General features: G+C 42.6%; 4 protein-coding genes across 9 annotated transcripts in view; 3 read left to right on the top strand and 1 right to left on the bottom strand.

Moving 5' to 3' along the window:
• Positions 1-4,524: 4,524 nt before the first annotated feature.
• Positions 4,525-102,346, bottom strand: LOC112445945 (mucin-4). 5 transcript variants are annotated; one of them, XM_059884992.1, is made up of 18 exons: positions 101,603-102,346; positions 100,892-101,007; positions 59,932-60,009; positions 56,190-58,068; positions 9,698-9,826; positions 9,377-9,505; positions 9,056-9,184; positions 8,735-8,863; positions 8,408-8,536; positions 8,081-8,209; positions 7,754-7,882; positions 7,427-7,555; positions 6,779-6,907; positions 6,452-6,580; positions 6,125-6,253; positions 5,798-5,926; positions 5,471-5,599; positions 4,525-5,272 (listed from the first exon to the last, which is right to left on the bottom strand). In XM_059884992.1, exons 5-18 carry the CDS (start codon positions 9,805-9,807, stop codon positions 5,218-5,220), a joined length of 1,713 nt encoding a protein of 570 aa, XP_059740975.1. In that variant the 5' UTR covers positions 9,808-9,826; positions 56,190-58,068; positions 59,932-60,009; positions 100,892-101,007; positions 101,603-102,346; the 3' UTR covers positions 4,525-5,217. The 5 variants fall into 5 exon arrangements, 4 of the variants coding, with proteins under 4 accessions (XP_059740975.1, XP_059740976.1, XP_059740977.1 ...); XM_059884993.1 differs by lacking the exons at positions 56,190-58,068; positions 59,932-60,009; positions 100,892-101,007; positions 101,603-102,346 and adding exons at positions 46,564-46,656; positions 47,870-48,072; XR_009493855.1 differs by lacking the exons at positions 56,190-58,068; positions 59,932-60,009; positions 100,892-101,007; positions 101,603-102,346 and having other exon boundaries at positions 4,525-4,945; positions 5,144-5,272; positions 9,698-9,996.
• RPTN (repetin) lies at positions 79,360-85,897 on the top strand. The gene is made up of 3 exons (XM_010803075.4): positions 79,360-79,425; positions 80,690-80,847; positions 81,574-85,897. The coding sequence occupies exons 2-3, from the start codon at positions 80,710-80,712 to the stop codon at positions 85,144-85,146; spliced, it is 3,711 nt and encodes a 1,236-aa protein (XP_010801377.1). The 5' UTR covers positions 79,360-79,425; positions 80,690-80,709; the 3' UTR covers positions 85,147-85,897.
• A 16,826-nt stretch (positions 102,347-119,172) lies between the features above and the next one.
• On the top strand, positions 119,173-126,688 carry TCHH (trichohyalin). The gene is made up of 3 exons (XM_002686034.7): positions 119,173-119,259; positions 120,805-120,970; positions 121,560-126,688. Exons 2-3 carry the CDS (start codon positions 120,833-120,835, stop codon positions 125,664-125,666), a joined length of 4,245 nt encoding a protein of 1,414 aa, XP_002686080.3. The 5' UTR covers positions 119,173-119,259; positions 120,805-120,832; the 3' UTR covers positions 125,667-126,688.
• A 15,071-nt stretch (positions 126,689-141,759) lies between these two features.
• TCHHL1 (trichohyalin like 1) overlaps positions 141,760-144,179 on the top strand; it is a 6,299-nt gene continuing 3,879 nt past the window's right edge. Inside the window, 2 exon segments of one of the 2 annotated variants that reach the window (NM_001206595.1) lie at positions 141,760-141,767; positions 143,614-143,763. In NM_001206595.1, coding sequence (NP_001193524.1) covers positions 143,632-143,763 — 132 coding nt within the window. In that variant the 5' untranslated portion in view covers positions 141,760-141,767; positions 143,614-143,631. 2 annotated transcript variants of the gene reach the window in all.

Genomic DNA, 144,179 nt, shown 5'->3' on the forward strand with positions numbered 1-144,179 from the left:
CATTGTAATTTATCCTATACACATTTCTTATTTAGAAGCTATTTATTACTTTCTAAACATTTGGAGATTCTTCTCAGTGTCTTTCCATTATTGAATTCTAGCTTCATTTCACTGTGGTAGAAAATTCTGTATGATTTCAATCCTTTAAAAATTGTTGAAATTTGCTTTATAACCCAGCATATAGGAAAATTTAAATGTTTCATGTTCATTTCAAAAGGATGTGTAATTTGAAGTTCTTGGATATAATGTTCAATATATGTTAGGTGATGCTTTTATTAAAGATTTTGTGGAAGCTTTTATATCCTTACAATTTGTTTGTCTACTTGTTCCATCGGTTGTTAACAGCAGTATGCAACCCACTAAGATTATACATTTGCCTATTTCTCCTCATACTGTTATAAATTTTTGTTTTATGTATTTTGAGTCTATGTTATTAGGTATATATAAATTTAGGTTTTTTATATCTTCCTGGTGAATTTTTTATTATTATGAAATATTCCTCTAGTAATTCCTTTTGTTTTAAAGTCTATTATACAGATATTAATACAGCAAAAAAATAGCTTTTAGTTTTTGAATAGTATATATTTCCTCCTTTAACTTTCAACCATTTTTATCATATTTAATGTATGTTTCTTGTAAGCAACACATAGTTGTTGTTGTTGTTTTTTTTTGAAATCTAACAACCATTATTTTTAAATTATTTAGCCCACTTGTTAGTCAGTGAATTTGGATTATTGTTTTAAATCTACCATGTTACTATTTGTTTTCTAGTTTCCCATTTTTTCATTTTGTTCCCTCTTCTTGACTTTTTTGAATGAATTAAATATTTATCAGCTAATTTTCCTCATAGAAAAGAAAATGTTAGCACTCAATCATGTCCAACTCTTTGTGACTCCATGGACTGGGGCCCACCAGGCTCCTCGGTCTGTGGGATTCTCCAGGCAAGAATACTGGAGTGGGTTGCCATCCCCTTCTCCAGGGGATCTTTCTGACCCAGGAATCAAACCCAGGTCTCCTGCATTGTAGGCAGATTCTTTACCATCTGAGCTATCAGGGAAGCCCAACTAGTTTATTAATTATACATTCTACTACTCTTTTCATGCTCACTCTAAAGATGACAGTATGTATTCTTGACTTATTAGAGAATATCATAAAAAATATTTTAACCACTACCCCCAAAATTCAAGCATTCTATAATACTTGAATTCCACTTGATCCTTATGTAGTATTATCTAATATTGTTATACATTTTAATTCTTTCCATCTCATATCCTGAAGATACCATTATTGTTATTATTTTTATGCAATCAGTCTCCATTTAGATTTCCCCACACATTTACTCTTTTAATTATTCTTCATTCTTTCCCACTTCCTGTGCTTCCAACTAGGATCACATTTTAACATTTCCTTCATAGCAGATCTATTTGCTTGAAAATATCCCTACTTATGCTTTCTTTTTTCATGAATACTCTCACTGGGTATAGAATTCTAGATTAGAACTTACTTTCTTACAGAAAGATGATGAGAATATTTTCTGGTTTCTATTGTTTCTTTTGAAAATTCATCTGTCAGACTTATACTACTAGATGATCCTCTGAGGGACTATAAAGATAAAAGAAGCTTAGGAGTGAATCTCAAGAAATATCAACATCAGGGGCCAAAAGAGGAGACTAAGAGAAAGTGAGTAGTAAGGCTGAAGGAGAAACAAGAAAATGTCAGGTCTTTTTAAAGGAGGGTGTAGCAAGAGGCATCAAATGATACTGATATGTCAAGCAACTTGTGAAATGAAAATGGATAGGTGGATTCGGTAAGGTGAAGGGAATTTTTTCACTTCATGAAAAGTTTTGGTGAATTTTTGAGAGAGAAAGAAAACTTGAGTTAAAAAAAATAAGAAGTGAAGAAAGAAACTATGGGCATATATTTTGAGTGATTTTGCTATAAAAGAGAATATATAAATCAGGTGGTGCCTCAAGGACTATGTGGGACAGCAGGAGAGGGTGTCAATAAGAGACATACCAGCATGAATATATGCTGAAGGGAATTATTCAGTAGAGAAAGATAAATTGATGATGCATGGAAATGGATAACTGAAAAAAGAGTTTGAACAGTCAAGAGAGAGTCAGGTCCAGTGCCAAAATAAAGGACAGAAGTACAAACAGTTAATCTATCTGTGTAACAGCAGTGAAGGTTAAGCTATATGGATACAAATGCAATAAGTTGGATGATCAGACATTGCCAAAAATGAGGAAATTATTTTGTCACAGATCCAAAGTTCTCAGTATATAAAATGGAATTCTGCAGGCAAGAATATTGGAAGGGGTAGCCACTCCCTTCTACATGGAATCTTCCTGACCCCAGAGACTGAACCTGGGTCTCCCGAATTACATGCAGACTCTTACTGTCTGAGCCACCAGAGAAGCCCCCCAAATCAAAGATATATCCTCCAATAAAGGAAAATAAGAAGCTATTGGAGCTTCCACAGTGTGTATAACAAAAAGTAGGTTAAGGAATAGAAGGAGTGGCAAAGGAACACTGAGGGAGATTAAACATAATTGCTAACCAAGGAAAAAAGTAAAGTGAGTACATAAAACATAAACAGACAGTGAGATCAAAGAATTATTCAAGTCAGAGTGTAAGAGGAAGTCAGTATGCAATTCTCAAGACTAAGATTTTGGTGGTACTGTAATTACAATCAAGTTCAAGGTTGAATACTAGCATAAATAACGAAGAATGAAAAAATCTTAAATCCTAGGTATGTTATTTTGTAAGAAGCATGTAACTTTATTTTAATTCAATGTTTAGAATCTACTTTTTGATCTTCAATCTTATTCCTACTATAGGTACTGTAATTAATGATAAAATTATATGTAATTTTACTCATTTTTTACTTTGCTTACCCTGCCTTTACTGTGCCAGGTCTTTCCTGGCATGAAAATTGTAGTTTTTATTCCACTTTTGCCTCTAATGCTTAAAAAGTTATAAATTCTACTCTGTTAGGGTTTCCAATAAACTTACCAAAATTACATGTGTAACCATGTTGAAGACTGATCAACACCTATTTCTTTTTATCAAACAAAGCAAGGTTCATAAACGCTTTTGCTGTGACTAATATGGCTATGACTTACACATTGTTTCCTATACTATTTTAGTTTGTCTTCATAAAATAACATAATTGTCATTTTATAATAAACTTTATGTAGTATTATTATACGTTAAATGCTTATTTAGATTTACTGATAATGCTTGGGAGCTTCTTTGCTTCTCAAAGAGACAAAATGACATTGCTTATATGCTATTACTTAAGAGGCAAAAAAAAAAAGTTTACTCTAATCCTGAAAATAAAAATCATGCTATACAATGAAAATGCTGAAAAACTCATGAATTATTCAGGAAAAAAGAAAAACTAGGCCGACACTGAGTTTTGGGCCATTTGGCAAACTGACTTACAGCAAATGGTCTCTAAACACACTAATCATTTTGGAAAGCAGCTTTTAGAAAACTGATTTTTACCAAATTCGTGTCAACAAATTTTCTGTTAGCTGATGTTGCTGCTGCTGCTGCTGCTAAGTCACTTCAGTTGTGCCCAACTCTGTGCGACCCCATAGACGGAGCCCACCAGGCTCCGCTGTCCCTGGGATTCTCCAGGCAAGAACACTGGAGTGGGTTGCCATTTCTTCTCCAGTGCATGAAAGTGAAAAGTGAAAGTGAAGTCCCTCAGTCGTGTCCGACTCTTAGCAACCCCATGGACTGCAACCTACCAGGCTCCTCCATCCATAGGATTTTCCAGGCAAGAGTACTGGAGTCAAGTGCCACTGCCTTCTCCAAGCTGATGTTACGGTCCTTCTATAAACTTCTTATAAGAAATTTCCAGATGAGATCACACTGAGGTCTGTGACAATATACTGATCCTGCCACTAGAGTATTCAGGGACAAGAAATTGGCAGGCTTAGTAATTCAATAAAAACCATACTAATTTTACAATGCAAAAGATAGAACTGTTTCCTCTTTTTTCTTTTTCTCAATACTAAATCTGTCCAACTAGGCGGAGACCTTAAAATGTGGAAATTAATTATAATAAGAGTAACAACACAGAAAAAGGAAAGAACTGGATTAAATTATATTTTATTTTCTTTTACACAGGTTCAAAAACCCACAAAAATGGCTACTCTGGAAAGAAATACCTTCCACAACACCGAAACACAACCAAGCACTACACAAAGGAATGGACTCCACCATGCAATATCAGAAGACAGCTCCAGACGCTCTGGGACTGGTCACGGACAAACCTCCAATGCATCTGGACAGAGTAGACACAGAGATTCCAGTGTTAGTGACGCCAGTGACAGCAAAGGATATACAGGAGACGTAGGGAGGCATTCCGTGACCAGCCAAGGAAGGTCCAGATCCTCTTCAAGAAACCAGCATGGGTCTTCCTATGGCCAGAGCACCTCTAGGCGCTCAGAGTCACATCATGGGCAGGCAGACTCACATAGGCAGAGAGAATCTGTCCACGGAGACTCTGGATCCGGAACTTCCCACAGACAGGGGAGTCACCATGAACAATCGAGGGACAGCTCCAGACGCTCTGGGACTGGCCATGGACAAACCTCCACTGGATCTGGAAGCAGTAGACACAGGGAATCCAGTGTTAGTCAGGCCAGTGACAGTGAAGGATATTCAAGAGATGTAGGGAGGCATTCCGTGACCAGCCAAGGAAGGTCTGGATCCACTTCAAGAAACCAGCAGGGGTCTTCCCATGGCCAGTCAAGAGACACCTCTAGGCGCTCAGAGTCACATCATGGGCAGGCAGACACACATAGGCAGAGAGAATCTGTCCACGGAGACTCTGGATCCGGAACTTCCCACAGACAGGGGAGTCACCATGAACAATCGAGGGACAGCTCCAGACGCTCTGGGACTGGCCATGGACAAACCTCCACTGGATCTGGAAGCAGTAGACACAGGGAATCCAGTGTTAGTCAGGCCAGTGACAGTGAAGGATATTCAGGAGATGTAGGGAGGCATTCCGTGACCAGCCAAGGAAGGTCTGGATCCACTTCAAGAAACCAGCATGGGTCTTCCCATGGCCAGTCAAGAGACACCTCTAGGCGCTCAGAGTCACATCATGGGCAGGCAGACACACATAGGCAGAGAGAATCTGTCCACGGAGACTCTGGATCCGGAACGTCCCACAGACAGGGGAGTCACCATGAACAATCAAGGGACAGCTCCAGACGCTCTGAGACTGGCCATGGACAAACCTCCACTGGATCTGGAAGCAGTAGACACAGGGAATCCAGTGTTAGTCAGGCCAGTGACAGTGAAGGATATTCAGGAGATGTAGGGAGGCATTCCGTGACCAGCCAAGGAAGGTCTGGATCCACTTCAAGAAACCAGCATGGGTCTTCCCATGGCCAGTCAAGAGACACCTCTAGGCGCTCAGAGTCACGTCATGGGCAGGCAGACACACATAGGCAGAGAGAATCTGTCCACGGAGACTCTGGATCCGGAACTTCCCACAGACAGGGGAGTCACCATGAACAATCGAGGGACAGCTCCAGACGCTCTGGGACTGCCCATGGACAAACCTCCACTGGATCTGGAAGCAGTAGACACAGGGAATCCAGTGTTAGTCAGGCCAGTGACAGTGAAGGGTATTCAGGAGATGTAGGGAGGCATTCCGTGACCAGCCAAGGAAGGTCTGGATCCACTTCAAGAAACCAGCATGGGTCTTCCCATGGCCAGTCAAGAGACACCTCTAGGCGCTCAGAGTCACGTCATGGGCAGGCAGACTCACATAGGCAGAGAGAATCTGTCCACGGAGACTCTGGATCCGGAACGTCCCACAGACAGGGGAGTCACCATGAACAATCGAGGGACAGCTCCAGACGCTCTGGGACTGGCCATGGACAAACCTCCACTGGATCTGGAAGCAGTAGACACAGGGAATCCAGTGTTAGTCAGGCCAGTGACAGTGAAGGCCATTCAGGAGATGTAGGGAGGCATTCCGTGACCAGCCAAGGAAGATCTGGATCCACTTCAAGAAACCAGCATGGGTCTTCCCATGGCCAGTCAAGAGACACCTCTAGGCGCTCAGAGTCACGTCATGGGCAGGCAGACTCACATAGGCAGAGAGAATCTGTCCACGGAGACTCTGGATCCGGAACTTCCCACAGACAGGGGAGTCACCATGAACAATCGAGGGACAGCTTCAGACGCTCTGGGACTGGCCGTGGACAAACCTCCACTGGATCTGGAAGCAGTAGACACAGGGAATCCAGTGTTCGTCAGGCCAGTGACAGTGAAGGATATTCAGGAGATGTAGGGAGGCATTCCGTGACCAGCCAAGGAAGGTCTGGATCCACTTCAAGAAACCAGCATGGGTCTTCCCATGGCCAGTCAAGAGACACCTCTAGGCGCTCAGAGTCACGTCATGGGCAGGCAGACTCACATAGGCAGAGAGAATCTGTCCACGGAGACTCTGGATCCGGAACTTCCCACAGACAGGGGAGTCACCATGAACAATCGAGGGACAGCTCCAGACGCTCTGGGACTGGCCATGGACAAACCTCCACTGGATCTGGAAGCAGTAGACATAGGGAATCCAGTGTTAGTCAGGCCAGTGACAGTGAAGGATATTCAAGAGATGTAGGGAGGCATTCCGTGACCAGCCAAGGAAGGTCTGGATCCACTTCAAGAAACCAGCATGGGTCTTCCCATGGCCAGTCAAGAGACACCTCTAGGCGCTCAGAGTCACATCATGGGCAGGCAGACACACATAGGCAGAGAGAATCTGTCCACGGAGACTCTGGATCCGGAACTTCCCACAGACAGGGGAGTCACCATGAACAATCGAGGGACAGCTCCAGACGCTCTGGGACTGGCCATGGACAAACCTCCACTGGATCTGGAAGCAGTAGACACAGGGAATCCAGTGTTAGTCAGGCCAGTGACAGTGAAGGATATTCAGGAGATGTAGGGAGGCATTCCGTGACCAGCCAAGGAAGGTCTGGATCCACTTCAAGAAACCAGCATGGGTCTTCCCATGGCCAGTCAAGAGACACCTCTAGGCGCTCAGAGTCACATCATGGGCAGGCAGACTCACATAGGCAGAGAGAATCTGTCCACAGAGACTCTGGATCCGGAACGTCCCACAGACAGGGGAGTCACCATGAACATTCAAGGGACAGCTCCAGACGCTCTGAGACTGGCCATGGACAAACCTCCACTGGATCTGGAAGCAGTAGACACAGGGAATCCAGTGTTAGTCAGGCCAGTGACAGTGAAGGATATTCAGGAGATGTAGGGAGGCATTCCGTGACCAGCCAAGGAAGGTCTGGATCCACTTCAAGAAACCAGCATGGGTCTTCCTATGGCCAGAGCACCTCTAGGCGCTCAGAGTCACATCATGGGCAGGCAGACTCACATAGGCAGAGAGAATCTGTCCACGGAGACTCTGGATCCGGAACTTCCCACAGACAGGGGAGTCACCATGAACAATCGAGGGACAGCTCCAGACGCTCTGGGACTGCCCATGGACAAACCTCCACTGGATCTGGAAGCAGTAGACACAGGGAATCCAGTGTTAGTCAGGCCAGTGACAGTGAAGGATATTCAGGAGATGTAGGGAGGCATTCCGTGACCAGCCAAGGAAGGTCTGGATCCACTTCAAGAAACCAGCATGGGTCTTCCCATGGCCAGTCAAGAGACACCTCTAGGCGCTCAGAGTCACATCATGGGCAGGCAGACACACATAGGCAGAGAGAATCTGTCCACGGAGACTCTGGATCCGGAACGTCCCACAGACAGGGGAGTCACCATGAACAATCGAGGGACAGCTCCAGACGCTCTGGGACTGGCCATGGACAAACCTCCACTGGATCTGGAAGCAGTAGACACAGGGAATCCAGTGTTAGTCAGGCCAGTGACAGTGAAGGATATTCAGGAGATGTAGGGAGGCATTCCGTGACCAGCCAAGGAAGGTCTGGATCCACTTCAAGAAACCAGCATGGGTCTTCCCATGGCCAGTCAAGAGACACCTCTAGGCGCTCAGAGTCACGTCATGGGCAGGCAGACACACATAGGCAGAGAGAATCTGTCCACGGAGACTCTGGATCCGGAACTTCCCACAGACAGGGGAGTCACCATGAACAATCGAGGGACAGCTCCAGACGCTCTGGGACTGCCCATGGACAAACCTCCACTGGATCTGGAAGCAGTAGACACAGGGAATCCAGTGTTAGTCAGGCCAGTGACAGTGAAGGGTATTCAGGAGATGTAGGGAGGCATTCCGTGACCAGCCAAGGAAGGTCTGGATCCACTTCAAGAAACCAGCATGGGTCTTCCCATGGCCAGTCAAGAGACACCTCTAGGCGCTCAGAGTCACGTCATGGGCAGGCAGACTCACATAGGCAGAGAGAATCTGTCCACGGAGACTCTGGATCCGGAACGTCCCACAGACAGGGGAGTCACCATGAACAATCGAGGGACAGCTCCAGACGCTCTGGGACTGCCCATGGACAAACCTCCACTGGATCTGGAAGCAGTAGACACAGGGAATCCAGTGTTAGTCAGGCCAGTGACAGTGAAGGATATTCAGGAGTTGTAGGGAGGCATTCCGTGACCAGCCAAGGAAGGTCTGGATCCACTTCAAGAAACCAGCATGGGTCTTCCCATGGCCAGTCAAGAGACACCTCTAAGCGCTCAGAGTCACGTCATGGGCAGGCAGACACACATAGGCAGAGAGAATCTGTCCACGGAGACTCTGGATCCGGAACTTCCCACAGACAGGGGAGTCACCATGAACAATCGAGGGACAGCTCCAGACGCTCTGGGACTGGCCATGGACAAACCTCCACTGGATCTGGAAGCAGTAGACACAGGGAATCCAGTGTTAGTCAGGCCAGTGACAGTGAAGGATATTCAGGAGATGTAGGGAGGCATTCCGTGACCAGCCAAGGAAGGTCTGGATCCACTTCAAGAAACCAGCATGGGTCTTCCTATGGCCAGAGCACCTCTAGGCGCTCAGAGTCACATCATGGGCAGGCAGACTCACATAGGCAGAGAGAATCTGTCCACGGAGACTCTGGATCCGGAACTTCCCACAGACAGGGGAGTCACCATGAACAATCGAGGGACAGCTCCAGACGCTCTGGGACTGGCCATGGACAAACCTCCACTGGATCTGGAAGCAGTAGACACAGGGAATCAAGTGTTAGTCAGGCCAGTGACAGTGAAGGATATTCAGGAGATGTAGGGAGGCATTCCGTGACCAGCCAAGGAAGGTCTGGATCCACTTCAAGAAACCAGCATGGGTCTTCCTATGGCCAGAGCACCTCTAGGCGCTCAGAGTCACATCATGGGCAGGCAGACTCACATAGGCAGAGAGAATCTGTCCATGGAGACTCTGGATCCGGAACTTCCCACAGACAGGGGAGTCACCATGAACAATCGAGGGACAGCTTCAGACGCTCTGGGACTGGCCATCGACAAACCTCCACTGGATCTGGAAGCAGTAGACACAGGGAATCCAGTGTTAGTCAGGCCAGTGACAGTGAAGGATATTCAGGAGATGTAGGGAGGCATTCCGTGACCAGCCAAGGAAGGTCTGGATCCACTTCAAGAAACCAGCATGGGTCTTCCTATGGCCAGAGCACCTCTAGGCGCTCAGAGTCACGTCATGGGCAGGCAGACTCACATAGGCAGAGAGAATCTGTCCACGGAGACTCTGGATCCGGAACGTCCCACAGACAGGGGAGTCACCATGAACAATCGAGGGACAGCTCCAGACGCTCTGGGACTGGCCATGGACAAACCTCCACTGGATCTGGAAGCAGTAGACACAGGGAATCCAGTGTTAGTCAGGCCAGTGACAGTGACGGACATTCAGGAGATGTAGGGAGGCATTCCGTGACCAGCCAAGGAAGATCTGGATCCACTTCAAGAAACCAGCATGGGTCTTCCCATGGCCAGTCAGGAGACACCTACAGGAGCTCAGAGTCACATCAAAAGTGGACAGACAATTATAGGCAGAGCGAACCTGTCCATGGAGACTCAGGTCCCAGCACTTTCCCAGAACAGGTGGGCCACTATGAGCAATCAGGAAACCCTTATTAGAGAGAAGCTAACTTTAAAAAAAAAAAAAAAGTAATATTTTAAAGAGTAGCAGAATGTCACTGCTTTGAATCAAGTAATTTTCATTAATCTTTCTTGAAACTTGTATTTTTTTCTCTTTATTTTGGACTTAGTAGACCATTTTCTTAGCTTGGTTGTTTCTTTTTCTTTTTTGGAACAGGTGAAAATGATAGTCAGAAACTGGTTTTGGATTAAATCTATATCATAGATGCTCTAATTTCTAAAGTGAATATTTAGATTTTGGCATTCAAGTAAGCATTTTTCTCTTGAGAGGTTAAATTTCAGAATCTCTCCAGATTGGTTCTTCAATATATTCAATAATATCAAAGGAAATAATATATAGTCACCTTCCATTTATCAAAGCTGCTTTATATTGTAATGGGTTTGCACATGTGCTTGTATTATCCTCCTACTAGAACTCTGTATTATTCTGCATTCATTAATCACCTTGGGCATGTAGAATCCAGTAAAATCATCACAGGAAAACTGAAAATAAACAATTGACCATATATTATAGTATGTCTCTTCCATGCTTATTTTTCATATACCCTAAAAGACTTATTTCCCCAACGTAAGAATAACACCTTTTTCTTCTTTCACTGAAAACTATTTGCATTTGGCAGATGATCATACCAAAAATAAATAAATAAACAAGGAATACAAGGAAGAAGTAATTTAATCAAATCCTGTATTTTTCTCCAACATAGTCATTGTTCCATGTATTCATCTTCAGGATGAATAAAACAAGCTCAGTTCTTCTAATTAGATTCAAATAATATTATGTCTATGCTTGCCCTCCAAAAGCAACACAAAAGGGGCACTACCCACAGTGAGTATCCTTCTTCCTTGCTTGAGGTGCTGTCCCCAAATACTCCTACAAAGCTACAAAGTTGGCAGCACCAAATATGCAGGTCTCATGGATTTGCCACAGACACAGATATGGAAAAAATGCTTCTTTCCATTTTTGTGACACATTTGCCACTTTAGCCTCAAAAGCACCTAATTGAACTCCCACTTGAGGCCCTTCTCTAGAGAAGTCAGGACTAACTAACATTCTGAATAATTTAAATTATAACAAAGGAAACATTGCTGACCTAGCCTCACTAAGGGGGAGGTTGATAGAAGGACAGTGATGGGTATTACACCAGAGATAGCCAGATACATATCAGTTCAGTCAGTTCAGTTCAGTCGCTCAGTCATGTCCGACTCTTTGCAACCCCATGAACTGCAGCACTCCAGGCCTCCCTGTCCATCACCAACTCCCGGAGTTCACTCAAACTCACGTCCATCGAGTCAGTGATGTCATCCACTCATCTCGTCCTCTACCGTCCCCTTCTCCTCCTGCCCCCAATCCCTCCCAGCATCAGAGTCTTTTCCAATGAGGACTCTTCACATGAGGTGGCCAAAGTATTGGAGTTTCAGCTTTACCATCATTCCTTCCAAAGAACACCCAGGGCTGATCTCCTTTAGAATGGACTGGTTGGATCTCCTTGCATTCCAAGGGATTCTCAAGAGTCTTCTCCAACACCACAGTTCAAAAGCATCAATTCTTTGGTGCTCAGCTTTCTTCACAGTCCAACTCTCACATCCATACATGACCACTGGAAAAACCATAGCCTTGACTAGATGGACCTTTGTTGGCAAAGTAATGTCTCTGCTTTTGAATATGCTATCCAGGTTGGTCATAACTTTCCTTCCAAGGAGTAAGCGTCTTTTAATTTCATGGCTGCAATCACCATCTGAAGTGATTTTGGAGCCCCAAAAAAACAGTTTTGGGGCTCTGACACTATTTCCACTGTTTCCCCATCTATTTCCCATGAAGTGATGGGACCAGAGGCCATAATCTTAGTTTTCTGAATGTTGAGCTTTAAGCCAACTTTTTCAGTCTCCACTTTCACTTTCATCAAGAGGCTTTTTAGTTCCTCTTCACTTTCTCCCATAAGCGTGGTATCATCTGCATATCTGAGGTTATTGATATTTCTCCTGGCAATCTTAATTCCAGCTTGTCCTTCTTCCAGCCCAGCATTTCTCATGATGTACTCTGCATAGAAGTTAAATAAGCAGGGTGACAATATACAGCCTTGACGTACTCCTTTTCTTATTTGGAACCAGTCTGTTGTTCCATGTCCAGTTCTAACTGTTGCTTCCTGACCTGCATATAGGTTTCTCAAGAGGCAAGTCAGGTGGTCTGGTATTCCCATCTCTTTCAGAATTTTCCACAGTTCATTGTGATCCACACAGTCCAAGGCTTTGGCATGGTCAATAAAGCAGAACTAGATGTTTTTCTGGAAATCTCTTGCTTTTTCCATGATCCAGCGGATGCTGGCAATTTGATCTCTGGTTCCTCTGCCTTTTCTAAAACCAGCTTGAACATCTGGAAGTTCACAGTTCACGTATTGCTGAAGCCTGGCTTGGAGAATTTTGAGCATTACTTTACTAGCATGTGAGATGAGTGCAATTGTGCGGTAGTTTGAGCATTCTTTGGCATTGCCTTTCTTTGGGACTGGAATGAAAACTGACCTATTCCAGTCCTGTGGCCACTGCTGAGTTGTCCAAATTTGCTGGCAGCAAAATTGAGTGCAGCACTTTCACAGCATCATCTTTTAGGATGTGAAATAGCTCAACTGGAATTCCATCACCTCCACTAGCTCTGTCGTAGTGATGCTTTCTAAGGCCCACTTGACTTCACATTCCAGGATGTCTGGCTCTAGGTCAGTGATCACACCATCGTGATTATCTTGATTGTGAAGATCTTTTTTGTATAGTTCTGTGTATTCTTGCCACCTCTTCTTGGTATCTTCTGCTTCTGTTAGGTCCATACCATTTCTGTCCTTTATTGAGCCCATCTTTGCATGAAATGTTCCCTTGGTATCTCTAATTTTCTTGAAGAGATCTCTAGTCTTTCCCATTCTGTTGTTTTCCTCTATTTCTTTGCATTGATCACTGAGGAAGGCTTTCTTATCTCTTCTTGCTATTCTTTGGAACTCTGCATTCAGATGCTTATATCTTTCCTTTTCTCCTTTGCTTTTCGCTTCTCTTCTTTTCACAGTTATTTGTAAGGCCTCCCCAGACAGCCATTTTGCTTTTTTGCATGTCTTTTCCATGGGAATGGTCTTGATCCCTGTCTCCTGTACAATGTCACAAACCTCATTCCGTAGCTCATCAGGCACTCTCTCTATCAGATCTAGGCCCTTAAATCTGTTTCTCACTTCCACTGTATAACCATAAGGGATTTGATTTAGGTCATACCTGAATGGTCTAGTGGTTTTCCCTACTTTCTTCAATTTAAGTCTGAATTTGGCAATAAGGAGTTCATGATCTGAGCCACAGTCAGCTCCTGGTCTTGTTTTTGCTGACTGTATAGAGCTTCTCCATCTTTGGCTGCAAAGAATATAATCAATCTGATTTCGGTGTTGACTATCTGGTGATTCCATATGTAGAGTCTTCTCTTGTGTTGTTGGAAGTGGGTGTTTGCTATGACCAGTGCGTTCTCTTGGTAAAACTCGATTAGCCTTTGCTCTGCTTCATTCCATATTCCAAGGCCAAATTTCCCTGTTACTCCAGGTGTTTCTTCCTGCTTTTGCATTCCAGTCCCCTATAATGAAAGGACATCTTTTTGGGGTGTTAGTTCTAAAAGGTCTTGTAGGTCTTCATAGAACCGTTCAACTTCAGCTTCATCAGCGTTATTGGTTGGGGCATAGACTTGGGATTACTGTGATATTGAATGGTTTGCCTTGGAAACAAACACAGATCATTCTGTCGTTTTTGAGATTGCATCCAAGTACTGCATTACGGACTCTTTTGTTGACCATGATGGCTACTCCATTTCTTCTGAGGGATTCCTGCCCGCAGTAGTAGATATAATGGTCATCTGAGTTAAATTCACCCATTCCAGTCCATTTGAGTTCGCTGATTCCTACAATGTTGATGTTCACTCTTGCCATCTCCTGTTTGACCACTTCCAATTTGCCTTGATTCATGGACCTGACATTCCAGGTTCCTATGCAATATTGCTCTTTACAGCATCGGATCTTGCTTCCATCACCAGTTACATCCACAACTGGGTATTGTTTTTGCTTTGGCTCCATCCCTTCATTCTTTCTGGAATTATTTCTCCACTGATCTCCAGTAGCATATTGGGCACCTACTGACCTGGGGAGTTCCTCTTTCAGTATCCTATCATTTTGCCTTTTCATACTGTTCACGGGGTTCTCAAGGCAAGAATACTGAAGTGGTTTGCCATTCCCTTCTCCAGTGGACCACATTCTGTCAGACCTCTCCACCATGACTCGCTGGTCTTGGGTGGCCCCACAGGGCATGGCTTAGTTTCATTGAGTCAGACAAGGCTGTGGTCCTAGTGTGACTAGATTGACTAGTTTTCTGTGATTATGGTTTCAGTGTGTCTGCCCTCTGATGCCCTCTTGCAACACCCACCGTCTTACTTGGGTTTCTCTTACCTTCGACGTGGTGTATCTCTTCACGGCTGCTCCAGCAAAGTGCAGCCGTTGCTCCTTACCTTGGACGAGGGCTATCTCCTCACCGTCGCCCCTCCTGACCTTGAACGTGGAGTATCTCCTCTCAGCCCTCCTGCGCCTGCTCAGCCCTACCCTAGAGCTAAACTCTCATCCTTTTCTTACGATGCCATAAACAACAGAAATTGCTTTATTTCATATTTCTATCCCCCCAAGGACAGAATTACCAGACATTCCTCTTTAATAGCTGACAGAAAATCATCTACCTCAAAAGGTGCAAACAAGATTCACTGGGAACATTCTAGACTTCAGTATTTCTCTATGCTCTCCTTCGCTGGTGGAATTTATCTTTGACGTTGTTCCTTAACTCAGTCAACCAACTCCTTCACACGTGAATCAAAACTCTTCTTACCAAATAACTAAATATCTGTAAGTTTTTCTTTGACCAGGACAATCTTACAGGGCAAACTCCATCTTCCCTTACCTGCAGGAAAACTCTCTCCAAAGCACATCAATCCAAGGGAGAGATAAAATGAGAATCTGAACCAGTTTAGTGGTCATGGAATATCTGAACAATAAGGTCAACAGAATTTGATTACTGGTCAAATCTAGAGGTAAAGAAGAGGAAGAAATATAAAATTATTTAGAGGATTGTTACTTGAGCAACTGAATGAAGAATGAGGCCATTCAGTGAGGTAAGGAATAAGATTAGAGACAGAAAAACAGTAATATCAGTTTTGAACATCATGAGCTTGAGAATCCCAGGAGAGATTCTAGTGGAGCTTCCTTATGAGCAAATGGATATAAATATCTCTATTTCAAACAAAAGACCAGACCTCAGCCATCCATATATAGGTAGTTTACTAAATTGGTTTAATGTTCTGAAGCCACATGCTGTCTAGGCATAGTCAGAGTTTTATCATTAATTTGCTGTGTACCTTAGGCAACTTACTCAGGATCTCGATTTCTCATCTGAAGAGTACAAATAGAGACAATACATACCTACTTAACATTGTTGTGAAGACTGTGTCAATACATGAAATGTTGCCTAGAACATAACAAGCATTCAGTAAATGTTTACAATTATGGATGGAGCTACAGGTATGATTGAATGAGAGGGTACAAAGTGAAAACCAAGAATAGAATATTGAGAAAGCCCACTATTAAAAGTTCAGCCCACAGTCACATGACAACTAGGTGATGGAAATAAGATTTGAAACCGAATTTTGTCTTCCAAGTCCAAGAAGAATTTTGCCTTTTTACTGAAAAGGAGACAAGTTTCATCAAAGTTTCAACAGTTCAACTGCCAAGAATGGTCAACTAAAATGAGGAATGAAGTATGTCCACTGATTTGGTAACCTGACATCTGAGACTCGAAAACAGCTATTTCTGTGGAGAGGTGACGATATATAAACTTTGTTGGAAAACAGGAATGAATGATTTGGGGAGAGTTGGACATAATAAAGGAAGTTCAGAGTAGTGAACTAGCCTCATTACTTCTGTGAGAAAGTCAAAAATTAATTTCTAACCAAATCCCTTAGGGTTTTCCCATTCCTAAGTGCTCTGGAATACATGGATTCTGGGCAGAGAGCTGGAAAAACAGTCAGCATAATTTTTTTAGAATTAAGCAGAAACAAGATCATGTAGCATCTTGGAAGTCACAGTAAAGACAATGGATTTTTATATGTGGTTAAAAAAATACACAACATGAAATTTATCATCTCATCAATTTTTAAGTATACAATTCAGTGATGATGTAAACAGCCAAACAATGTAAAGAGCCAAAAATTCTCTTCCTCTTACCAGATCTCTTATGTATTCCTTTGTTCTGAGATACTTGGTGGGATTAAATATCAAGAGGGAATCAGAGCGGGATTAGGAGGAAGAAACCTAAAACAAGCTTCTAGGACTAACCACTCTTACAGGTCTTAAACTAAAGGACTACAATAAATTCAAGAAATTCTCCTTGGTCACAAAGTTCACCTGGCTGAGAGAGGTGTGGAGTTGAACCTTGGGAAACATGCATTCATCTTGTGTGTACCCTTGGGTAGCTATCTCCCTAGAAAAGAGTTCATAAGCTGTCACCTGTGTGAGAAGAGTAAATTTTCACATTAAATTCTTTATGAAGAATTCTCAAAAGAAAGGCAATTAGAGTAAGAAAAGAACTATTAATACCTTTTTTTTTAAAAGTTGATAAATTTTATTTATTTTCTTAATTTAAATTTATTTTAATTGGAGGCTAATTAATTTACAATATTGTATTGGTTTTGCCATACATCAACATGAATCCACCATGGGTGTACACGAGAGAAACTGCATGCTCCTTGTTGTTGTTCAGTCACTCAGTCATGTCTGACTCTTTGCAACCCCAGGGACTGCAGCACACCAGATTTCCCTGTCCTTCACTATCTCCCAGAGTTTGCTCAAACTCATATTCATTGAGTTGGTGATGCCATCCAACCATCTCATCCTTTGTTGTCCCCTTCTCCTCTTGCCTTCATCTTTCCCAAAATCAGGGTCTTTTCCGATGAGTCAGTTCTTCACAGCAGGTGGGCAAAGTATTGAAGCTTCAGCTTCAACATCAGTCCTTCCAATGAACATTCAGGATTGATTTCCTTTAGGATTGACTGGTTTGATTTCCTTGTAGTCCAAGGGATTCTCAAGAGTATTCTCCAACACCACAGTTCAAAAGCATCAATTATTCGATGCTCAGCCTTCTTTACAGTCCAACTCTCATGACTCCTGGAAAGACCATAGCTTTGACTATACGGACCTTTGTCAGCAAAGTAATGTTTCTGCTTTTTAATACACTGTCTAGGTTTGTCATAGTGTTACAAATTCTTTGTCACTCTTGGCATCAAGAGAGAAAGTCTATGTCCACTCCTCTTCAATCTGTCCCACGTCCCGTGACTGATTGGGCCAACAGAGTTAAAATGGAAGTGACCTATGTCATTTTCAGGCCTAGTCTTCAAGGACTGGCAGTTTCTATTCTGGCCCTAAGAGACGGAACATATAAACAAAGGCCAGACCATGAATAAAAATAGAACTCTGATCCACACCTGCAGAAACCAGCCCAGGAAACCAACCCCTTATCTACAATAAACCCTGGGAAACCACAGGAAAATGTGACAGCATTTCATTACTGAGGGATGCTGATAAACTAATTTAAATGTTAATGGAGAAACTACCACAAGCATTGCTTGAAGAATCTATAGCTTCAACGTAGAAATGCATCATTGGTGACACAAGACCATACTTGAAGGACTTCTGAAGCTAACTCAGTGATTATTCTGGTCTTACAGAGATTCACAGCTCAGGATACTTATTTATATTGTTATTATCTCCTACTTCTTGAATATCCTCCCGTAAGCTACCAATAGGTGAGAAATTACAAATAATATGCTGGTAACTCTAATCCTCTTTGCTCCACAAACAAGTCCCTGAGCACACCATCGTGTCTAGTTTTAGCTGTTGCTTCTTGATCCGCATACAGGTTTCTGCTATAAGGTAAGGTGGTCTGGTATTCCTATCTCTTGAAGAATTTTCCACAGTTTGTTGTGATCCACACAATCAAAGGCTTTAGCGTAGTCACTGTAGCAGAAGTAAATGTGTTTCTGGAATTCCCTTGCTTTCTCTATAAGCCAATGAGTGTTGGCAATTTAATCTCTGGTTCCTCTGACTTTTCTATATCCTGTTTCTACACCCAGAAGTTCACAGTTCATGTACTGTTGAAGCCTAACTTGAAAGATTTTGAGCATTACCTTGCCAGCATTTGAAATGAGCACACTGTATGTTAGTTTGAACATTCTTTGGCATTGCCCTTCTATGGAATTGGAATGAAACTGATCTTTTCCAGTCCTATGGCCACTGCTGAGTTTTCCAAATTTGCTGACATACTGAGTGCAGCACTTTAACTGCATCATCTTCTAGGATTTTAAATAGCTAAGCTGGAATTCCATTACCTTCACTAGCTTTGTTCATAGTAATGCTTCCTAAGGCCCACTTAACTTCACATCCCAGGATATCTGGTTCTAGGTGAGTGACCACACCATCGAGGTTATCTGGATCATTAAGACCTTTTTTGTATAGTTCTTCTGTGTATTCTTGCCACCTCTTCTTCATCTCGTCTACTTCTGTTGGGTCCTTACTGTTTCTGTCCTTTATCTTGCCCATCCTTACATGAAATGTTCCTTTAATATCTCCAATTTTCTTGAAGAGATCTCTAGTCTTTCCCATTCTATTTTTCCCTTCAATTTATTTGTATCGTTCCTTTGAGAAGGCCCTCTTACCTCTCCTTGCTATTCTCTGGAACTCTGCATTCAGTTGGGGATATCTTTCCCTTTCTCCCTTGCCTGTCAATTCTCTTCTTTCCTCAGCTATTTGTAAAGCCTCCTCAGACAACCACTTTGCCTTCTTGCACTTCTTTTCTTTGGGATGGTTTTGGTCACTGCCTCCTGTACAATGTTACAAACCTCCATCCACAGTTCTTCAGGTGCTCTATCAGATCTAATCCCTTGAATCTATTTGTCACTTCCACTGTATAATCATAAGGGATTTCATTTAGGTCATACCTGAGTGGCCTAGTGGCTTTCCGTATTTTCTTTAAGCCTGAATTTTGCAAAAAGGGCTCATGAACTGAGCCACAGTCAACTCCAGGTCTTGTTTTTGCTGATTATATAGAGCTTCTCCATCTTCAGCTGCAAAAATTATAATCAATCTGATTTCAGTATTGGCCACCTGGTGATATTCATATGTAGAGTTGTCTCTTGTGTTGTTGGAAACAGACATTTGTTTTGACCAGTGTGTTTTCTCAGCAAAACTGTTAGCCGTTTCCCTGCTTCATTTTGTATTCCAAGGCCAAATTTGCCTATTACTCCAGGTAGCTCTTGACTTCCTACTTTTGCATTCAAATCCCGTATGATGAAGAGATCTTTTTTTTGTTGTTAGTTCTAGAAGGTTTTGTAGGTCTTGTAGGTCTTCATAGAACCAGTCAACTTCAGCTTCTCCAGCATTAGTCATTGAGGCACAGTGATGTTGAATGGTTTGCCTTGGAAATGAACCAAGATCATTCTGCTGTTTTTGAGATTGCACCCAAGCACTACATTTCAGACTGTTATTGATTGTGAGGGCCACTCCATTTCTTCTAAGTGATTCTTGGCCCACAGTAGTTGCCTATTATCATGAGATTCTGTACAGAGAGGAAACTGAGGAGAGAAATGTACCTTTTCTGAGTCACTCAGTACTCTCTTTGCAGAGCTGAACTGTACAGCTATAAGACAAGGGAGGCCAAAAGAGGTTCTGCATCATTGATAGACTCTACTGTCTTCAGACAGCTTTATCTAAATAACATACAAGTCTAACTGTGGACCAGATGATTCAAAGTGCCTCCTGTACTGCTGAATCTAAAGATGTAGGAAACTCCTATGTCCTCCTGCAACCTTTGGGATATATGAAAATTTAGACAAGTCTTCAGTGAAATAGAAGCTGATCTCAGGAGACCAATCCTGTGATTCCCTATTATCTAGACAAATGATGGCAAAATTCTAGTTTAATAATTCATCTGATTATAATTCAATGACTCCATTTATTCAGGTAACATTTACTGAGTTCTACTATCAAACAGGTACTCTATATATGCTAGAGATACAAAGATGAATCAGCTCTTAAGATACAAAAATCAATAAACTACAAAGATTACTTATCACATGAGACAATTTCATAATTTAGTATATTATGCCAACTATAATTTAGTATATTACATACTAGATGTAGAACAGTGTGCTAAGTGTGCAAAGGACACAATGTGAACAATGTGCTAAGGAAGGACACCCTACATGGATGAATATATTCATTTGTTCATAAGTGCCTACTCTGAGCTAGTCTCTGTTCCGGGTTCTAAGTTTACTGCAGATGGCAAGACTGACAAAATCATCCCCTCAAAGAGCTCACATATTCTTTCTTTAATTAATTAATTTATGTATTTGGCTGTGTCTGGTCTTAGTTGCAGTATGCAGGCTCTCTAGTTGTGATGCATGGGCTTAGTTGCCCCATGGCATGTGGGATCTTAGTTCTCTGACTAGGGATCAAATCTGTGTCCCCTGTATTGCAAGGTGGATCCTTAACCACTGGACCACCAGGAAAGTCCCAGGAGCCTATACATTCTATAGCAGGAAGAGAGACACCACACAACTTTTAAATAATGTATCAACCTGCCTGACTTCAGGCTATACTACAAAGCTACAGTCATAAAGACAGTATGCTACTGGCACAAAGACAGAAATATAGATCAGTGGAACAAAATAGAAAGCCCAGAGATAAATCCACGTACCTATGGACACCTTATCTTTGACAAAGGAGGCAAGAATATACAATGGAGGAAAGACAATCTCTTTAACAAGTGGTGCTGGGAAAACTGGTCAACCACTTGTAAAAGAATGAAACTAAAACACTTTCTAACACCATACACAAAAACAAACTCAAAATGGATTAAGCATCTAAGCATAAGACCAGAAACTATAAACCTCCTAGAGGAAAACATAGGCAAAACACTCTCCGACATAAATCACAGCAGGATCCTCTATGACCCACCTCCTAGAGTAATGGAAAAGAAAGCAAAAATAAACAAATGGGACCTAATTAAACTTAAAAGTTTTTGCACAACAAAGGAAACTATAAGCAAGATGAAAAGACTGCCTTTAGAATGGGAGAAAATAATAGCAAATGAAGCAACTGACAAAGAATTAATCTCAAAAATATACAAGCAACTCCCACAGCTCAATTCCAGAAAAATGAATGACCCAATCAAAAACAAAGAACAAAACAGATATTTCTCTAAAGAAGAAATACAGATGGCTAACAAACACATGAAAAGATGTTCAACATCACTCATTATCAGAAAAATGCAAATCAAAACCACTATGAGGTACCATTTCATGCCAGTCAGAACGGCTGCGATCCAAAAGTCTACAAACAATAAATGCTGGAGAGGATGTGGAGAAAAGGGAACCCTCTTACACTGTTGGTAGGAATGCAAACTAGTACAGCCACTATGGAGAACAGTGTGGAGATTCCTTAAAAAACTGGAAATAGAACTGCCATATGACACAGCAATCCCACTGCTGGGCATACACACCGAGGAAACCAGAAATGAAAGAGACACGTGTAGCCCAATGTTCATCACAGCACTGTTTATAATAGCCAGGACATGGAAGCAACCTAGATGTCCATCAGCAGATGAATGGATAAGAAAGCTGTGGTACATACACACAATGGAGTATTACTCAGCCATTAAAAAGAATACATTTGAATCAGTTCTAATGAGGTGGATGAAACTAGGGCCTATTATACAGAGTGAAGTAAGCCAGAAAGAAAAACAGCAATACAGTATACTAATGCCTATATATAGAATTTCGAAAGATGGTAACAATAACCCTATATGTGAGACAGGAAAAGAGACACAGATGTATAGAACAGTCTTTTGGACTCTGTGAGAGAAGGTGAGGGTGAGATGATTTGAGAGAACAGCATTGAAACATGTATATTATCATATGTGAAACAGATGGCCAGTCCAAGTTCGATGCATGAGATAGGATGCTCAGGGCCGGTGCACTGGAATGACCCAGAGGGATGGGATGGGGAGGGAGGTGGGAGGGGGCTTCAGGATGGGGAACACATGTACATTCACGGCTGATTCATGTCAATGTATGGCAAAACCACTACAATACTATAAAGTAATTAGCCTCCAATTAAAATAAATTAATAAATAAATAATGTAAAGAAAGTAAATATGTAAGAGTATCTAGGCAGGAAGGAGAGTTACTCTGAAGTGAAGTGAAGTCGCTCAGTTGTGTCCAACTCTTTGCAACCCCATGGACTGTAGCCCACCAGGCTCCTCCATCTATGGAATTTTCTAGGCAAGAGTACTGGAGTGGATTGCCATTTCCTTCTCCAGGGGATCTTCCCAACCCAGGGATCGAACCCAGGTCTCCCACATTGTGGGCAGACGCTTTACTGTCTGAGCCACCAGGGAGTATACTCTGAGGAGACATCAATTGAGCAGAAACCAGAATTACAAACAGAAGTCAGCTATGCATAAAACAAAGAATCAGTAACCATGTAATTACCATCAGTAATCATGTTAGAAAACAAGGTCTTTGGGAAGGTACAGGCTGAACAGACACAATATCCCAAGCTGAAAAATTCAGTATGTCTTCAACCTGATGAAAAAACAAAAAGGAGGGAAGAGAGGTACAAAATGAGATCAGGAAAACAAATGGGGATCCAATCACAAAGAGTAGTAGTAAGTTATCTACTATTCTAAATATTATGGAAAGCCCTTGGAGAGCTGTAAGGCAGTAACACCCTGATTTACATTTTTTTTTAACTTTAAGCTGATTGCTGTATAGAGTAGATTGTGCAATGAAGCAAGAAGAAAGAGGGAGACTAACTGCAATAATATAGCTGAGATGCTGGTGGCATTGACTAGGTTGGTAGCAGAGAAAATGGAAAAAAGATGAATGGAAGATATTTTGAAGAGAAAGTCAATATGACTTGTTAATGGATTATATACTGAAGATGAGGAAATGGGGAATGAAGAATGATTTCCAACAATACAGTCTGACCAAGTTGATAGATGATGGTGCCTTTTATGGTTCCATTTATATTGGTCATATTAAGTTTGAATGCCGACACACATCCTGAAATACAAAAAGGCAGCTGAATAACATCCATGTGCCAATGTTCATTTTTACTGCTTGATATCTTAGCATTTAGCACAATTGACCTCTTCCTCCTTATTCCTCTTGGCTCCCACAATACCATATTCTCATGGAGTCCTCCGCCCTCAGTGGCCATTACTTCTGGTCTGCTTAGCTGGCTCTGCTTGATCTAAGGTTGAACAATTCTATCCTTTACTTTTTTTCCATATATCTCTCAGAGAGTCACTTTCTAGGCAGGTTGATAAGAAGTCTAGGGGTCCCCAAGGAGACAGGGGTCTGGAATTCTCAAGGAGGAAGAAAGAACAAACTTTTTTTTTTCCTCTACATTCCTTAGGATTATATAACAATAATGTACCCTGAAAGTCCGTCTAGTCAAGGCTATGGTTTTTCCAGTGGTCATGTATGGATGTGAGAGTTGGACTGTGAAGAAAGCTGAGCATCGAAGAATTGATGCTTTTGAACTGTGGTGTTGGAGAAGACTCTTGAGAGTCCCCTGGACTGCAAGGAGATCCAACCAGTCCATTCTAAAGGAGATCAGCCCTGGGTGTTCTTTGGAAGGAATGATGCTAAAGCTGAAACTCCAGTACTTTGGCCACCTCATGCGAAGAGTTGACTCACTGGAAAAGACCCTGATGCTGGGAGGGATTGGGGGCAGGAGGAGAAGGGGACGACAGAGGATGAGATGGCTGGATGGCATCACCAACTTGACGGACGTGAGTTTGAGTGAACTCCGGGAGATGGTGATGGACAGGGAGGCCTGGTGTGCTCTGATTCATGGAATCACAGAGTCAGATCCTGCCTGAGGACAGTCTCTGAATTAAACCTTCTGGCTAATCCTGTTATTTTAAAATGTAAATTATGGGAGTAGGTCTGGTCTTTACAAGGATTATATAACAATAATGTATCCTGCCTGAGGACAGTCTCTGGATTAAACCTTCTGGTTAATCCTGTTATCTTAAAATGTAAATTATGGGAGTAGGTCTGGTGAGATCTTTACAACCTCCAGACATTCTTCGGATTCACTGGAGAGTATATAACTCCATTGCTAACACTAGCAAGGGGGTACTCTTTCTGCCCCTTTCTGCCTATGTCAGAAGCTTTCTCTATCTCCTTTATACTTTAATAAAACTTTATTACACAAAAGCTCTGAGCGATCAAGCCTCATCTCTGGCCCCGGATTGAATTCTTCTCCTCCAGAGGCCAAGAATCCCGGCGTCTTTGTGTGGTTCAGCAACAACCTTTCATCTCTACACATCTACTAGGTAATCACAATCCAGTCCTGTGGCATGCCTTCGGTGTCAGTAGGTACAGGTAGATTCATCCCAGTGACATGAGGAAAACAAAACTCTAACCATGGCCAAAGAAGGAACACGTTTAGATAGTCAAGATCTCAACAGGCCAAAATAACTAGTTCTGGATTAGCTGGTTCTATGCAAGAAAATCTGGGTCAGTGATAAGAGGACATGTATCCAATCATGGACAATCAGGAAAGTTCCAGACATTCAGGATCATCTCATAGCCAATCATTACCTACAGACTCTGGAGTCAATACAAGCAGACAATGGTGCCCAGGTATAGCCAACCTAGTTATAGTGAAAGACAATCAGAAAACTCAGATACAGTCAGCATCAAGACATGAATAATCTGGATATAGCCATAAATAATCAAAATCTGACAAATTAAGAAACAAGACGCTAGCCACAGGCAATCACAAGATAGTGCAAGATTCTCAAGACAAACATTTGCCCATGGACAGTCTGGATCTACATATGGTGAATCTGGACCCAGTATAAGAAGACATGGATTCAGCCACAATCAGTTTAATAGAGAGCTCTGGACACTTCTCACAGTCAGTCCTTGACCTCTGCAATCTAGATTCAGTACAAACAAACAGCTGAGATCTAATTTTACTCATTCCAGTGATAATGAAGGACAATAAAGAGACTGGATAGACTATTCCCAAAGCCCACCTGAATATAGGCATGTACAGTCTGGATATAGCACAAGAAAAAGATGGCTCTAGCCATGGACAGTTAAAAGATAGGCCAGGAACTAATCAAAGATGGTTATCCACTCAACCACTCAAACTTTGTTCAACATATGGGAAAGAAATGGATCCACTTGTGGACAATCAACAGGTAGCACCAGAACTTCATGGTCAACTCACAGACAGGCACCATTAACATATCCTATATCCACTTGATGCATACATCAACGGACACAGTTATACTCGGACCAATGATGATGAAATACAATCTGAAAATACAGTAAAAGTCAGAATAAACCCACTGGCAGTCAGTATAGACAAAGATAGTAAGACTCAAACATAAGAGAAAAACTAGGATTCAGTCTTAGAAACTGAAGAGATAACACTATAAACCCTATAGACTCTAGGGCTAGACAGACATCCATTAGTGGTCAATCTGAATATACAAGTGGATAGTCAGGATCCAACACTAGAAAGAAAAAACAGGTTAAATAGACATGAGACAGCTCTGGGCAATCAGTATCTCCTCATGCTGCTGCTGCTGCTGCTAAGTCGCTTCAGTCGTGTCTGACTCTGTGCGACCCCAGAGACGGCAGCCCACCAGGCTCCCCCATCCCTGATATTCTCCAGGCAAGAACACTGGAGTGGGTTGCCATTTCCTTCTCCAACGCATGAAAGTGAAAAGTGAAAGTGAAGTCACTCAGTCGTGTCTGACTCTTCGCAACCCCATGGGCTGCAACCTACCAGGCTCCTCCACCCATGGGATTGTCCAGGTAAGAGTACTAGAGTGGGTTGCCATTGCCTTCTCCATATCTTCTCATAGCCACACATAAATTCATGGACAGTTTAGGTCTAATCATGGAGAAGCTAAATCCAGCAAAACAGAAAGACACAGAAACACCCATGAACACCTGGAAGATAGTACTAAATGTTTAGAGTCAGCTCCTAGACAATCACCACTAACACAGTCTGGAACTAATACAAATAGACAAGAATCTGATTATCAGTCACCTTCACCTGGTGGAGGTGAATGATAATCAGGAGACTCAGATGGAGAACCAGCATTAATCCCTAAAAAATCGAGATCCGGCAGAAAAAAAGAGACAACAACCTAGCCACAGACAGTCAAGAGAATGCAATGGACATTCAAGGTCTACATCCACACAGCCTGCTATCAGTGTCAGCAGAAAATAGGCATCCAGTTATAGTCAATTTAGTGATAGTGGTGGACAATCAGGAGATCGACTAGACAGCTCCCACTTGTGGTCAGTCTGAGTGTAGTCATGAGCAATCTTGGTCCAACACAAGAGGAAGACAAGGTTCCGGCCATGGAGAATTAGAAGACAAGTCTAGACATTCAGAATATCAATATGGCCAGACAGCAATTCAAGGACATTCTGGGTCCACCCAAGGATAATATGGTGTAGTATAACAGAAAGACATGGCTATGGACAATCAGGAGGTATCTCTAGAGACTCTTATAGACAATCTGCACATACAATGTATGGATCAAGTTAAGGCAATGTCTACTGAGGGTCCAGTTACAGTACTCATAACACACTACCAGGAGACATACAGAAAGTCAACATCAGTCTGTGCATGGTCTGAGTATGATTATGAACAGTTGAGAAACAGGAAGTCAGAAGACTAGAGATCTAGACACTCAGAGTCTCACCAAGAACATAAAAGCACCCGAAGTCAGTCTGGACTTACTCATGAACAGCCCACATCCCAAAGTAAACAATTTATCCATGGGCAAACAAGACATAGCTGTGGACATTCAAGATATATTCATATACAATCATCATTTACTCAGTCTTAATAATTAAATCATCAATTATTGAGTCCATTATCAATAGACAAGGAGCATCCAGTTATAGTCAGAGATACTGAAGGACAGTCAGAAAACAGGGAAAGACACTATTCCTCTTCCCATGATGTGTCTGAGAAATGGCCATAGGAATCTGAGTCTAGCACAAGAGAAAGAGATCACTCTAGCTGTAGGAAATCTGGAAATAGGTGTGTATTTTATCAAGAGTGGACATTTATTCATAGGTGGGCAAGGTCTACCAAGGTGATTAGGTTTCATCACAAGATAAAGACATGGATCTATTTATGGACAAATTGGGTCATATCATAGGCAATCATCATTTATACAGGTTAGATTCAGAACAAGAAAACATCAGGGATCCAGTATTGGTCAGGCCAGTGATAATGAAGGGCAATCATAAGATTCAGAGATGCAGTTAGAATAAACCCATGGATGGTCCATATCCAGTTTAAGAAATGAATATGAATCTACTTATGGCCAGTCACTCAGCAGTTTATACATTCAGGGTCTCATCAAGGTCAGACACCTCAATGGATGGCATAGACAAGTATCTGGGCAAAGTCAACTTAGAGACAGTGCAAGGCACAGATGAAAATATTCATCAAAATGGCAGCTCTGAGACAACAAGTAACAGTGGAAGCAAGCAAACAAAAAGTTTTTATTATAGCCACACTCCAGTCTATAAATAGAGCCATGTGCAAAGGAACCATTATCATCATGACGAAGAAAAGACCTAACTCTAAAACAAAAAAAGAGAAGACATGAGAAGAACAAAAATCATGGAATTTTATTGTGAAAAGCTTCTTTTTGAGGACATAGCTATATAGCTCTATCCTTTTCTTTAATAGTGCAATTCCACTTTAATCCTTCGACTAAGTGTTCATCTTATTTAAAAGGATAGTATATATTTGTCTTCCTTGGTTAGCATCTGATAATAGTATAGGTTTAAATTTTAATGATTTTATTTAAATTTTTTTATTTGTGGGGTTAACTAGAGTTAAATATGAGCACTCATTTTGATATCTGTGCCAAATTTGACATTACACGTGACTCTTAAAGGTGATGTATTAGTTCTTACAGCATCACCAGATCACTGTGACTGCAATACCTTGAATTTATAGACAGAGCCTTCAAGTGTTTGGTTAGAAGGTCAGAGAGGAAACTGAGACCCAATCAGCTTTACACTCATTGCATTCATTACATTCCCTCTTTTCCCAGTCCCTCTTTCCTCCTGCCTGCCCCCTCCTTTCATTCTCTCTATCTCTCTCTCTCCCTCTCTCTCACACACACACATACACACACACACACAAACACTAAAATTTAAAGGTTCTGGATCTGACTCTCAGCAACCATGCTCTCAGCTTACCCCTCCCATATCTGAAGCTCCAACATCCTTTCTGCTGTTTCCCATACTAGTAGGTCTTTTGTGCCACCTCTGTAACACCTGGAGGATCCCTAAGGAGGACTCCCATCTGCTCATTTTGACAGACCAGGTCTGCATGCAGAAAGCCTAATGTAGTTGCTCAGTCATGTCTGACTCTTCACAACCCCATTGACTATAGCCTTCCAGGATCCTCTGTCCATGGGAATTCTCCAAGCAAGAATACTGGAGTGGGTTGCCATGCCCTCCAGCAAGGGATCTCCCCAAACCAGGAATTGAACCGGGGTCTTCTGCATTGCAGGAAGATTCTTTACCAGATGAGCCACAAGGGAAGCCAGGCACTAAGGGACACAGGCTATAAATGGTCATGTCAGTAAGAGAATCATACAGCAAGTTAAGGAGATGGAAACACACTAGTGAAAGACATTGACAGAATAAGAGGATACAAATAAGGATGAGCTCTGGAGTCCAACTAACTAGGGCATTTGTGAGAACTTGAAGGAAAAAAAGAGAGAACACTGAGACAAAGAAGCAACTGAATAGGAAGGTCAGTCCTTAAGCAGTTATTCCAGGGCCTGAGTCTGGAGCTGAAAGATAGATCATGCTGCCTGGCCCAACTCCCAAATAAACCATGATAAACTACAAAGTTATATCAGATCCATTTTTATTATTTTGAGATATAAAAAATGACCCTTACACCTGAAGAGAAGGATATGAGGAGAAAGGCTTCTTGGCTAGTTTTATATTACAGCTGACTTCTTTTGACTCCATTTATATTTTTCCAGTAGTCATGTATGGATGTGAGAGTTGGACTACAAAGAAAGCTGAGCACCAAAGAATTGATGCTTTTGAACTGTGGTGTTGGAGAAGACTCTTGAGAGTCCCTTGGACTGCAAGGAGATCCAACCAGTCCATCCTAAAGGAGATCAGTCCTGGGTGTTCACTGGAAGGACTGATGTTGAAGCTGAAACTCCAATACTTTGGCCACCTGATGCAAAGAGCTGACTCATTGGAAAAGACCCTGATGCTGGAAAAGATTGAGGGCAGGAGGATAAGGGGATGACTGAGGATGAGATGGTTGGATGGCATCACCAACTCAACGGACATGAGTTTGGGTAAACTCCGGGAGTTGGTGATAGACAGGGAGGCCTGGTGTGCTGTGGTTCATGGGGTTGCAAAGAGTCAGACACAACTGAGTGACTGAACTGAACTGAATACCCCAATCATGACCAGCAACACTCTCTGCTTGTTCTGTCCCTATTTTTACAGTTTCCTCATTCATAGATTCTAAACTACAAAGAGCTCTCAGAAACTTTATGGGGAGATGGGGGGAAAAGAGAGGAAAGGACAAGCAGAGAGACTTTCCCTAGCATATTTCAGACCCAGTTGATGGCGAGAACAGTGTACCTTGCAGACAAGAGTGAATATGTGAACAGGGGTGGGAAGAAAACTCACTGTTCATCCTCACCAGTCTTATTTGTTTCTTGGTTCATTTTTTTTTTTAAGTCAAAATTAGATTCCTCATGAACTGTCCCCCAAATCCTTCCTTACCCAAGACAGGAAGAGTTCCGCATCCCCTAGTTATTCTTAGAAAGAAATAGATGTGAGTCTTTCTTCTCCACTTAATAACTGAGTGACTAAAAACAAGTTTCATATTTTCTCTAATTGTGAGGATTAATAGAATGATGCACATAAGGGCACAGAGCACTGTGCTTGGCATAAAGGGGAACATAATTTCCTTTCTTCTACCAACATATAAGGCACTGAAAAACCTAGAACATGTCACATATCTTAAGAAATCTCTTCTCCTGAACCCTGTCACCTCCAAGGAGAAAACCAACAACCAAACCAATGGCAGACTGGGGAGGGGGATTTCATGCCCACCCTGTTAATGTGGAGAACTTACTCTGATAAAATCATGAATCTCGGTTTTCAAAAGGACTGCTGTGACAATCTGCTACAATTCTTACATTAGTAATTCTCAAAAAGTAGACAAGAGGCCAAAAGGCACACTCAACATACCTGTTTTTTCATGACACAAACTGAGAAATAAAGCTCAGCAAACACTGGTTGTTGATTTTGGAGGAAAATCAGAAAACAAAACACTGAAAGGATTAAAACTGCTTACATAATACACGAAAGTTCCTTTAATACACCCTGACAAAAAATTCAACTACTATGCAAAGACTTCATTGAATTTTCAGCCAACTTCCCAAACAGCTCACTGCATTTTCAGCTAACACAAATATTAAAAGTTTCTTCCTTTAACCAAGTCAAACTTTACCTCCCTTTCATGGTCACTTGTTCACTTTCCTGTAACCTCACATACACCAACTTTCACAGACACCCATGCATTTCTCTCCCAACAATTAGTGCCTGATGTCCCACACATTCCAGCCCTTCTCTTCCCTCTAGATTCTCCTCACCTGTGAATCTTCCTGACAAGCAAATAAAGAGAGCCAGCAGATGGCAAACTACATCCCATAGGCCCTATCTAGGGCATCATTGTGGAGAAGGCAATGGCATCCCACTCCAGTACTTTTGCCTGGAAAATCCCATGGATGGAGGAGCCTGGTAGGCTGCAGTCCATGGGGTCGCTAGAGTCGGACACGACTGGGTGACTTCACTTTCACTTTTCCCTTTCATGCACTGGAGAAGGAAATGGTAACCCACTCCAGTGTTCTTGCCTGGAGAATCCCAGGGATGGGGAAGCCTGGTGGGCTCCCCCGTCTCTGGGGTCACACAGAGTCGGACACGACTGAAGCGACTTAGCAACAGCAGGGCATCACTGGAGAAGGCAATGGCAACCCACTCCAGTACTCTTGCCTGGAAAATCCCATGGATGGAGGAGCCTGGTAGGCTGCAGTCCATGGGGTCGCTAGGAGTCGGACACGACTGAGTGACTTCACTTTCACTTTTCACTTTCATGCATTGGAGAAGGAAATGGCAACCCACTCCAGTGTTCTTGCCTGGAGAATCCCAGGGACGGGGGAGCCTGGTGGGCTCCCCCGTCTCTGGGGTCACACAGAGTCGGACACGACTGAAGCGACTTAGCAGCAGCAGCAGCAGGGTATCATTAGTTTTTATACGACTCACAAGCTAAAAATGCTTTCCACATTTTAAGTTGAAAAAAACTTGTGACATGAAATCATGAAATTTAAGGGTCAGGTCAATCAGTAGGTTTTATTAAAACACGGCAGTGCTCATCTGTTTATACAGTCCTTTAATGCTGTAAGAGCAGAGGTGAGTAGCCCATCTGGTCTACAAGCCTATAATATTTAACACCTGATCCTTTACAGAAAAGCTTGCCAACTCCTTCTGCAGGAGAGCACTGGCCCCAAAAACATGTTTCACCCACAATGCTTTCTTCCCTCTGTGGTGACAGCCAGCTCCTGCAAGAAATTAGCCCTCAACAAATTCCACCTCCCCTGCAATTCCATAGTCTCAGTCACACCTCTGATGAAGCGAGATAACCTGGCCCAAATCAGGCATCCAGAGGAAGCATGGCCACAGAATGGATGCTGACTCTGCAGCCCTCTGAGTAACACCTAGAACAAAGCATGCAGCATAATAACGGTTGAATTTGGAATCATATAATTTATCATTTCCCAATAGTTGCTACCACTCCTTCCCAATTCCTGATGATCATATTGTATAAGTTGTAAGCCTATGTGACTTCACCCAGCTTCAGTGAGACTTGTGCTATACATTTACAACAGATGGTGTGTAGAGCAAGGTCCTCAAGGACGACCCCTAACATATGATTCAGTTTATATCCATGTGAAATCACGTCCTCTGAGGTAAACACGGGAAGAGAAAGGACAGATCCTAATCCTGTGAAAAAATAGAAGTGGTCAATGCAGATCACTGCAGTCATGATCCTTACTCCTCTTTCAATTCAATTTGGCAAACACTTAGGGGGACCTTAATGTGACAGCCAATGTGCTGTGTCTATAAGCAACATAGGGATCATATGAGTGAAACTGTTAGTCACTCAGTTGTGTCTGACTCTTTGAGATTCCATGAACTGTAGCCCGCCAGGCTTCTCTGTCCATGGAATTCTCCAGGCAAGAATACTGGAATGGGTATCCATTCCCTTCTCCAGGGGATCTTCCTGACCCAGGGATCAAACCCAGGTCTCCTGCATTGCAGGCAGATTCTTTACTGTCTGAGCCACCTGGGAAGTCCAGGGATTATATAAAGCCTGTTCTCTATTCTAAGGAGCTCATAGTCTGGAAGTGACATAGGCACAAGGACAAATATACGTGTGTGTGTATGAAAGGAAACACAGGTTTGATCCCTGAGTGGGGAAGATACCTTGGAGGAGGGCATGGCAACCCACTCCAGTATTCTTGCCTGGGAAATCCCATGGACAGAAGAGCCTGGCTGGCTACAGTTCATGTTGTCACAAAGAGTCGGACATGACTGAAGCAACTTAGCATGCATGAAAGGATATGCACCAAATAATCAACAGCAGCTATCTCTGGGTATTAGGATTACAGGTAATATTTTCATTTTCTTTGATTGTCTATATTCTCTAAATTTTATATTAAATATTAATTACCTACACGACTGAAGCGACTTAGCAGCAGCAGCAGCAATACAATTTTAAGAGAGTATAATATAGTGTGATTGATCTTACAATATAATAATTGGGACACAATTATACTCTTTCAAGCATCTCAAGTAAGATTACCTACAGGATATCAAAGATAGGTCTGAAAAATGAATAGGAGTTTGCCAGGCAGATAATGAGGGGAATATATATATATATGAAATAGTTTGGTATATTCAGGAAGGTTTATGAAATTAATTACTGGTGGAACACAAAGAGGAATAGGGAATGAGGAGAGGTGGCTGTTGACAGGCCACGACTCAGATCATGAGGAACCCTGGATATCATTCTAAAGAGCATGGATTTCTTCCCAAGGTTACATGCTGGTTGAGTGAAAGCTGCATTTATGAGTGCCCACTAAGGTTTCATCAGAGAAGGTGGTGGCACCCCACTCCAGTACTCTTGCCTGGAAAATCCCATGGACAGAGAAGCCTGGTAGGCTGCAGTTCATGGGGTCACAGAGTCAGACATGACTGAGTGACTTCACTCACTGAGGTTTCATAAACAGACAGGTAAAGAGACAAGAGGGCCTCTGCAGACATTATCCATTCCAGGAGGTAATAATATCATGGGTGACACCTTGACTAGAATTTTGTTTAAATTCTAAAGTTTAAAAAAGTTTGACTAGATGACTTCAGGGTTCTTTCTGAAGATCAGATTCCATGATTCATTGACATTTTGTCCCTGATGTCAACTCAACTTCGATTAAAAGCCCACAAAATTCATTATCAATGCATAATGCTTTACTCTTTATTGAACAGCAAAGAGGTCTTTCTTTGCAGTGTCCAGAGACTCTGGCAAGTGGGGTTGAGACTAACCCAGATTTGGGAACTGCTAACACAATCTCAGGTGGACAGGCAAGGAAGTGAGAAGGTAAACACCTGAGAGGTAGAGATGGAGGTGGAGTTGGGCTTGTCTGGGAATGAATTAGGACATCTCAGAGAAGGCAGTTCCTCCCTAAAATAGACCATTATTCCTTCTATAAAAAGGCCACTATCCCCAACTAGCAGCAACCTGTAAGCTGCTTCAGTCTCTATCCTACTTATTCCTCTGGTGAACCACGTAAGTGAGCGGGAGTAGAAATACTCCCAAAGGCTATCAATTATGAGAATGTGCTCTAAGGCAAACAGGCTCTGGGTACCAGGCTCCTTTTTAATATACGTACTCTGGGATTTCAAGTCAGTGTTCTACTCAGAGTCAACATGGATCTGGCTTGGGTCAATGTTCTAGTTCTGAACAATATGGGTCTGGTTTGTGTCACTCATCTTGCTCTGAATAAGGTGTTTCTAGATCTGGTCAGTATTCAAGCCATGAACAACTTGAAATGCAAAGGAGAGGTAGGCCAGGCTCAAGTGGAACTTATGATGGGCATAGTAAACCCCAAATAGACTCAAACCCCAGTGGCGCTAGTGATAAAGAACTTGCCTGCCAATGCAGGAGTCCTAAAAGATGTGGGTTTGAGCCCTGGGTCAGGAGGATCCCCTGGAGGAGGGCAGACATGGAAACCTACTCCAGTATTCATGCTTGGAGAATTCCATGGACAGAGGAGCCTGGCAGGCTACGGTTCATAGGGTCACAAAAAGCTGGACATGACTGAAGCAACTTAGCACACACACACCAACTGATCAAGAAGAAACAGCCAGGAATGGTCAGAGTAGAAAGTTAAAAAAAAGTAGAAGTTGTAGCTCATCAAGCAGCAAGTTTGATGGATATGAGAGTATTCATAGATAATCAGGGACATGTAGGCAACAAAGCCAAGGATGCAGCCAAGGTCAAAGGGAATCTGGTTGTAACCATCAAATTATAATGATGGGCAAAGGAAAAATTATAATGACGGGCAACCAGGAAGCAGTTACAGACAAGTAGAAAGCTCCTCAAGTTGTGGCTTTAGACAGTTTACACCCTTCTATGGACAGTCTAAATCCAATACTACCAATACCTTATACTCAATTCCTTGTTTACGGTTCCTTTCAAAGAATGTAAGGCTATGGGGACCACTGTTTTAGGAAATAAATAAGGTGTGGGAATAAATTTGGAAGAATAATGCAAAACATTTTAGGAACTTGAGGCTTAGCTGTCTTTTTGACAGCTCCTTACTCATTACAGGATGCCAAAGCTAAGCTTTCATCTCTAAAGAGTAAAAAATTTACATTACCAATTCTGGAACCAAAGCTTCCCTTATAGCAATATGAACCACAATTCTTGGTGTGCCCCATACTGGATGGTGGCAGAAAGGAGAAGGCCCTAAAAGTAAAGATAAGCCCTGGAGGTTTCTTTGCTTATCAAACCACCACGCCTTTATTCTTAGGTGCATCTTTAATCAGTAAGCTAACAAGAGACATTAAAACAGATGGTGCTTCTTCACAGCCAGTGTCTTAGAGCATATTTCTTAAAGAGCAGGGAAAAGTCAGTTCAAGATGAAAGGATCCAAATGTGGGCTCTGACATGGTTTCATCAAGAAAGACCTTCCTCCTCCACCCCCACCAACTCAAAAGAATTTGTTTCAGGTTTAAAAATTCTGGAAAAGCAATAGCAAGGAAATACAATGGTTTCAAAGTATTGCTATATTTCACTGGCTTTTCCACATAGGAAAATATCATTTATACTCATATGGAAAGGAAGACTATGTGCCATGGCTATGTAATTTCTTGCTTTGATTGTAACATATTTGTTTCAACCCTTTGGGTTCAAATAATTGAACTGTATTAAAACTAACAATAAATAATGGTGATCAAATACTGAGATTTGTCTCATTTCTGTTTCATTCCATTCTCACTCACAAGTAGTCAGACAAGGAACTAACTCAAATAGTTATTTTCCAAGGTCCAATCCTTCACAAACAAGTCAGAATATATAAAGAAATTTTTAAACCAAATAATGAGTCAAACAATTCAATTTAAAAATGAGCAAAAGTTTGAACAGACACTTAGAGGACAAGATGCACAAATGGGGGAGGAGCTAAGATGGCGGAGGAGTAGGACGGGGAGAACACTTTCTCCCCCACAAATTCATCAAAAGAACATTTAAACGCCGAGTAAATTCCACAAAACAACTTCTGAAAGCCGGCAGAGGACATCAGGCACCCAGAAAAGCAACCCAAGTCTTCGAAAGGAGGTAGGGAAAACTATAAAAGACAAACAAAGGGACAAAAGAGGGAGGGACGGAGTTCCATCCCGGGAAGGGAGTCTTAAAAAGAGAGAAGTTTCCAAACACCAGGAAACCTTCTCACTGCCGAATCTGCGCCAAGCCTTGGAATCACAGAGGGCAACATAACAGGGAGGGAAAATAAATAATTAAAACCCGCACATTGCGAGCCCTACGGTAACTCCCCCAGCGGAGAAGCAGCGCAGACGCCTGCATACGCCATTAGCAAGCGGGTGCTGGGCAGGGAGGCGCGGCGCGGGCTGCATCGCAAGAATCTGGCCTGAATACCCCGAGCACTATCTGAGCGAAATAATTTGGGCTAGCAAACCAGACTGTGGGATATCTACCACGCGAAAAGCCAGCCCTAACCTATGACACCGCCAGGCCTGCGCACGGAATAAAGGACTGAACAGAGATAGCCGGCGGCAGACCATCCCCCTCCGGTGATAGGCAGCCAGAGCCGGAAGGGGACAATCACAGCCCCAGAGAGACATTATCTATAAAACTGTAAGCAGGCTTCTTTGCTAACTAAAACTTCTTGGGGGTCTGGACGGTCAACATCTGCCTGAGAAGGTGTGCCAGTACACAACTAGATAACCCAGCAGTGGGGAGGCGATAAGTCGCAGCAATCGCGTGCGCAAAACACCTCATCACCTGAGCTGCTCGGATCTGGGAAGGGCACAAAACGCAGGCCCAACTGAGAGTCTGCGCCTCTGAGGACTACCTGAGTGCCTGAACCTGAGCGGCTTGGACCTGGGAAGTACAGGCAGCCCAGGGCGGGCTGCGGATGGTTCGCGGTGGAGCAACCTAGAGCCTGAGCAGCGTGGGTAGAGAGGCTACACGCGCCGTGAACTGGGGGCAGACCCAGTGTGACTGAGGCACTGCGAGCACACGCCAGTGTTATTTTTTTGCAGCATCCCTCCCTACCTCCCCTCAGTGCAACTGAACAAGTGAGCCCATAAAAAAAAAAAATTTAAGTCCTCTATTATTCCTTTAATTTCCACTTTTATAACCGATTACTTTGCAAAAAAAAGAAGACCCTATTTTTTTTAAAGCAAACCTCATATGTATATTTTTTTTAATAATTTTTTGACCTTTTTTTTTTCTTTTTCCTTCTCTTCTTTAACATTGTATTTTTGAAATTCCAAACTCTACTCTAGATTTTTAATTTTAGCTTTTTAGTATTTGTTATCAATGTTGTACCTATAGTTTGTTTTTGTTTTTGTTTTTATATAATTTCTGTGACCCTTTTTTATTTTTTCTTTTTCTCTGTTTCTTTCTCTTCTTCTTTTAAATAACATTGTATATCTGAAATTCCAAACTCTATTCTAGATTTTTAATTTATGCTTTTTGGTATTTGTTATCAATTTTGTACCTGTATTTTTTTTTATATATAATTTATGTGACCTTGTTTGTTCTTGTTTGTTTTTTTCCTCTCTCTTTCTTTTTCTTCTTCTTTTTTTAACATTGTATTTTTGAAATTCCAAACTCTACTCTAGATTTTTAACTTTTGCTTTTTGGTATTAGTTATCAATTTTGTACCTATATTTTCTTTATAATTTTTGCGACCTTGTTTGTTTTTGTTTGTTCGTTTTTTCTCTCTTTCTTTTCCTTCTTCTTTTCTTTAACATCGTATTTTTGAAATTCCAAACTCTACTCTAGATTTTAAATTTTTGCTTTTATGTATTTGTTACCAATTTTGTACCTTTAAGAACCCAATCTTCAGTACCCATTTTTCACTAGGGAGCAAGATTATTGGCTTAACTGCTCTCTCTCCCTTTGGACTCTCCTTTTTCTCCACTAGGTCGCCTGTGTCTCCTCCCTAACCCCTCTCTACTCTACCCAACTCTGTGAATTTCTGTGTGTTCCAGATGGTGGAGAACACTTAGGGAACTGATTACTGGCTGGACCTGTCTCCCTCCTTTTCATTCCCCCCATTTATCCTCCTGCCCACCTATGCCACCTTCTTCCTTCTTCTCTTCTCTGTATAACTCTGCGAACAACTCTGAGCGGTCCAGTTGTGGAGTGCACATAAGGAAGAGATTACTGAATAGCCCACTCTCTCCTCTATTGACTCCACTTCATCTCATTCGGGTCACCTCTAACTCCCTCCTCACTCTTCTCTTCTCCATATAACGCTGTAAACCTCTCTGGGCGAAAAAAGTTTCAGGGCAAGACATACCAAGCAAATTCTCCAGCAGCAAGGAACACAGCCCTGAGCTCCAAAATACAAGCAGCCCAAAGTCTCCCCAAAACCATAGACATCCCATAACTCATTACTGGACATTTCATTGCACTCCAGAGAGAAGAAGTACAGCTCCACTCACCAGAACACCGACACAAGCTTCCCTAACCAAGAAACCTTGACAAGCCACCTGTACAAACCCACACAGAGCGAGGAAACGCCACAATAAAGAGAACTCCACAAACTGCCAGAATACAGAAAGGACACCCCAAACTCAGCAATTTAAACAAGATGAAGAGACAGAGGAATACCCAGCAGATAAAGGAACAGGATAAAAGCCCACCAAACCAAACTAAAGAGGAAGAGATAGGGAATCTACCTGATAAAGAATTCCGAATAATGATAGTGAAATTGATCCAAAATCTTGAAATCAAAATGGAATCACAGATAAATAGCTTGGAGACTAAGATCGAGAAGATGCAAGAAAGGTTTAACAAGGACCTAGAAGAAATAAAAGAGAGTCAATATAAAATGAATAATGCAATAAATGAAATTAAAAACACTCTGGAGGCAACAAATAGTAGAATAACAGAGGCAGAAGATAGGATTAGTGAATTAGAAGATAGAATGGTAGAAATAAATGAATCAGAGAGGATAAAAGAAAAACGAATTAAAAGAAATGAGGACAATCTCAGAGACCTCCAGTACAATATTAAACGCCACAACATTCGAATCATAGGGGTCCCAGAAGAAGAAGACAAAAAGAAAGACCATGAGAAAATACTTGAGGAGATAATAGTTGAAAACTTCCCTAAAATGGGGAAGGAAATAATCACCCAAGTCCAAGAAACCCAGAGAGTCCCAAACAGGATAAACCCAAGGCGAAACACCCCAAGACACATATTAATCAAATTAACAAAGATCAAACACAAAGAACAAATATTAAAAGCAGCAAGGGAAAAACAACAAATAACACACAAGGGAATTCCCATTAGGATAACAGCTGATCGTTCAATAGAAACTCTTCAAGCCAGGAGGGAATGGCAAGACATACTTAAAGTGATGAAAGAAAATAACCTACAGCCCAGATTATTGTACCCAGCAAGGATCTCATTCAAATATGTAGGAGAAATCAAAAGCTTCTCAGACAAGCAAAAGTTAAGAGAATTCAGCACCACCAAACCAGCTCTCCAACAAATACTAAAGGATATTCTCTAGACAGGAAACACAAAAACAGTGTATAAACTCGAACCCAAAACAATAAAGTAAATGGCAACGGGATCATACTTATCAGTAACTACCTTAAATGTAAATGGGTTGAATGCCCCAACCAAAAGACAAAGACTGGCTGAATGGATACAAAAACAAGACCCCTACATATGTTGTCTACAAGAGACCCACCTCAAAACAGGGTACACATACAGACTGAAAGTGAAGGGCTGGAAAAAGATTTTCCATGCAAATAGGGACCAAAAGAAAGCAGGAGTAGCAATACTTATATCAGATAAAATAGACTTTAAAACAAAGGCTGTGAAAAGAGACAAAGATGGTCACTACCTAATGATCAAAGGATCAATCCAAGAAGAAGATATAACAATTATAAATATATATGCACCCAACACGGGAGCGCCACAATATGTAAGACAAATGCTAACAAGTATGAAAGGAGACATTAACAATAACACAATAATAGTGGGAGACTTTAATACCCCACTCACACCTATGGATAGATCAACTAAACAGAAAATTAACAAGGAAACAGAAACGTTAAACAATACAATAGACCAGTTAGACCTAATTGATATCTATAGGACATTTCATCCCAAAACAATGAATTACACCTTTTTCTCAAGCGCACATGGAACCTTCTCCAGGATAGATCACATCCTGGGCCATAAATCTAGCCTTGGTAAATTCAAAAAAATAGAAATCATTCCAAGCATCTTTTCTGACCACAATGCAGTAAGATTAGATCTCAATTACAGGAGAAAAACTATTAAAAATTCCAACATATGGAGGCTGAACAACACCCTGCTGAATAACCAACAAATCACAGAAGAAATCAAAAAAGAAATCAAAATTTGCATTGAAACGAATGAAAATGAAAACACAACAACCCAAAACCTGTGGGACACTTTAAAAGCAGTCCTAAGGGGAAAGTTCATAGCAATACAGGCATACCTCAAGAAACAAGAAAAAAGTCAAATAAATAACCTAACCCTACACCTAAAGCAACTAGAAAAGGAAGAAATGAAGAACCCCAGGGTTAGTAGAAGGAAAGAAATCCTAAAAATTAGGGCAGAAATAAATGCAAAAGAAACAAAAGAGACCATAGCAAAAATCAACAAAGCCAAAAGCTGGTTCTTCGAAAGGATAAATAAAATTGACAAACCATTAGCCAGACTCATCAAGAAACAAAGGGAGAAAAATCAAATCAATAAAATTAGAAATGAAAATGGAGAAATCACAATAGACAACACAGAAATACAAAGGATCATAAGAGACTACTATCAACAGTTATATGCCAATAAAATGGACAAAGTGGAAGAAATGGACAAATTCTTAGAAAAGTACAACTTTCCAAAACTGGACCAGGAAGAAATAGAAAATCTTAACAGACCCATCACAAGCACAGAAATTGAAACTGTAATCAAAAATCTTCCAGCAAACAAAAGGCCAGGTCCAGACGGCTTCACAGCTGAATTCTACCAAAAATTTAGAGAAGAGCTAACACCTATCCTGCTCAAACTCTTCCAGAAAATTGCAGAGGAAGGTAAACTTCCAAACTCATTCTATGAGGCCACCATCACCCAAAACCTGACAAAGATGCCACACAAAAAAGAAAACTACAGGCCAATATCACTGATGAACATAGATGCAAAAATCCTTAACAAAATTCTAGCAATCAGAATCCAACAACACATTAAAAAGATCATACACCATGACCAAGTGGGCTTTATCCCAGGGATGCAAGGATTCTTCAATATCCGCAAATCAATCAATGTTATACACCACATTAACAAATTGAAAAACAAAAACCATATGATTATCTCAATAGATGCAGAGAAAGCCTTTGACAAAATTCAACATCCATTTATGATAAGAACTCTCCAGAAAGCAGGAATAGAAGGAATATACCTCAACATAATAAAAGCTATATATGACAAACCCACAGCAAACATTATCCTCAATGGTGAAAAATTGAAAGCATTTCCTCTAAAGTCAGGAACAAGACAAGGATGCCCACTTTCACCATTACTATTCAACATAGTTTTGGAAGTTTTGGCCACAGTAATCAGAGCAGAAAAAGAAATAAAAGGAATCCAAATTGGAAAAGAAGAAGTAAAACTCTCACTGTTTGCAGATGACATGATCCTTTACATAGAAAACCCTAAAGACTCCACCAGAAAATTACTAGAACTAATCAGTGATTATAGTAAAGTTGCAGGATATAAAATCAACACACAGAAATCCCTTGCATTCCTATACACTAATAATGAGAAAACTGAAAGAGAAATTAAGGAAACAATTCCATTCACCATTGCAACAGAAAGAATAAAATACTTAGGAATATATCTACCTAAAGAAACTAAAGACCTATATATAGAAAACTATAAAACACTGGTGAAAGAAATCAAAGAGGACACTAATAGATGGAGAAATATACCATGTTCATGGATTGAAAGAATAAATATAGTGAAAATGAGTATACTACCCAAAGCAATTTATAGATTCAATGCAATCTCTCTCAAGCTACCAACGGTATTCTTCACAGAGCTAGAACAAATAATTTCACAATTTGTATGGAAATACAAAAAACCTCGAATAGCCAAAGCTATCTTGAGAAAGAAGAATGGAACTGGAGGAATCAACCTACCTGACTTCAGGCTCTATTACAAAGCCACAGTTATCAAGACAGTATGGTACTGGCACAAAGACAGAAATATTGATCAATGGAACAAAATAGAAAGCCCAGAGATAAATCCACGCACCTATGGACACCTTATCTTTGACAAAGGAGGCAAGAATATACAATGGATTAAAGACAATCTCTTTAACAAGTGGTGCTGGGAAAACTGGTCAACCACTTGTAAAAGAATGAAACTAGAACACTTTCTAACACCATACACAAAAATAAACTCAAAATGGATTAAATATCTAAAGGTAAGACCAGAAACTATAAAACTCCTAGAGGAGAACATAGGCAAAACACTCTCCGACATACATCACAGCAGGATCCTCTATGACCCACCTCCCAGAATATTGGAAATAAAAGCAAAAATAAACAAATGGGACCTAATTAAACTTAAAAGCTTCTGTACAACAAAGGAAACTATTAGCAAGGTGAAAAGGCAGCCTTCAGAATGGGAGAAAATAATAGCAAATGAAGCAACGGACAAACAACTAATCACAAAAACATACAAGCAACTCCTACAGCTCAACTCCAGAAAAATAAATGACCCAATCAAAAAATGGGCCAAAGAACTAAATAGACATTTCTCCAAAGAAGACATACAGATGGCTAACAAACACATGAAAAGATGCTCAACATCACTCATTATCAGAAAAATGCAAATCAAAACCACTATGAGGTATCATTTCACACCAGTCAGAATGGCTGTGATCCAAAAGTCTACAAGCAATAAATGCTGGAGAGGGTGTGGAGAAAAGGGAACCCTCTTACACTGTTGGTGGGAATGCAAACTAGTACAGCCACTATGGAGAACAGTGTGGAGATTCCTTAAAAAACTGGAAATAGAACTGCCTTATGATCCAGCAATCCCACTGCTGGGCATACACACTGAGGAAACCAGAAGGGAAAGAGACACGTGTACCCCAATGTTCATCACAGCACTGTTTATAATAGCCAGAACATGGAAGCAACCTAGATGCCCATCAGCAGATGAATGGATAAAAAAGCTGTGGTACCTATACACAATGGAGTATTACTCAGCCATTAAAAAGAATACATTTGAATCAGTTCTAATGAGATGGATGAAACTGGAACCTATTATACAGAGTGAAGTAAGCCAGAAAGAAAAACACCAATACAGTATGCTAACGCATACATATGGAATTTAGAAAGATGGTAACAATAACCCTGTGTACGAGACTGCAAAAGAGACACCAATGTATAGATCAGTCTTATGGACTCTGTGGGAGAGGGAGAGGGTGGGGAGATTTGAGAGAATAGCATTGAAACATGTATAATATCGTGTATGACACGAGTCGCCAGTCCAGGTTCGATGCACGGTACTGGATGCTTGGGGCTGGTGCATTGGGACGACCCAGAGGGAGGGTAGGGGAGGGAGGAGGGAGGAGGGTTCAGGATGGGGAACGCGGGTATACCTGTGGTGGATTCATTTCGATATTTGGCAAAACTAATACAATATTGTAAAGTTTAAAAATAAAATAAAGATGCACAAATGGCTAATAACCACAAGAAAAGATGCTTAATGTCATTAGTTATCTAAAAATGCAAATGAAAACATAATGAGTACTATTACAAACCCCTTAGAACAGCCAAAATTTAAAATACTGACAACACCAAGTGTTTTCCTGTGGGTAAGTGAAAAAATACAGTCACTCGGGAATAATGTGGCAATTTTTTATAAAGCACTACACTGACTATCTTGTGTGAGAAGATGTTTATGAGACTGATGCAGCACTGCTTGTAATGAAGAATGTGTAAATGGATAAATAAACTACACAAAATCCTCATATTGCAATGCTATGGAATACTTAAAAAGAATGAACTATTATGTACATATGGATTATTTAAACATAACAATGAGTGAAGAAGTTGTAAATAAGGTAGAGTAATGGTTTAACCATGTGAGTTTAAAAAAAAAAAATTACATTTTACACATACATACACACACACCCAAGGGAGCAGATAGAGGTATTTCAGAATATTGTCAACAAAGAGATGACTCTGGTTTAGGAAGTGGTTTTAGCTCTGGAAACACCTGTGGGAAAGTGTCAAAGGATGAATGGAGACAGAGGTCATATATGAAGAGATTTGAGGTGAGTCCAAATGAACCCAAACGCACAAGGTAAAATCATATCCTAAGACTTCACTCTTCAAGACAGAATAGAGAAGTGACAAGTCAAAATGGTAAAGAGGAAGACCAGCAGGTATCCAGGAAAGGAAGAGGAATAATTGGATGGAATTTGCAAATGCCACTTTGGGGGTAGGAGAATTCAGCCCACTCACTCATGCCAAGACATGCCAACCATATTTAACCTCCATAGAATGAAAGGGCCTCTCTACAAGGGTTGCAATCACCTTAGTGACACAAACAAAGGCACATGTCACCTAGCTCTAGGATGCCCACATTAGAGACAGAACTATTTGCTGACACTGGAAACATGCATTTAAAGGGACTCCTTTAATTCTGGGGTGAGTACCATGTGCTACACAAAGAACTGCTTACCCTGATCAAGGTCTTATTCAGAAAACACACTGATGCCTTTCTTTTCAGAAGAAAAAAAAATCCTCACACTCACTCTGGGGCAAAGGAAGAGCACAGATTCATATGCTGCATCATACTCTTTATTTTCCTCCAACTCTTCTCTATCCCTGTCTGGCAGTCTTTTCCATATTCTGTATAAAAGCAGATTAGAAAAAAAAAAAAAGAAAGAAAGATCCTGTGCAGTTTGTGTCTTCTTTCAAACTTGAATTCAGTATATGTCCAGAGGTCTCAGGGCCAAAGGCTGAGAGAAATAACTCGGGCTCAGAGAGGCAGTTCAAGGGAACCAAGAATAGTCTCCAAGTCCACAAGTCTACATATCAGTGTCCAAGAAGCATAATACCCAAACAGGAAGACGTAAAATCTCCAATCAAGAGATTGGAGAGATTTTTTAAATTGTGAATATAGGTGGCAAGGAGACAGTTCTGGGTGAGAGACTAAAAGTCTAGGTGGGGTATGTAACGTAATCAAAGCCAAGGAGTAGAGGATAAAGCATAAGCCTGGTCTCACAGACCTGGTCTGGAAACAGGCTACAGGGAGTGCAGACTTGTGACTGGGGGATAACCAGGGACATCATGCATCAACTGGCAACAAAAGGAATCTAGAGGAGAGTTCAGGAACCTATATACCAAGACGGAGTGACTAAGTCTGATAACCTGACTCAATTCTAAGGTTAAGCTATAGGTACAGATCATCAGTGGACTTGTTTGGGGAAAGTATCTATACTACAGAAGAAATAAAGGTCAAAAATGTTTATGGATAGGTTATTAGTCCCTTAAGTGCAGGGACCATGCCTCAGTTCTATCCTCCACAGCATGAAGCAAATACATAGTTACTGATTACATAAAAAAGAAAGATCACAGAGAAGTTTGGTATTACCCAATTGTGGAAATATGCCAAGCCAACCTAAGTCCTCACTTAAGCAAGCTATGCTTGCTTTAAAAAAAAAATCTACTTTTATACAGAGTATGGAAAAGACTGACAAACAGGGATAGAGAGGAGTTGGAGGAAAGACATAATTGCAGGTTACAGGAAATATCCAACACCCTGGAAAACAAAGAGTGGTAAAGGAAGATGGAGCTAGAAATTTGGAGGGGCAACTATACCACCTTTGTAAGCAACCTCAGGTTTGTACAACCTCAGCCATGTCATTTCACTTCTCTGAGCCTCAATTAGGGTAAATGTCACTGCTCCAGGGAATTTCCAAGTGGTAAAGAACATTTCAGCCAGTGCGAAAGATGCAAGATGGTTTGATCCCTGGGTTGGGAAGATTCCCAGAGGAAGGCATGGCAACCCACTCCAGTATTCCTGCCTGGAGAATCCCATGGACAGAGGAGCCTAGTGGGCTATAGTCCATAGGGTCTCAGAGTCAGACTCAACGGAAGTGACTTAGCATGCACACACGTAACTGCTTCAAATAAAAATATACTTACTTTTTACCCAGATCTCTGCTTGGCTAACTTCATTTCTTTTGACTCTGATCAAATCTCACCGCCCCAATGAGCCCTATCCTAGACACCCTATTCAATACTGCAACCAGCCTATTTCAACAACCTCACCCACACACATTCTGATTTACACTTTTCCATAACATTTCTAACATACTGTATCATTTATCTATTACCTTTACTGCTGCCTGCTAGAATGTAAGTTCCATGACAGCAAGGCTCTTTCTCTGTTCAAGTTCATTGATATATATCAAGTCTATGAATAACATCTGGAAAAGAATAAGCACCCAATAAATATTTGAATAATGAATCCAATAAAGGCCAAAATTTGATGAAAGGGAAAAACTACAGTAAGAAATCTCCTGCCCACACCCTCAAACATCCCTAAATTAAACCTCAAAAGGCAAACGCAACCGCAGTGCACTAGGGCCATCTGCTGGCAATCCTACTTAGTAGCTACCTCAGCAATTAACCTGATGAATTTCCAGTGGGGAATGGAGTTGCAGGGAACTTCTTTCAGCAAGTGAGGACACTCAGGCTACCCATTAAAAAAGAAGAAAGCTAGACTGCAAATCAGCAGCTTCCAAAAGTTTCTGGAATGGTGGTGAAAGTCACTCAGTCATGTCCAACTTTCTGTGACCCCATGGGCTGTATGTAGCCTGCCAGGTTCCTCTGTCCATGGAATTCTCCAGACAAGAATACTGGAGTGGGTTGCCATTCCCTTCTCCAGGGTATCTTCCCAACCCAGGGATCAAACCCAGGTCTCCCTCATTGCAGGCAGATCCTTTACAGTCTGAGCCATCAGGAAAGTTTCTGGAAGAGAGTTAAAACCTCCTCTGAAGGACTATATGTCCCAATGTTTCCTAGTCAGTTCCACATGGACGGAGGAGCCTGATAGGCTACAGTCCATGGGGTCGCAAAGAGTCGGACACGACTGAGCGACTTCACTCACTCACCACATACTGAGTTGTTAAGTGTCAGGTACTGTTTAAAGAACTTTCATGTATTAATTTGTTTTATCTGTACATCAATCCGTTGACACACATACCATGACTACCATTTTATAGATGAAGAAAGTTTCCTTTTAAAATAAATGTTTTCGCTTAAGTAGTGAAACCATTTAAATTAAAATACTTATAAGAGAAATCAAGGCACGGTGTAGCCTCCCCTCAAGCCAGGCACGACCTCAGACCTGGGCTCTGGATCCCAGCGCCGCCCAGTTCATCTTGGCCACCTCAGAAGAAGGTGGACGTTCCCCTGAAGGCCATGTGACCTTAGGATGCTCCCAACAGCCTCACTTGGCTGAGTCAGCCAGACCCTGACATTCTTACCGGAAGTAGCCTTCTCTACTTTTCCCGGGGTCAGACAAAGCGCACCAGTGTCTCTGAGGCAGATACCTGAAGCAGGGCCTCTCGCACTTTCCAAGCACACCCCCAGCGCAAGAGGCAGCTGGGCTGCCTGACCACCCCCGCTCGCTCCCACCTCCTCCTCGGTGAAGAAGGCTCTGCTTCTAGGATCCTCCGCATCTGGGAAGGCGCCGTGCCAGAGTCCCGGCCTACCTCCCCTACAAACCCCAGCAGCCCTTTGAGGATAGCGAGAGGCCTTGGCACCCCAGGGCTCAGCTCTGGGCCTCTCATGGCGCCCGGGTCTGGGAGCACCGTGGCAGCCCTCCAGTGGAAGGGGCGCGGCATCTCACGATAGGATAAAAGCCCGGGGCTTCTGGGACGGCGGGCAAGTATGCCCCCTAGTGGTCAGGCGGGGCGTCAGGCTCGTTCCTTAATTGCAGCTCTATTGACAGTTTTCCAAAAGGAGGATGGATGCAAGATGGTTTTAGGTGACACGTAAGCTTTTTTTTTTTTTTTTTTTTGGCGGGGGCGGGGGGGGGGGGTTGTCCAAAATCACTGAAGATGGTGAATGCAGCCCTGAAATTAAAAGACACTTACTCCTTGGAAGGAAAGTTATGACCAACCTAGATAGCATATTCAAAAGCAGAGACATTACTTTGCCAACAAAGGTCCGTCTAGTCAAGGCTATGGTTTTTCCAGTGGTCATGTATGGATGTGAGAGCTGGACTATGAAGAAAGCTGAGCGCCGAAGGATTGATGCTTTTCAACTGTGGTATTGGAGAAGACTCTTGAGAATCCCTTGGACTGCAGGGAGATCCAGCCAGTCCATTCTGAAGGAGATCAGCCCTGGGATTTCTTTGGAAGGAATGATGCTAAAGCTGAAACTCCAGTACTTTGGCCACCTCATGAGAAGAGTTGACTCATTGGAAAAGACTCTGATGCTGGGAGGGATTGGGGGCAGGAGGAGAAGGGGACAACAGAGGATGAGATGGCTGGATGGCATCACTGACTCGATGGACGTGAATCTGGGTGAACTCCGGGAGTTGGTGATGGACAGGGAGGCCTGGCGTGCTGCGATTCATGGGGTCGCAAAGAGTCGGACATGACTGAGCGACTGAACTGAACTGAACTGAAGCTTTTTTGAAATTATTGAATTATTTACTCTTGAGTGTTTTAAAAAGAAATTACTAGTATAACAACCCCTTTTCTGGAATATTATTTTGCTCTGAAACTAACTTTTTTCAGAGAGAGATTAACATTGGTTTAAAGGAAATAATTTAATAAATACTACATGGATGTTTCATTAAAGGGCTTCCCTGATAGCTCAGTTGATAAAGAATCTGCCTGCAATGCAGGAGACCCCGGTTTGATCCTTGGGTTTGAAAGATCCCCTGGAGAAGAGAAAAGCTACCCACTCCAGTATTCTGGCCTGGAGAATTCCACGGACTGTATAGTCCATGGGGTCGCAGAATCAGACTCAACTGAGCGACTTTCACTTTCAACATTTAAATCAGTGCACTGTGAATAAAGCAGGTTGCTGTGCATAACATCAGTAGATCTTATCCAATCAACTGAAGGTGTAAATAGAATAAAAACACCCACCAACCTGAGTCAAAGAGCCAACTCATTGGAAAAGACCCTGATGCTGGGGAAGATTGAGGGCAGAAGGAGAAGGGGGTAACAGAAGATGAGATGGTTGGATGGCATCACCAACTCAATGGACATAAGTTTAAGAAAACTCTGGGAGATAGTGAAGTACAGGGAAGCCTGGCATGTTGCAGTTTGTATGGTCCCAAAGAGTCAGCCATGACTTAATGACTGAACAACGACGATGATCTGAGCAAGAGGGAATTCTCCAGGGGAATGCCTTCAGACTTCATCTGTACCATGGGATCTCCTGGGTCTCCAAGCTGAAGATGCTGGACTTGCCTGCCTCCATAGTTGCCTGAGCCAATATCTTACAATAAAACTTTCCCCACATATACATAAATCTTATTGGCTCTGTTTCACTGAAGAATCCTAATAGAGTTCAGTTCAGTTCAGTCGTCCAGTAGGGTCCATCCAGCTCTTTACCACCCCATGGACTGCAGCATGTCAGGCTTCCCTGTCCATCACCACGTCTGTCACTGTTTCCATTGCTTCCCCATCTTTTTGCCATGAAGTGATGGGACCAGATGCCATAATCTTAGGTTTTTGAATGTTGAGTTTTAAGCCAGCTTTTTCACTCTCCTCTTTCACTTTCATCAAGAGGCTCTTTAGTTCTTCTTCACTTTCTGCCATAAGGGTGGTGTCATCTGCATATCTGAGGTTATTGATATTTCTCCTGGCAATCCTGATTCCAGCTTGTGCTTCATCTAGCCTGGCATTTCACATGATGTACTCTGCATAGAAGTTAAATAAGCAGGGTGACAATATACAGCCTTGACATACTCTTTTCCCAATTTGGAACCTAATAGAGTAAGTCATCTCAAATAGTCTTTCCAGCATCCACCTAGGTGGAACTGTGAGGAGGACAGCAGGGGAAAGAAAGTTTGACTCCAATATTTGATGCTCTGAAGTGCTGAGGGGGTCACCCTATTCTCTGCTCACAAGGCACCCTGGCTTCACCGCTTCCGTCCTCCTTCCCTTCCCACCAGGCCCCTTGCACACCAGGTCTTAGAGCACTCCCACTGCTCACTCTTCCTGGAGGAGAACTAAATAGTGCAAAGTAGGTGGAGTCTGGACCCAGGTCAGGATATATAGTTTCCTGGCTTTGCTCCCTGATGACCTTGCAACGCTTGTTTATCAGAGTCCTTTCCCTCCATGGAATTCTGTTGTATCTGTAGGATAAGAGGGCAAGACAACAAGATGTCTAAGGTCTCTGGAGGATGTGAGTGCCTTTCCCCATGTCTGGCCTCTTTCCACATCTTTTTGTCTCTGCCCTTGAAATGGCAGAAAGACTTATCTGATTGGTAAAATTTAGTAAGGGTAATTGGCTCAGGTCTGCCATCCTTCTACTAGGAGCTACAGAGATCCTCCATGGCATAGCAGGGGCCTACATAAATTCAAGGAAGCCTGCCCAAGCCTAGGACTGCCATTAGGTGGGTAACTGCCTAACCATGGGGTCTACCATGAGTCATGAGTAATCCCCAGCAACAGATCTAGAGCCATGGCCTATAACTGAATGACTATCAGTAAGAAAGTAGCATTCTGGCTACTGTATTTTCTTTCTGCTTAATATTCCAACACTGTTCAGAAATAGAGCAGGAGGTAGGATGTGATTTATTGACATTCTGCGGCAGAATGCAACAATTCCTTCTAGCCTCTCTACCACTTTTATTCAATAAGACAATGAAAATATCCAGTGAATAAATTCTCTCTAATGTCACCCTTCATAGGCACTATAAGAAATTGGAAATGCTTGATGGTAAACATTATACAACTATACACCCTCAATGGGAAACATATATTGGAGTAAGACAGAGTGCCTGAAGAACTATGGACGGAGGTTCATGACATTGTACAGAAGGCAGTGATCAATATCATCCCCAAGAAAAAGAAATCCAAAAAGGCAAAATGGCTGTCTGATGAGGCTTTACAAGTAGCTGAGAAAAGAAGAGAAGCTAAAGGCAAAGGAGAAAAGGAAAGATATACCCATTCGAATGCAGAGTTCCAAAGAATAGCAAGGAGAGATAAGAAAGCCTTCCTCAGTGATCAGTGCAAAGAAATAGAGGAAAACAATAGAATGGGAAAGACTAGAGATCTCTTCAAGAAAATTAGAGATACCAAGGGAACTTTTCATGCCAAGATGGGCACAATAAAAGACAGAAATGGTATGGACCTAACAGAAGCAGAAGATATCAAGAAGAGGTGGCAACAATACACAGAAGAACTATACAAAAAAGATCTTCATGACCCAGATCATCACGATGGTGTGATTACTCAGCTAGAGCCAGACATCCTGGAACGCAAAGTCAAGTGGGACTGAGGAAGCATCACTATGAACAAAGCTAGTGGAGGTAATGGAATTTCATTGAGCTATTTAAAATCCTAAAAGATGATGCTGTGAAAGTGCTGCACTCAATATGCCAACAAATTTGGAAAACTCAGCAGTGGCCACAGGACTGGAAAAGGTCAGTTTTCATTCCAATCCCAAAGAAACTGAAAGTGAAGTCACTCAGTCGTGTCCCACTCTTTTCGATCCCATGGATTATAGCCTACCAGGCTCCTCCCTCCATGGGATTCTCAAGGCAAGAGTACTGGAGTGGGTTGCCATTTCCTTCTCCAGGGGATCTTCCCTGACCCAGGGATCGAACCCGGGTCTCCCACATTCCAGGCAGACACTTTAACCTCTGAGCCACCAGGGAGCCCCAATCCCAAAGAATGCTTAAACTACCACACAATTTCACTCATCTCACACGCTAGCAAAGTAATGCTCAAAATTCTCCTAGCCAGGCCTCAACAGTACATGAACCGTGAACTTCCAGATATTCAAGCTGGATTTAGAAAGGGCAGAGGAACCAGAGATCAAATTGCCAGCATCCGTTGGATCATCAAAAATGGAAGAGAGTTCCAGAAAAAACATTTACTTCTGTTTTACTGACTATGCCAAAGCCTTTGACTGTGTGGATCACAACAAACTGTGGAAAATTCTTCAAGAGATAGGAATACCAGACCACCTGACCTGCCTCCTGAGAAATCTGTATGCAGGTCGAGAAGCAACAGTTAGAACTGGACATGGAACAACAGACCAGTTCCAGTTTGGGAAAGGAGTATTTCAAGGCTGTATACTGTCACCCTGCTTATTTAACTTCTATGCAGAGTACATCATGAGAGAATGCTGGACTGAAAGAAGCACAAGCTGGAATCAAGATTGCCAGGAGAAATATTAATAACCTCAGATATGCAGACAACACCACCCTTATGGCAGAAAGTGAAGAACTAAAGAGCCTCTTGATGAAAGTGAAAGAGGAGAGTAAAAAAGCTGGCTTAAAACCCAACATTCAGAAAACTAGGATCATAATATCTGGTCCCATCACTTCATGGCAAATAGATGAGGAAACAATGGAAATAATGACAGACTATTTTGGGGGGCTCCAAATCACTGCAGATGGTGACTGCAGCCATGAAATTAAAGACGCTTGCTCCTTGGAAGAAAAGTTATGACCAACCTAGATAGCATATTCAAAAGCAGAGACATTACTTTGCCAACAAACTAGCCTAGTCAAAGCTATGTTTTTTCCAGTAGTCATGTATGGATGTGAGAGTTGTACTATAAAGAATGCTGAGCACCAAAGAATTGATGCTTTTGAACTACAGTGTTGGAGAACACTCTTGAGAGTCCCTTGGACGGCAAGGAGATCCAACCAGTCCATCCTAAAGGAAATCAGTCCTGAATATTCATTCATCAAAAGGACTGATGCTGAAGCTGAAACTCCAATACTTTGGCCACCTGATGTGAAGAACTGACTCATTGGAAAAGACCCTGATGCTGGGAAAGATTGAAGGCAGGAGGAGAAGGAGACGACAGAGGATGAGATGGTTGGATGGCATCACCAACTCAATGGACATGAGTTTGAGTAAACTCCAGGAGTTGGTGATGGACAGGGAAGCCTGGCGTGCTGCAGTCCATGGGGTCACAAAGAGTCGGACATGACTGAGCGACTGAAGTGACTGACTGACTGAAGAGCTTTTTCAGGATCCCTCAAGAAACGTACATGAATGTCAAACCATCGGTGGTTTATTCAAACTTAAAGGTATAGATCTGTAGTAGACCATTTTGGTTCAAACCTACTCCCTCTCTTTGACTAGCTATGTGACTTCAGGTAGGTAATTTAACCTCTCTCCATGCCTCAAATTTTTATCTATAAAATGAGGATGATAATAGGAGCTTGAAAATCTTGCTAAGCACCATAATACTTCTGGTATATTTCACATGCTGAGTTAGTCCCAGATCCACAAGCGTTTTACCTCTAGAATAAAATCTGTGTCCAACTCTTTGTGGTCTCATGGACTGTAGCCCACAAGGCCCCTCTGCCCATGGAATTTTCTAGGTAAGAATACTGTAGGGTGCCATTTCCTACTCTGGGGGATCTTCCTGACCCAGGAATCAAACCTGTGTCTCTTGTGCCTCCTGCATTGGCAGGCAGATTCTTTACCACTAGCCCCACCTGGGAAGAAGTCATGGGAATGAATAGTCAAACTAAACCAAATGTGAGCATTTTGGCAAGCAACAAGAATAAATTTCTAGACAAATCTGAACTATAAAACAGGACCATCTTCCCAGGATGAAACCCTCGGACTGATATCAGATTGACTAACTTAGCTTCCAAACCCAGGCAGTGCTTTGGGACACATGACACATACCTGTGCAATGTATACAGAGTTCCACTCTCTGATGACCTGGCTTTAATTCCTCTAAACTGCCACCAGGTGTCCACAGACACTCATACATCCCCTCTTTGGCTCATAAGTCAACAAAAGTGGAAGCTGGCACAGAAAGGGGAGTACTTAGCCCAAGGACGCATGGTTTGGCAGTGGACAGTAGAAGACTCTCTAGTGGAACCCAGGTTTAAGTGGCTGGTTAGTGCTCAGCCCAGCTCCAAAGTGCTCCATGGCTAGAAGGACAAACAGATTTCAAAGCAAGAATTCAAGGCCCAGCAAGAACCTAAAACTTCATCATATCACCATCACTCTGACTTTTATTCTCTTCCAAACTTTCTGGGTCTATTCATTTTGGCCTTGATCTTAAGCTATTTCAACCTTATAACCCTCTTCCTCTCTAATAACCAGGTCACACTCCAAAGCCAGGTCTGCAGTCCCTCGGGTAAGAAGGAACATTGGAGGTGGGCCCCATGCTCCCCAGCCCACCATGCGGGAAATGGATTGAAATTCACCTCCCTTCAACTCAGGCTGAGAGGCCATTCAGCCTTCTCATCCCAATGTGTCTCATCCTCTTCAAAGTCAGAATCCTGCCACCAGCTCCAGCTCCAGGTCTGTCACCTGGGGGAGGCCTTACTCTTCAGGTGTATCTCTTTCATAATGCCCTCTCATTTCTTCTGACTTGGGTGAGCTCCCAGGCTCAGGGTGTCTGTAGAGATGAAACCCCTCTTTAGATTTTTGCATGATCAGAACAATCAGTACACAAAAATAAAAACAATAATGGAACATGAGCAACAAGACTAAAAATAATACTGTTATCAGTTGGTCTCTTGCTATTCCTGAGCCTGGGGAAGGAGACCAAGTTTCTACTTCACCACTCCATGCAGTCTGTGCCTGGGCTGTCACTACTGTAAGGCTAGCAGGAGGAGCTACACTGACCTACACCATCTACTGCCACAGTGGACATCCAGAGCTCTGAGAATCAGCCAGTGGGCCAGCCTGAGACAGCTGAGCCAGCCTTGATTCAAGCTGGTGCTCCAGGGCCAGGAAAGACATTAAAGAGAAATGTAGTTTCACTGCTATGTGGGGAAGACTTTGATAGCTGTGAAAAACTGCCGCCCAGACATTGCATTCCCCACAACTGGCTGAGCCAACAGAGCCTTGCCTCAAAACTCATCCAGAGCCTTTCCCAACACTCTTTGTGAAACTTTGGCCTGTCTCTTCCTGTGTCTTCCTCAAAGAGAAGCAAAGGGGATGCGATAGACAGACTGGAGGTGGGAGAATGCGTTTTATTATTTGATAATTAAATTAATCAGCACCACAAAGCCATGAACTGAATCTGATCTTGTATCCCCCAGACATGTGCCCAGGACTCAGCATAGAGCAAGCTCACATAAATGTCTGTGGAATAGACAAACATGAATGAATGTGACCAATCAGTTCCAAGTGCCAGCTTTATGAGAGGAGTTGACAAATTATAATATAACCAGAGCTGGCAGCCAGGATTGTAAGTGTTCTGGGGATCCCGTCACACACAAAAAGTTAAAGAACAAAAGAGACAGAGACAGGGAAGAGGCGATACAAGAGGAAGCCTGAACAATTTTTTTGAAATCATCTGAAGGAAGAATCTGATGGGCCCTGATTTACATTGTTCCAGAAGGCAGAATAGAAGCCAAGGAACAGAGTTCCCAGGTAGCTTTATAGCTCCAAGCAGATGGATATTCCCCATGTCTGTAACTATCCAGGTGTAGGTAGTTCCCAGGGCCTCCTCCATCAGAGGGAATGGCCACATAGAGGCTGGACATCACCACGGAGAAGGGCACCGGGACAGGCCTGCATCTGGTGAGAGGTTCAGACAACAGACCAACGGCAGAGATTACCTGGAAGAGTCCAGATTCATTTCTTCTCCCCCCAGGAGGAGAACAAGTTTTCATGTGACGTGAGTCCTATGGGGCTCCAAGCAAAACTATGAAAAGGGAAAATCTAAATTCAGCATCCCTCACTTACCTTTTCAGAACCCTTGTCATCTCTGCTTGTAAAACTCCTAACACAAACATTCTTGTCTTAGACGTGAGTATACAAAAAAAAGAACTTACTTAAGAATGTTAATGTCTTGAATTCCATGATGGTCCAGTGGTTAAGACCCTTCTTTCACTGCCAAAGGCCCAGTTTCGATCCGTGGTCAGGAAACTACGATCTCGAAAGCCACATGGCATGGCGCCAAAAAAAAAAAAAAAAAGTCTTAAAAAAAAAGAGAGCGTTAAAGCTTTAATACGCCATTCGCATTTTGAAAGAGGGTGCCTCAAGAAAGCAATGAGCAAAACTAACCCTGGGTTTGCAGCACAATATCTTTTGAATGGGGAAGTCCTCTGGAGACCCTCTGATCAATCAGCCATGTCCAGCATAGTGCTACTCAGAGGGCAAAGGAATTGTATTGGGAGGCAGAGTCCTTGGTTTTTAAGCCCTCACTCCACCTTGTACTGACTACATCAGTTAAGTTTTTGGTTACCTACTTAGCTTCTCTGAGCTTCATTTTCCTCATCTGTAATAAAGTGTTACTGCCCCCCTTCTTGAACATTTGTGTTCAAGATCGAACATTTGCAAACATTTTGTTTGCAAAGAGCAAACAAAAGAGGTCTGAAGGAAGCCAGAAGTATCAACTCTGACCCAGGGATGGGGCTGAGCTGAGCTAAAGGCCATGCCTGATCCCTGCCTTGAGCCCAGGGTTCTGTCCCCACTCAAGAGGCCCCTCTGTTCTCTTTCAACATCCCAGGTATGTCCAAAACCTCTGAACTTACTCCCTTCCACAACCACATCAAGCATTCCAGAGGATTTCCTCAACCTCTGCCTTTTCCATCCCTAGAGGCATTTGTCTGCTTCAGAGGGCAACAGTTCCCATAAACCAAAAACCAACTGAGCCAATTCAGGCCACTAAAGCTTTGGGTTTCTTTATTGAAATGCTTGGGCTTCTTTATTACAAATAAAGAGTTTCATTACTCTGTTGCAAAGAATTGACTCAGAACAAATTAAAACTGATTCCCACAATGACCTGATGACCTTGCTGATGATGTGACAGCACAAAATGAAATCAGATAAATTTCAGAACTAAAGACTTTCAAAAATTGAAATACAGTTGACTTACAATACTATTTTACTTTCATGTGTACAACATAGTGATTCAAAATTTTTATAGATTATGCTCCACATAAAGTCATTATAAAATACTGGCTATATTCCTTGTGCTGTACATTACGTCCTTGTAACTTATTTATTTTATACCTAATAGTCTGTACCTCTTAATCCCCTTCACCTACTTTGCTCCTCCCTACCCTTCTTCTCTCTAATAACAAGGAGTTTGTTCTCTGTATCTTTAAGTCTGTTTCCATTTTCTTACGTTCATTCCACTATGGATTTAAGTATTACCTGAGATTCAAGAAAATAGGATCTTCGGTTACTGTCTGTCTGCTTGTTTGTCTTATCCCTGGACAGTTACAGTATAAATTAAATTCAGATCAGATCAGTCACTCAGTCGTGTCTGACTCTCTGCGATCCCATGAATCGCAGCATGCCAGGCCTCCCTGTCCATCACCAACTCCCGGAGTTCACTCAGACTCACGTCCATCCGGTCAGTGATACCATCCAGCCATCTCATCCTCTGTCGTCCCCTTCTCCTCCTGCCCCCAATCCCTCCCAGCATCACAGTCTTTTCCAATGAGTCAACCCTTCTCATGAGGTGGCCAAAGTACTGGAGTTTCAGCTTTAGCATCATTTCTTCCAAAGAAATCCCAGGGCTGATCTCCTTCAGAATGGACTGGTTGGATCTCCTTGCAGTCCAAGGGACTCTCAAGAGTCTTCTACAACACCACAGTTTCAAAAGCATCAATTCTTCGGCGCTCAGCCTTCTTCACAGTCCAACTCTCACATCCATACATGACCACAGGAAAAACCATAGCCTTAGGGGTGGGCTAACACTTTCTATAAAATCCAGAAAATAAATATTTTAGGCATTTGTGGACTAAAATTATATCACATACTTTCTTATATATAACAAGAGAGAAAACAAGTTTCTACAATCTTTTGATAAAATTCAAAATATAAAAAATAATCAGATCAGATCGGTCGCTCAGTCGTGTCCGACTCTTTGCGACCCCATGAATCACAGCACGCCAGGCCTCCCTGTCCATCACCAACTCCCGGAGTTCACCCAGACTCACGTCCATCGAGTCAATGATGCATCCAGCCATCTCATCCTCTGTCGTCCCCTTCTCCTCCTGCACCCAATCCCTCCCAGCATCAGAGTCTTTTCCAATAAGTCAACTCTTCTCATGAGGTGGCCAAAGTACTGGAGTTTCAGCTTTAGCATCATTCCTTCCAAACAAATCCCAGAGCTGATCTCCTTCAGAATGGACTGGTTGGATCTCCCTGCAGTCCAAGGGACTCTCAAGAGTCTTCTCCAACACCACAGTTCAAAAGCATCAATTCTTCGGCGCTCAGCCTTCTTCACAGTCCAACTCTCACATCTATACATGACCACAGGAAAAACCATAGCCTTGACTAGATGTTGGCAAAGTAAAGTCTCTGCTTTTGAATATGCTATCTAGGTTGGTCATAACTTTCCTTCCAAAGAGTAAGCGTCTTTTAATTTCATGGCTGCAGTCACCATCTATAGTGATTCTGGAGCCCAGAAAAATAAAGTCTGACACTGTTTCCACTGTTTCCCCATCTATTTCCCATGAAGTGGTGGGACCGGATGCCATGATCTTCATTTTCTGAATGTTGAGCTTAAAGCCAATTTTTTCACTCTCCACTTTTACTTTCATCAAGATAGCATATTCAAAAGCAGAGACATTACTTTGCCAACAAAGGTTCATCTAGTCAAGGCTATGGTTTTTCCTGTGGTCATGTATGGATGTGAGATTTGGACTGTGAAGAAGGCTGAGCTCCGAGAATTGATGCTTTTGAACTGTGGTGTTGGAGAAGACTCTTGAGAGTCCCTTGGACTGCAAGGAGATCCAACCAGTCCATTCTGAAGGAGATCAGCTGGGAGGGATTGGGGGCAGGAGGAGAAGGGGATGACAGAGGATGAGATGGCTGGATGGCATCACTGACTCGATGGACGTGAGTCTCAGTGAACTCCTGGAGGCCTGGCGTGCTGCAATTCATGGGGTCGCAAAGAGTCAGACACGACTGAGCGACTGATCTGATCTGATCTGATCTGAATAGACTTCTGCTAGATTCATTTCTTGATATTTGCCTTAAAACACAGCATCATATTAAAGAGTAACTCCTATCAGTTGAAGATTAAGGAGAAAGCTTTTGAATTGCACAGTTAAATGGATTTTGAAAAACAAAAATTTCCTTTGCACTGAGGTCCAGGAAAACACTACTGAAAATGTAGTTTGAACTCAGAAAATATCTGTTACTAATATGTGTGGCAATGAAAATGCAATTTCTTATTTAAACTTTGGGAAGAACAGAAAACCCACAAAACAGTATGACAGTACTTATGATTCAAACAATGTTAGTTGTCTTTGAATAACTTTGCTGCAGCATAAGTTTCATAGCTAAGCACTGTTTTCCCTTGTAACTTTAGATTAAATTCACTAAGAAACATTATCAAGTCTGCCAGAAAAGCTAATTTCCAAAACCATTTGTGTTCAAGAACAGTGGATGAAGATGATTCTTCTCATTCAATAAAAATTTCAATCTCAGCCTGAACCCAAAACATCACAATGAAATATGGCCACTGCTAAGCCATTGGCCTGTTGGGTGGTAGGCAAGTGAAGGTATTCAGCTTCGGTTTCTGACCCCAAAATCCCAGAAGTGAGCATGACTAACCTTGTAAGAGCAAGTGAAGTTCACCATTGACACCAGTGGTTTCATAACGTGAAAGATTTAAAGTTTTCAGAGTATCTGCTGATGAATAACACCATAATTAATCACAGGCTTTAACAATACATTTTCACAAGCTTGAAAATTTTTCTAACGCAGCCCTTTCCTTCTCCACATGTGTTTTTACCATCAGTTGTCACATAGTTCAGCAGATTCCACTTCAGGAATTAGTATTTCATTTACTTTGGAAAGATCCTTGCAGGTAGTTGTTCCACAGACTATTCACAGGGGCTAATTCTTGAGTCACTTCAAACTCAGTATTTACTCCTCAAATAAGCAACTGAGCAGCATCAGAAACATCCCTCAACTCTCAGGAACAACAGAAAAGCATTCAAAAGTATTTGCTTTGTTTTTAACTGAATATTAATGTTATTTCCTCAATCTTTTTCAAAAGCCTAGTCTTCTTAAGCAAGTTTATATTCTCTGAATATATTTCTTTACCTGCTTCAATTGAACATGATTTAATTAGCTCAACATGGGTAAACAGCTTTCCTCACTTGACTAACAGATGAGCCACTCAGAAACTTACTTTGGATTCTGTTTCTCTTTCATTTTTTGTTGAGAAATTCTGCTGTGAAAAAATATTTCCTTTTAAATCCTAATTTTTCTACTTGCTGTCTCCTATAAGTTAGGAACACTGTGATGAGTATTCAGTCTGATCACGTCAAAATATATCGTATTGTTTTAGCATAGCTATTGTGTCACTGCATAATAAACGTACTGCTTTACCCTCTAATCCTATAGCAAGTCCAAAAGTAAAACCCTACCCTTCACTTAGGTGCGTGCATGCTCAGTCGTGTCCGACTCTTTGCAACCCTGTGGACTGTAGCACACCAGGTTCCTCTGTCCGTGGGATTTTCCAAACAAGAATATGGGAGTGGGTTGCCATTTCCTCCTGCAGGGGATCTTCCCAACCTAGTGATGAACTCACGTCTCCTGTGTTTCCTGCATTGGCAGGCTGATTCTTTACCACCGAGCCACTGGGGAAGCTTAAAAGTGCCTGAAAAATGTGACATTTGAAGTCTACTTTTCTCTGCCTTTTTGCTTTAACATGATGGGTGTGCATTGGTAATAAAAAATAAAATAAAATGTTACAGTATAATGCTAAGTGTGGCAGTGGAGACCCTGTCAAGTTGCAACTGCACGACTGTAATTGGTAGCATATCCAGCAAGGGTGTGACGCTGCCACAGCACGACTGCAACCATAAACAATATGTAACAAATGAGCGTCACTATGTTCCAATAAGCTATTTATGTACCTAAAACTTAATTTCACATGATTTTTATGTGTTACAAAATAGTATTCTACTTTTGATTGTTTTGTAATGAGTAATATAAAAATCAGTTTTGGGTCCTGGGTCTTACAGAAATAGGCAGCAGTAATTGACTGACCCACTACTACAGTTTTCCAACCCCTAAATGAGATGATGGTATTTCCTAGAATGCTATCATTGTAGGCAGGGTTGCTTGGGGTCAGGTAAAATGGACCCGAAAATGTCTAACCTCCCCACTGATCTGAGGATGCACCACGTGTGTCCCAGACTGTGGACGCTGTAAGGAAATCAAGTTCATGAATTAGGCAAGCATCTGAAACCCAGCGCCCTGCTAAGCATGTGAATGAGGTAGGGGAGGAAGGTGGGAATAGAAGAGACGCAGGAAATGGGAGCTGCTCTCAAGGGGGTGCAGTCAAATTTTGAGGATTATACTGACACATACAGACACTGAGAGGATGAGGACTGTTAACATATGCTCTGAACAGTAACAAAGGTCTTTTGAATGTAGTCAGTGCCTAATAAATATTTGGAGAAGGCATCAATGAGTAAATAATACATAATATGACCAGCTCTAAACTAATCAGAGCTCACTACGGTTGCAATGTTAATCCCATAGGTTCTGGGGTCTGACTGCCTGGGTTTAAATCTTGCTCTGGTTCTTTACTACCTCTACAACTTCATACATAATATTCAACAACATTTAGCCTTACTTCCCTGTAATAATATTATCTATCTCATAAGCTTGTTGTGAGCATCAAATGAGATAATGGATATAAAGCACTTGGTGTGGAGTCTAAAAAGCTCAATAAATAATAGCTTAAAGTATTATTAGAGAAGGAAGATTACTTGGAGGCTTAAGGAATTAGAGCAGCTACCTGGAAGAGGTGGATGTTAAAAGAACATGGATGGGGAAGAGGAGAAAGGTAACTACAGGCATGGGGTCAAGGACACAGCTTGGAAGCTGGGTTTGTCAGGCAGTGTTTGAGAACCTCGGGTTGCCTGTTGAGTCACTTTCAGGCCAGTGCTCAAAGGAGGAGGAATAAGGGCAGAGTTGCTCATGTTTACCCAGTAGACAACCAAAAGCACAGCATGGGGAGCAATAACACTCCTTTGAGATGCACTGCCTGGACTTATGGCCCATTGACTTCCAAAAGCACAGTGCTAGAGAGGCCAGAGCCAGGGAAGCCAGCGAGTGGCTCTCAGGAGCTCTCTGCAGGTACGCCTAATCTTTATCATCACCATGGCAGCAGTGGCCAGTATTTGTTGAGCATCTGTGAACAGGGCATGGTGCCAGAGAACAAGGAGGTAAAAGACATTTTATGATTTCAAAGAGACTATAACTTACTTTAGACAGTATAGCAGAGCACAACATACTCCAATAATACTTTCTGGTAATAGGAAGCATAGGCCTCAGGGGCCCAGGGTTCTGACACCAGCACTGCCAAGCTGTGCGTCATCTTGTACACGATGGGCCTCCATTTCCACACTATAAACAAATCAAATCTGATGCTGTGGTTTTCAGACCGACTTCAGAATCCCTTCCTCAAAGCAAAGCTTGTGTGCGCGCATGCTCACTCACTTCAGTTGTGTCCAACTCCTTGCAACTGTATGGACTATAAACCGCCAGGCTCCTCTGTCCAAGGGACTTTCCAGGCAAGAATACTGGAGTGGATTGCCATGCCCTCTTCCAGCGGATCTTCCCAACCCATGGATCAAAGCTGGGTCTCCTGAATTGGAAGCGGATTCTTTACTGCTGAGTCATTGGGGAAGCCCAAAGCAAAGCTTAGGATGTGTTAAAGATAAAAGAAGTTTGTTGGATGGGTATAAGCTGAAGGGTCTTTCCCATCAGGCCCCCTCACCTTAGCCCATGACAGGTTCTAGTAACACAATTTGAAAACCACTGCATTCAAGGTAGGCAATGCTGGTCTGTCACAGCTTGAAGATTCTCTCCAGTGGTAGATGGTGCTCTGAACCAAAGGGCTATGCAAAAGTGTGCCTCCCCCTGTGACCTCAGGGAGAGGTCAAAGAAGGATTCAAATGGTGTTTCCTTGAGTGTGGATATTGAAGGATATGCACATTTCAAGAGACTGAGAAGAGAACAAAACAAAACAGGGCATCAGAATCCTGGCCCCCTGAGGCCTATGCTTCCTATTACCAGAAAATATTACTGAAGTATTACTGGAAATACAGAAATTACAGAAAGTATTACTGGAGTGACAGACTTTATTTATTTTGGCTCCAAAATCACTGCAGATGGTGACTGCAGCCATGAAATTAAAAGACGCTTGCTCCTTGGAAGAAAAGTTATGACCAACCTAGACAACATATTAAAAAGCAGAGACATTACTTTGCCAACAAAGGTCCATCTAGTCAAAGCTATGGTTTTTCCAGTAGTCATATATGGATGTGAGAGTTGGACTATAAGGAAAGCTGAGCACTGAAGAATTGATGCTTTTGAACTGTGGTGTTGGATAAGACTCTTAAGAGCCCCTTGGTCTGCAAGGAGATCCAACCAGTACATCCTGAAGGATATCAGTCCTGAATATTTATTGGAAGGACTGATGCTGAAGCTCAAACTCCGATGGTGAAGCTGAAACTCCAATACTTTGGCCACGTGATGCAAAGAACTGACTCATTTGAAAAGACCCTGATGCTGGGAAAGATTGAAGGCAGGAGGAGAAGGGGACGACAGAGGATGAGATGGTTGGATAGCATCACCAACTCAATGGACATGAGTTTGAGTAAACTCCAGGAGTTGGTGATGGGCAGGGAGGCCTGGCACGCTGCAGTCCATGGGGTCGCAGAGTTGGGCACAACTGACTGAACTGAATTACTGGAGTATGTCATGCTCTGCTGTACTATGTAAAGTAAGTTATAATCTCTTTGAAATCATAAAATGTCGTTTACCTCCTTGTTCTCCGGCACCATGCCCTGCTCACAGATGCTCAACAAATAATGGCCACTGCCACCATGGTGATGATAAAGATGAGGTACACCTGCAGAGAGCTCCTGAGAGCCACTCGCTGGCTTCCTTGGCTCTTCTCTCAGGACTCACAACTGAGAAAAGGTGTGGAGATGGGCCCAGGGCTCAGCAAAAACACTTAACTACAGCAGGAGAGTTTTAAAGGGGAAAATGGAGTCAGAAATAGAAACTAGGTCAGATTAAGAAGACCCATACCTAGGAAGGCCCCCTGTGCAAGGCTTCAGGCCATCTGACCAGTGAGAACCATGGTCAGGGGACACAGCAGCTATTGAGGCACCTGCACTGCGTCTGCTGTGGCTGTGGGTGGCCCTCAGCAAACCTCCTTGACACCTGCCACACCCCTTGCCACATACCTGAGCTCTGTTGTTACAAGGCCCTATAAGGGGGTGGGGCCCAGGGACAGGGACTTCACACCCCAAGCAATTATGCCCAGATTTCCCAAATATGCCCAGCTTGAGCCTACAGAGAAACAGAAGTATGACCATAGGGAAATCTGTGAGGCTTAACAATGCATTGTGTCAGGTAGATGCCCTAATTCAGGAGCTAAAAGCTTTTAAACTATCATCTAGTGTCTTTAATCCCCAAATGCTCTTAATCTTCTGAAACACCTTTGCATTCTTGGGAGCATAAGGGTGGCAACAGCTATTATCCTCATTTAACTGGGAAATAGAGGCCAAGAAAGAATCAGTCATGAAGCCTAAGACAACAAGAAAGGTGAGATGGGGAGGAACTTGAAATCTGGGGAGACATTCAACAAAGAAAGGAACTGGCAGAAGGCCAGGATAGAGGACTGGAAGTGAAGAGAGGGCACGCTGACTCAGCCTCCCATCTCATCTGGAAAGGCTTCTCTGACACCCTCCAGAGAGGATGGTTCCCTGCTCCATGCTGCCTCAGGGCCCTGAGTGTCCTAACACAGCATCCCTCACGTTGTTGGGACTGAAAGGTCCACCAAGGCATCCATCTCATTCATGGTGTGTCCCCAGTGCCTAAGCTTTACTGAATAAACTGGAAGGACTTGGATGGGAAAGGAAACACTAGTGACTGATGCACAGAGAAAAGAGACTGAGAAGTATGTGGCTAAATGTCTGGCCTCTGGCTGGGGCCAGACCAAAAACTTCAGGCCACCGTCAAATGCAGCCTTCCCCAGCCACCTGATTACAAACCATAACCTGTCCCTGCCCCCACTCCACCATCCCAGCACGTCCCATCCCTTCCCTTTTTTTATTTCTGTCCATAGTGTTGTTGTGGTTCAGTCGCCAAGTCATGTCCAACTCTTTGCCACCCCGTGGACTGCAGCACGTCAGGCCTCCCTGTCCCCCAACGTCTCCCAGAGTTGTACTTGCCATAGTACTTGGCACCAACCAACATACTACATGTTATTTATGTGTTTATTATATTTCTTCCCATCCTAGAATGTACTAGCTGTATGAGGACAGGAACTCACTGATGTAACCCTCATTTCTAGAACAGTGTCTGATGCACAGTAGGTTATCAATAAATGTTGATTCAGTGAAAGAATCATGGAACAAATGAACTGCTCTCCAACCTATGGTTCACAGTCATCCCCAAGCTTTCCAAACGCAAACACTTCCTCCATGGTTTCTTCCCTGTGTCTCCCATTCCAAAGGACCCACAGGCAATGTAGATCTGGTGCTCCCCACTCTGTCTCTTTCTGACCCTCCCTCCATCCTTTTTGCTCTCGACAACACTTACTCCTTGCCTACTGCTTCTCCCTTTCATTGCACAGGCACACAGAATCATCTACAACAGTCAATCAGAAACCAGCCCTGTGTGCATTTGCCCAAGATCCTACTTCTAACAGAGGCAGCAGGAGTGAAATGAAGCAAAAGTATAGAAACTTCTGCTGCCAGATGGCTAAGGACAGTACCAGAGCTTCCAGAAATCCATGAATGGATTCTTATTCTTCAGCTAGCATCATTTGTTGGAGCAAGGAGCCGCCTGAAATTTGTCTGTTGTATAAAGCAGAACTTCTTTTTCTTTCTCTCACCTTTCTCAAGCCTTCAGGTATGGGGACTTCCTTATTCTATTAGGTGTTTGTGGAATGGCTATATTCGTGTAATATCGGCCTTTCTTAACCTACGGTCTTCCATGTAACCCCTTCCTTGCTGTTATCCTCTCTAAATGAGGAGACTTAATTTTGTCATTCAATTATGTTAACAGTGATTTAGGGAACCCACCATATGACTGACACTTTTCTAGACCCTGGGATGATAAGGTTCTTACTTTCTAGTAAGGAGGAAAGACAATAAATGAGAAAATATGCAATAAACCAGGTGATACTTGCTAAGAAGAAAAATAAATCAGAGCAATGAAATAGAATTAGAAGATGATGAGTAGCAGGGTAGGGGCGGGGAGGGGGTCTACCATGCAACCAGGAAGCCTCCTTTGATAAGGTGACATTTGAGCAGAGACCTGAAAAAATGAAGAATCATACCATATGACTATCTGTGGGAACAGGATTCCAACCAGTGGGAACAGCAAGTACAGATGCCATGAGGTAGGAGGTTCTTTATCATCACCTCCTAGTTACCTTTTCTAAAATTTTGAAATTATTTCTCAGTTAAGGTATGCAGGTAACACCAGTGGTAGAGAATCTGCCTGCCAATGCAGGAGACATGAGACGTGGGTTCAATCCCCGGGAAGATTCCCTGACAGAGGAAATGGCCACACACTCCAGTATTCTTGCCTGGAGAATCCCATGGACAGAGAAGCCTGGGGGGCTATAGTCCATAGGCTCCAAAGAGTCAGACACAACTGAAGTGACTTAGAACATAGCATATAAGGTATAGAGTCCAAATTTGCACTCAACTATTTCAGGGACTGGTCCACCAAAACCTCTTAATTATAATGATGATTGAAAAAAAACCATAGAAGTTACTGAGTGCTTACTATGTGCCAGTCACTGCCTGGTTCACCCAGCTCATAAGCACCAGAGCCAGAATTCAAACACCAGGCCATCTGGCTCTGGCACCAGGGAGATTGAGAGTAGTCCTGTTGTTCATTTGCAGTACACATATCAGTGACACCCATCATTTGGGTCTCCTTTTTATTTCATTTATCCTAAGGACACACTCTGTGCCAGGCACTGTGCCATGAGGGAGGGACACAGGAATACGCCAGAGATGGAGCCCTTGAGCCCTTGGGAGGGCCACAGTTCAGCAGGGAGGAGAGGCACAGACAGCTGGAGCGCCACACAGAGGCCGAGCACTGCAGATGTGGTGATGCGGTGCAAGAAGAGGAGCCCAAACACGCCTGCATGGAGGCACAGCCTCGAGAAGCAGGGAAGGGATTCCTGGGCCCCCTGCATCATGTGAATAGCTCAGAGCCCACTGCTCCCTATGGATAATCTGGGCTGGTTTTAGTAACAGTAATAACCATAACAGTAGCCCCTGGTGTCAAGTTGATCACACACCAAGGACTGTGCCAAGACTTTTACATACAGAAAGAAATGTTGCAAGCAGCTAACATTCCTCCAGAGTCCACTCTGTCTTCACCACCCTCCACGCTGGAATGGAGACAAGAGACCCTGCAAAGACCAGCATCTGTATGTGCACATTCTAAACATCTACTGAGTGATAAGAGAAAAGACGTGTATGGGGTCTACTGAGATAAGCCTAGAATAAAAATATTGGCCTGCCATTATGGACCAACCTTCATGCTTTCTGGGAAGATCGAGGCAGAGGGACACTGACATAGATGGGGAGTTGATAATAAAAGCAAGCAAAGGTTGCTTTCCCAAAGGAAGGGCTCCACGTGAAGTGGAGGTACTCCCTTCTCCTGGTGTCTGAGACTGGGCCCCCCGTGTGGGGAGGCATGGCCTGGTGGGGGAAACCCCAGAGTGTAACAAGGAGGGACCGAGTAACACCCGAATCCGCATGTGCCGATGCAAACACTTCCTGCAGCACGCAGGCCCACAGCCCCCACCCCCCACCCCCCGCCAGTCCTCCCTTCTCAGTCTTGGAGCAAATTCTTCAAGTTTAACCACGCTGAAAACTGATAGTCCGCAGACCCAGAACTGGAAGCAAGATCTTCTGACACCAGGTCTGGCTTTTCTCCCCTGCAGTGCAGTTTACAAGCTTCACACTTTAAATATTTTTCACTGAATGTGTGTGTGTGTGTGTGTGTGTTTTGCATTTGCCTACAAACGAATTTCATGTCACTTTCTGGACTAAAAAGATGGTCACTAAAATCATAATAGTCACTGAGAGAATGACAGAAACAATCTGTCCTTGCTTCCCTCTCTCCTCCCACCTCCCACTCATGATCCTTCCATGGTGGAAACTGCCCCCCTCTTCTTCTGCAAGATGCATTGCTCTCTACGAACATGTGCCTTACCAGGAATGCTAGGTGGTTATGGGGATGTATCATGAAGGAACAGGTTATGACAAAGATACAGGTGTAGCTTAAAATAGATACTCTAAAATGGTTTACTTTCCATAGTACACACCATAAAGATTCAAATTAATGGCACAGATCTTATTGGCCTCACAAAGTTCCTCCACTGCTTCTCAAATAGAGTAGTTTAAAGCAGTATCTCACCATCTGGGTGGCTAATATATTAAATCATAGTAGGAATTAATCCTTATCCATGAAGTACTTGAGCTCCTGACACATCCTGTAAATGGAAACCTAAATAAACTCAGGAGTGACCCAACTTGGTCAGGACTTCTGATGCCCAGTGAGTTTCCAGAAGGTGATGATAAGGGCTGGGGCACTTCGGAAGGGAAGGAGATCACCCACTGACCACACCCTTCCCTGTCCTGAGCGCTACATGAGACATCCTCACACTTGAGCTCATTTAATTCCTACAGCAATCCTGAGTAGAACTGGGATTCCCAAACAGACCTGCTTGAATCCCTTCTGCCTGGAGCTGACTAGAGAAAAGAGCAGAACAAAGAGTCTCAGAACAAGGAAGACTCCACGTTATGTGTATTAGAACATTGAGATTCTAACCATCATTTTACCACTGAATTCCTGTGAGACCTTATAAAAATCACATGGTCTCTCCCAGGCCTTAATATTTCCCTTTTCAAAGGTAGGGAGGCTCTGGGTACTGGAAACGTCTTGTTCTATGGAACCTGAGAGGCTTAGGAAGCAGGGGCTCTGATCCTTTCAGAAAGCAGGGAACCTTCCTGCCCTCACCTTTACCAACCTACCTCCTCACAGCAGAGTCAGGCTCCAGAGGCCCCTGTTGAGGGGGCTATAACCTCTGCTTTTACATACCAGCAGGAATGGCTGGCAGGCTGCACAGATTAATAGATGAGAGATGCTGGGATAGGCAGCCAGGCTCCGATTGACTTTGGCCAGCCTAGGCAACATGCCACAACAAAATCCTCCTCCTGCTGCCACTCTTCCCCCCACTAATCCCTGAACTGTGGCCACCTTCCCCTCTGCTCCTGGGATAGGAAGGTGCTGCTGTTTCTGGATGCTGCAAGAAGCTAATGATTTCTTTCCTGCAGGGTGACTGGGGCCACGTAGAGCATCTGTGACCACAATAAAGAGGTTGGAGATGAAAGGGGGGTGATTAGGCAGAACTCTAATGGCACAGTGGTGTGGTAATTGAGCCAAGTCATGGCTGGGGCACACAAAAGGGTGGGAGGCTGCTGGGGCAAAGATGCTGAGCCAAGAGAGAGACAGAGCTTGTCTAGGCTAATCCCGCTGCAGGGGAAGAATTTTTTTACATTTTTATTGGAGTACAGTTTATTTATAATGCTGTGTTAGTTTCAGGTGTACAGCATAGTGAAAGGTTATACATATATTCACTCTTTTCTGGATTTTTTTCCCCCACAGAGGTCATTACAGAGTACTGAGCAGAGTTCCCTATGCTCTACAGTAGGTCTTTATCAGTAACCTATCTGATATATAGTAGCGTGTATATGTCAATCCATATCTCTGTGGGAAGAATTAATGATGATGAAATGTTGCTCCTCTCCCAACCCTGGCCCCCAGCTCTGCCATAACCTCTCCTTAGAATCCTTTTTTATTGTTAATGGGTCTATCCTCCTTACTGAACATTTGTCAAGATGATGAATGAATGAATCAGTCAATGAAGAAAATTCAAACTTGGTCTCTAACCCCTCCATCTTTCCTTCATTGTTTCCTAACTATGTTAAGAATTTGTTAGGCGGACATGACAGGTAGGTATATTATTCAAGTGTCAACTGCCCTTACTTTGGGGACTAAGTAATAAATCACAGTGGATTGGGGACAGCATCCCTCCCAACTTCCAAATAATCTCCACCAAAGAAAGCCCTAGGTCATCCCCTAGTGACTTCTAATACTCTCTCTGTGCTCTGCTGGCAAAAGTCTCATAAGGATTCCCCCCTTTACTGAAGCCTTTGCAATAACTTCCTTCAACCACCTGCTTTTCTCTTCGCGCTGATCCAGCACCCTACTGCTCCCGACAGCTGCAGGAATGGGACTCAGGCAAGAGTTTCTTGGAGACAGTGGGAAATCTGCCCCTGTAGGGAGCTTTAGGATTGGTACCTGCCAAGGATGACCTGGGCATTGAACACATGTGGCAGACATAAGGCAAGATGACCTCTGGAGGCCTGATGAGTCTGACTCTCACGCAATACTGCTTTCAGATTCCCTACTCCAGAGCTCCCCATGCACACGCTGCCCAGTGTCACAGAGGCGCTCATCTACTGAGGAGAGCTGTGCTCCTGGGCTGTGCCTCAGACTGACCCCACCTTCCCAGCTGAAAACCATAGTATCTAGCTATTTCTAAGGAAACTAAAACTGTTCTTCTGTTATTTCCCTGTGTAAGTCCTTTGTCATTTCCAGACCTTCTGAATTTATCAGAGCCTACCCCTGTGGGCTTCCAAACCCATCTACCTGCTCCATGCTCTGTAAGGAGCTATAATTTTCACAAAATATTCTCTTCACCCCAAAGAGTCAAACCACAAACAAGCTCTAAATCCCAAATCAGAACTCCCCATGGAGCACAGACCTGTAGAGGGGGAAAGTCATCCATTCAGCCACATGTTGGGGTCTAGCACTGTGGCAGGGCACATGGGAGGCATCGGAGGAAGGGAACCCAAGGTCTCTGCCCTCAGAAATTCATTATCTAATTCAGAGAGAAGAACTACACATGGGAAACAGCAGAACGTGCTAAAAGAGAATGATGAATTAGGGTTCAACTGTATGTTTCAAAATCCTACTCTACCTGGTGCACAGGAGCCAGAGAAAGGCATCCAGTCTCATACTTAAACAACACCGCTCTTGTGATGGCAAAGCAGACTTTGTGGGAGACACACAGAGGGATTACCGGGCCATCTTGTCCCTCATAGAGCTCAAAGTCTAATGATATAACAGACAGGGCAAACTATATCTACAGTATACCAAAGAGAACCCTGAAGACACCCTGAAAGGGCAACAATGTGGGGGGAGGGGACAGAAAAGAGAGTGCTGATGAGGAAGACTTGGAAATTTTTTTATAAAAAAGGTAAGTATTTAAATGTGTTTAAAATAGGCAACACTTTGATAGATAGGAACAGGGAGCAGTGTGAATAAAGACAGACAAAGGGAAAGTGCAGGATTTAGTGAGAGAACATCAAAAGTCCCTTGTGGTTAGAAAGAAGTCAGACTATGTGAAACCACAGAGATCTGCTTGCCATGGAGGGCCTCCAAGAGCATGTTAGCAATCTTGGATTTGATTCTGATGGAAAAATCATAACCATTTATTCTTTTGAAAAACTGTAAGCCTTCTTGAGAACAGAAAATCACTCTAGGGATCATGTTGAAAAATAAGTTAGAAAGGGAGACTGAAGGCAAGAAGATGTGTTGATAGCTACACAACAGTCCTAGCAAACAGTAACGAGCTCCTCCCCTGAGCAGCGGCAGGAATGGAGGGGAGGCAGAGAGAGACAGGGAGTTGGGACAGATCTGAGACTGCAAAGAGACCTGAGGGAGCAGTCTTGCAGAGGTGGGAAGATATCCAGTTCACCCACTCACAGCTTCCAACCTCCCCACCTCTTTGTGTATAAATAAGGAAACTGAGTCACCAAATGGAAACGTCTTTTCCAAGTTCATAGCAAAAGTGAGTATGGGGTGCTGATGAGAACCCTGGGCCTCCAATTCTCAGTCCAAGGGCTCACTGAGGCACCAAGGTGAGGGAACAGAAAAAGCTACAGGGAAAATTATTATTATGATTAGTGACATGTCAGACTGAGAAAGACAACTACTATATGTTATCAAATATATGCAAAGTCTTAAAAAATTAAATCTGGAAGAGAGCTGACTGTTCTTCAAGGCAAAATAGGAAAATGCCTGAGTACTGATTTCTATATACACAGGTTCTCCAAACTCATCTCTTCCCATCCCAATGGAGTTGACTCAAGGGGTGGAAGGGAAGGGATGGGGAACTGAAAACACTGAGGGGACCCCAAAGGAACTGCTAGTAATGCCTAAAGTATGATCGACACGTCACAGAAAATATGTTTACCTACCTTCCCCACCCCATTTCCTCCACTCCCACTTTACCTCAGGACACATTCATTCTTTTGGTTAACAAATCTTTATCAGGCATGTACTACTGTGGGTTCTTTGGTGGCTGCTGGGTTGCAAGGTTGCACAAGACACCTGGGAGTTGCAGAGCCTTAGCAGTTAACTTGAATCACTTGCCTCTGCCTAGGTGTACCTCAGCCAAGCTGGCTTATCCTGTTGGCATCTTCAAGCCAAGACCTTTAAATCAACAATCTCTCTCTAGAAAGTTTTGTAAAAACAACTCAAAATGGTTTGATAGTTCCTCAAAAAGTTAAACACACAGTTATCATATGACCCTGCAACCCCACCTTAAGATGCACACCCAAAAGAACTGAAAACACATGTCCACACAAACACTTTTACACAAAATGTTCACAGCAGCATTATTTATAATTGTCAAAGGGAAGAAACAACCTAGATGCCTATCAACAGATGGATGGATAAACAAAATGCAGACTATCCATACAGTGGAACATTAGCCTTAAAAAGGAATGAAGTGCTAATTCATGTTCCAACATGGATGATACTTGAAAACATGCTAAGTGAAAGAAGCCAGTTATAAAAAGCCACATATTGTATGATTCCATTAATATGAAATTTCCAGAACAGACAAATCTGTAGAGATAGAAAGTAGATCAATGGTTGTCATGATATGGAAGACAGCAAAACAGGGAATGACTACTAATGGACACAGTTTCCTTAGAAGTAATGAAAATATTCTAAAACTAGATTTTAGTGATGGTCGCATAGTACTAAAAAACATTGAGCTATACACTTTAAATAGGTAAGTTGTATGGTGTGTGAATTGAATTACATCCTAATAAAGCTCTTCAATGAAGGGGGAAGAAAAAAAACCCTTAGAAACCTGACCTAAATGATCCAAATTCTGCCACATGTGGCCAACTTTGAAGACATCTGTTTTGGCCTGTGGCATTATTAAACATGACCTAGGAAGTAACTAAAATGCCATGGGTTGTGCTCAGCAATGGCTTCTGACACTTTCTAGCTCATTTCATTGGGGGAAAATATGACCTGAGACATTGAATGATGGGATCTTATATCCAAAAACAAATACTATAGTAAAAGAGAAGGCTAGGCTACCAGCTAGCGATGTGGGAGCCCAGCTCTAGACTAAATCCTGTGCATTAGACCCCCAGGAACCCTAGACCTCCTTCCTTTGACTCATAACACATTTTCTGACGGTGGAAATATTGCTGAGGCTGCTGCTGCTAAGTTGCTTCAGTCATGTCCGACTCTGTGTGACCCCATAGACAGCAGCCCACCAGGCTTCCCCGTCCCCGCGATTCTCCAGGCAAGAACACTGAAGTGAGTTGACATTTCCTTCTCTAATGCATGAAAAAATGAAAAGTGAAAGTGAAGTTGCTCAGTTGTGTCTGACTCCTAGTGACCCCATGGACTGCAGCCTACCAGGCTCCTCCGTCCATGGGATTTTCCAGGCAAGAGTACTGGAGTGGGGTGCCATTGCCTTCTCCTCACTAGCTAAGGCTAGTGTTAAAAAACCACTGACTCTCACAGATGTCACTAATAGGGGAAATGGCCTGTAATTAACAGAAGGGTAATTCATCTGCCAGGAAAGATTTTTAAATGAGAACTTATTTATACAGATGATAATAAATGACCTTTCAATATCAAGAAATCTCAAAGAGTTTTATGTCTATTAATCAGTCCCTCTCCTCTCCGTGGGGAGGTATTCATTTGCCCCATCTGCAGTTTATCTACTGGCTTAATGCCAAAGGGCTAAGCAGGAATGGAGGGGCCTTCCTTTGTAATATGAACAGTCATCCTCCACATCCTGTAGATTTCATCTCATTAAATATGCACCCAACATCTCAGCAGAAGGAAAAAGGAAGTCTAAGAGTTCCATGATAATTATCCTTAATGATTTGATTAAAATAGGACAAGGAGACTCCCTGAAAAACTCTATTAGCTCAAAATAGTACCTGACACACCCACAGGGCACTTCTGCATCCCAAAGAAATGGAAACGAAAGGCTTCCAATAGGGTCACAAGCTGTAGGAAAGGGGCAACTGGAGAAACTTCTTCCATCCCATTCCGTCTATTATAAAGGCAGAAGGATACTTTTTCTGTGTAATATAAGTGTCCATCTTGTCTCCCCCAATAGATTACAAGCTCCTGCAGTGCAGTATGATTTAAGAACTGGAGAAGCATAGGAAAATAAATATTTGACTGGTTAAGCATCAGGAGGTTCCCCTTTCAAGGCTGGATTCCTTCATAGCATGTCATTAAGAAGTTACTTTGTTCTTACCCACTTCAGCTTTTGTGGAAAGCTATGTCTCTCTTTGGAGAGTAGACAAAGTCCTGTTCCAATGGAAACATTGTTACACAGAGATTGCCAAGAAGGGCTTCCGAATAAGAAGAAGCTGCATGACCTTAAGCAAATTATTTATCCCTCTCTGAATCTCAGCTATCTTTTTTGAAAACTGATAATAATCCCTGCCTCATGGAGTTGTTGTAGAATTAAACAAGACATCATATACGAAATGCTTAACATAGAACCTAGCACAATAAATTGCAGTTTAAATTTATTAGTTCTCTGCTTGTCTTGAAATTCAAATAGTTCTCTGCTTGTCTTGCCTTTGAGACAATATGTCAACATTCCAACATGAATTTAAATAAAAGAAGCAAAACATATTAAAAAACAATGAATAAAAACAGCATTGTTCCTCATGCCATTTACAACACTAAGTAACAGAACACCATAATTGTCCTCTGGTTTTCCACAGAGGAAGACTGAGGAACACAAAGTTCTTAGCCCTTTATCAAATTCATGAACAGAGTAAAGTTAAAATAAAACCTCTGAAAGAAAAGTAAAAGTGAAGTCGCTCAGTCGTGTCTGACTCTTTGAGGCCCTACCAGGCTCCTCTGTCCATGGGATTTTCCAGGCAATAGTACTGGAGTGGATTGCCATAACCTCTGAAGACCCTACTAATCCTAAAACTGCAATCACAGCATCTTAGAATGCTAATGCCACAAAAAAAGTTTAGAGATCAGTCCAACACTCTCCTCTAGTAGACAAAGAAACTCAAGACCAAGAGATTAAGTGATTTGCCCCAAATGACTTAGTCTGTTCCATGATTTCTTCAAATATGTGCTATTTCTAGCCCCTGAATTCTTCTTTTTTCCCTCTAATTAACCTCTCTCAATACTCTTATCAATGACAGGAGCAATTTTACTGCAGAGAAGGAGCCTGTGTTTCCCATCCTTCAGTGAGATTGAAAGTTCACTTAAGGACAAAGACTGTGTCTTTTATCTCAATGCCTACAAAATGGCCCTCCATATTCTCACAAATCCCCACTGATTAAGTCATTGAGCAACATAAACAGTTCTCTGCTTGTCTTATAGGAACTTCCTAAGTGTTAAGTGCATGCAGGCATAGCAGATCCTACTGTTAAGAACATAATCTTTCTCTCGACTACATCAGGCAGAGAACTCTTTATCTAACCCGAAGAAACAGTTCCTAGGGAGCCCTGGAAGACGCCAACAGAGAGGAGCCTCTTTCTGTCACAGTAGCTGTTGTCTTTAGCCCCTATTCACTTCACTTCTACTCCCTTTACTTATCTCTGGGGTCACCAAAACTTCTCTAGGTTTTTGGTTCTAATAGACGTATTAGAAGAGACATAACTCATAAGTTGAGACACAAAAGCAGAAGGAGAATATTTACATGACCCAGCTCTCAATATTAAAGTAGTGACCAGCTCTGCAAGAACTCCAACAGCAGAGGGTGCAGGAATGACAGTGGAGGAGCGGAATCTTCCACCCTGCTCAGCCCACTTCAGAAGTCACATTTCTTTAGTACCCCCCGGTTCTCCCAGTTACACAGGCTTGAAGATTTGGAGCTCCGTGAGTTCTCCACCTTCCCTGCCCTTATCTAATGTCCCCAAATCCTGTCTTTCCTTCTATCATTTGCTGTTGCTGTTGTCATTGTTCAGTTGCCCAGTCACGTCTGACTCTTCGCAACCCCATGGACTGCAGCATGCCAGGCCTCTCTGACCCTCACCATCTCCTGGAGTTTGCCCAAGTTCATGTCCAGTGCATCAGTGATGCCATCCAGCCATCTCATCCTCTAATGTCCTGTTCTCCTTCTTCTACCCTCTTCTCCTATCATCTGCTACCTCCCTATCATTTTGAACCTCTGCATCCAGGTCAAAGCCCTTATCACTTCCCACATGGTTCATACAGTAAACTCCTACTGGTCTCGCTTCTTGGATATTCCTCTTTCCAATCCATCCTGGACAGCACAGTCTAGAGGGAGACAGCCGGCAACCCCATCACAGTCAGGTTAACTGACCACCTTCCCTCAAACAATGTTTTGATCATGTCACTTTCTTAACTAAAATGTTCCCTGCTCCCCATTTCTCATCAAAATAAACCTGAAAGCAGGCTCCAAAGCTGCCTCAGAGAACGTGTAAGAAAGCATATAGACTGAGTGACTTTGCCATTGAGCTGGGTAAGGGAATGAGGATTCCAGGCCTGGCTTTAGCCAAAGCCCTGTGAGACCCTTGGCAAAGTCACTCAGTCTATCTGGATCTTAGTTTCCTCATCTGTAAAACTAGGAGGCTAAGACTATATTTCCTTTCAGATCCAAAATTCTGTAATTCTACTCTTCTGTATACCTTCTGCTCTAGCCAGACTCACCAACTCACTCTAACCCAAACACACCCTATGAATTCTCACCTTTGTACCTTTGGTCTTTCCCTTCTCCCACCAGGATGTCTCCATTTTCTCATGCCCACCTGAATCTTCAAGGAACAACATAAACCCCCACCTTCTAAGGGAAGCCTAGGCTCAGCCCATGACAACTCCATATGCTCCTGGGGTTGCTAACACTCAGCACTTCTCCTGTCTTGCTACTTGTGCTCAAAATCCTTCCATATGTGAAGGTACTTTACTAGAACTGGACCAAAATATCTCTGTTCTTTTGTGATTCCTTTTCAGAATCCTGAGCACACAGTGAATAATAGCAAGTGTCATCACTGAAAACTGATTGATGTACAGATACCTAAGAAAAAGTCCAACCACGGATCTATATGTTAGACAAATTAGAAAGGAGGGGTAAATCCAAATTTCTTCTTTACACAAGATTTTCAAATGCCTCCATAATTCAATAGTTCATTTACCCCATAAATATTTACTAAGAATCTCCTGTTTTGAGACATTGCTGGCATGTCACAGGTGCAGAGATGGAGAACAGAGACTCAGGTCTCTGACAAGTGGCTCTATTCACAGATACCATGAACTTCCACATTGTCCTTCAATTCTAACTTTTTAGCAAGAACTTAAAAGTATCCAGTGGCGGCAGCTCCACCATCATCACACCCCTCCATTCCAGAATTGGTCATATATCTAATTCTCCCTCTAGCCTCCAGAGCTGTTAAATGAAAAAATTTAAAAAGGGACTACCCTGGTGGTCCAGTGGTTAAGAAGCCACCTGCCGGTGCATGGGCACAGACTTGATCCCTGGTCAGGAAGATCCCACATGTTGCAGAGCAACTAAGCCCATGTACCACAACTACTGAAGCCCAAGCACCCAGAGCCCATGGCACCACAAGAGAAGACACCACAGTGAGAAGCCAGGGCACCGTAACAAAGAGAAGCCCCCACGCACAGCAACTAGAGAAAGCCTATGCACAGCAATGAAGACCCAGCACAGTCTAAAATAGACAAATAATTTAAAAAAACAGAAATGTAAAAAATATTAAAAATAGATCAATAGATTAAAATACGCATATCCACTTCCACTGGGCTTCCCAGGTGGCACAGTGGTAAAGAATCTGCCTGCCAATGCAGGAGACATGGGCTCAATCCTTGGGTCAAGATGATACCCTGGAGAAGGAGGATGATACTGTCTCCTACGTTCTTGCCTGGAAAATGCCATGGACAGAGGAGCCTGGCAGCTACAGTCCATGGGGTTGAAAAGAGTCAGACATGACCGAGCATGCACGCACACACACACACACACGCACACACACACACCCCAACATTAGCAAAACAAACCGAAACAAATCTCTTCCAATAATTATGTCCTGGCTCTCCACCTAGACTCTCTAGTCTCTGCTTTGACAGATTTTTGTGCCGTGACCTGATTAGTATCCTTCTTTGGTATGATTGACTGTTGCCTTCCATTAGTCTCGATAAGTGACACATGCTAAGGATGTATTTGGCCCATGCCTCTGTCTTTTGGGACCCCTGCTGCAGGCATGATTGGAGAAGTAAATGGCAACCCACTCCAGCGTTCTTGCCTGGAGAATCCCAGGGACAGGGGAGCCTGGTGGGCTGCCATCTATGGGGTCGCACAGAGTCGGACACGACTGAAGCAACTTAGCAGCAGCAGCAGCAGCTGCATGCATGCCTACACATACACTCCCCTAATTAATGGGGCCAAGACTTGAACAGTGTCACTTATTGTGATGCCAACAGGTTCATGAGTAAATGGGGGAAGTAAATAAATCAAACGGTTTGCAGAGGGAGAGGTCAAGCTGGGCTGGGCCCAGAGTGATTCAGGTTCTGCCACAGAATGGGTGTCTCCTGGGATGGTCTAGTAGGACAATTAAAACCCCTATAAATAGGATGGGTTTGCAGGTGTCCAGTATCCTCTCCGGCTTCTGAATCCTCTGTTGATACCTCCTCAAGCAGGTAAGACATGCATGGGGAAGCAACAGCAGAATCCAAGAGCCTCTTGGTAGGGGCTGTGATGTGCTGGGCTGGGGAGGTACCCTGTGGCTGTGGGTACCTTCCTGCTTCCTTTTTTGCCTCTATCTGAGAATATGATAGCTCAGGGGGATGGCGGGAGGGATGTACTTCTGAGTCCGTAAAATACACATGCCATTGTTTCTGTGTGTCCTAGGCATCCCAAAATAAAGGACTAGAACTCTTGATGGATAAATTAGTCGCCCATAGTGGAGCATTTCCCTTTTGTGTAAGTTAGGCCAGACCCAAGAGTTTAGGGCTCATTAGGGCCAAGGCCCCAGACCATGGGACCACAATAATATTCAAGTCTCACTGCAATGAACTGCCATAAGGGACTCTGCTTGTGTCCTGCAATTCATCATTTGTCACTTATCCCTAGAGGCATCAGTGGCATGCTTTTGGAAATCTAGTGTGCTTTGCAGTTAGGACTTCAGTCTAGAGGCCTGCAAACTCAGTAACTAGAATTTTTACATCATAGAAGAAATATTGAGATGGAGGCTACAAAAGACTCCAGCCTCCCAACATGGCTACGTAAACCTATCTGACTGTACGTATTTCTTCTCATCTATGCAGTTAATTTAGCTTGCTATTTTTATCTAGAACAGTTTTTGTATCCACTTATTCTACTTGCAATATATTTATAATATTCCAACATGACTATCCAGGCCAGAAGCACTTGCTGTAATTTAGTCTCTCAGAAAGCTTCCTTGGCAAATGGCAAGAGACCTCTAGCCTTCTTCCCCACCTAAGTGAAACTCATTAGAAGACTGAGTCCTATTCAGAAGAATCTATTGAGTGCCCTCTTCAGTGTGCTGGTCTTTGGTAGAAAATTGTGCCTTATCATACTGGCTTCTGGCCCTACCTCTACGGCCTTCCTGATCTCCCTTCTTTTTCGTTCTAATATGAGCGTTTCAATCAAGCAAGTCCCATGTGAAGTAGAAGACAGAGCATACAAAATCCCTATAACATTTTGTATTCTAGGATATCGTCTCTTTTTATAGCAGGGGACACATAGTTTTCACCTTTATTCCATTGAACACATGATATTTGGAGTCTGACTGTGGTCAAAGAGAGTGAAGAGTATAGCTAACAATGAGCTCTGTCATTTCTTAAACTTTTTTCTCTGACCAAAAGGGGCCACTTTTCCTCTGGAAATGCTGTCTCCTGGTCTTCATTGTAAATACAGACAATATAATGTTTCTTCTTTTAGGTTCCTTCATCTTTGCCAAAATGACCGAACTCCTGAACAGCATACTCACCGTGATTAGAGTGTTCCAGAAATATGCCAAAGAGAATGGGGACTCCACCTCACTATGCAAGGAGGAGTTGAAGCAGCTGCTCTTGGCTGAGTTTGGAGACATCCTCCGGGTAAGATGCTCAGACTTTGAGCCCCATGGAGACAAATGTGAATTACACTGACACCTGCCTTTAGAACGTCATGCTTTTTGTTTTATTTGTTCATGATCTACCCTGTAACTAAAAGAATTTCAGGCAGCTCCTTAGTAGTTCTCTTCCAGCACACACACACACACACACACACCTCCTTGTATTTTTGTTCAAACAAGAGGGAGTACAGCTCAGGCTGGAAATCATTTCTCAGGAGAAAATCTGAGATTTGTATCTTGATTTCCATATTTAAGTGTTGTCCACACATCTCATTCATTTATTTGTTCAGTAAAGAGTCACTGAACATCTACTACATACCACCATTCTGGGCACTGGGGATACAAACATGAATAAAACCAGCTTCCCCTCCCTCCAGGATCTCACAGTGTGGTTAGAAAAACCAGATGAACAAACAATACAACATAGCATGGGGTGGAATGGGATAGCTTCCTCAAATGATTCAAAGTAATTATTAATGAAGCTGATTTTAAATAAGTGTATCTATCCCTACTGTTATGCTCCCATTGGTCCAGCAAGGGATGAGATTCTGAGAACCAGCTTATCAAAGACTAGAACCAAGCATAGGCCACTTTAGATTAGTGGTTTCTCAATCGAAGGTTTATGCAGGACTAAATGGACTGGGGCACAGATACTGACACTATCCAAAGGAGAACATCTGATTTTTTTGCTTGTTTTACCTTTGCACAGAGACCAAATGACCCAGAGACTGTGGAAACCATCTTGAGCCTCTTGGATAGAAACAGAAACGAGCATGTTGATTTTCATGAATATCTCCTGATGGTGTTCCAGTTGGCCCAAGCCTGCTATCATAGGCTGGATAATGAATCATATGGAGATAGAACCTCTCAGCAAGAAAGGAAGCAGGAGGGAACACAAGGCCATACATTTCCAACAAATACAGGCAGACAACACAGGAAGAGACACGAGGGAGAAAGGCAGGATTCCTGCCACAGTCAGTCTGAGAAACAAAGCCAGGATACCCACCAAGATCAATCTGAGAGACAAGACAGGGACTCTCGCTACAGTCAGTCAGAGAGACTAGACAGGGACTCTCACTACGGTCAGTCTGAGGGACAAGACAGGGACTCCCACTACGGTCAGACTGAGAGACAGGGTCAGGACTCCAGCTCTGGTCAAAGACTGAGTAATAAATCTGGCAGTGGCAATCCTGAAAGACAAGGCTATGTCTTTGCCCTAAATCAGTATGAGAAACAACTTCAAGATTCTCATTGTGGACAATCTGATAGGCTTGGACAACAGTCAAGCTATGGCCAGTCTGGAAGACTTAGAGAGGATCCTCAGTATAGCCACACAAACCAACAGGAATCGGGCTCTTATAATGAACAGTCTGGAAGGCTGGGTCAAGAATCAGGCTATGGTCAGAGAAATAGGCAAGAATTGGAGTCCCACTATGGCCAGACAGACAGACAAGGTCTGAGCACTCACTGTAGCCAGACAAGGCCAGACAGACAAGGCCAGAGTTACCATTATGGTCAGACAGACAGACAAGGCCAGAGCTCTCACTATGGTCAGACAGACAGACAAGGCCTGAGCTCTCAATATGGTCAGACAGACAGACAAGGCCTGAGCTCTCACTATGGTCAGACAGACAGACAAGGCCTGAGCTCTCAGTATGGTCAGACAGACAGACAAGGCCTGAGCTCTCACTATGGGCAGATGGACAGACAAGGCCAAAGATCTCACTATGATCAGACAGACAGACAAGGCCTGAGCTCTCAGTATGGTCAGATGGATAGACAAGGCCTGAGCTCTCACTACGGGCAGACAGACAGACAAGGCCTGAGCTCTCAATATGGTCGAATGGACAGACAAGGCCAAAGATCTCACTATGATCAGACAGACAGACAAGGTCTGAGCTCTCAGTATGGTCAGACAGACAGACAAGGCCAGAGTTCCCACTATGATGAGACAGACAGACAAGGCCTGAGCTCTCACTATGGTCAGACAGACAGACAAGGCCTGAGCTCTCAGTATGGTCAGACAGACAGACAAGGCCAGAGTTCCCACTATGATGAGACAGACAGACAAGACCTGAGCTCTCACTATGGTCAGACAGACAGACAAGGTCTGAGCTCTCAGTATGGTCAGACAGACAGACAAGGCCAGAGTTCCCACTATGATGAGACAGACAGACAAGGCCTGAGCTCTCACTATGGTCAGACAGACAGACAAGGCCTGAGCTCTCAGTATGGTCAGACAGACAGACAAGGCCAGAGTTGCCACTATGATGAGACAGACAGACAAGGCCTGAGCTCTCACTATGGTCAGACAGACAGACAAGGTCTGAGCTCTCAGTATGGTCAGACAGACAGACAAGGCCAGAGTTCTCACTATGATGAGACAGACGGACAAGGCCTGAGCTCTCACTATGGTCAGACAGACAGACAAGGCCTGAGCTCTCAGTATGGTCAGACAGACAGACAAGGCCAGAGTTGCCACTATGATGAGACAGACAGACAAGACCTGAGCTCTCACTATGGTCAGACAGACAGACAAGGTCTGAGCTCTCAGTATGGTCAGACAGACAGGCAAGGCCAGAGTTTCCACTATGATGAGACAGATAGACAAGGCCTGAGCTCTCACTATGGTCAGACAGACAGACAAGGCCAAAGATCTCACTATGATCAGACAGATAGACAAGGCCTGAGCTCTCACTATGGTCAGACAGACAGACAAGGTCTGAGCTCTCAGTATGGGCAGACAGATAGACAAGGCCTGAGCTCTCACTATGGGCAGACAGACAGACAAGGCCAGAGTTCCCACTATGATGAGACAGACAGACATGGCCTGAGCACTCGATATAGTCAGACAGACAGACAAGGTGTGAACTCTCAATACGGTCAGTCAGAGACTGGGGAAACTAGGCAAAATAGGTGCTTCCAAGGGAGCGAGGGAGCAAGCAGAGACTCACATGTTGAGCAATCAGGAAGGCCAGGAAGACCAAGTCAATATACTCAAGGACAGGAAGTAAACCGAAATCAGGGACAGAGATTCCAGACTAGGGAAGGGCAGCAGAACAGTCGCCAGGCATGGGAGTCCGAAGAGGACAGCCAACACAAACTAGTAGCACAAATTCAGCAAGAAAGGCCACCCTGTCACAGCGGGAGAGACTGGCAATCACACAGTGGTGAGCAGGGCCACAGACAGGTCCAGACCAGGCAGAGTCATGGTGAGAAGCAGAGCCACCAAGCAGAGGAAGAGCAGGACCACCAAAGCTGTGGTAGACACAGTCATGAGGGTCAGGAAACTCCACGTGAGACATGGGACAGGGAAACCCATGAAGATAAGCAGACCCCTCAGAGACGAGACAGGCAGACTCATGAGGATCAGCAGACCGGTCAGAGACAAGACAGGCAAACCCATGAAGATGAGCAGACCCGTCAGAGACGAGACAGGCAAACCCACAAAGATGAGCAGACCCGTCAGAGACGAGACAGGCAGACTCACGAAGATGAGCAGACCCGTCAGAGACGAGACAGGCAGACCCACGAAGATGAGCAGACCCGTCAGAGACGAGACAGGCAGACCCACGAAGATGAGGAGACCCGTCAGAGACGAGACAGGCAGACCCACGAAGATGAGGAGACCCGTCAGAGACGAGACAGGCCGACTCGTGAGGATCAGCAGACCGGTCAGAGACGAGACAGGCAAACACGTGAAGATGAGCAGACCCGTCAGAGACGAGACAGGCAAACCCATGAAGATGAGCAGACCCGTCAGAGACGAGACAGGCAGACCCACGAAGATGAGCAGACCCGTCAGAGACGAGACAGGCCGACTCGTGAGGATCAGCAGACCGGTCAGAGACGAGACAGGCAAACACGTGAAGATGAGCAGACCCGTCAGCGACGAGACAGGCAAACCCATGAAGATGAGCAGACCCACGAAGATGAGCAGACCCGTCAGAGACAAGACAGGCAAACCCATGAAGAGGATCAAAACCGTCGACAACAACAGGATTGGCAAACCCATAAGGATAAAGAGAGGTATCAAGAGTCCCAGTATCGACAATCCCATGGGACCCAGGAAGGATGTGCCAACAGAGAAAAATTTCATATGAATGAAGATGGCCAGAGTCCAAGTTCCCAAGGAAGATGCAGTGACCTGGCCTTCCATCCAACCCAGAATGCTGGGAGGCCTCAAAGAAGAGAACAGGGTGGAAGTCACCCTATCAAGGCAACTATTGCTCCCAATCCACTCTATGACTATGTACAAGAGCAGAAAGGGGTTTGGCACTAGGCTGTGCATTGCACCAAGAGCTAAAGCAACATGAAGCCAAGGAAGAAATCTACACATCAAGTTCATCCTTACTTCTGCTTAAGAGATTGAAAATGTGTATCTTCATTCTCTCCTCTACTCTATCTAACCACAAGGATGCTTTTAGGAACTAGAATTCACTTCTAGGGCATTTCAGTTCTTTGATCAGCAATTCCAGAATGCTCTGGTTGGGTAAAATCTGAGTGGTAAATTGGGTGAAATAATCAGATCCCAATTTTGATTAATTTGGGGATTTAAATCATTTCCTGGTTTGTTCTCTGTATAGGTGGGACATGATTGGATCATTGAAAGGTAAGAATTTCACTCAAAAGTTCAGAAACAGGAAAGGCATTCTAAAGATATACATTATAACCCAAGGAGAGGACACCAGAACTTACAGAGCTCTTGTGGCTAAACCATCAAGAATTGCAAGCCTCATAGCCTACACTAAAATGAAATACAGTGAGAGGCTGCTAGACATCCACAGCACCCCCAAGCCCATGTCTCTACCCCTCATCAGGACTGGCCACTGAGCTATCATGAGAGCTGATTGGACTGATTCCAGTTCGATGCCTTTTAGTTTCTGATCACATGAAACAGAAAACATGTCATCTGTTGGCAGATTCCAACAAGCCAACACTGTTGATCCCTAGCTCCTGGAGCCTGAAAACCTTTCATGAGAAAGTCTATGGAATTGTATTAAAATACCCAATAAATGATTGGTGAGCATCAACCTCAGTGACTCTTTTCTTTCTTCACTATGGGGCCATCCTATCTTCACTTGTAGGCATTTTCCAAGGATAAGAAATCATTTCTCCACTTTTAAGATCTCTTTGTTCTTTGAGCTCCTGAGCACTTAAAATAATAAGAATCAATATGAAACAAAGAACAAGGAGTCAAAAGGAACTTATCTAAACATCGTCTTCAGCTCCTTCCCCTGCAGAGGAGTCAAATTTGACTCCTTCCGCTCATTCAGCTCCATATTCAAGTGATCATTGTGTGTGTGTGCGCTTAGTTATTCAGTCATGTCTGACTCTTTGCGACCCCATGAACTGTAGGCCACCAAGCTCCTCTGTCCATGGGATTCTCCAGGCAAGAATACTGGAGTGGGTTGCCACTTCCTTCTCTAGGTGATCTTCCTGACCCAGGGATTGGACTCAGGTCTCCTGCATTGTAGGCAGATTCTTTACCATCTGAGCCATCAGGGAAGCCTGCAAGTGATCATTAAGTCTTGCCAACTCTACATCCACCACACCTCTTAAGTCTCTTCCCACTTCTCCATCTCCACCACCCTAACCTCCCTTCTCTTCAGTGACCTGAGAATAAAGTTCATACCCCTTAGCATGGCACACAGGACCTCCACAATCTAACCCAAATGACCTACCCAGCCTAATCTCATGAAAGACTCCTCCAAGGAACATTTAATACTTTTTCTTAGTGTACCATAGACTTTCAATAAATCATATTTTTAATATACAATTCCACAGCCTGGAATACCTTCCCCCCTCTTTCAGTCTGGCAAAAACCTCAGCATCCTTTGTGTCCCAACTAAAATATCACATCTATGGGCAGCTTCCCTGGATACTCCAAGCATTCTTTCCCCTAAATTTTTACTCATTCCTGCGATATCATTTGTTACACTATAGTAATTCTCTCCCCTACCAAACTGGAAATAAGACCATATCTCACTCAAACTTGTACTACTTAGCACTTAGTGCCTCCACTGAAGTTTAGTGGCCCTCATCATTTGTTGAATAGATAGGCAGATGGAGAAAATTAGTCTGACTTCAGAATAAATTCAACTGAATATTTATTTGGGCTTTCCTATCTATTATGCAGTAATAGAAAAAGGAAATTAATGAGATCCTTATTCAGTAAGTGAATGGAAAAATAACCTCTTTGGATATTTTAATCAAAAGGGGATTTAGTGTCCAGAATTATATGGGTTGCATCATTGAAAAATAGGAAGCAACTTCTGGAACTATTGGGTTCAATACATCACCAGTGCCACAGTTAAGGAATGAGAAAGCTGGAATCCAGAAGTGGCCTCACATTGCTGCCAAAATTGCCTATCAACATCCATGACTCCATAACCATATTTGCCAAGAGAAATAGCCCAAATCACAATATCTTCCAAATATCATGCAAAATCACCTAACTGATAAAATGTAATTCACATCTAGAACTCTAGCATAAGGGAGTCTAGGAAACACAGAAGTAGATAAGAATGGATACTGAGGACTATCAGATCGTCTTCAGCATAGGAAGGATATAAAAACTCATAACAACAATTCCTTTCCTGGAGAACATTCCTATCTAATAGCAAGAAATATGTGTACAGAAAAAAAACCATTAAATAAGACAAAATGTCCTAAATACAAGAAAATTGCTGTCATGACACCAAGAAGGGAGTAGCTCTGCTTGAAAAGGTTTTAAAAGGCTTTATGGAAAGCATCTAAACTAGGGCCATGATCCTAGGAGAGAGGGGGATGAGAAAAGTCACAGCTTGTCCTGGGCCTTAAGCTCAATGGGGAGGCCCATATGCTGGCTACTATTTAAATGGCATAATTGTTCATAGGTAAGATGGGTCTTCTTCACAAATGTTCTCCACAACTTAGACTCACCCCAGAAAGCTAAAGCAGAGGGTGGAGAATAAACCAGGGTGAGTGGTCTCAAAGTCTGGAAGCTACTCAGGGCTCATGGAGGCTCTCAGTGGGTGAGCCAGACAGTAAAGAATGGGAGCGATTAAGGCAACCAGGCTGGGAAACAGCACAATAAATATAATGAAGGAAAGCCCAGGAAAGTTTGATGAAGCAAAAGGTATACACATAGACACTAAAGAGAGTCAAAGCTGAAAGGGCAAAGTGAGCTAGATCATGGAGGACCTCAAAATCTACCATGAAGCCTTTCTATCTGGGATTCTTTCTTTCTGTTAATAGTAGAAGCCACAAAGTTTTCTTAGCAGAAAATGAGAGGAAAACTGGCAGGACAGATGTTTGAGATGGAGAGAAACAGCTAATATAAGGACAGAGTTAGGTGTAGGTCTCATAGTCAACAAAAGAGTCCAAATGCAGTTCTTGGGTACAATCTCAAAAACGACAGAATGATCTCTGTTCATTTCCAAGGCAAACCATTCAATATCACAGTAATCCAAGTGCATGCCTCAACCAGTAATACTGAAGACGCTGAAGTTGAGCAATTCTATGAAGACCTACAAGACCTTTCAGAACCAACACCCAAAAGAGATGGCCTTTTCATTATAGGGGACTAGAATGCAAAAGTAGGAAGTCAAGAGATACCTGGAGTAACAGGCAAATTTGGCCTTGGAGTACAAAATGAAGCAGGGCAAAGGCTAATAAGAGTTTTGCCAAGGGAACGCACTTGTCATAGCAAACATCCACTTCCAACAACACAAGAGAAGACTCTACACATGGACATCACCAGATGGTCAATATCGAAATCAGACTGATTACATTCTTTGCAGCCAAAGATGGAGAAGCTCTATACAGTCAGCAAAAACAAAACCAGGGGCTGACTGTGGCTGAGATCATGAACTGAACTCCTTATTGCCAAATTCAGACTTAAATTGAAGAAAGTAGGGAAAACTACTGGACTATCCAGTTATGACCTAAATCAAATCTCTTACGACTATACAGTGGAAGTGACAAATAGATTCAAGGGATTAGATCTGATAGACAGAGTGCCTGAAGAACTATGGATGGAGGTTTGTGACATTGTACAGGAGACAGGGATCAAGACCATCCCCAAGAAAAAAAACGGCAAAAAGGCAAAATGGTTCTCTGAGGAGGCCTTACAAATAGCTACAAAAAGAAGAGAACTGAAAAGAAAAGGAGAAAAGGAAAGATATACCCATTTGAATACAAAGTTCCAAAGAATAGCAAGGAGACATAAGAAAGCCTTCTTCAGTGATCAATGCAAAGAAATAGAGGAAAACAATAGAATGAGAAAGACTAGAGATCTCTTCAAGAAAATTAGAGATATCAGGGGAACTTTTCATGCAAAGATGGGCACGATAAAGGACAGAAATGGTATGGACCTAACAGAAGCAGAAGATATTAAGAAGCGGTGGCAAACATACACAGAAGAACTGTACAAAAAAGATCTTCACAACCCATATCATCACTATATGGGTTGTGATCACTCAGCTAGAGCCAGACATCCTGGAATGCGAAGTCAAGTGGGCCTTAGGAAGCATCACTATGAACAAAGCTAGTAGAGGTGATGGAATTCCAGTTGAGCTATTTCAAATCCTAAAAGATGGTGCTATGAAAGTGCTGCACTCAATATGCCAACAAATTTGGAAAACTCAGCAGTGGCCACAGGACTGGAAAAGGTCAGTTTTCATTCCAATCCCAAAGAAAGACAATGCCAAAGAATGTTCAAACTACCACACAATTGCACTCATCTCACACACTAGTAAAGTAATGCTCAAAATTCTCCAAGCCAGGCTTCAACAGTATGTGAACCGAGAACTTCCAGACATTCCAGCTGGATTTCAAAAAGGCAGAGGAACCAGATATCAAATTGCCAACATCCGTTGGATCATCAAAAAAGCAAGAGAGTTCCAGAAAAACATCTACTTCTGCTTTATTGACTATGCCAAAGCCTTTGACTGTGTGGATCACAACAAACTGTGGAAAATTCTTACGAGATAGGAATACCAAACCACTTCATCTGCCTCCTGAGAAATCTGTATGCAGGTCAAGAAGCAACAATTAGAACTGGACATGGAACAACAGACTGGTTCCAAATTGGGAAAGGAGTACACCAAGGCTATGTATTGTCATCCTGCTTATTTAACTTATATACAGAATACATCATGCAAAATGCTGGACTGGATGAAGCACAAGCTGGAATCAAGACTGCCAAAAGAAATATCAATAACCTCAGATAGGCAGATGACACCACCCTTATGGCAGAAAGCGAAGAAGAACTAAAGAGCCTCTTGATGAAAGTGAAAGAGGAGAGTGAAAAATTTGGCTTAAAACTCAACACTCAGAAAACTAAGATCATGGCATCTGGTCCCATCATTTCATGGCAAATAGATGGGGAAACAATGGAAGCAGTGACAGACTTTATTTTGGGGGGCTCCAAATCACTACAGATGGTGACTGCAGCCATGAAATTAAAGGATACTTGCTACTTGGAAGAAAAGCTATGATCAACCTAGACAGCATATTAAAAAGCAGAGACATTACTTTGCCAACAAAGGTCCATCTAGTCAAAGCTATGGTTTTTCCAGTAGTCATGTATGGATGTGAGAGTTGGACTACAAAGAAAGCTGAGCACTGAAGTATTGATGCTTTGGAACTGTGGTGTTAGAGAAAACTCTTGAGAGTCCCTTGGACAGCAAAGAGATCCAACCAGTCAATCCTAAAAGAAATCAGTCCTAAATATTCATTGGAAGGATTGATGCTGAAGCTGAAACTCCAATATTTTGGCCACTTGTTGCAAAGAACTGACTCACTGGAAAAGACTCTGATGCTGAGAAAGATTGAAGGCAGGAGGAGAAGGGGATGACAGAGGATGAGATGGTTGGATGGCATCACCAACTCGATGGACATGAACATGAGTTTGAGCAAGCTCCAAGTCAGTGATGGACAGGGAAGCCTGGCATGCTGCAGCCCATGGGGTCTCAAAGAGTCAGACATGACTGAGCGACTGAATTGAACTAGATGAACTTGGTCTGTATAACTTCCCCATCACAGGTACAACCTAAGCCCATGCAGACCTTGGAACATGGCAGACTGCAGGGCTATCTAAGCTGAGCCCAAAAGCCAAAGATGAAAAGTGGGGGTCTGCCCTTAAGAGGGTGTGAAAGGAGGGAGGAGAAACATTTTAATGTGTTACAGGCTAACCAGAAGTAGGTTCTGCCGCCAGCAAAAAAAAAGCAGCTCTCTGGATCTAAACCATAGAGCAACCTTCCAAATTTTCTCAACTGAAAATGAAGACTGTCCCTCTTGTGCTGCTGCTGCTGCTGCTGCTGCTAAGTCACTTCAGTCGTCTCCGACTCTGTGGGACCCCATAGATGGCAGCCCACCAGGCTCCCCCGTCCCTGGGATTCTCCAGGCAAGAACACTGGAGTGGGTTGCCATTTCCTTTTCCAAAGCATGAAAGTGAAAAGTGAAAGTGAAGTATCTCAGTCATGTCTGACTCTTAGTGACCCCATGGACTGCAGCCCACCAGGCTCCTCCGTCCATGGGATTTTCCAGGCAAGAGTACTGGAGTGGGGTGCCATTGCCTTCTCCACTGTCCCTCTTAAGCACCATCTATTCTCAAACTCTGAGCAAATCATAAAAACTGTAAAGATAACTCACAGCGCTTCCTCCAAATATACCTAAATTAGAAAGGGACATCATTCCCCTGCAGAAAACTGTTCTTTATTTCACTGCAGCCCAACTTTCTTCCCCTTAGGACTGACCTCTGAGCTATTTTCTACTCTAACTATGGGCTATTTTATCTTGTCCTTTGGCTTTAAATGTGTATTTCTGAGGCTCTCCAATTTTCATCTCTAATGTCTTTCCTAAACTTCAGGCTCACACATTCTCCAATAATCTACTTGGCATTTCCACTTGGACATCTAAATAGCATCTCAGTCTTAGCATTCCCAAACAGAACTCTCGATTGAACTTGCTTCTCCTTTTATGTTCCCCATTTTAGTAAGTCAGTAGCACCATCCACAGAGCTCAGGCAAAAACCTAAGGTATATACTTTGTTGTAATCATTCCTTTCTCCCAAATCAAACTCATCAGTAAGTCCTTTTGTTTCTATCTCAAAATATAGTGTGGCGCAAATTCACCATCACTGCCATGTCTAGTCCTAACACCCCCATCACCACCATCTCCCTCCTGGAATACAGCAGTAGCTTCCTGATGGGGGTCCTTACTCCTCTGTGAAATGTAAACCACATCATGTCACTCCCCTGCTTAAAATTCTTGACAGTTTCTCCCCACACTGACGATAAAATTCAACATTTTTCCCAGGGCCTTTCTACGTTTGGTCTCTTCCAGATCTCATCTTTAGGTTCTCCCCACACTGACGATAAAATTCAACATTTTTCCCAGGGCCTTTCTACATTTGGTCTCTTCCAGACCTCATCTCTCAACACTCACTTGTACAGTCACCAACCATTCTGGCCTTCTTTCTTTGATTCTGGTAGGATAAACTGATTCCTATTTGGAACAGCTAATTTTTTTGGTCTGGAATGGGCATCTCACTGATTTATGTGGCTGCCGTCTTATTTCATCTAGGTATCAGCTAAAGAGTATACCTCCTCAGAGAAGATTTCTCTAACTTTTAATCTAAAAGAACAGTCTTCCAATCACTCTCAATTACATCCTCTTCTTTTTGTTGCTATTGTCAGCACTTTTCATATCGGGTACATTGTTTTTATATTGCTTGTTTGTAGTCATTTCCCCTCAACTGGAACTTAAGGCCCACAAGAACAAGGATTTTGTTTGTCCTGTTTGCCACTGTACCCTCGACATCAAAAACAGTGCTTGCTTCAAAATGATTTTAGACTCTACCCTTCTCCTTTACCATGTAAGGCAATGAGACAGAAGCAAGTTTCCAACATAGAAGGCTTGAAGATGATGGACTAACAAAGATGATGGAACAACAAAGATGCTTCTGAATAAAGTGTGTATATGGCAGGGAGGGGGCCAGGAACTCAGAGTTTACAGCCCTTTAGGGTGGCATAGACAGTGCCCATCTGATCTAATTTTTCACATAGTATTTTTTATTTATCACATAGTACTTTGAAATGAAATTTGTTACCTGCATTCCCTGATTTCTTTCTGTAACATTTAGAAAGGTAGGCACGCATGCACGCGCGCATGCACACACACACACACACACACACACACACACACACACACAAACTGGCTGATCATGGTGCACGCCCAATAAGTGTATGTGTCGACTAAATGCTCAAAGAAGCCCTCTGTGATCTGGCTGCAGTCTACATTTGCAACGTGGTTGCCAACAACACCCCAATATGCCACCTAGACTCCAACTTAACTAGATAACTTCGCACCATTTATACTTTGCAAGCAAACTGGAGAAATTATATTATCATATGGGGTTCTAGCGCCACCTACTGATCACTGGATTCCCTGTGTCCTTGCTGCTGTTTAGTTGCTAAGCAGTGTCTGACTCTTCCAGACCCCATGCACTGTAGATGGTGAGGCCCCTCTGTCCAGGGGATTTCCCTGTGTTCTTAGATGGCTAGAAAAAAAATGACAAATGCTAATCAGGTCACAGTTTGGCACTCTCTGCCCAGTGAACAAGTAAGACTCTTGTCATATGTACTGGTCACCAGTTTCTACTACAGCAGCTATCACCCCTAACTGTGCAGTGCATCATATAGTAGCCTACTCAGTTAAGAGCAGCAGTTTGGGAGTCCAATAGAAGTGAGTTCCAATCTTGACCCAACTACTCAACTTTTTTATTACTTGATTCTCAGTTCCTCATTTAAAAATTCTGATAATAATATCTTCTTCATAGGGTGGCTGTAAGGATCTGCAGAGTACCTGACATGGTACCTGGCACATTCTAGGCACTGCTGCTGCTGATAAATCGCTTCAGTCATCTCCGACTCTGTGCGACCCCATAGACAGCAGCCCACCAGGCTCCCCCATCCCTGGGATTCTCCAGGCAAGAACACTGGAGTGGGTTGCCATTTCCTTCTCCAATGCATGAAAGTAAAAAGTGAAAGTGAAGTCGCTCAGTCGTGTCCGACTCTTAGTGACCCCATGGACTGTAGCCCACCAGCCTCCTCTATCCATGGGATTATCCAGGCAAGAGTACTGGAGTGGGGTGCCATTGCCTTCTCCATTCTAGGCACTAGAGAACTGCAAAGGTACAATCCTTGCCTTAAAAGAGCTTGGACTAGTCAGGGCTAGAGCAAAGGCTGAGCTATGCATGTAAGTAAAGATGCTATAATTCAATGTACAAAACTTTTTGATCACCTCATGCTGATCAAGTACTGTAACTGCAGGTGGTAAGATGATAAGAAAGAAAGCACCATGGATGCTCAAAAGAGGGAAGATATATGCAGGTGGGGCAAAACCAGTATCTTCAGCATAGAGGAAGCATCTGTCTTAGACTTTAGTGATTGATTAGGATTTAAACAAGCAGGTGGATTTATTTAACCAAGGTTGTACTCATTCTTAAAACCTCACTTCAAACATCATCTCCATAAAGCCACCCCCCACACCTACCTTAGTCATTAATTTTTCCACTCCACCTGTCTGCTCCTACTATTATCATCCTCTGTGGCATTCTAATTCATTCTGCTTATTTTAAAGTTCATAATTTACAAGTCTGTCTTTCACACTGTCTTCCACACACTTCCCTAAAGCCAAATAAATCATTGATAGCATGCGTTTATAAGACCCCATTAGCGATGCCTACTAATAACAGCAATATTTCCATACATTGAAGGTGGGGGCTGCAGTTCAAAAGTCTCAGATTCATTCATTCACCCAATGAACACTTATGACTTAAGTTTCCTGGACACTGTGCTGGTCACTGGGGGATACAGAGGCAGGGTGTCTGTCATCAAGAATTCACGATCTCTGCAGCAGGAAGACAATCACAACACCTTGTGATGGGTCTAAGAGAACAAACAATTGTTTGCAGACACAGGTAAAAAAAATAGCCATCACTAACTCTCCCTGAGCACATCACTAGCTTCCCCTGAGTGTGTGTGGGGGACAATGCTAAGTGCTCACATGCCTTATCCTCTCACAAACCCTAGTAAATTTGATGCTTTTCATCTTGTCCACTTTATAGATGAGAAAGCCAAGGCATGGAGAGATTAAGGAACTTCCCCCAAAGTCACATATCTTGTGAGTGACAAGAACAAAATTCAAATCCAGACCTGACCTCTAAAATTCATGTTTTAAATTATTTGATTGTTTTCCACTCCAATGAAAAGAGCCTACTGAATGAGTGCTGTAATTTGTGGAACAGAATCTGGCATGTAACTGCCATGTCAACCAGTCTGGGCTAGAACTGCTAAACACAAGGCACAATGCTAGTACTGTAGAGGGCACAGATATGAAAATTATCCCTGCCCCCGAGGAGCTCAGAGTCTACTGAGAGATGTAATGTATATAAATCAGTACGCTTAATTCATAGAACACTCTGACAGGCCTGTAATCAAACACAAGGACCAAGAGGGAAAAAAAAACTCTATCCGAGTGGGGAATGCTAGACAGAAGGTTTCTTGCTGGAAGAATTACTTGGCCTGGCCTTTAAGGGTGAATCAAGGGATTCGATCTGATAGACAGAGTGCCTGAAGAACTATGGACGGAGGTTTGTGACATTGTACAGGAGACAGGGGTCAAGACCATCCCCAAGAAAAAGAAAGGCAAAAAGGCAAAATGGTTCTCTGAGGAGGCCTTACAAATAGCTGTGAAAAGAAGAGAAGTGAAAAGTAAAGGAGAAAAGGAAAGATATACCCATTTGAATGCAAAGTTCCAAAGAATAGCAAGGAGACATAAGAAAGCCTTCCTCAGTGATCAATGCAAAGAAATAGAGGAAAACAACTGAATGAGAAAGACTAGAGATCTCTTCAAGAAAATTAGAGATACCAGGGGAACTTTTCATGCCAAGATGGGCACGATAAAGGACAGAAATGGTATGGACCTAACAGAAGCAGAAGATATTAAGAAGCAGTGGCAAGAATACACAGAAGAACTATACAAAAAAGATCTTCACAACCCAGATCATCACGATGGTGTGATCACTCAGCTAGAGCCAGACATCCTGGAATGTGAGGTCAAGTGGGCCTTAGGAGGCATCACTATGAACAAAGCTAGTGGAGGTGATGGAATTCCAGTTGAGCTATTTCAAATCCTAAAAGAAGATGCTGCACTCAATATGCCAGCAAATTTGGAAAACTCAACAGTGGCCACAGGACTGGAAACGGTCAGTTTTCATTCCAATCCCAAAGAAAGGCAATGCCAAAGAACACTCAAACTACCACACAATTGCACTCATCTCACACGCTAGCAAAGTAATGCTCAAAATTTCCAAGCCAGGCTTCAACAGTATGTGAACCGTGAACTTCCAGATGTTCAAGCTGGATTTAGAAAAGGCAGAGGAACCAGAGATCAAATTGCCAACATTCATTGGAGTATCAAAAAAGCAAGAGAGTTCCAGAAAAACATCTACTTCTGCTTATTGACTATGCCAAAGCCTTTGACTGTGTGGATCACAACAAACTGAAAAATTCTTAAAGAGATGGGAATACCAGACCACCTGATCTATCTCCTGAGAAATCTGTATGCAGGTCAAGAAGCAACAGTTAAAACTGGCATGGAACAACAGACTGCTTCCAAATTGGGAAAGGAGTATGTTAAGGCCGTATATTGTCACTCTGCTTATTTAACTTATATGCAGAGTACATCATGAGAAATGCTGGACTGGGTGAAGCACAAGCTGGAATCAAGATTGCCAAAAGAAATATCAGTAGCCTCAGATATGCAGATGACACCACCCTTATGGCCACTCTTGATAAAAGTGAAAGAGGAGAGTGAAAACACTGGCTTAAAGCTTAACATTCAGAAAATTAAGATCATGGCATCTGATCCAATCACTTCATGGCAAATAGATGGGGAAACAATGTAAACAGTAACAGACTTTATTTTTTGGTCTCAAAAATCACTGCAGATGGTGACTGCAGCCATGAAATTAAAAGACGCTTGTTCCTTGGAAGAAAAGCTATGACAAACCTAGATAGCATATTAAAAAGCAGAGACATTACTTTGCCAACAAATGTCCCTTTAGTCAAAGCTATGGTTTTTCCAGTAGTCATGTATGGATGTGAGAGTTGGACTATAAAGAGAGCTGAATGCCAAAGAACTGACACTTTTGAACTGCGGTGTTGGACTTGAGAGTCCCTTAGACTGCAAGGAGATCCAACCAGTCCATCCTAAAAGAAATCATTCCTGAGTATTCATTCGAAGGACTGATGCTGAAGCTGAAACTCCAATATTTTGGCCACGTGATGTGAAGAACTGACTCACTGGAAAAGGCCCTGATGCTGGGAATGATTGAAGGTAGGAGGAGAAGGGGATGACAGAGGATGAGACAGTTGGATGGCATCACCCATTCAGTGAACATGAGTTTGAGTAAGCTCCAGGAGTTGGTGATGGACAGGGAAGCCTGACATACTGCAGTCCATGGGGCCCCAAAGAGTTGGACACGACTGAGCGACTGAACTGAATTGAATTGAACTGAACTGAACTGAAAGGTGAGTAGACTTTAGAGAAGCAAATGTTCAGAAGGTAGAATGAAGGTCTCCAGGCTTAACAGCATTAGGCATAACATATCTGATCAGGGCTTTTCATTGATTGTAATCATAACAGGAGAGCAGGAAACTGTGATTGCTTTAAGATAAAACAATTTGAAGCATGACACCAAAAGCAAAGGCAAGAAGAGTAAAAATAGATAAACTGTACTACCTGAACATTCAAAACTTCTGCACATCAAAGGACACAATCAACAGAGTGAAAAGACAACCCACAGAATGGGAAAAGATATTTGCAAATCATATATCTGATAAGAGATTAATATCTAGTATATATAAAAATAATTCCTAAAAATCAACAACAAAATCTCAAACAATCCAATCGAAAAGTATATGATAAAAAACAAACTAATAGGATTTCCCTGATGAATCAATGGTTAAGAATCCACCTGCCAATGCAGATGACACAGGTTCGATCCCTGATCCCAGAAGATCCCATATGCCATGAGGCAGTTAAGCCTGTGCAGCACAACTACTGAGCCTGCACTCTGCAGCCCAGAAGCTGCAACTACTGAGCCATTCAGCCTAGATCGTGTGCTCCACAAGAGAAACCACTACAGTGAGAAGCCGGCGAACAGTGACTGAAGATAGCTCCCTCTTCTCACTACTAGAGAAAGCTCTCATGCAGCAATGAAGAGCCGGTGCAGCTAAAACATAAATAAGAAGATATGGTTACCAAAGGGAAAAGGGGAGGGGAGGGATAAATTAGGAATTTGGGATTAACAGATACACACTACTATATATAAAACAGGTAAACAATAAGGTCCTACTGTACAGCATAAGGAATTATATTAATACTTGCTTTAACATACAGTGGAAAAGAACCTGAAAAAGACTATGTCTATATACATAGCTGAATCACTTTGCTGTATACCAGAAACTAACACAACACTGTAAGTCAACTATATTTCAATTTTTAAAGTGTGTGAAAGACTTGAAGAGACATTTCTCCAAAGAAGGTATACAAACAGCCAAAAAGTACATAAAAAGATGCTCAACCTCACTAATCATTAGAGAAATACAAATCCAAAGCACCTATGACTGATTCATGTTGCGGTATGGCGGAAATCAACCAAATATTGTAAAGCAATTATTCTTAAATTAAAAATAAATATTAAAAAAAAAAAGAGCACAATGAAGACTCCCCAGTGGTGCAGTGGATAGGAATCTGCCTGCCAAGGCAGGGAACATGGGTTCAATCCCTGGTCAGAGAAGATTCCACATGCCGCTGAGCAACTAAGCTCATGCACCACAACTACTGAGCCCGCACTCTAGGGCCTGAGAGCCGCAACTGAGCCCTGTGCTGCAACCACTGAAGCCTGTCACTACAGCCTGTGCTCTGCAACAAGAGAAGCCCTGCAGTGAGAAGCCCACACATAACTAGAGAGTAGCCCCCTCTCTCCAAAACTAGAAAAAGCCCGCATGCAGCAATGAAAAACCAGTGCAGCCAAAAATAAATATATAAATATAGTGGTGTGTACATGTCAAAAAATAAATTTAAAAAATTTTCAAAAAGCACCATGAGATACCACCTCATATCCATTAGGATGGCTACTATAAAAAATAAAATTTAGATTAAAAAAAAACCAGAAAACAACAAGTATTGGCAAGGATGTGGGAAAATTGGGACCATGTGCAATATCAATGTGTAGGTAAAACTGAAAAACAATTATGGAAAACAGTATGGCAGTTCCTCAAAAAAATAAAAATAGGATTATCATATAATTCGGCAATTGCACTTCTGGGTTTATATCCAAAAGAACTGAAAACAAGGTCTGGAAAAAATAACTATATACTAGTGTTATAGAAACATTATTCACATTTGCCGAAAGATAAAAACAATCCAAGTATTCATGGATGGATGAATGCATAAAGGATGGGATATTATTCAGCCTTAGAAAGGAGGGAAATTCTGGCACATGCTACAACATGGATTAAACTTAAGGACACTGAAAGTGAAAGTGAAGTTGCTCGGTCGTGTCCAACTCTTGGCAACCCCATGGACTGTAGCCTACCAGGCTTATTCGACCATGGGATTTTCCAGGAAAAAGTACTGGAGTGGGTTGCCATTTCCTTCTCCGGGGATCTTCCCAACCCAGGGATAGAACACGGGTCTCCCACATTGCAGGCAGACGCTTTACCCTCTGAGCCACCAAGGAAGACCTTATGGACACTATGCTAAGTGAAATAAGCCAGTCACAGAAAGATTAATACTGTGTGCTTCCACTCATATAAAATACCTGGAGTAGTCAAATTCATTGAAAAGGAAAGTAGAATAATGGCTGCCAGGATCCAGGGGGAGAAGGAAGTAGGGAATTATGCTTTAAAAGGGACAGAGTTTCAGTTTTCTAAGATGAAAAGAGTAGTAGAGATTGGTTGTACACAATGTGAATGTACTTAACACTACTGAACATTTAAAAATGATTAAGATGGTAATTTTATATGTGTTTTATCACAATTAAAATTTTTTTTAATTTTAATTTTAAAAATGCCTTAAAGTATTTTAGGTTAAATTAATAGAAGGAAATAGAACTCTCTGCCTTGCACTGCTCAGACCAGACATTGACAGGCATTGCAGTCTGGAGTTCTTCCACAGGAGTGTAATGAAGACCTTTCTCCTAAAGAAGTCTTAAAGGATGTTAGCTGTGTGCTGTGCTCAGATGCTGAGTCGTGTCCAACTGTTTGCAACCCCATGGACTGTAGCCCGCCAGGCTCCTCTGACCATGGGATTCTCCAGGCAAGAGTACTGGAGTGTGTTGCCATTTCCTCCTTCACTGGATCTCCCCAACCCAGGAATCAATCCTGCATCTCTTGGGTCTCCTGCATTGGCAGGCAGATTCTTTACCACTAGGGCCACCTGGGAAGCCCAAAGGATGTTAGAGGCATTGGCAACTGAGTCTGCCACATAGAATAAGAGATAATTCTACACTGCTGGTGAGAGTAAGACTAGGCCAATAGGCACAAGTTAAAAGGAAGATAATTTTACCCAATTTAAAAAGAAATTCTTTTTCGATTTTAATAGTACCCAGAGTCCACTGCCTTAGGAGGTAGAACCCTCTTCATCACTAACCTTGCCTAAGAAAAGACTGCATGACCATTAGTCAGGATCACTACAGACGAACTTTTACAATGAGATTTGAGTTAGATGATTTCCAAGTTGAACTAGATGATCCAAGTCTATGATTCTATAATGTAAGGGTGCAACCTGCCAGATAACCCAGAAATCTCTACCTTGGTCTTCTTGCCAAGTGGTTTCACAGCCTCTGTCAGAACCTGGTTTAAAAAAAATAAAGCTCTGAGATCTTGTCACTTCTGTGCCTTACTCTCACCTATGGTATAGCTGGATGAGTTTGTGGTGAGTCAGACAAGAAATAAAAGAAATCAAACCTCAGATTTAATCGCTCCGTGTGTCTGAGCACAGAACCAAAGGGCTTTAGAATCACATCAAAGCTGCTCTCCTGAGTGGGATCAATGATTCATGCAGCCATGGTTGTATGCTTGCTCTGAAAACAGTAGAGAGAAAGAATAGTGTCCACACACATTCAAACACCCCTTCACTAGTAGCTCTGTGTTTCAGCTTCTGAAATTTCATCCAACTCTTTTAGAAAACATCTGTACTCCCAACGCTATCAATCTCATCAGAGAGTTAAACTGACATATATATAAACCATATTTTCTAATTCTTCTCTCTTCACTTGTCTTTGAAGTTCAAAGGAAGGACTGGCTACTTTTAGAAAATTTCTTTCAAAAGTAGGTAGGAATTTCCACAAGGCCAGGGGCCATATTCAGGAGACAGAACAGGAGAGAGCTTGAATTAAGATTCAGAAAACTCCTCTTTAGGATTTATTCCTTTTAAGAGAAAACAAACAAAAGCCAAAAGGCTAAAGAGCCATTGCCCCATAGGAATTAATGAGTTTTCATGATAATTTGATTAAATAAAACCTTATAAAGAAGCCAACAAGAAACTAGAGTAAGGGAAAAAAGCTAGATTCCTTGACTTAAATGAGTCTCTACCAGTTCAAAATATCTTGGCCATTGATAAGCAAAAGTCATTCATTTCCTAATTTATTCATTCATCATCAAATATTGAGTACTTACTATGTTCCAAGAATCATCTAGGCACCATGGATACAGTGGTTTAAAAAACATAGAAAACATGGTTCTTGTAGAGTTTACATCCTAATGGAGAGACAATAGGAAATAAATTAGTAAAATTCATATTACATCAGATAATGATAGGTGATAACATGGTGGGGGGAAGGAATGCAGGAAGATAAAGAATGTTGAGTGTCACAATTTAAAATAAGGTGATCAGGGTAGGTCTCCTGAGAAAGTAATATTGGAGCATAGACCTAAATAAGGTAAGGGAAAGAAACTAATGAATATCTGGAGAAGAGCATTCCAGGCAGAGGGAACAGCAGCTGCAAAGGCTCTGAGGCAGCATGTTGCTAAGTATGTTCAGAGAATAGTAAAAGTGATTAGCAAAATAAGTAAGGGGAGAGTCACAGGAGATGAGGTCAAAGAGGTCATTCTGTAGAGTCACTAATCATGTCTGGTAGGCTGAAGGGTTTGGGATTTTCCTCAGAGTAAGCTGGAGAGAGCCATCAGATGATTTTTGCCTCAATCCTTTCCCATTTCCTGCACACACCTAGACTTCTCTCTTACGTGTTTGGAGCCTACAGATCTGGACCAGAAGATACCCCACGTCTGTGCAGGCTGTCTTTTAACTCTTGGTCCCTGTGCAATGATCCTGAAGTTCTATCACCTGGGAGCAACATTCTCAGGGATGTTGCACTTGGTTAACCAGCATGAGCCTACAAATGTGTGCCTGCCTCAGAATCTCAATATCCCACTAAGCCCCTTTTAGGGAGGCAGAAAAGAAACAAAACAGTTTTTAAAGTTAAAACTTTAAGGAGTTTATAATCCAGTTAGAAAATCAAACAAATACACACACACAGACTTTGGGGTGATTGCAAAGCAAACTACTGATGCGTGTAAAATTCAATTATACTACCCTATACCATAACACATGTATAGCTCTCTTACATTCTCCCACATAAAACTTCTATCATTCTTCGAAGTAATTATAACTTTGAACACCTCACAGGCAAGGAAACTAATGAGCTCTAATTAGATCCCTGGAAAGTTCCAAACAATTAACTTTCAGCAGAGCCAGGACTTGAACCCAAATCCATAGAGTCTAAGTCCAGGACTCTGCACTGCTCCACAGCTGGCCATCTTTGATAAACAACTAAATGCATAAGGGACTCTCTAAATAGGAATAATCAGAACCTTATAAAATTAACCAGATCTTTGGAGGAAGAGCTTTGAACCAAGTCTCATATTGATACACGGAATGGACGTGGACTGACATGAAATGGAAAAGGGCAGGAATCCTGGACATCAGGTATAGGTTGAGTAGAGACACAGATAAGCATCTGTGCAGCATTAAATGCAGGAGATAGGAAACAGATTAGGTACCTGTAGGAAGGCTTCCCAGGTGGCGCTAGTGGTAACGAATCTGCCTGTCAATGCAGGAGACATAAGAGATGTGGGTTCATCCCTGGGTTGGGAAGATCTCCTGGAGAAGGGCATAGCAACCCACTCCAGTATTCATGCCTGGAGAACCCTATGGAGAACCCTATGGACAGAGGAACCTGGCGGGCTACAGTCCATAGGGTCGCAAAGAGTCAGACACAACTGAAGCAACTTAGTACGCACATACCTAAGGAAAGGGCCACTTTAGGAAGTGACTGAAGATTATGTAGAAGAGGGGTACTCACTCCTTTCTTCTTGAGCTCTCACACCCTAAGCATCCATAGTCCCCTTCTTTCCAGTTTCTCCCACTTCTCAGGAAAGTTCTTAGGCTCCCTCATGAGCTTCTCCTCCCTTTTTGTCACCTTTTCTCACCCTTCCTTCCTTATGCCAAGTGCTTCTCAGCCTTAGGGGCCACTTTATCATCAAGAGAGTTCTAAAAAATCATTGGTGTCTAGAGTCCATTCCCAGAAATTCTAATTTTACAGGTCTATGTTGTGATCCCAGGCTATCTGGATTCTTGAAAGTTCCCCCAAGAAAAAGGAACCCTCCTAAACTGTTGATGGGAATGTATATTGGTGAAGCCACAATGGAGTACAGTATGGAGGTTCTTTAAAAAACTAAAAATAGAGCTACCATATGGTCCAGTAATCCCAAACCTGGGCATATATCCAAAGAAATATACATGTCAAAAATATACATGTAACCTAATGCTCATAACTGCACTATTTACAATGGCCAAAGCATGAAAGCAATCTACATGTCCCTAACAGAGGAATGGACAAAGAAGATGTGGCATATAGACATAATGGAATATTACTCAACCTTAAAAAAGAATGAAATAATGCCATTTACAGAAACATGGATGGACCTAGAGATTATCATACTAAGTGAAGTAAATCAGAGAGAAACAAGTATCATATGATATCACTTATATGCGTAACTTTTTAAATGATACAAATGAACTTACATACAAAACAGAAACACTTATAGACATAGAAAACAAATTTATCGTTACCAAAGGGAAACAGAGGGATGGATAAACAGGGAGCTTGAGGTTCAAATATACATATTACTGTATATAAAATAGATAAATAATAAGGACCTACTATATAGCACAGGGAACTATACTCAGTATCTTATAATAACCTATAATGGAAAAGAATATATAACAGAATATGTATATACATTAGTGAATCATTTTGTTGTATAGCTGAAACTAATACAGCACTGTAAATCAATTATATTTCAATAAAAACTTTAAAAAAAGTTCCTCCAGAGAGTTTTAATGCACAGCCAAGGGTGAGGACCACTGTCCCACACACTTCCCCAGTCAGTCTCATCTCTCCTTGAGGGGACAGTCATCTCACTTCTGCCAGTGGCTTCCAAGTCTGTATCTCCAGCCGATCTCTCTTCTGAGTTCCAAACCCGTATGTCTTATCATCTCTTGAACTTCTTTGTCCCAGTGTTTCACAGGCACCTCAAACTCCATGTGCTCAGAATGAAACTCTTCCTTTCACGTCCCTCTCCCTGGAAACAGGCCCACTCTCTGTCCATCTGCTCAAGCCAAAAACCCAGACCTTCTCCTGATTCTTTCCTCTTCCTCACCTACTATATCCAATGTGTCAGCAAGACTTATGGATTTCTACTTCTTAAAATTTTTCTGATTCAAATGTTTTCTTCAGCCCCACTATAAATACCTTTGGTCAGGCCTCCATTTCTCATCTAGTTTACTGTGATGGACACTTAAATGACTTTCCTATCTCCTATCTAGCCCTCTTCCAATCTATCCTCAATGCTTCTGCCATAGTGACCTCTCTAAAATGCAAATCTGTGTATGTCATCATGTCATCTCCTGCCTAAAATACAATAATGGTTCTCCAGAGTCCATGGGATAAAGTGTAAATTCCTTACCTTGGCCTACAGAGTCTTCCTGATCTCCCCTGCTTAACCTTCCCAACCTCACCTCTATCCCTCCCTATCTCACACCCTACACCCAACTTGTCCCACAGGATTGGGCACAAGCTGCACCTTCTCTAAGCTGCCCTCCTTGAGCCCACTGTCTGGGTGAGGTGCCCCTTCCATGTGTTCTCATGACAACTCTATCATAACCTTTATTATCCTGGATTAAAATAATGGGTTGACCTGCATGACTTCCTGACCACAAGGTAATTTCCTCAAGGGCCAGGCCATGTACTATTTCTCTTTGTATCCCCAGTTCTTTGCACGTCACAAGTATATAATTAAGGCTTTTGAATGAATGATGGTTGGATGGAGAAGGTCAGCTGGCAAGGAGAACTGAACAACTGACTGACAACTGTATATTTAGCAATAGGCAGCCACTATAAGCTGTTCAATCAAAAAAGTACATAATGAAAATAGTATTTGAAGAAGAATATTTTGATAATAGATTATATGGTATAGATTGGTCATCAGATGGTGAGATATTGGGCAAATCACTAGACCTCATGAATATCAGCATCTTCATCTAAAAAACTGTAATATTATTACCTGTGGTGCGTATGTCATAAGGCTGTTTCAAGCATAAAACAAAATTAAATCTGTGAAAACTTTCTAAAGGCATAAATCACTATGAAATATAAGAAACTAAAATTATGTGAATATCAGAAAGTGTGACCACCAGAGTTTTTCGTAAAACCCAAAGGGGTAGAGCATAGTGGGAAAGTACACTGTCATGTTTCCTTAGGCAGGTCACTTGGCCTCTCTATGCCTTGTTTTCCTCACTTGCAAAATATGAATACCACACTCAAGGGTTTATTGTGTTATTTTTGTATCTGGTAGAAAGCATGACAAACAGAAGGCATTCCATAAATTATAGTTTCCCTTCCTAACCATTCTGCACTTATACCTGTAAGATATTATCCCCAGGCTCTGACACAGGGACTAGAGCCCAGAGAAAAGGAGGTTAAGTGGAGAGCTGTACTTACAAAGACTTGTACTAGGACTCAAGTAGAAAAGAGAGAGGTGGGAAATTCTTTGCTACCGAGTGAGAACCACAGGAGATGGCTAAATGGTGCCTTAGATAAACGAAATACATCAAAGACTCACAGTGGATGGGTGAAGGCAACAAAAAAGCTTTGGAACCCAATTTGCAAGCAGGCAACGTCATGGGAGGAAATGGGCTGGATGGTGTAGAGTCTGGAAGTGAGGTTAGGGGAGGAGAACCTCTCACTCACATCCCTCCAACTCTCTTGTGCTCATGAGTCATCCTGTGGCCTCAGGCCAGTCCTTCCAAGTTCTGCCTCCTTCTGTCCTCAGGAAAAAATGGGCATTGTAAAAATATAAGCACAGCAAAAAGCTGAAAAGGTTCAGACTCCTCACAGCAAAAGGCCACTGAGATGCCAGATCTGATGATCTCAGTAAAAGAACAGCTTAAGGCACCTGTCCTAGACTTCCTGAGCACACAGTTAAAAAAAGCCAACCACAGGATGAATATCCAGCAAATGTGTCTGAACTTCAGCAAGCAGGTGTCTGACAAGGTTTAATGAAAAGATTTTACCTGAATCCTGACACACTGTAGAAATATATAAAATAACCAGACTGAATATCCCATAGTAATAAAAGCTGATTATCAATTGACAGACAAGGTACAAATAGCACAAACCTCACAACATTTCACAGTGTTTCCAAGGAAGGCAATGTTCCATGTAACACTTTGTGAAAACAGGAGTCTGGTGAAGGCCCTTGGGAAGTTCTACATACTAGGTAGTTCCACACACAGGGCTTTTTCCTGACCTCACTTCTTTCTTCCTGGCTCTGCACACAGGATTCTATATTTAGATGTCAAGCGAGGGAAAAGAACATGAAGGTCCTTAAAAATTCTCTTGGTTTTTTTTTGGTTTGTTTTTTTTTTCTGTAAGTTCAAAGCTCTTCACCATTTATGATCTCACTTGGTCTACCACCCTCATCCCCAGGAAGGAGGGAGGAAGTGGGAGTCATTATCCTAATTTTATAGACAGACACCCAGGGCCCAGAGACTTTGACTCACCTAAGGTCATAGAGAAGACCAATGTCTGAGCTGGGCCCACAACAGGGACTCTCCACAGCTCCCAATTTACCATGTAAGCAGCCATAATCTACCTAAAAATTAACTTTTCCTAAAGAAGACACTGGGGTTTCCCCAGTGGCTCAAGGGTAAAGAATCTACCTGCAATGTAGGAGATTCAGGAGATGAGGGTTCAATCCCTGGGTTGGGAAGATACCCTGGAGAAGTGCATGGCAACCCCCTCCAGTATTCTTGCAGGGAAAATCCCATAGACAGAGGAGTCTGACAGGCTATGATCCATGGAGTCACAAGGAATCAGACACAACTGAAGCAAATGAGCACAAAGATAACACATTCTTACACCCTGACACTATTATGTACGAAAAAGATACAAATGCACAGTTCTGGAGAGAAATTTGGTGGAGATAATGAGGCCATTCTTAGTATGCTAAAAAATTATTGGTATAAATGATTTTAAAATATTGCTCATAATATCTACTTGATACAATCTACTTGATCTATGCTCCCAAGACCTCTATAGTAACTATCACCCAAACATATAACCTATAATCAAAACTCTCTTATTACATTACAGGTGGCATAATGACCACGGCCAAAAAGAAAAGTTCAGTTCAGAAGATGTCTGGTTCATTTCCTGGTCTTGGGTACAAGGTCATGTCTAGAAGGCTTATGCGTTAAGGAAGATAGTTCACCTGTTTCCCATGAAAATTCTGAAGGGAGTATTTCCTCTCCTCCCTTAACTCCACAGGGCAAAATGAACCCCCATGAAGAGACACATAAAGAAGGAAGGGAATGTTGTGCTGCCTGTCTGAATGGAATATGCTGGAGAATCTCTCAACTCGAGTTTCCACAGGGATATTCTACGGAATGTCACTACCAAGAGGATAGGTCAAGGGGAAAAATTGGAGTTGACGGCCCATGAGCTTCAGATACAGTTACACTGGAGTCCTCCTTTGGAAACTCACAATACACATGAGGCTTTGAGAAGTGCTGCTGTATAAGAATAATAAATAAATAACTTCTTGCAATTTGCTTAACCCCTGGTTCCTAAGTTTAGGTAATGATAGCACCTTAAGTACCTAAATACTCGAAACCAGTACTTTGACTAATCAAAAGGTATCATAATGCCATATCCAAGCAAAAGACAGCTATCTTGAGCTTTCCATGTGGGCTGTAATCAGCATGATCTTAACCACCTACCACCTGGACCCTTCTCTAAGTGCCTGGAACTTGGAATCATGCATTTAAGACTAACTTCTCATAGAGAACAGAAGAAAAGTTAACACATTAAAAAAGGGAGAACCTCAGAAGGCAAATAGGAATGACTGGAGCTTTTCTACTTTTGATTCATCAAATTCTGGCCACGAAAAACAAAATTCACACTGGAGACAAACCACATTTCAAAGACTATATCCTACTATCAATACCTTCCAGACCCCCAAGGTATTATTTCATGAGCTCTAAATTTCCATGGTTTCCACATCAACAGATTGGCCCAAAGGAGCAGACCACATCTGACCAAACCAGCAAGTTGAAAGCCCAGCTCAGTCACTGAGTGATGTCTGGCAGAGAACTTAACCTCGACATGGCCCTGTTTCTATATCTGAAAAGTGGAGACAGCAGCCCTTTCATCAGAATAGGCTGGATGGGGGACACCTCATAAAAAGAAGACTGTAAAATCCTTTGCAATACATTCAGTGTCCCATAAAATCTTAATAATTATAATCAAGCTGTGTCTAGAAGTCTGCAAGGTCTGCACATGACAAGTAGTAGTCACTGCTCTGGTATCTGATAACACGACATTCTCACCCCCAGTGCCTCCTTTAGCTGCACAAACTGGTCTCGGCCAAGTCTGGCTTCTTCATACCAAGGTTGCAAGTGAAAAACATGGCTGAAGCCAAGTCATCTTGGTCTAATCAGCATCACGTTTCACTGGAGACAAGATTTTCCCAGGCTCCTATCACAGATCATGAACTTCTGTATAACTATGGCTGAGGAGACCGCCTGCATGAAAACTGACCCCCCACTGCAGAGGACTTCCCCACTGTACAGCATGTGTTCGTCCTAATCACATCACAGGGGACAAACTGTCAGCTGAACTATGTTGGAGATGGTAAAGAGATCTTATAACTGGCACTTTCCATATCAAAGTGCTGTAGCCTCCACACTGGCAGCAAAGGACTAAAGGAATACTACTGATGGTACAGAGTATGGGTATCCATACAGAATCCAGGTAAATTGGGACTCAAATTCCAGCTCTGACACTTGCCAACTTCTTTGACCTCAGGTAAGTCGCCTAACATCTCAAAGTCTCAGTTTCCCCATCTATAAAATGAAAATAATCATGTTTACTACACAGGATTGGTTAAGAACTAACTAACAGACAGCAGTTACTATCACATATGGTTTCCAGTGATGGCGACGGTGATGATGGTGATGATCACAAAAACGAAAACAGACTCTCACCATTCTGTCACTGCCTCCGCTACAATTCCCCCCACTGAATTGGAGATGTAGGACAGAGGTATCACTACTTCATGTTTGTGTTCTCAGCACCGGGACCAATGCTTAATAAATTTGATTTAGACTTCTGTTTTTATTTTCATGACTCTTGGAGGTGGATCAAAAAAGATCTTACTACGATTTATGTCCAAGAGTGATCTGCCTATGTTTTCCTCTACAAGTGTTATAGTATTACATTTAGGCCTTACATTTAGGTTTTTAATCCCATTTTGAGTTTATTTTTGTGTCTGGTGTTAGGGAGTGTTCTAATTTCATTCTTTTACATGTAGCTCTATAATGGCATGGGGCTTTCCCTTGTGGCTCAGCTGGCAAAGAATCTACCTGCTATGCAGGGCACCTGGGTTGGGAAGATCCCCTGGAGAAGGAAAAGGCCACCCACTCCAGTATTCTGGCCTGGAGAATCCCAAAGACAATACAGTCCATGGGGTCACAAAGAGTCAGACACGACTGAGAGACTTTCCCTCACTTACTCTATAATGGCATACATGGGGAAAAAATCTAAAGGAGAGTGAATATATGTATATGTAAAACTGACTCACTTTGCTGTACACCTGAAACTAACACAACATTGTAAATCAACTGGACTACAATTTAAAAATTGTTTTAATTTTGATTAGACTGATTTGATTATATGATGCTGAATGCAGAAGATTAGGCTAAAAGATGACAGATGCTTGGATTAAAAAGATGAGACTTCCTTCATGAATTATTGTCTACATATGGGTAAAACCAGTCCACTTAGCCTGCCTAGGCTGGTGCCCCAGGGAGTTTTCCTCACTGAAGCAAATTCTGCTTGTTCAAGTCTTCGTTTGAATAATAATAGCAGAGGAAGCTCAAAGTGACTCAGGTGGTACTCTTGGAATTCTTTTTAAGATATAGATATGAAACCAGTCCCTTGGCAAAAATAATTTCTTTTTCACAACCTTTGGTTTTAATATTCAAAAGAAATCACTGCCCAGCCCAAGGTAGGAAGAACTAGGATCTTCATTTTAATGTCACTGCTCTTGCCCTCCTCATCCTTACTCCCACCACTTGTGTCCTGACAATCCAGCCACCTATTCCATACACAGAGCAAGGTTTAAAAAATAATAAAATTGTGTCCTTTCTCCTATCAATGGTCCATTGAGACTTCTCTCACATACTCCTTTTCTACCCACCCTCTTCTTCCTAATCTGCCATCAAAAAGTGACTTCTTCTGGACTCTTATAGGATTATTTTCTGATCGTGGAATTTTTATATCATCTTATGTATAACTATTTCAATTCAAGTATTCACTATTTCAATCAACAAATACTTCCTGAGTACTTGCTTTATATAAAGCACTGGGAATACAGCAGCATACAAAACAGATATGTAGGTTCACAGAAACTACATCCTACTATATTCAACTCTTTCCTCAGTGAATTGATGGATGGATGGTTAAAACAAACGTCTCTCTATAAGGTCACTCCTTGAAAGGACCAAGGAGACACAGCCCTTTATCTCCACCATAGTGGAGAGTAAGAAACTCTCCACGATAGTCGACAGCTCAGCCATCTTTTCTTAAAATATACTTTGCCCACTCCTATTCCCCAGCTTTCCTCACATTGCCTGTAATGCCTCCCACTTGACCTGCCTGATACCCACTCAACTTATGCTGAATAAGCCCCATCTCCTCCCAGAACCCCTCTCAAACTGATTCTTTAGCCAGCAGTGGTACCTTCCTTCTTTAACCTGTAGAATGCTTATGTATTATAACCAGACTTTACAATTACTTCATATTCTCTAAATGCCCAGGATGGTACCTTTGCCAGTGCTATAATGCTCCCTTTAACCTAGTGTAGTACCTTCCATTTAACAGGAAGTTTAGTGAAAGTTTTGATTAGCTGAATAGTAAGAGACTGTGGGGGGCTTTCTAGGTGGCATTAGTGGTAAAGAACCCACCTGCCAATGCAGGAAACATAAGTGACGCAGGTTCCAAAAGATCCCTTGGAGGAGCACATGGCAACCCACTCCAGTATTCTTGCCTGGAGAATCCCATGGACAGAGGAGTCTGACAGCTATGGTCCATATTCACAAAGAGTTGGACCTGACTGAAGCTACTTAGCACGCATGCACACAGACACTGTGGATATTCATGGGACAGGCTGGGGTATCTGAATCACAATCACTATTCTAGGACGTGTAGTCAGAGACATTCAAAAATGTATGCACCCTGGAATGTACAAAAGGGACCCCAAGATCTAAAATTGAAATATACTGGCAATGAAAGAGAAGATTATATTAATGTCAGAAAAACTAACTTGTGCCCTATGAGAGGTTGTAACCTTTCCACATCTGTAACACCTATAGAGGAAGATCACTGCAGATGGTGACTGCAGCCATGAAATTAAAAGACACTTGCTCCTTGGAAGAAAAGCTATGACCAACCTAGACAGCATATTAAAAAGCAGAGACATTACTTTGCCAACAAAAGTCCATTTAGTCAAAGCTATGGTTTTTCCAGTAGTCATGGATGGATGTGAGAGTTGGACTATAAAGAAAGCTGAGCACAGAAGAATTGATGCTTTGGAACTGTGGTGTTGGAGAAGACTCTTGAAAATCCCTTGGACTGCACAGAGATCCAACCAGTCCATCTTGAAGGAAATCAGTCCTGAATATTCATTGGAAGGACTGATGTTAAAGCTGAAGCTCCAATACTTTGGCCACCTGATGTGAAGAGCTGACTCATTGGAAAAGACCCTGATGCTGGGAAGGATGGAGGACAAGAGGAGAAGGGAACAACAGAGGATGAGACGGTTGGATGGTATCACCAACTTAATGGACATGAGTTTGAGCAAGTTCCGGGAGTTGGTGATGGACAGGGAAGCTTGGTATGCTGCAGTCCATGAGGTCACAAAGAGTCGGACGCAACTGAGCAACTGAATTGATAGAGGAAGTGACTCAATTCAAAGACCCAAGTTGTGCTGCCAGAAGCACTTTTCTTGTAATTTGGGAAATGCTCTCAAACAATGTGGTTATAGATGAGACTTTATTGAAGAACCCTCAGCTGAAAGCTGACAGCAAGTCAGCTGAGCCCAGGGGTAGATGGAGCTTAGTCAGTCACGCAGAGAAGCAGCATCCACTCTCCATCTGCAGATAAGGAAAAGCCTCAAAGAAAAAATACTTGAAAATTTCTAATTACATTTGACAGAATAGCTAAAAAGCTTATGTACAATCACTTTAGTGAGTTCTAAGGCTTTAAAACTTCATTTAGTTTCACTGCACTTAAAAAAAATCTCTGAATATTCTGTCAGGTGACCTTCCCTGGTGGCTTAAAGAATCCGGAGATTCTTTAGACGATAAAGAATCCACCTGCAAGGCAGAAGGCCCAGGTTTGATCCCTGGGTCAGGAAGATTCCCTGGGGAAGGGAATGGCTACCCACTCCAGTATACTTGCCTGGAGAACCCCATGGATAGAAGAGCCTGGTGGGCTACAGTCTGTGGGGTCACAAACAGTCAGACATGACTGAGCAATAAGCATGCATGCATTCTATCAGGTACAACATAAAATGAGTAAAGAAAATATAGTCTTGTTTCTAGAAACATTGACTCCTAGGAGTTCTCCTATGTCTGCTCTTGTTTATCTTAGAATAAATTTTTAAATCTCTGATATTATTCTGCTTTTTATCTTCTCTTTGTTTCATCTCTTTTCTATCGGAATTAAACTTTTGTTTTTCTTTTTAATGTATTTATATTTTAAATAGATAACACATTCACATGCTCAAATATCAAAATGTATAAGAAAATACACAGTAAAAAGACACTTCCCCACCTCTCTCCCTACAGGTAACCACTGTTATTATTTTTTTGTATGTCCTTTGGAGAAAAATTTTTAGCATACAGTAGCTGCAAATACAAGCAAATACTACCTCATCTTTGGAATTAAACCTTTCATATCACAATATGTCCCACTCCATCGGGGTAGGGTTGGAGTACCTTCTGGGAGGAAGTGTCTTGCACCATGCCTGGCATAGAATTAGGGATGCTATTATATAGGAAGCACTCAGTAAATGCTTGTGAATCTAAAGAGGCTACTGCAGGAAGAACAGAGAAATGCACATACAGCCTGACTTCTGTTCCTCCACTAATGTTATGAACTCACTCAGATTCTCACTTAAAGCAAGGGGACAAGGACCTTACCTTGTGCCCCCCTCCCGAAGTCCCTTCAACCCAATCCTATTTCTCTACCAGAGTGGTTTTGAGTATGGGATGGAGAAAAGGAATTTTTTAAAGGAGAAGACACAAAGAAATGAGGAAAGGAAAACAACTAAAAAAAGGATGCAGGAGAGGAAGGGGAAGGTGGAATTCAGAGAAGCATGAGCCCCTTTGAAAGGGAAGGGTCAGATGAAACCCACTAAAAATTCTGATCATCACCTGAACCCCATTCCATCCCCATTCCATCACCATCCTTCTGTCAGACATAAGCTGTGATTCAGGACACTGAAACACTCGAGATTAGGACTCAATAAATTTATCATGACACAGTGATTACTGAACACCAGCACCTGGAGAAAACATTCCAAGCCAGACTGGCAGTGCCTGTGCTGACAGTGCTCTTTTCCACATCTGAGAGGCCATGACTTTTAGTCCCACGACCTAAGACATCTGCTGAGTGTGAAGCCTCAACTCCTAATCTCCTTTATGTTATGCTTTGCTGTCAGAAACAAAACCTCTCCCTCAAAATAATTTTTTAAGTTCTCTAGACTTATATCCTCTTATCTCATCCCAAAGAGTGACTTACCATTCTATCAGAAACATATCTAAGTCCCAGAATAGAGAATGTCATATAGTATCTCTGCCTTTGAGGAACTTTGGCCCTTCTTTCACATGGTAGCTGTGAACGTTTTTATAACAGATATCAGAAAGTTTCCACAGTCCGATCAAAAACATCTGCTTCCTTCAGTTTGTATTTCCCATTCAGTATGTCTTTTGACAAATTCCAAAGCTCTGTCCTGCTGGTTAAGACAAAGATACAATTCTGCAATCTATGGCCAGCGTGATGACAAAGAAAGCCAGGAACCCTCCACTCCTCTGGGTGCCATCAGGAGTGGGCCCAAGGTGGAAGTGCTCTCTCTGGGCACTCACGCCCCGTCACCATGTAAGGCATGATGTAAGATGAAAGCATCTGCTGACTCTCAGAGGTGTAATTATCACCAGGGTGGGGGTATAATTAAAGTACGGATAATTTACCTTGAAGAAGATAAAAATTAAGAATTATTAACGATCATAATTAGCCCTGTTATATCTAAGAATCACAAAATGCTTTACAAGCTGTAATTATCACAGCTCTCCCTCTGAGGAAGGGATTCATATCAGCTCCTTGTTTAACAGGGGGTGAAGTGATGGGCACGGGGGGAAGGCCGAAAGGGGTGGAGTAATGCTTCTCTGTCATCTGTCCTGTAAGTGGCGAAACTCGAAAGAGGCCCCAGAAGGGCTGACTCCCATTATGGTATATGCCCTCATCCCCAAGCCACCACCCCAACTGCCAGAACTCCATCTCAAATCAAGCCACTCATCTCATTCTGACTTGCTGGCCATTTAAACTGCTGTAATGCAATAAAACTGTTCCATATCAGCCAGGATTTTACTAAACACTTAGAAGAAATAATAGATACTGCATTGCCTTCAAGGAACTTAAAACCTAATGAAGAAGACAAAACAAGCACCCATTAAATTAGAGAAAAGTATGGAAATTACACATTAACTAGTGCTAGGTTATATGATGCTGACTAAGCATGCTCTGGAAAAAATTTTCAATTGTAAGATCATTATGTATAAAGGTCAAGCAAGGTTTTGGGAGTAGATGGAACTTGTGTGGGGCCTCAAAGAAAATATATTAGGTTTTGGACTGGCAGAGGTGGGGTTCCAGGGGATAGGTCATTGAATAAAAAGAAACAACAGGAAAATTTGAAAGGTTTAACATATAATTTTAAAGAAAAAGTCTTCACTGAAGAAATGTTTATAGAACTTACCAATGAAACTTACTTTCTTTAAAGCCATCTAAAATTATCCTACTTAGATATTTTCCCAGAATCCACATCATGGCTCACACTGGGTTTTGGAGACGCCCATTAGACTGAGGATGACAGTAGAATTTTCACTGTTTTACCTAAATTTGCATTTTGGTGATTTCTCCAATAAGGCCAAGACCGAACCTGGTTCTGCTAGAATGCCACAGAATGTCAAATACATTATCTACTTTTTTTCTGGGTTGAGAAAATGGGTTCTGTGGTCTCTATCTCTGGAAAAACCTAAGACCATCTCAGTTCTCTGTCTGTTACTCCAACAGAGCTCCACATCCAAAGATTTTAGCATAGATGAGGCTTCGTGATTGATCTAATAATTATAAAGCATCTGAGTGATATAAGTTTATAATCTCTTTTCAATTCTTCTTAAAGAGTTCAAATCTCAAAGCCAAGAAACAGTACAACACTGCAGCTGCGCTCTGAACTTACCATCATTAACCCTTGATAAAAAGGAACATTTTTGCAGAACTGAGCACAGGCACTTGGATCATTCTTGGGCCAGTCACTGACATTCTCTGACCTCTCAGTCTCCAGTCTATAAAATAAATATAAAGAGACTTTTTGCCTACAAAGAATATAGAGATCTTCAGGTGATTTAAAAAAAATTTTTTAATGAATCACAATGAGTGACATTGCCACATTTCAAGGATTCCAAGTTGGTCTTTAAAAAAAAATAAAATGAATGAATAAGTTAGGAATTGATAATTTTCTACATTCTCTGACATTTACCAACCTTTTAAGGAATGAGAAAGCAAAGAAAATCATTTCCTATCTAAGCATTATGTCAGGAGGTCCTTTTAAAATAATATTGTAAACTAATGACACTCTTAAATACAAGAACATTATATAACAATGAGGATCACTTCATTAGAATATCAAATTTGATTTTACAATTTAGCATTTGAACCTGTTTACAGTGTTTCTGATAATGGACTGAGAACAGCAAGGAAGAGAGGCTAGTTCTCTTAGGTGTGTTCAGGTTTTTAAATATTTTCTCTCACATTGTACTGACTTTAAACAAAGTAGGTAAGAGAGCCACTGAACTGAGAAGGGAATGGCAATCCACTCCAGTATGCTTTCCTGGAGAATCCCATGGACAGAGGAGCCTGGAAGGCTATGGTCCATGGGGTCGAAAAGAGTCGGACTGAGTGACTGAACTGAACTGAAGAGAGCCACCACTGAATTTAAGATTTAGATTCATTCAGAGTGGTGAAGAGTTTTTTCTGTTACTGTGAATACAATTGCAACAACTTTCTCAAGGATGTTCAGAAGCATCTTCCTTTTGGGTTTGCTTCTATATTTGTTTCTTCTTGTTCAACTATTTTAGATGATTGATGTGTGAGTTGCTCAGTCATGTCCGACTCTTTGCAACCCCACAGAAGATAGCCCACCAGGCTCCTCTGTCTATGTGATTCTCCAGGCAAGAATACTGGAGTGGATCAAACCCAGGTCTCTTGCATTGCAAGCAGATTCTTTACCGTCTGAGCTACAGGAAAGATCCACTAGATGATTAATATTTTCCCTTTATTCTCTTAGAACCTAATAAATGTCCAGTCCTTTTTTGAGTGTATTGACTATAGAAGTGTAATGAAATCATACAAATGCATCCCACCACCTGGGCTGAGGTCCCGTAACAGATCACACAAGCAGATAAAAACAGAATCAGACATAAGGCAAGGTTTGTCAAGGGAACTCCTTGAAAGACACCCATAAAAAGGGCTATTACCCTCTGTGAGATACAGAGGTTCTGTGATGGTTTGTGGTTACAGTGTATATAGTGCTCATGATGATTCCATCTTAGAATTCAAAGATTAAGAGAACTCTGCTGCTGCTGCTGCTAAGTCACGTCAGTCGTGTCCGACTCTGTGCGACCCCACAGATGGAAGCCCACCAGGCTCCTCTGTCCCTGGGATTCTCCAGGCAAGAACACTGGAGTGGGTTGCCATTTCCTTCTCCAATGCATGAAAGTGAAAAGTGAAAGTGAAGTCGCTCAGTCGTGTCCAACTCTTAGCGGCCCCATGGACTGTAGCCTATCAGGCTCCTCCATCCATGGGATTTCCCAGGCAAGAGTACTGGAGTGGGGTGCCACTGCCTTCTCCGAAGAGAACTCTATAAAACCCTAAATAGAAGTCAAAAAGAGATATCTTCATTCTTCACTAAGGAGCTGTTACAGCAAGTTTGCTGAGTCCAAGAACTGGTGACAGTTCTAAGAGAACCTTTAGATCACAGACATTGATGCTGAAGTCCTTAAGGATGAAAAATTGAACCAGGCTTACAACTGTCTTCCCATTGCCAATCAATTCCACTTTCCTCTTCACCCCACTTCCAGGATAGCAACAAGGGAAGGGATGAATTGAATTCAAGATCACTATCATTCAGACCAACTTGAACATTAAAATACAGCCATCAGGACTCAGGTCCCAAATCTTCATATCCCATTGGAGGATCCTACAAAGTCTCATCAAAATTCAAAAAACCTATACTTGCCTCTGTTGGACAAAGGAAGAGAGAGAAATGCCAAAAACCACTGAATCATTTAATAGTCTCCATAAACCTATTACAAACCAAAGTTTCATACTGTCTGAAATGTAAGGGTGAGAGTCAACCAGGGATAAAATTCAGGTTCTTACAATAAAACAATGCTGATATTTGCAAATGATCACCAGAGTTGAGAAACCCCTGACAAACATAATGGGTCAGAATGACTGATTACCTTAATGTGCTTCCACGAGAGCCAGACTTAAGTGTTTAGGTGTCATAATCATCAGTAACTGGGGCTGAACAAGATGACTATATCTACAATAATGCATTACACCAGCTCTTTTCCTCCAGGGGCATCAATATGCTAATGAGAACAGAAATGAGCAAATTTCATTTAGATAGAATATCACTAATAATAACATTTCACAGATTTAAAGTTCTCTTATGAACAATTTGATGAAAACATATTTTTAAGTACCCTTAAAAATTATTTACTAAGGACATGATCTCCAATCTGTAGGAAAATCATAAGACTAAAGAATATAGATGTAAATGTTTTCCCACCAGCATTTTTAGAGAAGAAATTAAAACTAGTTCCTTACAAACTCTTGTTGACCTGGAATGGCCTCAGGCAGTTCCCCATGGACTGTCATATCCCGGAAAGAAATCATCTGGGTCTCATTAGTTTATGCCAAAATTTCTGTTTAACCTCAGCCTAGAATTTATATCTTTTATAAAGTAAATGGTTTACAGGTCACTACTTTGTAATGAAATTGCAATTAACTAAGATTCTGAACATGAATTTATTTAATTTTAACAATTAAGGAAAAATAGAGATTCTGCCAAATATTCTATCCTTTCATGTTAGGTGGAGCCAGTACTCTGTCAGGAAGAAAGGTCTGTGAACCTCGTGCCAAAGAGCTACGTGAGCAAACAGCAAGATAAACAAGTCATTCGTGGAGACAAAGGTGGAGCTGGGCTTGGTTAGAAATGAATCAGGCCATCCCACAGAGTGGGTGTCTCCTTTCTAAGTTGTTCTTCAGGGCACAATTAAAACCTCTATAAAAGGCCCAGCTCCCAGCTGTTCAGTACACCTGCCAGCAGTGTCAGCGAGCACTTGACCTCTTCCTCTGGTGAAGTGGGTAAGTCCCATTCGGTGGGATCATGTTCTTCTGTATGATTCTTCATTTTCCAGCTGTTGTAGATGTTGGGGGGGGGTTAAGGAGGGTCTATGTGACAGTTAGCATCAGTATCTTACAGATATACCTGCTCCTACTGCTGCTAAGTCACTTTAGTCGTGTCCGACTCTGTGCGACCCCATAGACAGCAGCCCACTAGGCTCCCCCATCCCTGGGATTCTCCAGGCAAGAACACTGGAGTGGGTTGCCATTTCCTTCTCCAATGCATGAAAGTGAAAAGTGAAAGTGAAGTCGCTCAGTTGTGCCTGACTCTTAGCGACCCCATGGACTGCAGCCTACCAGGCTCCTCCGTCCATGGGATTTTCCAGGCAAGAGTACTGGAGTGGGGTGCCATTGCCTTCTCCGACAGATATACCTAATTCCTACTAACTCCATGCCATCTTTCTATGGAGCACTTAACTCTATAAGTTTGTTTGGACATTAGGGGTTGGAGGATGGTCATATATGACTGATGTGGCTCATCTTCCTAAAAAAAGTTTGCCAGCCCTCAGTTCTCTTCTTTATATTGCTTCTACCCAATATGGACTATGCTCATGTGGTTATGGTACCTGAGGTATTGAAGTTGAGAAGCAACTAAAGAAGCCAGCTTTCCAGGTTCAGTCTGACTCACCAAATCTGGCAGCCAATCAGAAAGCACCTAACAGAAACTTACAATGATTGAATACTTGTAATACATAAGAATTAAGGCTAATAATATGAACTTTGTTTTCTGCATTGATATATCTAAATATTACAATACCACCTTTGACTAGGAAGTAGTACTTAAGAGCTGGTGACTTACAAATTATACTTCTAGATCTCTAAAGGACTATATACAGTTAGGAACTAATCCACATCCCCTTTTTATTGTTCCAGTTTTGCTGCTACAATTAGGTTTACTTATCCATTTTAAGATCCTTCACTTTTTGGTTTTCACGTAGCCGCTTTGCTCAGTCTTAGAGGAAAATTCTTGAGTAGCAACCTATCAAATCTAAATATCTACAATCTTCAGTCTGATTTGAAAAACACTAGGGAATAGGAAGAAAGAGAAAGGATATGGATAATACAAACTGGGTAGAAAATCAAAAGCTAACTACAGGATAGCCTGAGATGCGTGCCTGGCTTGAAATTTTTCAGAATCTCTTCCCTTTTATAAGCACTACATGAAAGTGAATGTCAGTCAGTCGTGTCCAAAGCCTTGTGATCCCATGAACTGTGGCCTGACTGGCTCCTTTTCCTTGTAACTCTCCAGGCAAGAGTACTGGAATGGGTTGCCATTTCCTTCTCCAGGGGATCTTCCCCACCCAGGGATCGAACCAGGGTCTCCTGTGTTGCAGGCAGATTCTTTACCAACTGAGCCATATTCAAAGATTTTAAAATGCTTTGAAAGTCCCAGTTGAAAATACTTTGGTAAAGTCAAATTATTTAGGGATCTGCCTGAAACTGTGGAGAAAGCCTCCCCAAGATCAGAAACAGAGTTTTATTCTGAATCCAATTTTATTGTTCTAGGTTTACTTGAATTTGAAGGAAGAAAAAAATGTCTCCACTTCTGAGAAGCATCTTTAATATCACTAAAATTTTCAATCAATATGCCTCACATGATTGTGATGGGACAACACTAAGCAAGAAAGACCTGAAGAATCTCCTTGAGAGGGAATTTGGAGATATCCTTCGGGTAAGAAATAACAAGAAAAGGAAATTTCTCTACTGATTTAGAGCTATGAAATTTCTTCTCAGGAAAGACCAGAGCAAGGAATGGTGACTTTATATTCATTTATAGCCATGACAGTTCTACACCATATTCCCCATTCATGTCTGAGTCTGAAGGTAATTAATTAGTTACTTATTTAATCAGGCTCTTCTCTAGTAAAATGGCATTTCTGCAAATGTTTTGTTCTGTTTTCAAACATGGGATAAAAATCAAATCAGCATACTGGCTATTTCAGACATAAATGGCTGCTGCAAATCTTCATACATTTCCACTGCTTTCTCTCTTGAGGATGAATTCATTCTTATTTATCCAGCTATAACTTGTATTCTTTTGATCAGTATTAAATTATAAGACGCAAAAATTTCCAATGAATGTATGCTTTAAAATTAGGTTGTTCACGTTTTACATGCAGACAAGACTCCATACAACTGAGTGTTTCTCTAATTGTTCTTAATGTCTTTTGAGTACCAACATATTATAAAATATGCAGTGTGTGTGTGGAAGTTTACTACCTGTAAATAGTACATTGTAAAAGTTTTGATTTCTTTTTCAGAGACCACACGACCCAGAAACGGTAGACCTGGTCCTGGAACTTCAGGATCGCGACCGTGACGGGCTCATCGATTTCCATGAATTCCTCGCGATCGTTTTCAAAGTGGCTGCAGCTTGTTATTATGCTCTCGGCCAGGCCTCGGGGCTAAATGAGAAGGAAGCCAAGTGTGAGGGAAAGGGAAACCCGTTACAAGATCGCAGGAGGGAAGACCAAAGGAGATTCGAGCCCCAAAACAGACAACTAGAAGAACGCAGGCTGAAGAGGCAGGAACTGGAGGAGCTCGCTGAGGAAGAGGAGCTGAGGGAGCAGCAAGTAAGACGTGAGCAGAGGCTGCAAAGGAGAAAACAAGAAGAGTGTGGTGAGGAGGAAGAGCTGCAGCAAAGGCCCAAGGGTCGGGAGCCAGAGGAGCTTCTGAGCCGAGAGCAAAGTTTCGAGAGGCAGGAGCAACGGGAACGACAGCGCCTCCAGGTGGAACAGCAACAGCGGCAAAGAGGAGAGCTGCGGGAGCGCCAGGAAGAAGTGCAGCTCCAAAGGCGGGAGACTCAGGAGCTCCAGAGGGAGCGTCTGGAGGAAGAGCAGCAACTGCAAAAGCAGAGGCGCGGGCGCGAGGAGCGGCTCTTGGAACAGGAGAGGCGGGAGCAGGAGCTGCGGCGCAAGGAGCAGGAGCTGCTCGAGAGACAGCAGGAGCAGCAGATCCGCGAGGAGGTGCAGAGCCTTCAAGAAGACCAGGAGAGGCAACGACGCAAGGAAGAGCAGCGCTACGACCAAAACTGGAAGTGGCAACTAGAGGAGGAAAGCCAGAGACGCCGCTACACACTGTACGCCAAGCCAGCTCAACGGGAGCAGGTGAGGGAGGAAGGGCAGCTGCGGCTTGAAGAGGAGCAGCTGCAGCGGGAGAAGAGGCGCCAGGAGCGAGAAAGGCAGTATCGGGAAGTGGAGCTGCAGAGGGAGGAAGAGCGACTAAAGCAGGAGGAGGAGCAGGTGCAGAGAGAGGAGCAGCTTCAGAGAGAGAAACGCGAGAAGAGGCACCAGGAGCCCAAGAAGCAGTATCTAGAGAAAGTGGAGCTGCAGGAGGAGGAGCAGCTGCAGAGAGAGGAACGAGAGAAGAGGCGCCAGGAGCGCGAGAGGCAGTACCTCGAGAAGGAGGAGCTGCAGCGGCAGGAAGAGCGATTGCAGAGAGAGAAGGAGCAGCTGCTGAGGGAGGAACTCGAGAAGAGGCGCCAGGAGCGCGAGAGGCAGTATCTAGAGAAAGTGGAGCTGCAGGAAGAGGAGCAGCTGCAGAGAGAGGAACACGAGAAGAGGCGCCAGGAGCGTGACAGGCAGTATCTCGAGAAGGAGGAGCTGCAGCGGCAGGAAGAGCGACTGCAGAGAGAGAAGGAGCAGCTGCAGAGAGAGGAACGCGAGAAGAGGCGCCAGGTGCTCGAGAGGAAGTATCTCGAGGAGGAGGAGCTGCAGCGGGAGGAAGACCGACTGCTGAGAGAGAAGCAGCTGCTGAGAGAGGAACGCGAGAAGAGGCTTCAGGGGCGCGAGAGACAGTATCTAGAGAAGGTGGAGCTGCAGCGGGAAGAGGAGCAGCTGCAGAGAGAGAAGAGGCGCCAAGAGCGGGAAAGACAATATCGGGAAGAGGAGCTGCTGCGGGAGGAAGAGCGACTGCACAGAGAGGAGCAGCAGCTGCAGAGAGAGGAATGTGAGAAGAGGAGGCGCCAGGAGCTCGAGAGACAGCTAGAGGAGGAGGAGCTGCAGCGCCTGGACAGGAAGAGGCAATTCCGGGATGAGGATCAGCACCAAAATGAAGTTCGTAATAACAGGGTTTACGCCAAACACCGAGAGAACAAAGAAAAGAGCTGGCAACTGGATGATTCCCGGGTGCAGGAGAGTCAATTCCAGCAGGATCGGCGCCCCCTGCAGGATGAACAAGAAGAGAAAAGAGAACGCGAACAAGAGAGGAGGAGCCGGCAAAAGCGTGACAGGCAATTCCCAGCTGAACAACTGCTGGAGCGAGAGCAGCAAAAGGAAACCGAAAGGCGAGATAGGAAATTCCGAGAGGAAGAACAGCTGCTGAAAGGGGAAAGAGAGGAGAAAATACGCTATCTGGAAGAAGACAGAAAGTTCCGCCGCCTGGAAGGCGAGCAACAGCTACGCCAGGAGCGAGATAGAAAATTCCGCGAGGAAGAACAACTGAGCCGCCAGGAACGAGACAGAAAATTCCGTGAGGAAGAGCATCTCCTGCAGGAAAGGGAAGAACAGCTGCGCCGCCAGGAACGCGACAGAAAGTTCCGCGAAGAGGAACAGCAGCTGCGCCTCCTGGAACGCGAGCAACAGCTACGCCAAGAACGAAACAGAAAATTCCGCGAAGAACAGCTCCTGAGAGAAAGGGAAGAACAGCTGCGCCGCCAGGAACGCGACAGAAAGTTCCGTGAGGAGGAACAGCTCCTGCAGGAAAGAAAAGAACTGCGCCGTCAGGAACGCGAACACCTCCTGCAAGAACGGGAAGAAGAGCTGCGCCGCCAGGAGCGCGACAGGAAGTTCCGTGAGGAGGAACAGCTCCTGCAGGAAAGAGAAGAACTGCGCCGCCAGGAGCGCGACAGAAAGTTCCGTGAGGAGGAACAGCTCCTGCAGGAAAGAGAACTGCGCCGCCAGGAGCGCGAGCCACAACTTCGCCAGGAACGCGACAGAAAGTTCCATGAGGAGGAAAAGCTCCTGCAGGAAAGGGAACAACAGTTGCGCCGCCAGGAACGCGACAGAAAGTTCCGTGAGGAGGAACAGCTCCTGCAAGAAAAGGAAAAGCTGCGCCGCCAGGAGCGCGACAGAAAGTTCCGTGAGGAGGAACAGCTCCTGCAAGAAAGGGAAGAACAGCTGCGCCGCCAGGAGCGCGACAGAAAGTTCCGTGAGGAAGAACAGCTCCTGCAGCAAAGAGAAGAACTGCGCCGCCAGGAGCGCGAGCCACAATTTCGCCGGGAACGCGACAGAAAGTTCCGTGAGGAGGAACAGCTCCTGCAAGAACGGGAAGAACAGCTGCGCCGCCAGGAGCGCGACAGAAAGTTCCGTGAGGAGGAACAGCTCCTGCAAGAAAGGGAAGAACAGCTGCGCCGCCAGGAGCGCGACAGAAAGTTCCGTGAGGAAGAACAGCTCCTGCAGCAAAGAGAAGAACTGCGCCGCCAGGAGCGCGAGCCACAATTTCGCCGGGAACGCGACAGAAAGTTCCGTGAGGAGGAACAGCTCCTGCAAGAACGGGAAGAACAGCTGCGCCGCCAGGAGCGCGACAGAAAGTTCCGTGAGGAGGAACAGCTCCTGCAAGAAAGGGAAGAACAGCTGCGCCGCCAGGAGCGCGACAGAAAGTTCCGTGAGGAAGAACAGCTCCTGCAGCAAAGAGAAGGACTGCGCCGCCAGGAGCGCGAGCCACAACTTCGCCAGGAGCGCGACAGAAAGTTCCGTGAGGAAGAACAACTCCTGCAGCAGAGAGAAGAACTGCGCCGCCAGGAGCGCGACAGAAAGTTCCAAGAAGAACAGCTCCTCAGAGAAAGGGAAGAACAGCAGCTGCGCCGTCAGGAACTTGAGGGGGTCTTCTCCCAGGAGGAACAACTGAGGCGCGCCGAGCAAGAGGAAGAACAGCGACGTCAGAGGCAGAGAGACAGGAAGTTCCTCGAGGAAGAGCAGAGCCTCCAGCGCGAGCGAGAGGAAGAGAAGCGCCGCGTCCAGGAGCAGGACAGGAAGTTCCTCGAGCAAGAAGAGCAGCTGCACCGCGAGGAGCCGGAAGAGCTGAGGCGCCGGCAGCAGCTAGACCAGCAGTACCGGGCGGAGGAGCAGTTTGCTAGGGAGGAGAAGAGGCGTCGTCAGGAACAAGAATTGAGGCAAGAAGAGCAGAGACGCCGCCAGGAGCAGGAGAGGAAATTCCGGGAAGAAGAACAGCTCCGCCGCCAGCAGCAGGAGGAGCAGAGGCTTCGCCAAGAGCGCGACGTGCAGCAGAGCCGCCGCCAAGTGTGGGAGGAAGACAAGGGCCGCCGGCAGGTCCTGGAGGCTGGCAAGCGGCAGTTTGCCAGTGCCCCAGTGCGCTCCAGTCCGCTCTACGAGTACATCCAAGAGCAGAGATCCCAGTACCGCCCTTAAAGAGATGCTGCCAAATCCCGACACCTGCCGAAGCTTCGAGCAAAGGAAAATGAGAATCACTGAGTACCAAATGACTCTGGTTGTGGGAAAACTCTGGTGTTAGAATAACTCTTTTTTACAAAATCTTAATCTGTACTTTTTCATGTGCTTTGTACTTCTGCCTTTTATTCTTTCTTAAATAGTTCTTTAGGATGTCTTTGCTCTTTGGTGCAGATGTGGTGTGCATTTTTAAAAACCATAAAAGCCATTTAATTTGTTTAAGGAATTTTGTTTGGGGAACACGTTCATTCATTGCTTTCAGAAGTAACAAAGATAGTATGTCCATTTGAGATTCAAAAGAATGGGTCAGCTTTTTTATTGACCCATCTTGTAGAGAGCTCAGATATTTTTTATGTTCAAGTTGATATTTCTTTCTGGGCCTAAATTATGCTAATATTTCTCTCCAAATAGCATCCCACTTTTTGTGGCATAATTAGCACAGATTCTGCAAGGGGACTGAATTTTTCCAAAAACCCCTGAATAGTGCAGGAGGAATGGCTTCTCCAGAAAGTCACTGAATTCAGCCCGTAATTGGAAGAAATATCTATAAGACTTGGAATTAGATTTCTTTTACATTTAACTCCATAAATACTTAAAATATCATGAAGCAAAAGCAAGGTGTTTCTCAAACAACTCCAGAGCTCAAACTTTAAAACCATGTCTGCTGTAGTCTGTAGCATTCAGTTCCTTTCCCCCAGTGTTGGATGAGCTTGAGAATATTACTGCCTTTGTTAATTTTAGCTGAAAAGGGACCTGCTCAGGATCCTGTAAACATCTGTCTTGCTCTAGAGCCAACAAGAGATCACAGAGCATTTGGGGGTGGGGAAAAGGGAAGTTTTGTGGACAGAAGGGCAAGTCCCTAGAGGCCCTTTGACAAGCCCTGTCAGCCCACAATCCTTTGAGCCCTACTGATACTACCTTGGAGACATGTTAAAATAATTGGACTGTGTAAAAAATAATAATAATAAATATTTTGGCAATTATTTTTCTCTGTTTTAACTGTGCATCAAACCATAACTCAAGATTTAATGGTCTGGGAACTGACGTAACTTTCCAGTCATTTAAGGGTTTTGTTTACTATTAATTGATGTCTAGTTGTGAAAAAGAAAAAAAAAAAAAAAACCTCTATTCTCCACAACCATTTTTTTGACTATTAGAGTGAATGCTATATTATTTCCACCAAGTTAGGATTCTTTTTCCAAGTATTTTTATTCTTGACTCTGCAGCTGTCTTTGTCCTTTTAAAATGGAGCAGGGCCCTATGGCCCTTCCCCCCGCCCCACCCCCATGTCCTGCCTTTTGCTTGTGGAAAACTTTGGTCAAAGAAGTTTAATCAGAGAAATGAGAACACATAGAAACAAAGGACAACAGTCAAAGGAGACCAAATAATAATAAGGTAGTTATTAGGTGAGTTTTCATTCCAAGCCAAAGAAAGGCAATGCCAAAGAATGTTCAGACTACCGCACAATTGTACTCATCTCACATGCCAGCAAAGTAATGCTCAAAATTCTCCAAGCCAGGCTTCAGTTCAGTTCTGTTCAGTTGCTCAGGCATGTCCGACTTATTGTGACCCCATGAATCACAGCATGCCAGGCCTCCCTGTCCATCACCAACTCCTAGAGTCCACCCAAACCCGTGTCCATCAAGTCGGTGATGCCATCCAGCCATCTCATCCTCTGTTGTCCCCTTCTCCTCCTGCCTCCAATCCTTCCCAGCATTAGGGTCTTTCCCAGTGAGTCACCTCTTCACACAAAGTGGCCAAAGTATTGGAGTTTCAGCTTCAGCGTCAGTCCTTCCAATGAACAACCAGGACTGATCTTTAGGATGGACTGGTTGGATCTTCTTGCAGTCCAAGGGACTCTCAAGAGTCTTCTCCAACACCACAGTTCAAAAGCATCAATTCTTCAGTGCTCAGCTTTCTTCACCGTCCAACTCTCACATCCATACATGACCACAGGAAAAACCATAGCCTTGACTAGACGGACCTTTGTTCACAAAGTAATGTCTCTGCTTTTGAATATGCTATCTAGGTTGGTCATAACTTTCCTTCCAAGGAGTGTCTTTTCATTTCATGGCTGCAGTCACCATCTGCAGTGATTTTGGAGCCCAGAAAAATAAAGTCTGACACTGTTTCCACTGTTTCCCCATCTATTTCCCATGAAGTGATGGGACCAGATGCCATGATATTCGTTTTCTGAATGTTGAACTTTAAGCCAACTTTTTCACTCTCCTCCTTCACTTTCATCAAAAGGCTTTTTAGTTCCTCTTCACTTTCTGCCATAAGGGTGGTGTCATCTGCATATCTAAGGTTATTGATATTTCTCCCAGCAATCTTGATTCCAGCTTGTGCTTCTTCCAGCCCAGCGTCTCTCATGATGTACTCTGCATATAAGTTAAATAAGCAGGGTGACAATACTTGACGTGCTCCTTTTCCTATTTGGAACCAGTCTGTTGTTCCATGTCCAGTTCTAACTGTTGCTTCCTGACCTGCATACAGATTTCTCAAGAGGCAGGTCAGGTGGTCTGATATTCCCATCTCTTTCAGAATTTTCCACAGTTTATTGTGATCCACACAGTCAAAGGCTTTGGCATAGTCAATAAAGCAGAACTAGATGTTTTTCTGGAACTCTCTTGCTTTTTCCATGATCCAGCGGATGTTGGCAATTTGATCTCTGGTTCCTCTGCCTTTTCTAAAACCAGCTTGAACATTTGGAAGTTCACGGTTCATGTATTGCTGAAGCCTGGCTTGGAGAATTTTGAGCATTACTTTACTAGCATGTGAGATGAATGCAATTGTGCAGTAGTTCGAGCATTCTTTGGCATTGCCTTTGGGATTGGAATGAAAACTGACCTTTTCCAGTCCTGTGGCCACTGCTGAGTTGAACCAAGAACTTCCACATGTTCAAGCTGGATTTAGAAAAGGCAGAGGAACCAGAGATCAAATTGCCAACATTAATTGAATCATAGAAAAAGCAAGAGAGTTCCAGAAAAACATCTGCTTTATTGACTATGCCAAAGCCTTTGACTGTGTGGATCACAATAAACTGTGGAAAATTCTTAAAAAGATGGGAATACCAGACCACCTGACCTGCCTCCTGAGAAATCTATATGGAGGTCAAGAAGCAACAGTTAGAACTGGACATGGAACAACAGACTGGTTCCAAATCCAGAAAGGAGTATGTCAAGGCTGTGTATTGTCACCCTGTTTATTTAACTTGATGCAGAGTACATCATGAGAAATGCTGGGCTGGAGGAAGCACAAGCTGGAATCAAGATTGCTGGGAGAAATATCAATAACCTCAGATATGCAAATGACACCACCCTTATGGCAGAAAGCAAAGGAGAACTAGAGCCTCTTGATGAAAGTGAAAGAGGAGAGTGAAAAAGCTGGCTTAAAACTCAATATTCAGAAAATTAAGATCATGGCATCTGGTCCCATCACTTCATGGCAGATAGATGAGGAAACAATTGAAATAGTAAGAGACTTTATTTTTCTGGGCTCCAAAATCACTGCAGATGGTGACTGCAGCCATGAAATTAAAAGATTCTTGCTCCTTGGAAGAAAAGCTATGACCAACCTAGACAGCATATTAAAAAGCAGAGACATTATTTTGCCAACAAAGGTCCATCTAGTCAAAGCTATGGTTTTTCCAGTAGTCATGTATGGATCTGAGAGTTGGACTATAAAGAAAGCTGAGCGCCGAAGAATTAATGCTTTTTAACACTGGTGTGGAGAAGGCAATGGCACCCCACTCCAGTACTCTTGCCTGGAAAATCCCATGGATGGAGGAGCCTGGTAGGCTGTGGTCCATGCAGTTGTGAAGAGTCAGACAGGACTGAGCGACTTCACTTTCACTTTTCCCTTTCATGCATTGGAGAAGGAAATGGCAACCCACTCCAGTGTTCTTGCCTGGAGAATCCCAGGGACAGGGGAGCCTGGTGGGCTGCCGTCTATGGGGTCGCACAGAGTCGGACAGGACTGAAGCAACTTAGCAGCAGCAGCAGCAAATCTGGTGTTGAAGAAGACTCTTGAGAGTCGCTTGAACTGCAGGGAGATCAAACCAGTCCATCCTAAAGAAAATCAGTCCTGAATATTTATTGGAATGACTGATGCTGAAGCTGAAGCTTCAATACTTTGGCCAATTGATGCGAAGAACTGACTCATTGGAAAAGGGCCTGATGCGGGGAAAGACTGAAGGCGGGAGGAAAAGGGTACAACAGAGGATGAGATGGTTGGATGGCATCACTCACTTGATGAATATAAGTTTGAGTAACCTCCGGGAGTTGGTGATGGACAGGGAAGCCTGGCGTGCTACAGTCCATGGGGTCACAAAGAGTCAGACACGACTGAGTTACTGAACTGAAGCATAGTCAAGGATCTTTAATTCCTTCTCAAGAGTTTTAGATAATATTCTGAGCCATATCCTGTGAGCGGTCTATAGATACCAAAATCCCCACCAGGTAGAGAGGTTAACTACATGATGACCAGAGTTTAGCCATGACATAAGCTGCCACAATTCTGACAACTGGCCTCAAAGAAATGGACATAAATGGATCCTGGAATTGAAGATAACTATCTAAAACAACCAGCATGATGCTGGTCAGACCATCAATGCCAATTTGAAGATGACTGTCAGAGATGACTGTGCTGTTCTGCGTATACTGCCCTCACCCCTCACTTCTGTCTAGAAAAGCTCTTGCCCCAGTGGTTGCCAGTGGGGGCAGTCGGCCTTTGGACAGACGTCCACCACCCCCCCTGCCAGTTGCCAGAATCTGAAAAAAAGCACACTTTGCTTTCTACCAACCTGGCCTGTTTATTGGCTTTTAAGCAGCAAGCAGCCATATCTCACATACTTTTTAGTAACACTTTCTGGTGGCGACTCACCGCTCATGATAAATAATGGTACTTCCAGTATTTGTTAATATTTGCTTCTAAGAACACAGCAGCTTCTTGGTCTCTGACATCTGACAAGCCAATAGAAGAAAATGGCCTGAAACTTCAGCTCGGCAATACAAAAATTAAATGACCTCTTGATTTAAGCAACACAATCCATGAGGTGACTTAGTCAGAAGGTGCTTAATAATAATCAGGCCAAAAGCATCAGACTATCATCTAACACCCCTGTTCCACCTGCTGGAATCTATATTTAATAGTCACACCTTGGTAACTAGGAATAAATCCAAGAAGGCCCTGATGTAAGATAGTATCATTTCTAATTTTGAGGGTCATGGTTGAGAAGATTTTCTAAGATAGATACAACATTTTGGTCAATGGTGGAGACAAGAAAGCTAAGCCTATGGCTCCTGAGTATCATTCTGATAGAGTAAGGTGGCACTTTTTTCAAGGAGCAAGAGCTTCTCTCTCACTTTAACACAAATAGCAGATGCCCACTAAAGACAAATCTTAGGAATCCCCTGGTTCTATCTTGGAGTTCCATCTCTTTCAAATGCTTTCTAACTGCAAAAGTACTTTCCTCTTAAGTGTATGCTTTTACTTACTAAGAATCTTCACAGAAACCCTGGAAAGAGCCTCACTGGCTTTCCCCAGGGTCCTCTCAGTAGGCACTCATTCCAGAGCCTCCTTACAAATCCCAACCCCAGGATGCTTCTGAAATACACACTCATTATCTAAGTGACAGTTCAACATAATAACCATGATAAAAATAATCAAAGTCCTTCACACTTCTTGCAGCACTTCACAAGATGAGGAAAGAGCCAATTTCCAAAGAAGAAAGTATTGTTTCATCACAATTATAATAGCATGTACTTTAAAAAAAAAAAAAAAATCAGCCAGCCTATGCCCTGTGGCTCTTATTTTAGCATGCTGGCAGGAGAACATGCTGGCAGGCAACCCTCCTGCTCCACCAGGATAATGTACATGCATGGGAAGAACCTTGAGGCTTTTGGGAAATTGGCTGCTTAACTGATAGCGTAAGGTGAACAGCTTCAGATTCCTGAACTCCGAAGAAGATTTAACTTCTCTACCAGGGACCAGGGACCAGGCTTGATCACTCAAGAGCTTTTGTATAGCAAAGTTTTATTAAAGTATAAAAAGGGACAGAGAAAGCTTCTGACACAGATATCAGAAGGGGGATGGAGAATGCCCCCCTCACTAGCGTTAGCTAAAGGAGTTATATACTTTTTAACTAGTTATTACAATAAATCAAAAGAATGTCTTAAGGTTGTAAAGATCTTACTAGACCCACTCCCATAATTTACATTTTAAGATAACAGGATTAGCCAGAAGGTTTTCAGGAAGGAGAAACTGTCCTCAAGCAGAATACATTGTTTTTACATAATCCTTAGTACAGAGTTTAAACTGAGTTGTTTGTTGTGTAATCATCAGTTCCTGGCTCAAAGAAAAACAACGTTTTAAGTGACTAAGACTAAGGAATGTAGAGAAAAAAAGATGTTTGTCCTTTCCTCCTCCTTGAGAATTCCAGACCCCTATCTCCACTTTGAGAGCCCCAGACCCCTTTCTCCTCCTCTCAGGGACCCCGGACTTCTTATCAACCTGCCTAGGAATTGACTCTTTTATTAACTATAAACTGGGAGCTCTGTTAACATCACCTTGGCTGATGCTAGAAAATGGGGTTGAGGGTTTATTATGCTGTGTGATGGAAAAGTTGGTCTCCATGTTTTATGAATTATGTCCCCCCACCAAAGTTTCAAATGATGAAGTCCTAAGCTTCAGTGCCTTAGAATGTAACCATATTTGGATAGATAGTGTTTAAATGGTAATCAAATTAAAATGAGGTCAATAGGTGAGGCCTTAATCCAATATGAATATTGAGTGTCCTTATAAGAAGGGGGAAAATGGACACAGACAAAGGGAAAATGATGTATAGACACAGAAAGAAGATAGCCATTTACAAGCGAAGGATAGAAGCAAGGAACAGATCCTTCCCTTACGGCTCTCAGAAGAAATCAACTCGACTAACACCTTAACTTTTACTTCTAGCCTCCATAACTTTGAGGAAATAAATTTCTGTTGGTTAAGCCACCCAGAATTTGGCACTTTGTGATAACAGCCCTAGAAAACTAATATACCATGGAAAGTGAGATTATGTTTCTAGGGAAATCTACCTATATTGTGATAATCTGTATTCTTTGACATTGTACAGGTACAACCAGGTCCTGGTTGCTCAAAGACACTCTTTTTTAATTAAATCTCCCATAGTTTATATGGTACAGTGGAACAACTGCTACAAGGAATCAGAAGCCTAGGGTTCATTCAGTTATTACTTGGACAAATATTTAGCGAGCATTTCCTATGTGCCAGCCATCCTAAGCAATATGCATACAGTGGTGAAGTAGTCATTCTGGTCTGTTTCTTCACTTTACTATCCATGTGTTCTCTTGAAAGCCACTTAAGTTGTCTGGGCCTCCACTGTTTCATATTCCAAATTATGAGACTGAAATAGCCACCACCAAGGTTATTCTCAGGACTAAAAAAACTACTTTTATTCTAACATTTGGCTTATTCAGCTGCAACTCTCAAAGTAACTCAAATAATCCCTCATCCCAACATCTACCTTTAGCTAACAGAAAACAGGGAAAAGAATTAACTGATGAAGGTGATCATCAGACCCTAATTTCAGCATCAAAGGTCTTTTCTTTCTAGCCAGTCAGAACTGATCTCTCATTTGTTTCCCATATTCCTCCAGAGCACCTTATTATCATCCCAGGTTTATTCAATGAGGGAGAAGACTCTAAACCTACCCCCATTTTCTGTGACCCTAGTATTACCCAAAATTATTGCCCCTCTCGTTTATGAAATTTACATATGCATTTAATTAATCCCACTCTTTTCTGAGAAAACAAAGTCCTGGAACTTGGTTCCACTCAAACTAAAAGTCAGTGGCCATTAGTTAAATATAAAGCCATCTGTGCTCCATCTTTTGCACTAACTGCACATTGCTAATATTTTCATTCAGTCATATTAATTATGAGTTTGTTCAGCAAGTGTGCTGGGACTGTAATCTGCTGAAGATTGTGATCTGTGTAATATGTAATAAGCACTTGTTTACTTGTTAGTAAAAGAGCTGACAGTCACATGCAATAATCTGGAACTAACCCAAGAGGTAGATTTCTGAGTGAAGTGAAGTCGCTCAGTCATGTTGGGCTATTTGCGACCCCATGGACTGTAGCCTACCAGGTTCCACCATCCATGTGATTTTCCAGGCAAGAATACTGGAGTGGGTTGCCATTGCCTTCTCCAGGAGATCTTCCTGACCCGGGGATTGAACCCAGGTCTCCCACATGGTAGGCATTGTAGACAGACGCTTTACCGTCTGAGCCACCAGGGAAGATTTCTGAGTAGGTTATCATTTTCTGAACCCTCAGGGCATCAATGGCAAGCACTCAAATCACCAAAATTTTTAAAAGTCTAATTTCCGTTTGTCATCACTCCCCCTTTTTAAAAAAAATTGGCATTTTCTGAAAGATAAAGTCTGAGGTCTTCAGCTTGGCCTTAAGGCTCTCCACATTCTAGAGATAAGCCACCTTTTATACTCTGACCCCCACAACACTCCAAGAGCTAACCATGTGTTAAACCAGACTAGACTATTTGTCATAATTAGGACATCCTATAACTGTCCTTACTTTAGAGACTTATTAGCATAATTTTATCTATTTGGAATGCCTGTCTCCTTTCTGTCTACCTGGATAATTTCTATTCAGTTTAAATTAAGATAATTTCTACTCAAGTTTAGTCCCACCTTTTCCCTAAATCTTTCCTTATCTCCCCAACATACATGATCTCTCTCTTCATTGATTATAAGACTTTTTATATTTACTCCTCATTTATTGATTATAATATTCTACCTTAGTTGGCTTTATACTTGCTTCATCTGCCAAATTGAAAATATCTTGAAAACAGAGACTACAACTTGGAATTCTTTATTTTGTATATTCTTTCCATAACAGACAAAGACTGATAGAGTTCTATGAGATGCTGACAAAATATGTGAACTGTCTTGCTAGAAAAATAAACACTCTCAAAATTTTGCCTAGAATTTCAAAAGTTCCTGGGGCCTATGAAGCCTTCTGAACTGCATGCAAAGAAACTTGGTTCAAGGAGCTTTGAGAACTAGATGTATAATGTAGGCATTCAGTAACTATTTGGTAAATGAATGAATTAATATAACCTTAATAGCTCTTTTTGTCCAAGACCTCTTATCCCCATCTAACATGCCATCTCTCCCTTCTGAATATTGAAGCCCTAAGTCCTTTCTTATATATTGAAAATTCCTCAATGTTGGGCATTATAGAATTTCATGATTCTTCCCCCTCAATTTTTTCTGATTTTGTTTAGTAATTGGAATAAGCTCTAGTTTCAGTATCTGTCAGTGACCCTAGTGGGGTAAGAATGCACGGGTAGGTCAAGGAAAAGGCAGATGGTGGTCTCATGGTGCTGGGGGTGGGGTAGGGGGATGTAGTGAGAAGCAATGGTGAGATTCCCATTCCAGGCTTTGGCTGGTTTTCTCATAAGCATTTGAATTCAAATACAACTCATCAGCATGAGGATTATTTTCATTTTGAAAGCCTCCTTCTCTGGTATACAAATCAACTTTATTCCTCTTATTACCATTACTTTGAATCTATTTCTTATCAAATAATAACCCTGACCTTATTATGCTGAGTGCCTGTACCTCCCTTTTTCCCTGGAGCACCTTACAAAGTGTCCTCACATTAGTTTTCATGAGTTGGTCATGACCAAGCCAATCCCCAGGTTTCATTTCTGACCATGGGTGAGGAGAGAGGATGGTTAGAAGTGGGAGAAGGACACAAGTGCCAAACATTCTGCTCTAAGTGCTAAGGTCAGAAAAACACAGTTTATGAAAATAGCAATATCTTCTTACTCTGTTTAGAAGGATCAAGAAAAGCTTTCCCAAGGGAACTTGATGTTTAAGCTGGAACTTGAGAATAGTTAGGAATCTATCGCACAAAGAGGAAAAGAAATAGCTTTCCAGATAGAGAGAAATTCTTATTCAAAGACTGGAGGCAAAAGAGGGTACTATGGGTTCAAGAAAGTCAAATTAAATCTGACTAGAACTTAGAATATCAGCGATAAATGGTAAGAGATAAGGCTAGAAAGGTTACAAGGGCTTGGTAAGCCATATTATATTTATCTTGAGAACAACAAAATATTACTGTCTTTTTAAGCAGGGCAATGATGAACCAGATTGACAGTTTATAAGAATCATTCTGGCTCACATCTTTTTAACCCCAGTCCCATTCCTCAGAGAAAAAAGTCTCTTAAATATATTTTTAAGATTTTTCTGGCAGTAATCTCTTGCATAAAATTTATCAGTTTTAAATGATATTTCCACTATGAGAGGTGATAATTTAAATGATTTCACTACCTTTCTTCTCCTCTCCCTTTGTCATTATTTAATATTTTCATTATTCTAATTCCTGTTACCTTTCCAATAAAAGTATGGCTTTTTTCTAGCAACTTTTGACAGTATCACTTACACTTTTACATTTCTGGTGTTGGTGATGTTAGGCGCTCAGTCATGTCCAACTCTTTGCGACCCCAAGTACTATAGCCCACCAGGCTTCTCTGTCCATGGGATTCTCCAGGCAAGAATGCTGGAGTGGGTTGCCATTTCCTTCTCCAGGGGATCTTCTGGACCCAAGGATCAAACTCCAGTCTCCTGCATTGCACGCAGATTCTTTACCGTCTGAGCCAACAGGGAAGCCCACCCTTAACAATAACTGGGTCTGCTAACCACAACCAAATATATCATGCCTTTTACATATACAGACTCTAACACTTGGGAATGTCTACATTGTTATGTTAAGCACACAGGCATAGTAGCAAGTTTGCCTGAAAGCAAAAACTGGGTTTACCACTTACTAGCTTCGTAGCCTTGGGCAAGATACTGGACCTTTCTTTTTCTCCCCCTTGGTGTTCTAAAATTTCCAAGGATATATGTAGATGAATATATCCTTTAAGATCTGAAGTCTCTATAAAATCTTTTCATTCCTTGACACATTAATCTTTTTTTATGTCTTATCTTTCTGAGGTTCCTATTAGTTGATAGTGGAATCTCCTGAGTTGATTATGTATATTTCTTTTCTTCCACTGTTTACATTTCTTTTTTTATTTCCATGCTTTATATTCTAAAACTGTATTGTTAAATATGGTAGTCATGAGACAAATGTGACCATTTGTGTTTAAATTTAAAATTATGAAATAAAATCTAAAATTTAGTTTCCCAGTCACACGAGTCATATTTTGAGCTACATGTAACTAGTGGCTATCAAATTGTACAGTGAAAACATCTAAAGTTCTGTTAGATGATGCTATTCTAGAAGTTTTTGTCAACTTGGATTCTTTTTTTAATTCTATTGCTTTTTGTTCATCTAAAGAGTTATAATTAATCTAAAATACTTTTTATACTCTTATTTTTGTTTTCTGATTGGTATTCAGAACATCCTAATCTAGTTTCATTTAGTCTCTTACGAGATATTAATGAGCATTTTTAACTTCTCTTTCACTTCCTGAATTGTTATCTATTTCCTCTGGGGTCAGTTTGTCTGTTTATTTCTTTCTTTCTCTTTTGTGCTACTGATTTATTCATGGCTTCCCTTGTAGTTCAGCTGGTAAAGAATCCACCTGCAATGTGGGATACCTGGGTTCAATCCCTGGGCTGGGAAGATCCCCTGGAAAAGGTAATGGGATTTATTCATATCCCTAAATGTTCTTCTTACCCCTTTATATCAGGAAAATCTTCTGATTTGCATAAGTAGGTCTGTTTACACACCAGCTCTCTTCCTTGAATGGAAATTTATGGCAGGATAGAGGAGAAGCCTATCAATTTGCAAGTAAATGGGATCAGGCTGCACTCAGTCCCACCCCTCAGTATGAATGACAAGGTTTTCCTGGAGCATTAATTTTTGTACTAGACACTTTAGTACATTTAGTCTATTGAGTCAACAGATATTGACAAAGCATCTACTATAGTCCAGATACTCTTAAAGCTTCTAGAGATAAAGTGGAAAAGTAGATATAGAGTCCTGCCCTCAAGGAGTCTACATTTATGGAAGTTTGTTCAGTTTCTTTTTTTTTTTTTTTTTTAAAACCAAGTCCAAATGAGGTGAGCGTCAACCGGGTGCCTCCCCGTCAGAGGCACGGGATGCTAATGACCTCATTAAGATTCAGATAACGAGTGCCCTGTTCAGTTTCTTTAGAGACCAGTCACGTAGGATTTTGCTAGGAAGATAGAGCAATATATGACCAAATGTCTATGCTCTATGTTCTAAATTGGAGGAAGGGTATGGGAATGACTGCTGAGACATAAGTTCCTTACATAAACATTCAATTGCTTTCCTGTTTAAAGCCCTACTTCTTACCCCCCGGAAAAGGTAATGGCACCCCACTCCAGTACTCTTGCCTGGAAAATCCCATGAATGGAGGAGCCTGGTAGGCTGCAGCCCATGGGGTCGATAAGAGTCGGACACGACTGAGCGACTTCACTTTCACTTTCACTTCTTACCCCCACCTCCTTTATTCCTACTAATTCCGAGTGCAGAGCTTCCCCAGGTTCGGACAGTCAGATTTGCCTTCACCTCCATCACTGCTTCAAAATACATTCTGAGGAAGGAGAGTGGCTAAGATGGTGGAAGACCCTGAGCTCACCTCCTTCCACTGGCACACCAAAATTGCAACTATTTATAGAACAATTGGTGAGAATGACACGATAGGCAACTGACAAACAGGAGAATAATCAGAACTGCAGAGGTTCTCTCCAAGGAGCAAATGGTCTCAGCCCCATGTCAGGCTTCCTAGCCCCAGAGTCCTGAACCAGGAAAATGAGGTCCCAGAGCATAGGGCTTTAAGACTAGCAGGGCTTACTTTCAGGAGAGCCAGACAACTGTGAGAAATAGATAATTCACTGCTAATAACCACATCCCAAATTTTACATGCTCCAGGACCCACAGCAGAAGCAGTAATTTGAAATGACCCTAGATCAGACCCTCCTGCTGGTCTTAAAGAGCCTCCCAGAGAGGCAGGAGGCAACTGGAGCACAGCCTGGGCACATAGACACTGGCAGCAGCCATTTGGAGGAGCTTGTTCTAACACAGAGACACTGGTGCTGAGAAGCACTATCTTGGAATCCTCCCTCTAGCTTATTAGCTCCGAGATCCAGCCCCACTTATCAGCCTGTTGGCACCAGTGCTGAGACCCCTTGGCCAGCCTCATTTGTCAGTGGGCCAGCACTAGCTCTGGAACATCCTGACCCAACAGCCAGGATGGTCTCATGAACTGGCCCCACTCACCAGCAAGCTGCTAACACTGGATCTAGGAACCCTGGCCTCACAGCTACCCACTTCAGAACCTGGCTCTACCAACCAGTGGGTTCTATAGCCAGCTGCCTCATGACACACTTCCAACCAGCTTATGGCAGCCTTCACACAAGACAGGGCCAACCAGACCAAGGACCTGCCACAGCTACCAGACCACCCATAGCAGTTAGCCTGTCACACCAGAAGGATCCGTGCAGCCCACATAGGGACACCCCTGAGCACATAGCTCTGATGACCAGAGGAGAGTGTGCTTCTGGACACATAGGACATTTCCTGCAAAAGGCTGCTTCTCCACCATCAGCAAACATAACCAACCTACCAAACACAGAGACAAAAACAGATAAAATTTAGACAAAATGAGGCAACAGAAGAATATATTTCCAAAGAAGGAACAAGATAAAGCCTTAGAAGAAGAACTAAGTGAAGTAGAGATAAAGAGTTCAAGTAATGATCATGAAGATGTTCAAAGAACTTGGGAGAAGACTAGATGAACACTGTGAGAAGTTAGAGGTTTTTAACAGAGTTAAAAAATATAAAAAGAACAAGGATAAAGAATACAGTAACTGATCATCTCTGTTTGCATCTGCATTGCTGCAAATGACATTATTTTGTTCTTATCAACTATACTTCATTAAAAAAAATTTTTAATTCAATAACTAAAATAAAAAACACACTAGAAGGAGCTGCTGCTAAGTCACTTCAGTTGTGTCCGACTCTGTGCGACCCCATAGACGGGAGCCCACCAGGCTCCCTCGTCCCCAGGATTCTCCAGGCAAGAACACTGGAGTGGGTTGCCATTTCCTTTTCCAATGCATGAAAGTGAAAAGTGAAAGTGAAGTTGCTCAGTCGTGTCCGACTCTTAGTGACCCCGTGGACTGCAGCCCACCAGGCTCCTCCACCCATGGGATTTTCCAGGCAAGAGTACTGGAGTGGGGTGCCATCGCCTTCTCCACTAGAAGGAGTTAACAGTAGATTAAATGATACAGAAGAACAGATGAGTGAACTGGAAGACAGAGCACTGAAAATCACTAAGCAGAAGGAAAGAATAAAAAGTAAAAAGAAATGAGGACAGTTTAAGACACCTCAGGGACAACATCAAGCATACTAACATTCAAATGTAGGAGTCCCAGAAGGAAAAGAGGGAGAGAAAGGGGTAGAAAAATTATTTGAAGACAAAATATCTGAAACTTTCCTAACTTCGGAAAAGAAAATAGATATCCAGGTCCAAAGAAGCACAGAGAGTCCCAGACACAATCAACCCAAAGAGGACCACACCAAGACAAGGCATATCCAATCTTGATTTTCCAAATAGAAACTGTAACCTAAAACCATAAACATTTAGAGTTGGAAGAGTTCTGTGTCCTTCACTGTAAACCACTTCAGCCTCACCTCTTCCTTTGGCAGGATTTCTCCCAAAACTAGGTCAGTGGATCATGATAATACCTCTATTTAAATAGGTCTAGTGACAGCGATCTCATTACTTTATAGGCAGCCTACACCACTGTCAGACAACTATCCCTTAAAAAGTTCTTATGAATTAAGGTTGCTTTTTTTAAATGTTGTTTTATATTGGAGTGTAGTTGATTAGGGGCTTTCCTGGTGATGCAGTGCTAAAGAATCTGCCTGCTATCCAGGAGACCTGGGTTTGATCCCTGGGTCAGGAAGATCCCCTGGAGGAGGGCATGGCAACCCACTCCAGTACTCTTGCCTAGGGAATCCCATGGACAGAGGAGCCTGGTGGGCTGCAGTCCACAGGGTCACACAGAGTCCAGCACAACTGAAGCGACTAAGCAGCAGGCACAGCGTAGCTGATTAACAATGTTGTGTTAGTTTCAGGTGTACAGCAAATTGATTCAGTTATACATACACATATATTTATTCTTTCTCACATTCTTTTCCATTTAGGTAACTTCAGAATATTAAGCAGATTTCCCTATACGGTATACAGTATACAGTAGGTCCTTGTTGGCTACCCACTTTAAATATAGCAGTGTGTACATGTCAATAAAGTCTGCTTTGTAGAAAGTTTCCACCACTGATTCTAGTTCTATTCCCTGGCATTACACAGAATAAGGAACTCAAGATAATGGAGACAGCACAGGCTCAGAGAAATTTAGTTGAGAAGGGCTTCAACTCTGATTCAGGCTTTGCAATTTACTTGGTACGTGACCATACGCAAGTTACTTAACAACTAAGAGTTTAACTTCCTTATCTGTTAAAAGAGGATAATGACTACCAAAAGGACAATGAGGATTACGTAAGACAGCCCATGTAAGCACCTGACAGGTCGTAAGTGTTCAGTAAACATTAGTTCCTTTCTGTCCCTCCCCATTTCTCATCCCTATGAAAATTCTTCAAAAATTTCAAAACAGTTCTACTTCCTCCCCCAAGTCTTCAATCCAGCCTTGAACATACTGTTTCCTTGAATCCTTTTTCATGAGGCTGGCTCGTGAACTCCAGGACAGGGAGATAAAACTTACTCAATTTAAAATACCCCAGTGGCTGGCAGAGTGTCTGAGAAAGCGTTGGTACTCAGGGGATTCTGACGGATCAGAATTAAGATGACCTTTGCATGATATCCCAGTTCTCAGTAGAATTCTTCTCCCTTTTAGGGGAGAATGCTAAGAAATACTTCTTATAGGTAGAAACTATCAGCGCGGATTTTTTTCACCCCAACATCCTTGCCATGTTTATGTTTAACATTCTCCCTTGTACTTGTCTTGTTTATCAAGAAAATCAGAACAAGGTTTTGCTCAATATCAATGCTTGCCTTAGCCTCAATCTTCTCTTATAATTATCTCTATCTCCACCTTTCCATTATCTTGGTCTTTGTCCTTTACACTTGTTTACATGAATCTATTTCTAAAAACCTTTTGCAAGCAGAAAAGAATTTTTAAAACATCCTCTATTCTAAGTATCAAAAAAGCTGAACCCAATTCTCCTGTTAATTAAGTAGTTTCCACTAAGAGGGATGCAGATCTAGGAGGTAATCCCAAATTTGCCAGCTTAGCATCTTAGGCTGTTTCCTACCTGTCCTCAGCTTGATGGTTTCTGTCTCCCTTTCCCTTTAACACAAAGAACACAGTAATATGGATGCTCATTTCTAAGTTCCTTGGATTGTAAAAGTGCCTTTAAAGAGTAGATATCAATCACATTTTTAAAATAGCACATCTTAGGTAAGCAAAATTCTGCACACTCAGATTTTTTTCTAATGCTGCCTTTGGGCAAGGAGAGCAGACCATAGAAACAGCTAATTCAACTGGTATCTCCACTTTTGTCATATGCTGAACTGGAGCCTCTATTTTTAAACACATGATTGACACTCATATGTCCAGGCTAGGTCAAATACAGTCCATCCTGTGGGCAGAAAGAGGAATCATGACTTCTGAGGTCCCTGCCAGTCCTGTGATTTGTCAAACAGAAATGTAATTGTGTCTTTAGGTTAAGAAAAATAGCCAACAACCACCTCAAAGATTCCCCAAAACTATAACCTGCAAAAGTCAATAAATGAAACAAGATAATACCCTTTCCCCTTCCTTCAGATGAGTCTAAAACCATTACTTAACTGAAGGTGCCTAAAGAAGAAAATAAAAATAAAACAATCCGAGAGTAGAGAAGGAGGGAAGACTGGGTTTGGTGGTGATGAATCAGGGCTTTAGACCCAGAGGCTGTCTCCTTCCTAACTGTGCAATTAGAGACTCAATAAAAGGTTTGAGCACCTCCTGTCAGCTCACAGCCGCTGCCCCACATTCCACTTGCTCTCACTCGAGAACAAGGTAAGTCTCAGAGACTATCTGCTTGACCATATTTAGAATCTCGGCTGCTATTCTTGTGTGAGATTGTATGAGAATGTATGAGAATTTTAGAAAAAATACACTCTTAACTCTAGGTTGATGATTATTAATAATAATAATTAAATTATTAATAATAATAATAAAATTTCATTTTAAAAACCTATAAACTATTTGTATGACATAGGTATGAATACAATTCAATAAGACACAGGACTCAGACCTATATTAAAATATAGGGTCATTTAAATGATGGATAATGACTAAGGGGTTGAGACTCTGTTTTACCAGTGAATTCATGGAGCCACATCTTGGTAAAAACATGTTGCTTGGCCTGCATAAATGGAGGCTGATTTTCTGTGTTACTTCTCTTTCCTCTGGAAGTTTTTCCTAACTTAAAAGTTATACTTTCCTACAATGAGGAGCTAGATTGAGCCAAGGGCGGAGGAAAACAGGTGGCCAGACTCAGATGATGCTGAAATGATTAGTACCACTCTGTTGGCTTCATTTGTACATTTTAGTACTTACATTTGAGTTCTTTTTCTACTCTCCTTTTACAATAAAGCTTTCCCTGAACACATGAGTGTCTCTATTTTCTGCAGGGTAGGGAGAAGTATCTCTTCTAATATTTATCTGTGCAAAAATCCTATCTCACCACATTATCTGGCACAAATTTTAAGATAAAGAATAGAATAAATGATGTCAGTGGAGCTGGGGGAGGGACAGAAGGAAGGGAGATCTGGTATCTCCTTCCTGAGAGATCTATCCTAGGAAGTGAGCTTTGTTTGTTCTTTCTCACAGTCTCCTGAGTTTGTAAAGATGCCTCAGCTCCTGAGAGACATCCTCTGTGTAATTGAGACATTCCACAAGTACGCCAGGGAGGATGCAGCGACGCTGACCTGCACAGAGCTGAAACAGCTCATCCAGAGCGAATTTGAGGACATTTTTCAGGTGAAGTGCTCATGGAGCTATGGAAATTCTTCTCCATTTGCCATTTCTCCAAAATACAAGCAAGATGGGCATACGTAATCCCTCCCCATTTTACATTTGGTTACCAGCTCTCAGTACTCATTGACTTTTGAACAAATTTTTTTTCAATCTCATTTCCCTACTCTGTGCAATTGCTTGGTCATTAATTCTAGGGGGAAATGAGCTTTTCATCACTGGGACTATTGCTTCTGTAAAGTAGGCATCTGAGAGGAGTCCTGAGCTTAGATGCATCTACATGCAACTCAAAATTGATATGAATGCTCCTTCTTAAAGATAGTTCTCTGATCAAAAATGGTAACCAGAATCAACACAGTCTTACCTTCTTTGGGGAGGGTCTTCCCAGGTGGTGCTAGAGATAAAGAATCCACCTGCCAATG

This window comes from Bos taurus, chromosome 3 (assembly GCF_002263795.3).
Source record: "Bos taurus isolate L1 Dominette 01449 registration number 42190680 breed Hereford chromosome 3, ARS-UCD2.0, whole genome shotgun sequence".
In the NCBI taxonomy this organism is placed as follows: Eukaryota; Metazoa; Chordata; class Mammalia; order Artiodactyla; family Bovidae; genus Bos; species Bos taurus.

Excerpts from the sequence above, each read along its gene's own strand:
- TCHH (XM_002686034.7), top strand. The coding sequence starts at position 120,833 with ATGTCTCCACTTCTGAGAAGCATCTTTAATATCACTAAAATTTTCAAT. Across the intron at positions 120,971-121,559 it reads AATTTGGAGATATCCTTCGG|AGACCACACGACCCAGAAAC; the intron begins GTAAGAAATAAC and ends TTTCTTTTTCAG.
- RPTN (XM_010803075.4), top strand. The coding sequence starts at position 80,710 with ATGACCGAACTCCTGAACAGCATACTCACCGTGATTAGAGTGTTCCAG. Across the intron at positions 80,848-81,573 it reads AGTTTGGAGACATCCTCCGG|AGACCAAATGACCCAGAGAC; the intron begins GTAAGATGCTCA and ends ACCTTTGCACAG.
- LOC112445945 (XM_024989967.2), bottom strand. The coding sequence starts at position 9,885 with ATGTCCGTCACTGTCACTGGCCTGACTAACACTGGATTCCCTGTGTCT. Across the intron at positions 5,600-5,797 it reads GACAGATTCTCTCTGCCTAT|ATCCAGTGGAGGTTTGTCCA; the intron begins GTGAGTCTGCCT and ends TACTGCTTCCAG. Across the intron at positions 5,273-5,470 it reads GACAGATTCTCTCTGCCTAT|ATCCAGTGGAGGTTTGTCCA; the intron begins GTGTGTCTGCCT and ends TACTGCTTCCAG.